At 36.9% G+C, this 144,179-nt stretch overlaps 5 protein-coding genes across 5 annotated transcripts; 2 read left to right on the plus strand and 3 right to left on the minus strand.

Moving 5' to 3' along the window:
- The first annotated feature begins 37,041 nt into the window (after window positions 1-37,041).
- LOC121425980 (E-selectin-like) lies at window positions 37,042-51,085 on the plus strand. The gene is made up of 7 exons (XM_041622109.1): window positions 37,042-37,070; window positions 37,850-37,974; window positions 44,845-45,030; window positions 45,687-45,872; window positions 49,523-49,774; window positions 50,382-50,567; window positions 50,889-51,085. The coding sequence occupies exons 1-7, from the start codon at window positions 37,042-37,044 to the stop codon at window positions 51,083-51,085; spliced, it is 1,161 nt and encodes a 386-aa protein (XP_041478043.1).
- On the plus strand, window positions 50,851-85,608 carry LOC121426883 (sushi, von Willebrand factor type A, EGF and pentraxin domain-containing protein 1-like). The gene is made up of 24 exons (XM_041623287.1): window positions 50,851-51,077; window positions 52,561-52,755; window positions 55,406-55,618; window positions 56,094-56,312; window positions 58,258-58,361; window positions 59,265-59,433; window positions 59,835-60,062; window positions 60,303-60,497; window positions 61,327-61,524; window positions 61,985-62,120; window positions 63,615-63,733; window positions 64,473-64,661; window positions 65,369-65,551; window positions 67,043-67,243; window positions 68,921-69,166; window positions 76,005-76,193; window positions 77,009-77,212; window positions 77,612-77,863; window positions 78,280-78,525; window positions 79,166-79,360; window positions 80,139-80,401; window positions 81,705-81,846; window positions 82,978-83,139; window positions 84,074-85,608. The coding sequence occupies exons 2-24, from the start codon at window positions 52,707-52,709 to the stop codon at window positions 84,244-84,246; spliced, it is 4,275 nt and encodes a 1,424-aa protein (XP_041479221.1). The 5' UTR covers window positions 50,851-51,077; window positions 52,561-52,706; the 3' UTR covers window positions 84,247-85,608.
- Window positions 85,609-88,626: 3,018 nt separating this feature from the next.
- LOC121425981 (formin-like protein 20) lies at window positions 88,627-93,776 on the minus strand. Its single transcript, XM_041622110.1, has 4 exons — window positions 93,761-93,776; window positions 90,675-91,385; window positions 89,556-89,668; window positions 88,627-88,638 (listed from the first exon to the last, which is right to left on the minus strand). Exons 1-4 carry the CDS (start codon window positions 93,774-93,776, stop codon window positions 88,627-88,629), a joined length of 852 nt encoding a protein of 283 aa, XP_041478044.1.
- Window positions 93,777-102,330: 8,554 nt separating this feature from the next.
- LOC121425865 (proline-rich protein 2-like) lies at window positions 102,331-106,543 on the minus strand. The gene is made up of 5 exons (XM_041621947.1): window positions 106,340-106,543; window positions 104,590-105,423; window positions 104,320-104,535; window positions 103,433-103,545; window positions 102,331-103,032 (listed from the first exon to the last, which is right to left on the minus strand). The coding sequence occupies exons 1-5, from the start codon at window positions 106,407-106,409 to the stop codon at window positions 103,021-103,023; spliced, it is 1,245 nt and encodes a 414-aa protein (XP_041477881.1). The 5' UTR covers window positions 106,410-106,543; the 3' UTR covers window positions 102,331-103,020.
- A 6,040-nt stretch (window positions 106,544-112,583) lies between these two features.
- LOC121425982 (urea transporter 2-like) lies at window positions 112,584-143,060 on the minus strand. The gene is made up of 5 exons (XM_041622111.1): window positions 142,843-143,060; window positions 120,807-120,993; window positions 119,151-119,298; window positions 114,527-114,661; window positions 112,584-113,892 (listed from the first exon to the last, which is right to left on the minus strand). The coding sequence occupies exons 1-5, from the start codon at window positions 143,058-143,060 to the stop codon at window positions 113,654-113,656; spliced, it is 927 nt and encodes a 308-aa protein (XP_041478045.1). The 3' UTR covers window positions 112,584-113,653.
- Window positions 143,061-144,179: the final 1,119 nt, after the last annotated feature.

The raw sequence follows: 144,179 nt of genomic DNA on the forward strand, positions 1-144,179 counted from the left end.
ATACCTATTATACAGATATTGCCTACATAGAGTTTGAATACAACATTTCCTCTCCCCGACGGAGTTATATTTTTCCCAAGGGAATATATTTTGCCCGAAGCGCGCAGCGCTGAGGAAAATATTATCCCGAGGGAAAAATACAGCTTCGGAGGGGAGTTGAAATGTTATTTATTAAAACGATAGACCAGGCAATATCCGTTATATTATATAGTATATCAGAAATTGCATTCATCATCTGGTTCAAGAGCGAAATTCTTGCTACAGTTTTTTTTTAAATGCATCAAGCGCGTTCTTCATGCAATCGACGCGTTAACACTAGCGCGTACATCAAATAAACTACCTTGTTGCGCAACTTGTATGCAGCGAGTGACGTCACCTTATAGTAGACCGGTCAAAACGATTTTTTATACTTTGGACGGTAAAATTTGTTAATGCTTGCTAATGCTTGGCATCCCAGCTAAAAGTTTTACAAAAATACCCAGGAATAGCGTATGGCCGGATGCCAAGCGCAATTTTGCGTGAAAGTGTCATTTTTAGCGTAAAATCTGAAAGACTGTCGAAAATCACGCATTTTGATATTTTGACGGATTATCATCATGTATTTGATAATCTTTGATATGAAACTATTTTTATTCAAAGTTTCAAATTATAAGTCTACTAAATATGAATTTCAAATTTGAATATTTCACACACACATATCGCACAGGGAAACATAAAACCGCGATTTCCTCGAAATAAAAGTTTGTGAAAACTATCAATAGTTTGAAGTTTTTTTACGCAACATAAATTTTTCGATTTAATGCGTTTATCCATCGAATGTATAGTAAATGTTCTAGTGCCACAAATATTAAAAGAATTTTCAAGTAAGATGGAAGATATCTCATTTTATGTTATCCGAAAGGAGACAATGTGCATTTTACCAGGTGCGCATTTTGAAAGAAAAATTGAAAATACCGTACATTATGTACATAATGACATGTATAAGTACATACCAAAGCGAGTTTTTATTTACATGTATAAGTCCATAATAAAGCGAGTTCTTAATTGGATAGCACAATTTGTCAATTCCTTGCATCCCAGCTAAAAGTCTTGCGGAAATACTGAGGAATAGCGTACGGCGGATGCCAAGTGCACTTTTGCGTGAAAGTATCATTTTTAGCGTAAAATCTGAAAGACTGTCGAAAATCACGCATTTCGATATTTTGACGGATTATCATCATATTTTTGATTATCTTTGATATGGAATTGTTTTTATTCAGAGTTTCAAATTATAAGTCTACTAAATATGCATTTCAAATTTGAATATTACACACACATATATGGCAATATGAAATATAAAATCGTGATTTACTCAAAATAAAGGTTTGTAAAAACTATTAATGGTATAATGTTTGTGTTCCGCATCTCAAATTCGTCAAGATTTAGTGCTAACTGAATAAATACTTAATAATTGTTGTCATGACACATATAGTGAAAACAAATATTGAAATAAGATGCAAGATATATATATATCATTTTATGTTATATATGCGAAATATAACAATGCACATTATTTTATCAGATGCACATTTCTGATAAAAATAAACAGCGCACAATATTACATCGATATTGCACATAGCTTATATCAGTGCGATACTCGTCATGATATTATATAGGATTATGTTTGCTTTTGTAGAGTTCGATCTTCTTGCTATTTCCGCGAATGAATTGGTGCTGAACTTAAATCTACCTGTGGCGATATTCAGAAATCGGTCTGATATTAATTTGCCGTTACCATGGTAGCATTAATTTTACAGGAATATCTATATCCAAAATCATAGAAAACATACATGTATGAATAAAGCGATTGAATTAGCATTTTTAAACCACTCTCAATCTACATTTTACTTCAGTTATTTGATTATCAAAGTATATTAAAAAAATGGCCGTTGCACGGCAGTACCTATTTTTTGTCTCGCCGGCATACTAGCAGAGCAGGACTAAAGGAGCCACTTCTCCGGTGGAGGTGACGGTGGTTTTGATATAACAGCGTCATATCAACCTTGAAATCTTAACCAAAGTTACATTTTTCAAAATGTCATTATAACTTTGAACAAATAGAAAAAAAATAATGACACTTTAATTTTAATGACACTTTAATATTCATGTATTACTGATCGTCTTGCACAAGTTTTAGATTACATGATTAAGGTCAAAAGTAATTTATAGTCACTGAACTTAGGCCATATGGGGATATTTTTTTAAATGTCATCATAACTTATCATTTTTATTGATCCAGTTAAAGATTACACTTGAACATAAGGGTATTAAAATATCATCGATTATTTTGCACAAATTTCAGTTCACATGATCAAGGTCATACGTTATTTAGGTTCGATGAGCTATGGATGGCGTTTCTGTCTCACCTGCAAAGCAGAGTGAGACTATAGGCGCCGCTTTTCCGACGGCGACGGCGGCGGCGGCATCAACATCAAATATTAACCTGAGATTAAGTTTTTGAAATAACATCATAACTTAGAAAGTATATAGACTTAGTTCATGAAACTTGTCCATAAAATTAATCAAGTATTACTAAACATCCTATTAGAGTTTCATGTCACATGACCAAGGTCAAAGGTCATTTAGGGTCAATGAACTTAGACCATGTTGGGGGAATCAACATCAAAATCTTAACCTGAGGTTAAGTTTTTGAAATGTTGTCATAACTTAGGCAATATATAAACCTAGGTCATTAAACTCAGACATAAGGTTGATCAAGTATCACCAAACATCCTGCATGAGTTTCACGTCACATGACCAAGGTCAAAGGTCATTTGGGGTCAATGAACTTTGGCCGATTTGGGGATATCTATTGAATTACAATCAAAACTTTAAAATTTTTTGGATCTGATTCATGGAACTTGGACATAATAGTAATCAAGTATCACTCAACATCCTGTGCAAGTTTCAGGTCACATGATCAAGGTCAAAGGTCATTTAGGGTCAATAAACTTTGGCCGAATTGGGGGTATTTGTTGAATTACCATCATAACTTTGAAAGTATGTTGGTCTAGTTCATAAAACTTGGACATAAGAGTAATCAAGTATCACTGAACATCCTGTGCACATTTTAGGTCACATGACCAAGGTCAAAGGTCAATGAACTTTGGCCATAATGGGGGTATCTGTTGAATTACCATCATAACTTTGCAAGTTTATTGATCTGACTTTTGAAACTTGGACGTAAGAGAAATCAAGTATCACTGAATATCCTGTGCAGGTTTCAGGTCACATGATCAAGGTCAAAGGTCATGTGAGGTCAATGAATTTTGGCAACATTGGGGGTATTTGTTGAATTACCATCCTATCTCTGTAAGTGTATTGGTCTAGTTCATAAAACGTGGAAATAAGAGTAACCAAGTATCACTGAACATCTTGTGCCAGTTATAGTAGTTTTCAAAGTCAGCACTGCTGCTATGTTGAATCGCGTGATGCAGGTGAGACGGCCAGAGGCATTCCACTTGTTTTGAATAATTATTAATTTAAGTTGTTTCCAATTTCCTGCTGTTATAATTATTATGTTAAAATATGAATAATAAATGTTATTTGGTCTTTTGCATTGCAAATTATAATTTTCATTCAATTCATTTTACTTCATCAAAGTTTTTGCATTTGCTATTATCACAGGTCCATGTTGTTATACATCGTAGTCTAAGACGGGGGCCGGACAGCCGACCCTGCAGCCCTTGACATACCAATGCCCTTTTGGGAAATGCAGTTGTACGACCATCTATATATTACAATATATGCGCTGGACGCTGGTCATTAGCCTTTAGATTTGTTTGTCATAATGGTCGTGCGATGGCATTTCCCAAAATGGCAATACACTGTGATGAAATGATTTTAAGAATTGAAATGTGAACTTTAAAGGACAAGTCCACCCCAACATAAAATTGATTTGATTGAAAAGAGAAAAAAATCCAATAAGCATTACACTGAAAATTTCATCAAAATCGGATGTAAAATGAGAAAGTTATGACATTTTAAAGTTTTGCTTAATTTCACAAAACAGATATATACACATCCTGGCTGGTAAGCAAATGAGGGGACTATGACGTCATCCACTCACTATTTTTTGTATTTTAATATATGAAATATGAATTATTCTAAGTTTCTCCTCATTGTCAAGTGATACAACGATTAATTCCTCCCTGAGCTTGTGGAATTAGCATTGTTTTATAATATATGGTTCAGTCAGGTTGGTCCTAATTGTCATATAGATAAGAAAAAATGAAATATTGTATAATTCAAACAATAAAAAAACAAAAGAAAAAATGAGTGATGGAAATCATCGACTGACTCACCTAGTTGTGCATATCACTGTTTTGTTAAAAATATAAGCAAAACTTTAAAATGTCGTAACTTTCTTATATTATACATCCGATTTTGATGAAATTTTCAGCACTATGCTAGTTTGATTTTTCTCTATTTATTCAAGTCAGCATTTTCCTGGGGTGGACTTGACCTTTAAGAAACTACTCTTTTGGTATTTCAAACATCATTCTCCATAGATGAAAACTCTTAGCTCATGCAAATTGTTATTGGCCGATCTATTTTACTGGTCTTATGAATTGTTCATTTAACTGATTAAAGAGACCTCAGTTGCATGAAATATGCCTTCTACATTCTAAAATTGGGGAAATGAGCTACGGACACTGACATAAGGCTTTTGATAGAGGATGCATGGAGGTGATGGGAGAAACTTGCCCCCCTCCCCCAAACAAAAAAAAATCAAGAAAAGGCATAAACAATTGAAGCAAAATAATCGAAAGCTTGTTGGGGAGGGGGTCATTTACTTATTCATTAATTTTTATCTGTTATTTATACATCAATATATATTTATTTATTCATTATTGCCTCAATTGAATGTAATCATTGTAATTTCAAACATTTTTTTTCTTAATAAACACAAATTCTTCCCTTGTTTAAAACGATTGGTCAGTCAGCTGCACTCACCAGCAGCGTAGCTAGGATTTTATCAACAGTACGGGGGCGGGGCTTAGTATTTTGCAGGGGGTACCAAAATAGATTCTCACAAGCACAATTAAGTATCTGACAAGTCCTATTTGAATAATGCGAGCATTTTTTTAACATGCCATGAAATTAATAGCTGAAAGTTAGAAAGTTACACAGTTCGTAAGTGTAATCATGGTAATCATGAACATGATTCACATTTAATTGTAATGTTATTTTTTTTTAATATTCTGACATTAAAACGGAGCATTTGATACATTAAAAAAAAAATGATCTATAGGGTATTGATGTAAGCGCGAAACGCAATCTGATATTTATATTCCAATTCTGGAACTGGACATTTTGATGAAGTTTTGAAATAAACAATATTATATATCTGTTTAAAAAGAATCCAGTACAAGCCGAGTCTTTTTTTTTTATTAGAAACGAAACATTCTAAGGCGCGATAGCTCAATCGGTAGTGAGGGGGTTTCGAATTCAAGTGGCCTGGGTTCGATTCCCACTTCGTGCGCTAGTGCCAAGTGAGGCATTTAAATGCCTTATACTAGTAATGGTAGTAAGGCATTTTAATCCTCATTATAGGTCCCTCGGAGAGTACCTTAAGCTATCGCTCCTCTAGTTGCTAGCTTAGAAGCATTCACGCTTTCTTAGCAAATGAGGTAAAATAAAAATCGTCAAATCATGAACAGTGATCAGTATTAAATTATAGCATTTGATGCGAGCGCGAAGCGTGAACTGAAAATTTCGAATTGAATGAATGATTTTGAACATGTTTTCAATGTGGAAAAAGATGAATATCTTACTAAACAAAACCGTTAGCGCAAAAGCGGGATACTTTCAGCTCCATGTAATCCTTTCGGACACTATACATGACCTTAGACAGCGGGGGAGGGAGGGGCAGAGGCAGTTGCGGCCAGAAATTTTGTAATTCGTTTTTAAGTACTTATTCATGTAATTATGTTTATAATTTACAGTATCTTCAATTTTACACTCAAAATTCCCCCCCCCCTCTCCCCGATAAATTTTGCATGTCCCGTTTCGGAAAATATCTCTTCCACCTTACTTAAAAATTATTTTAATATTTGTGACATTAGAAACGATCGATATTCAATAGATGAACCAATTTAAATCGAAGAATTTGAGTTGTAAAAAAAACTAAGAGCTATTGATAGTGTTCACAAACTTTTATTTCGAGTAAATCACGATTTTTTTGTGTCATATTGCCATATATGTGTGTGTAATATTCCAAAATGAAATCCATATTTAGTAGACTTATAATTTGATACTCTGAATAAAAACAATTCCATATCAAAGATAATCAAAAATATGATGATAATCCGTCAAAATATTAAAATGCATGATTTTCGACAGTCTTTCAGATTTCACGCCAAAAATTATACTTTCACGCAAAAGTGCACTTGGCATCCGCCCGTACGCTATTCCTCAGTATTTCCGCAAGACTTTTAGCTGGGATGCAAGGAATTGACAAATTGTGCTATCCAATTAAAAACTCGCTTTATTATGGACTTATACATGTAAATAAAAACGCGCTTTAGTATGTACTTATACATGTAATCATGTACATAATGTACGGTATTTTGAATTTTTCTTTCAAAATGCGCACCTGGTAAAATGCACATTGTCTCCTTTCGGATAACATAAAATGAGATATCTACCATCTTACTTGAAAATTCTTTTAATATTTGTGGCACTAGGACATTTACTATACATTCGATGGATAAACGCATTTAAATCGAAGAATTTATGTTGCGTAAAAAAAAAATCAAAATATTGATAGTTTTTACAAACTTTTATTTCGAGGAAATCGCGGTTTTATGTTTCCCTGTGCCATATGTGTGTGTGTAATATTCAAATTTGAAATGCATATTTAGTAGACTTATAATTTGAAATTCTGAATAAAAATAATTTTATATCAAGGAAAATCAAAAATATGATGATAATCCGTCAAAATATCAAAATGCGTGATTTTGGACAGTCTTTCAGATTTCACGCCAAAAATTATACTTTCACGCAAAAGTGCACTTGGCATCCGCCCGTACGCTATTCCTCAGTATTCCGCAAGACTTTTAGCTGGGATGCAAGGAATTGCCAAATTATGCTATCCAATTAAAAACTCGCTTTATTATGGACTTATACATGTAAATAAAAACGCGCTTTAGTATGTACTTATACATGTAATCATGTACATAATGTACGGTATTTTGAATTTTTCTTTCAAAATGCGCACCTGGTAAAATGCACATTGTCTCCTTTCGGATAGCATAAAATGAGATATCTACCATCCCACTTGAAAATTCTTTTAATATTTGTGACACAAGGACATTTACTATACATTCGATGGATAAACGCATTTAAATCGAAGAATTTATGTTGCGTAAAAAAAAATCAAAATATTGATAGTTTTAACAAACTTTTATTTCGAGGAAATCGCGGTTTTATGTTTCCCTGTGCCATATGCGTGTGTGTAATATTCAAATTTGAAATGCATATTTAGTAGACTTATAATTTGAAATTCTGAATAAAAATAATTTTATATCAAGGAAAATCAAAAATATGATGATAATCCGTCAAAATATCAAAATGCGTGATTTTGGACAGTCTTTCAGATTTTACGCTAAAAATGACGTTTTCACGCAAAATTGCGCTTGGCATCCGGCCGTACGCTATTTCGGGTATTTTTGCCAGACTATTAGCTTGGATGTCAAGCATTAACAAATTTTGCCGTCGAATCCTTATCTAGAGCAATTTTTGAGGTTTGGCCGGTCTACTATTAGTGGATATAACGCTGCAATCGAAAATACTACGCAGTACATGTATATTCCCTGAGGTGACGTCAAAGCCTAGAATATAACAAAGGCGATCCTCGCAGCTATGGTCACGTGATGGCATTTTGACCTATCACTGATTCGAATATACATAGCCTATGTAATATAATACTTTATTTGAGCCCCTCCCCCGCGCAAAAGAAAAACACTACTAACTTCCACAACCATGCAAGAGAGAGAGAGAGGGGGGGGGGGAGAAGTGTTTTTCATTTTCAAAAGTGATTATTTAATTCATTTATTTATTTATTTTTTTTGCTCACGACCTTCACTCTATCGTAAATGTTCGAAATGTTTGTCGGTATAGCCCTTGATTCTACAAACGTATATCGGTAATACCGACGTCAGCTACGACCATGAGTCTTGGAAGTGTTCAACACTCTGCATCAGTCACATTCTTTTTCGCCATACCCAGGGCCCAGGGGCAGTACAGCTCAGGCTTTCTTCAGTTGAAGGTAGGGTGGGAAATATTTTTATTCTCACTTTCTCCGATAGACCGTCAAAATCAATTTTTCTTCTTTTTGGGAGGCATTATTCGCGTTATTATTCATATATGTATTCATTTATATATTGGAGGGCTGGACCTAACTAAAGATGCAAGTTCTAAGTACAGTCTTATCTTACCTCATCTCATTAGGTCTAAATATATCACATGCGAGCTAAATTGATTGTATATTTGTATATACAACTGAGAATTGAATATTCCGGGCAGTTATTGTAATCATGAACAAGATGCGTATCTAACGAAATGATTCATGCGAGCGCGAAACACAGACTGAATTAATTTTTAATATACTCACAAAAGTATCCGTTTTGCAGTGACTCATGACTTTACATGTAATACATATCTCACCAATCAATAAAATGCGAGAGCGAGTTGTACATTTTCAATATCTCGGACTGAAAAATGTATATTTGAATCACATTTTTCAACCATAACTTGGATGGATATATAAGCATAACTTTATGATACGAGCGTGCAAGAAGCGCGAACTGAAATTCTAATTTTCCGCCAGAAACTCGGACATTCTAAGCACTTTTTCTGTCATGTACATGTACTGTGAGTATTTTTTGAGAACTGAACATGTTAACCACGTTTTGAAATCATAAGTAGGATGAGTATGTAATCAAACAATTAATGTGAGCGCGAAGCGCGAGCTTATTATTCTTTTAAAATATAGATCTAAAAACTGGACAGTTCAAGTCCGTTTTTTATTTAAAGAAGAAACGTGGTATTAGAGAGGTGATTTTCCCCCTAGATTTAGACCTTAAACAAGACATTAAAAGCAATGGAACCGTGAACAGAATGGCTATATGTATAACTCAACAATCGATTAGAGCGCGGAGCGCAAGCTGATATTTTTTCCGACATGAAAATTGGACTTTCTTACATGGTGTATCTAGCCGGGGCGGAAAGGGAAGCACGTGCCCCGGGTGCCACTTTCAGTGGTGCAAGAAAGGAAGAGGGATGCAAAGAAAGAAAAGGGAAACAAAAAATTAAGAGAAAAGGCCAAGGAATTAAGACGCTGAAAAAAAGAATACCGCTGACGGTGATTAATACCCCCGTTCTATGCACCATTAATGCACATTCCAACATAAAAAATTATCTTGCATGTCTTTACCAAGGGATGAATATTCGTGCAACTTTTGATTAGTGATATACTTATATTCTCAACATGAATTCCAACAAACACTCCTTATAAAAATACTTTTTCGAACGCAAAATGTCATAACTTTTCATCTATAGCTACGAGTTTGCATAATTTGTGATACCTTACTTTTCATTAATTCTTGGAAACAGATCGGAACAGAATGCTCAGTAGTGAGCATATTATTTAGTAACAAGCTATACTTACCTATACCTTCTCATCAAATTGCTATTCGTTACCCTGACTCGAATAACCACCGGTAAATAACTCCCCGAAAAAGGCTAACTGCAATCAGGTAGCCTGGAAACATAACAGACAGCCAGTACACCTTTTATACAATTCTAATTACTGAAAACTTGTTTGTAGCAATAACGCCCTCATCTGATGCTATTTCCTTGTTTTCTAAATGTTACATAACACTGCATCTATGAATCAGTAGATAACACATATTTGCCTGGCACACAAAGTGTTTAGAGAATATTTTTCCAAATTATCAACAAAAATACGTGAGAACGAAACAGGTATAAAGATTACACTAAACAGATGCAATTGTACCATATAATGTGTTTTGTGCATTGACATTCTACCCAGTACCAAGAGACCATGTCCTGCAGAATGTCGAGCAAGAGGATATATTTCTGTTTGTGGTAACTCCCGTAGGAACTCGGCAGGACAGCATTTTGCTGGTAAACGCCAAGCTGGTATATAACCAATTATCTATGAAACATTTTACGTCTAGTTTAATCAGTCATAGTGGCTGACGTTATACAGTGCGTATCAAAAAAAGTTTACACTTAGAAAAAATCCTGTAAAATTATATATTTGTAATATCCTGACGATTTTTCCGCATTTTAGCATTGGTACAGATCCATTTAAGCAAAGGACGATATAACTATCGAAAAATATTTCCACTTGAGTGAGCACCACTTACTTTTGAAAAGTTGGTAAAAAATGATTTGCACAGAACTTTGAAATAGTTATGCGAATAAAAGTAGACCTTAATCATGAAGAACACGTGGAAATTAGTTAGTAAAATTGATCTGAAGATATGTTTTACCTGTTTAAACTTGTTTCATTACCCAAACACTTCGAAGAGTGCATTGCGTCCCACCCCATTCCCCCACACACCGAGTCCATCGTGACGATATTTGCTTAAAAATGAGCTGTGATTTACATGAAATGGCTTAGGCTTGATTTTCATTTTGTTAATCATTGCCAAGCTTGGGAAAAGTGTGGAGAATCAAGTATTAAATGAAGAATTAAATGTAAACCAACTTTAAATGATAAAAACTTATTGAAAAATGCTGGAGATGTCTGGTACAAACTTTTGTTTAGATTCAGTTACATGTATGTCCCCAGATCCAGCTGGCACAAAAAGGGTAAAGGTTGTGCTTACTAAGTGTTGAAATTTCAAATTTGGGCGGCAAAATTGTTACAAAATGCTTGAATGTATCCGTTTTATGTCAATTGGCTAAAAGTGCTAGGGAAATTTATGAGAAATGCTTCGCAGGGTAAGTTTGATTTCGCCTTTCCCCTTGACACAACGTGAAAACAAGCATTTCTGCGCAAACAGATTTCTGCGAGCTTTACAAAAATGGACAGTGCTCACTCAAGTGTAACATTCTGTCAAAATTTTTACTTTCATTGGATAGATGAGACCCAAACCCATAATTATATGTGAAAAAATTACCCACATGTTGTATATTTGTTAATTCCCATGGCTTTTTCACAGTGTAAACCTTTTTTTGATACGCACTGTATAGACGACAGATATCACTCTTGGGCCTTTTTATCAAAGTTGAAACAATGGCAGAGTTGGGATTCGAACTCACAACCTTGCGATTATGAGTCCAATGCTCTAACTACTGGACCACACGACCAACTTTTAAGATATATATTAAAGATATAACGCTATAAAATAACAAAGTATTTTTGCCAGATGTATGGATTTATTTATGACACGTTAGTTGTTTTTGTTCACACTAAGTTTAAATAAGCTAAAACAGTTATTCATTGCGCATTCACATATTCCATATATTTATGCTAAACTTGACTCTCATTCGTCAACAACCACCGGTCTTTGAGCTAAGAGATGACAAATCCCACGAATTGGGTTAAATGAAATCATTTTTTATTCATAATAGCCATAGTAAATATATTATTACATACTGGTTAGTGTTTGCAAATGTATTTATGCAACTTAAAGGCAAGACAAAATAATATTGTGGGGGTAAATCGAGCATTGTTACTTATTTACCGGAAAAATTGTGCTGTGAAATTTTGTCTTTAAAGACGATCGCGTGAAATTATTTTGGTAAGAGTAATCGCAACACGTTATATATCATTGGAAAGGTTGCACTCTAAAGAGTTCAAATATGCACGTTATTTTCCTATAGGGTGTTAAATTTAAGGAAGTGTATTTTTTCAAAGTTTTCCACATATTTTGACCTTTAACCTTTTTTTGATATTACCCTTTGCCCCTTTTTTATTGCATTTTTTAATTTCTCAGACAATTTACTTTCAGAATATATATACATTTTTATGGGTATAGGATGTCAGATATAAGAAAAAATGCAATTGTATGAAGCAGTGCGATTCTGGAGGAAAATTTGAGTTGTAACGGAAATGGGCCCAACTCAAAACACATGGCCATATACACGGTGTTTCGAATAAAAAAAAGTAACCGAGGTTCATAGGTAAGCTATATCAAAAGCACATAATTCAGTCTTGTGATTTTTATTCTACATACTTGAATAACTTATCATTTTCAATTTGTAATATTCCTTGCGTCACAATTGTCACATGTCACATCGAAGGTGAAGGGTACAAAACACACCTTTTCCAAGTTGTGTAGTTTTAACGTCCATTCACGAAACATTGTTATAAGGTTTTAGTTCCATCAGATTGTTCTTTACATTTCTAGTGAAATGCAATCATCTCTAAACTTTTTGTGAGTGACTGGAATTTACGTAGTAACTGCCTAGCTTCAATCTCTGTTGAACACATCATCCATAACTACCTTTTACACCAACACCTTCAATGTTTTCACTGCTAGATTATAATTGGTTTACGGGGTTTCCCACCACCTTCATGAATTGAATATTAGAAAATATATATATATATATATATATATACGTATACATATATATTACACAAATATTGACTGAAGGGGTGTGTAATTCAAACATTTTTTGGACCGCCGGATTTATATTTTTGCGAGGGGTTATATTTTCCCGAAGCGCACAGCGCTGAGGGAAAATGTAAATCCTTTAGGTGGTCCAAAGCATGTTTATTTTACACACCCAATCCAGTCAATATCCGTTTAATATATTAGATAGCCTGGAATGATGGAGAATATTTATCTAGACTCTAATTTGTAAAGAAAATAACGTTAGACCTAGGCCTAGATTAAACTAGATCTAGATCTACATAAGCCTTAGAACCAACATTAAATATAGAATGTACTTACCAGATCCATTCCTTGCAAAAATTCCAATTCCAACAGAGATACAGCCAAAAGCAAAAATAAGGAAAACAGTCCTAGTGGTAGTCCAATTGTTCCAATTGTTCAACGTATACAACAAACAAGAACACAACATATTAACATAGGGTACGATGCAGTATTGTCTACTTGTTTATTATGTTTACAGTAAACTGATAGAAGTGGTACTGTACGACCCTTTTCTGGTCCACATACGATTTGTTTGATACAAAGTTCATTTGAGGCAAGGACTGTGAGTCCGGTCTAGGTCCAAGTCCAGGAAACATGCAGGGCTGACCAAGATCCATGTTGATTCTGACCCGTAACATCAGATGCCCAAAATTTGGGACGACATATAACAGGATTAGATGGCGGCCTGCTGATTGTACAAGGTTTTCCTGAGGCTGATCTCTCTGTTGTCGTACCTGGACTTGGTCCAGGACCCAATGTGGTCCTCTGTAGATCCTGAGGCTGAGCCATAACATCAGGTGCAGATTCTGGTGGTGGATGAGATGAACCAGGACTAGGTGGTGGCCTGCTGACTGTACATGGTGGTCCTAATCTTTCTTTTGCTGGATCAGATCCAGGACCAGGACCAAATCTAGCACCATTAGACCTTGTACTACTTGGACTAGAAAGCCCAACTTTCGACTGACATTTCTCTGACAAGCATAAGCTCATTTGTCGTTTTTGTCCTTCGTCAACTCGAGAGTAATGTTAAAGTCTGCTCTCACTTTTATGTCCTGAAACCGTCATGATATGACTGGCTTCAAATCCTTGCTCATCTAACGTAGTGATAGTTGTGGCTCTAATGCAATGGTTCGTGTAGGGCCTTGACGTGTTAGCTTCAATGCTAATCCTTTATATTGTTCCGTAATGCATTCTTACCAACAACCTGATGATCACACTATGGCACATTTTGTTTGTCTTGTTCTACTGCCCCTGGTCCTGGACCGCTTCCAAGTTTGACATTTTCTTGATTTTGGTCGTTGAAGGAGAATTTCCTAAACTGGAACGACACATGACGTCATGATCTTCAATCTATCATCAGTAATGAAGTAGCAGTTTCATCAAACATCAGCACTTCAGAGAAGGAGGCCATCAACGCCCTTCGCCACAAGGAGGATTTTGTCTTCAACTAGCCGATAAGGGAGGTGCTACCGTTCTATGGAAACGTGATTTATACGTCGAAGAAGGACTTAGGCAACTCAGCGACACTACTTTCTATGATGAGGTAGATCACGATCCTACAGATGACCATCAGCTAGATGTGAAGGAAACTGTTACATCTCTCATTGACAGCCAGAAGCTACCCAAGGAAGCCAAGCATCTCCTTCAGAGGAATCCCAAATCCGCCATTTTTATATGCTTCCTAAAATACATAAGGTGGGAAAATCCTGGGCGCCCGATTGTTTACACGATAAACTGTCCCACTGAGCTCATCGGTGAGTATTTGGATAGTATCTTCTCTCCTATTGTGAAGGGTCTTCCGACCTACTTAAGAGATTATCACACTCCCAGAGCATGGAGAGAAGTTTCTTTTCACTTTAGATGTCAAGTCTCTCTATACCATCATCCCCCGATCAGATGGCCTCAATGCTATTCGTTTCTTTCTACGGAGTCATCAATCAGCTAACAGACCTGACGAGGACACTATAGTGCGCTTGACTGACCTCGTTCTCACACGTTCATCATTCTCAATGGTAAATACTACAAAAAGAAGGACGTGAAGATGGGTACTAAGATGGGACCTTCTTATACTTGCCTGTTCATGGGATACATCGAAAGCAGGTTCTAGTCCAATTACGAAGGGCCCAAACCTCTGCTTCTACGAAGATATATTGATGATTATCTTGGAATCGCAGTGTCATCCAAGGATGAAGTTATGGAATTCATTGACAGACTTGGCAACATGCATCCTTCAGTTCAACTTACCAACGAAGTGTCAGACGCCAGTGTGGCTTTCTTGGACCTCAAAATCACAATCGAAGGTTCAGGTATCACCACGTAAGTGCATTACAAGCCTACTGATTCCCATGCTTACCTGAACTATGCATCTTCACATCTTCCTGCATGCAAGAATTCCATTCCCTTCTCTCAACTTTCTCACATCCGTCGTATTTGTTCAGAGGAAGATGACTACAACCAACGAGCAGATAAAATGCAACATTTCTTCAAGCAACGAGGATACCCGGATGAGATCCTGGCTAAGGCAGCTAAAAGGTTGAGACATCAACACGTGCGCATTTCCTTCGGCCCAAGCAGAAGCATGTTTCAGGAAGGATTCCGTTAGACGTCACCTACCATCCCACTAGTGACCGCCTTGCCAAGTCCGTGAGGGCTAACTTTCACATCTTAACCGAGCATCCTGCCACTACGGACATTTTCTCCGAACCCCCTCTGACTTCGTTCCGCAAGGACAAGAACCTACGGCAGCTCCTCGTCGAATCCGAGCTTATTCCGATCAACGCTACATGCGGTGTCGGAAGCAAACCATGTAGAAGACCTCGCTGCAACACGTGTGGGGGTCATTTCATCAGTGACAGAGATAACCAGATCAAAGGGTACCTGGCATATCCACGCCTCTTTTACATGTGTCACCAAGGATTGCATATATTGCATCTATTGCTCCAAGTGCAAGGATATCTACATCGGAGAAACGAAGGGGCTTGCTGACAGAGTGACGGAACATCGTCGCCCATCAGGATCAAGTCAGCAGGGTTGCTGGTAGCTCATCATTTCACCCAACCGGGCCATAACATCGGGTACTTCAAGGTGTGCGTTCTTCTGACTGGTTTTTGTTCAGATGGGACAAGGAAAGAGAAGGAGGAACGCCTCATCCACTCTCTTGGCTCTCTACAACCTGATGGAATGAATGTGTCTTTCCACTCCTTTCCTGTGATTTGATCTCTTGCCTCCCCCCTCTCTCTCTCTTGCTTTCTTTTCTTGTTTTATTCCATTCTTTCTGTTGTCCTTCCCTTTCTTTTTCTTTTTTGTTCTTTTTTCCCCTTTTTTGTCTATTGTTTTTCTTTTTTTCTTACTTCTGTCTCCCCAGCTGTCTTCTATTTCTGCCCTCTTCTCTCCATCTCTCTTTTTTTCTTCTAGTCGTTTTCCTTTTACCTTTTCTCTCTTCCTTTTGTCTCCCCGGCTTTTTCTTCTTCTTTTTCCCCTTCCCCTTTCTTTTTCCCGTTTTTTCTCTATTTTCTTTTGTGCTGTTGCGCTTCGCGTCTTACCTCTTAGCGCGTTGTTTTTTACGTTTTGCGTTTTGCGCACTGCGTTTCTTGGTGCTGTTGACTAATAAATTCATCATTCCTGATGAAGCCCTATGGGCGAAAATTTGATCAACTTTTCTATATACGGTTGTTTTATTCACCTTGTATGTTGTATATATATATATATATATATATATATATATATATATATATATATATATCCTTAGATGTGTAGATGCCGATGATTGTGGAAAGTGCTCAATGCTATATAAAGAAGATATATTCATACCTATTAAACGTCTGCTACCGGCGGTTTCACGCCCGGACTTGAGGCGATCTTCAGGCAGACTGACGTTATTGAATATTTGTGTGATGCGGCGGGTCAATTTGACGCCACAGTGGTTTCCGGTTTGGTCTCGCTCGGTGTCTGCAGTTTGAAATCAGTTCCGACCCTTTGTTTAGTGAGGTCACCTACGTACATAGGGCATCCAACCATCGACCCCCTATCATCAACCAAATACCTGTCTTCTAAAAAAAAAAATTCAAGAAAGCAGCGCCAGCATACGACGACGCCCTGAAAAGAAGCGGGTATGACAAGACCATCAAATACACCAGACCAGTAGAAGAAGGAAGAAAAAAGAAGAAACAGAAGTAGAAAAGTCACCTGGTTTAACCCACCTTACAATTCTGAAGTAAAAACCAACGTAGAAGGGAGATTCCTAAAGCTAATGATGAAGCACTTCCCCAAGGGACATAAATTGAATCAAATATTCAACAAGAACACAATAAAGGTTAGCTACAATTGTATGAAAAATATGGATACCATAATAAAAACCCACAACCAAAAAGTTGTCAAGCAATTAAACAAATGAGCGGAAAGTAAGCCAAAATGTAACTGTCGTAAAAAGAAAAAGAATGTCCATTACAAGGAAAGTGTATGCAGATTGCTCTGGTATACAAGGCGACGATCCGACATGGCAACGAAGAGAAACACTACTTCGGGCTTGCAGGGGGGACATTCAAAGATAAATACAGAAACCACTTCAAATCATTTAAAGGACAAGTCCACCCGAACAAAAAGTTGATTTGAATAAAAAAAGAGAAAAATCAAACAAGCATAACACTGAAAATATCATCAAAATCGGATGTAAAGTTTCGCTTAATTTCACAAAACAGTTATATGCACATCCTGGTCGGTATGCAAATGAGGAGACTGATGACGTCATCCACTCACTATTTCTTTTTATTTTATTATATGAAATTTGAAATATTCTAATCTCCACATTGTCAAGTGAAACAAACATTAATTCCTGGCTGAACATGTGGAATTAGGATTTTTTAATACTACATGGTTCAGTCAACTTGGTCCTTATTGTCAAGTTTGTAAAAAATGAAATTTTGTATAATTCAAGCAATAAAAAAACAAAAGAAATACATGTATGATGTAGTGAAAGATGGACATCATTGACTAACTCATTTGCGTGAGACTCAATTGTGCATATCACTGTTTTGTGAAAAATAAGCGAAACTCTAAAATGCCATAACTTTATTATTTTACATCCGATATTGATGAAATATTCAGCGTTATGCTAGTTTTTTTTTTTTTTTGCTGTTTATTCAAATCAACATTTTTCTGGGGTGGACTTGACCTTTAAGCATGAAAGATACCGGAACGAAACTCAACTCTGAAAATACATATGGGATCTGAAGGGGGAAGAAAACATCAAATCTACGCTAACTTGGGACATCGAAAAAAAGGTCAAACTTAAACCAAAGAAAAAGTGGCTTGTGCAATCTTGCCTGGAGGAAAAAGTGTCCATAATAACAAACAGAAACTTACTAAACAAAAGGTCGGAACTGATTTCAAAGTGCAGACACCAAACGAGACCAAACCGGTAACCACCGAAGCGTCAAATTGACCCGCCGCACCACACAAATAGTCAATAACGTCAGTCTCCCAGATGATCGCCTCAAGTCCCTGCGTGAAACCGCCGGTAGCAGACGTTTAATAGGTATATATATATATATATATATATATATATATATATATATATATATATATATATATATATATATATATACATATATATATATATCATGTTTGGTTTGATTTGATTTACTGATTCCCGCTTTACAATTGTACACTATATGATAAATATAACATACCAAGGTCAAAGACATAATATAATATATATACATGTATATAGCATAATCATAGATTTTAGAACATTATTCAATAAATTAAATTACCTCATATGACATATGTATCTAGAAGTCTAACGGTCTCAACGGAGGAGGGTCTTCAGGAAAAAAAGCACAAAGCTTATACAAAAGGCAAGCCCCTAACTTAGTTTTATTACAAAAATACCAAAAAGTCTGTCAAAATCCTGATTCGTACAAAATTATCTGTCCCCATTTACATTGTGAATATTATTGTAAAGGGAAATAGGGGGAATTTTTAATTTCACAATACAGCATTTATCACATGCACGACAAATTTGCTAGAAAACATGTTTCCATACAAAATTTACTCGTAGATTACAATTACATTCATTTTATGGTTCTTACTCTTGTGAAAATTAGTTTCTTCATTTGCATTGTACATAATACAGATAGGGCCTATGGCAGCCATTTTGAATGTCAAAATACAGCATTATATCCGAAATGGCAAAGTAAATGATATGTCTCACTAGAAATCATGTTCTCAGACATTGTTAACCCAATATTTCGGAACTATTGACATTTTTTAATGAAGCAAAGCCAAATGTAATAGTTATTTGCCCGCTTTTATATATTGCACACAATAGGATTCTATATGTATTTTAATAATCATGTTTTCAGATAATAGTGCTCATGTTTTAAAATAATTTTCCCCATTATATTCTATATAAACCCCTCAAAAAAAGTTATGCAACTCAGTTTTGGGGGATGTTATCTGTTTGGTTAATGAAGTATAAAAGATGAAACTGGTTTCATTGGAAAGCTGAATTATTCCTCTTTACAATGACATACCATTTGCTGTGATTATGTAATCATGGAATATGCAGTCACCATGAACATTGAGAAAAGTCAGAAGTGAAATGTTACAAAGTGCATTGATCATGTTGATTTCTAACTAGAGTCTCCATTTCTATAGAATTTCCACCATGCAGGCCGGCCGGTGACAGTGAATGCACTCGGTCCATCCTCGAAACAATTGGAAATTCGCTATTGGAAACGACGCATTTTGCAACATTTCATTTCTAACATTGCTGCGTATTATCATGTCTGTGTATTTCATGATAACACTAGCATTACAAATGACACATGATTGTAAAGAGGAATAATCATACTTTCCAATGGTACAACTTTTACATATGATGATGGCTCACTAAGAAATTTATTGGCACTCAAACTTGCAGTTTGAGTTGCAGAACTCAAACATGAGATGGCAACGAATTTTACAACATTTCATTTTTGACATTGCTGCATATTTATCATGTCTGTGTATTTCATGATAACACTAGCATTACAAATGACACATGATTGTAAAGAGGAATAATCATACTTTCCAATGGTACAACTTTTACATATGATGATGGCTCACTAAGAAATTTATCAGCACTCAAACTTGAGTTGCAGAACTTTTTTTGAGGGGTTTATATGGAGTATACAGGGACCTATGGCGGCCATTTTCGATATCAATAGATAAATATTTTTTTAAATATCGTTTTTTCCAGAGAGTATTTCACTCCTGCAACACAACTACATGCATTTTAGAATCAATGTGTGGGCAACTTTGTGATAATTTGCGGTAATTTGCATATTTTGGCGGCATATTGGATTTTGCCAATATGCAGAATATGCTAAAGTTTACATTAGGGGCATTATTCAGATTCGGAATCAGCACCCTCGAATTGATAAGAAACCATAAAAAACATTGTATATCAAAAAAAAAAATCGACCCCTTCTCTATGGGGCTTATCCTGGACTACCCTGAAGAAACCAAACCTTACAACAAGATGGGATCCGTGCATGTACATTCAAACCCAAAAACCTGGAAGAAAAAAAAAGTTTTGTTCCCTTCACCTCTGATGGACCATAACTGAGTGACCCGTGAAAATTGTGACATAATCAAGGTTTTCAAATTAAAGTTGATGAGTTACTAAATTATGTATTTCTGATAAGGCTGACTTTTGAACTTCGGTTACTTTTTTAGAAACACCCTGTATATATTTACACACACTCATATATATATATACATATATATTGTGACGGAACCGGATGATTGAGGGATGTCTTTTTGTGGTGCCCTGGACCTCCGTCTTGGTGATCGGGAACGGGAATGACGAGCCAAACTAACACGTTCTGACCGACGTGGTGAGCGAGAGTCAGAGCGACGTGGTGACCTCATAAGAGATCGACTCAGTCGCGGTTCCTTATCTTCCCGGTCTGGCGGCACAGGGTCTATTCGAACAAGACGGCATGTAGAATCTTCATTCAGTTCTATAGTATCCCTAAATTAGACCCCAAAGTAGCCAATCTGGAATAAAATTATTGGAAATGTTTTTTTTACTTATTTGAGTAGGTATGGGTGTCAACATTTACCCCAAAAAAGTTAGGATGAATACGGGTTGGGGAAAGTGTTTTTTTTCAAGGTCAAAGGTCAATGACCTTTTCATATATACTGTATAATGGTATCTCTGAGATGGAAAGGTGCAGGTTGGTGTAATGGTGTCAAAATGCACAAATTCTTACCAGAGTATCAAATAAAATTAAATTAAGTACCCAGAATGCACATTCACCGATATAATTTAAGGGCAAAGCCTTTCAAAGGTCAATGACCTTTTTTTACATTATACCATACTGCATTATGGTATATATCTGAGATGATAAGGTACAGGCTGGCGATCATGGTGTCAAAATGTACAGATTCTTACAAGAAGATAAAATAGAATGAATTCAAGTACTTAGAATTGACATTCACCAATGAAATTTAAGGTCAAAGGTCTTAAAAGGTCAATGACCTTTTTACATTATATTTACCATACTGTATAATGGTATCTATGAGATGAAAAGGCACAGGTTGGTGATCATGCTGTCAAAATGCACAGATTCTGACCAGAAGACCAAATGAAATAAAATTAAGTACCTAGAATGCACATTCACCCATAAAATTTAAGGCCAAAGGTCAATGACCTTTTATACATTATATACCACATTATATAATGGTATCTCTAAGATAAAACGGCGAAGGTTGGTGTTCTTGGTGTCAAAATACACAGATTCTTACAGGAAGATTAAATAAAATAAAATTAAGCATCAAGAATTTACATTCACCTTTAAAATTCAAGGACAAAGGTCAATGTCCTTTTTAACATAAGATAATGATAATGGTATCTCTGAGATAAAACATCACAGGTTCGTAATCTTGGTGCCAAAATGCAAAGATTTGTACCAGTAGATTAAACAACACCAAAATCAGTATATAGAATATTGTTTCACCCTTGAATTCCAAGTTCAGATGAAATATTATATATACATATATATATATATATATAACATACATACATATATTTGTGTGTGTGTATAATCTGTATGACATAAAAAATAACAAAACATTTATTTTGTGTTCATATTTGTGATAATGTAAATAAAGATGGCTAATTTGTAATGAAAACATGGAGGTTTCATAATTTCAGTCTGAAGTATAAGGTCATGGAGAATGTATTTAGGGGTCAGAGGTCAATGAACTCTTTCCAAAATATCAGTGAAAATTAAGTTTAAAAAAGGTGATAACCAAATAACACTTCTTCATATACTGCGATGCATTTCCAAAAGCAATGAAAAAAAATGAAATGGATTATACAATTTGATGCATCATAATATCTAAATCAAGGTTGTCGTGTCTGTTTTCTCTCCAGCGATAGTCCATTCATCTCATTAGCTTAATCTTCTGAAAATGTATAGGATAGGTCTAAATCTCATGTCACAGCTAGCATCATCTGAGAGCATTTCCAAACAGCAGAGGGATGACGATGAAGATGAGGAAGGCCACCATTAGAGCTGCAGTTTTTGTCATAATAAATGGCATGTATCTCAACTTTAACAAAGATGAATTCCCGTATTATTATTAATTACCTCCCATTGCGAGCTGCCAGAATCTCTTGAGATGCTAATGCTGCATGACAAAACTTCATACCTGCTCTCTAGCTGACGTAGGTCACCCATGATGCTATTTCTACTAGGTATCAGTTTGTACAAGGATCATGTATTTGGTCCAGAACAACTGATTGTTATCATGCATAGTAATGAAATTCAAAAGGAGATAATAGCTTACAAGTACACATCCATTGACCTAACAACACTCCTACAGCACCACTTCCAGTTCTTGAGGATCAAGCTCTGCAACATATCAGTAATAATATAGAAAGTTATCCCTTGACAGAACATAAGGCTTTCATTGAATGGGCCAGATCAAAGTCCTGAAAATGTCAGAAGGTTTCCAAGAGTTTGATTACTCTTTGCTGAAGTTGAGACACTTAACTGCATTTACTATGACAAAAGCTGTAGCTCTAATTTTTATTCTTCATCATTGTCCCTGGCTATATGAAAATGTTCTTGGATGATGTCTATCTTTTCCATTTACAGCTTAAGTTATAGTATATAGTATTGATTGAAGCATTTGAGGTTAGTAAAATATTGCTACAGAGAAATTAGTACCTTGATATAGATTTATAAAAATGCATATCTAAATGCTGCTACTTTAGACAACTTCACCATTTCAAATTATATCATACATGATTTTTTTTTACACTTTTGGCAATGCATTACTACAGTATATATTAAAGAGTGCTATTTGATTTAAATTTCACCTCGAACTTGTATTTTGACATCATCATTGGTCCAGGAATCAACTATTAAATTTCTGTTCATTTTCCACGCAGGTGAGTCTTTTTCCCATCGGAATCACTATATACGTACATGCCACAATCAAGTTATCGACCTATTTACTTAAATTTCCAGCCGTTTTTGACATAGTTCATTGACCTCTAACCCCTAAATATATTTTTCATGGCCATTATTTATCCTTATTTCAAAGTGAAATTATTAAACATCCAAGTTTTCATTACAAATAGCTATCTTTCTTTCTATTATTCACAAAAAAATGTGAATATAATGGATTAATTTCTTTTTTTGGGAATCATGAATGGATATATCAATATTTATTAACTTTTGACCTTTGACATTGGATATCAAAGGTGAAGGATAATTCTTTAATATTATTTTGTGCCTTTTTATCTTCTTGCAAAAATTGCTTTTTGACACCAAAATCACCAACATGCAGCGTTTTATCTCAGAGATACCATTATACGATATATATAACCTATGTAAAAAGGTCATTGACCTTTGACCTTGAACTTTATGGATTAATATGCACTCTGGGTACTTATTTTCATTTTATTTGATCTTCCTGTAAGAAACTCTGCATTTTGACACCAAGATCACCAACCTGCACCATTTCATCTCAGAGATACCATTATACCGTATATGGTATATAATGTAAAAAAGGTCATTGACCTTTGAAAGGTTTTGACCTTGAATTTCATTGGTGAATGAGCACTGAATGTACTTGATTTGATTTTATTTGATCTTCTTGTAAGAATCCGTGCATTTTGACACCAAGATCATCAACCTGCGCCTTTTCATCTCAGAGATACCATTATATCGTATATGGTATAATGTAAAAACGGTCAATGACCTTTGAAAGGCTTTGACCTTGAAAGTTTTCGTTTAATGTGCATTTTGGGTACTTAATTTAATTTTATTTGATATTGTGGTAAGAATTTGTGCATTTTGACACCATTATCACCAACCTGCGCCTTTCCATCTCAGAGATACCATTATACAGTATATATGAAAAGGTCATTGACCTTTGACCTTGAAAAAAGCACTTTCCCCAACCCGTATTCCGCCTAACTTTTTTCTGGTAAATGCTGATACCCATACCTACTCAAATCAGTCAAAAAACCATTTCCAATAATTTTATTCCAGATGGTTACTAATTGCGGGATACTACTAAAGCATCCCAATATTCCAGTAGACGTCTAGAAGCCATGGAACACGTGCATGCTTCATCTTGATTAGGCCTGTTGCCAAGTTTCTTGACCGTCTTCTGGCCAGTCAGCCATCCCCTGTGAGCTCCAATCAGTGATGGTTTCAACTAGATGTACCTGTTCCTGAATGTTGTCAATTCTAGGCAGCGGATAGGCATCTTTAATAGTCGCTGCATTGAGTTGACGGTAGTCAACACACAATCTTTGGCTGCCATCTTTCTTTTTGACCAGTACGATGTTGGATGCCAATGGGCCGGTCACTGGCTCAATCAGGCCTTGAGCTAGTAAATTCTTTACTTGCTCGTCTATTTCTTTCCTCTGCGTCGGGGGATGTCTCCTCTGGGTTTGAGTATCATTATCTATGCCATGTTGAACAAAACTGGTCTGTCCAAGATCCGAAGGTCCTGTAGAGAAAACATCTGCATTCTCAAACAGCAGTTCTTTTATCAAGTCATGGCATTGGGCTGGCACTTCTTCAGAACTGCGAACAAAGGGGTCCTTCAAATGTACTGGTATTTCTTAGTTGGTACTGGTCTCAGTTGGCTCGACAAGGTTGCACATTTCCATGCTCACTTCTTCCAGCCCTGACAATGAAGCAATGGCAGTGCCTGCCTTTATGATCCTTTGTTCCTTGGTTGGGTTGAAAACCCGAACAGGTAGTACATCTTCGTATGCCTTCACAACAGATCTGGCGACGATGAGTCCTTTCTGAATTAGTTATGTTGGATCTGCAGGTGGTTCTACTAATCCATCACCTAGTGACAGTTTTCTGCCTGTAACTCTACCTGCTAATATCATCTCGTGTCCTGGGGGAATTGAATAAGCTTCTCCCGCTACTATTCTCCTGCAGAATGATTCTCCGTTACTATCTAGGCATGGAATTATGCCATAGTTGGTCCTCAATTCCATCTTTTGGCAGTCTAATACAGCATCGATTTTGACTAGGAAATCTAGCCCTAGAATGCCCTCATTCTTTAGACTGGCCTCTGTAGCCATTGTAGTGACGACTATACCTCCAATCTGCACTTCCAGCATTGACTTTCCTCTGATCCTCAATTGTGATCCATCTGCTTGTAGTACAACACTTGTCACTGGTGGTAATTTTTGTCTTCTGATTTCCTCTATCTGGTCAAATACTCTCTCTCTCCAATGAGAGTGTTGGTAGCTCCAGTGTTGACCAGCAATTTTAATTCTTGTCCACTTACTTTGCCTTGAAGGTTAAGCTCTTTTCTCTTGGTATCTAGAGTCGTTCCGTCCGACTCTGGTCTTTTCCTCTTTTTCTTTTCCTTTTGTTCCTCTTTTGTCTTGTCCATCTAGAGTCGTACCGACGCTGATCTGTTCACTTGTATCTTGTTCTCTTGTTCCTATTTTGTCTTGTCCATCTAGAGTCGTTCCGACTCTGATTTGTTCCTCTTTCTCTTTTATTTCGCTCATTTCCCTTTCGGGTGCTTGAAAAGCTCATGCTCTTTCTTTTATTCTCTTTCGATATGGGCAGCTGTTCCTCCAATGCCCTCTTGTTTATCAATCTTTGATTTATTTGGTTCCTCTCTTTTTCCTTTTGGCTCTACGTCATCCGTTCTTGATTCCTGATTCTTGGTCCCGATTTTTTTTCCCTTTGTCCTGTTTCTTTCATCCAAGGCGTCTATGACAGCCTTTACTATCTTGTCGATATTTGGATTCCTTGGTTCATGTTCCCGCACTGCTGCAACTTCACACTCCTGCTCTTCCAGAGCTCGGCTGTACCTTGTTGTCCGCTTTACTTCATTTCTCTGACCCTCCATTCTCAGAAAGGCCTCTGTCTTTAAAGCAGCTTCCACAGCAACATCAAATGTGCGAGGTTGAGCACGGAACAATCCCTCTCTTATTTCTGGTGTTACTATGGCATCTAAAAAATGCCCTCGGGCAAGCCGATCTTGCCCCTTTTTGTCAAATTCGGGATATGCCAATCCACACAGCTCCCGTATTCTTTGTCCTAACTCCTAGAGACTTTCCTTTGGTTGGTGACGACGTTGCCTCAACTCCGCCAGGTATATCTCAGCTTTGCCTCCTAGGCCAAACCTGTTTCTGAGCCTGTATACCAACTCGTCGTATGTCAACACTACCCCCAGGTTGTTGGGTCAACAACTTCAAAGCAGGGCCCCTCAGGCTTGCAGCAAGAAACTGAACTGCTTCCCTTTTTGTCCATCCGTTTACTCCAGCACAGGCCTCAAAGTGATGCAAGTTATCTTCGACAGGTGTGCGTCCATCAAGTCTGTCCGGTACCAGATGTGGACGTCTGCCAATCATAGCATCAAAATTTGCCATCCCCGCATCCTGAATATGTGGGGAAAACTGTGGGGATGTAAATTGAACACCGGGTCTTGCAGTAGATGATCGTCTCACCTGCTCTCTTGGCGTTGAGCTGAATCCAGACTGCTGTGCCCCTTCCATATGTGAGTCATACCTTGGTCCTCTGTCCGCTTGTCCACTCACAGTTGGAATATCCTGTCCACTTGATTCTGCACCGGGTGCTTGTCTTATGAGCAATCTTAACTGCTCCATCATTTGGTCAATCTCTGTCATGCTCCTCTCCGAGTGCGCCATCATATCCCTTGGCGCCGGTCGATACTGCATATTTACTTGTTGTGCCATTGTCACTGGATCCCACTCCTGACACCACTTGTGACGGAATCGGCGGCGGAGAGGTTGGTTCGGTCCGCCGGCAGCTCGCTCTTGTCAGGATGCCTGCCGCCGGCGGGTGTTTCGCCACGTCGATTTCCAAACTTCTAGTCTTGGATCCGTTTGGCAAAGATATACTGCCGCAGTTGACACTTGCACAAGCCTTGTTCCTGCCAGTACCACCACCAGGCAACCTCCAGACGGCTACACTCTTTGTTGTCAGCTCCAACAGCTCACCCGACCATATGCATCTAGCTTGTGTAGTTAAGCTCTCTCGACCATATGCATCTGATTCCTGTAGTTAAGCTCTTATGACCATATGCATCTGATTCCTGTAGTTAAGCTCTCTCGACCATAGGTATGGGTTTCTCTGTAGTCAAGCTCCCACAACCATACACATGGACGCTGATAATTTCCTCCGTCGTCTGCTTCAGACCAGTTACCACGTCAGTTCAGTACAGCAACCACGTCTGCAGCTCCGTACTGCAACCACGTCTGATACCGTACTGCAACAACGTCTGTTCAGCACTGCAACCACGTCTGTTCAGTACCACGACCACGTCTGAGTCCGAACTGCAACCACTGACATCTGTTCAGCGCTGCAAACACGTCTGTTCAGTGCCACGACCACGTCTGAGTCCGTATTACAACCAGTGACATCCGTTCAGCACTGCAACCATGCACGTCTGATTCCGTACTGCAACCACGTCTGTTCAGTACCACAACCATGTCTGTTGCCGTACTGAAACCAGGGACATCTGTTCAGTACCGGAAACTACGTCTGGTTCTTTGACCATATGTATGGGTCCTTCTGCAGTCAGGCTCTCACGACCATACCCACTGGCTCTGCTCTACTTATAGTTTCCACCGTTGCCTGCTCCGGACCTCCGACCGTCTGCTTCCAGACCAATAACCATCCGCTTCAGACCAGCCCGTCTGCTCCAGACCAACCAGACTACCAAAAGAGCAAGCCCTGCAGTCTCTTGCTGACGTGCAAAAGAACCAACATACAAGAAAATCTAACCACAGTCGTCGCCTAGGACTAGAAATCCACCCTAGGTTTCCCCATGGAAAGACATGCGAACGAATCATTTCGATCGCATCCACCAACTTTATTAATTATATAGCAAATCCAAATCAATCTGCGTACTTTACATGCAATGCACCCGTATTTCAACAGATCATCGGCAAAGCCTCAAGATCTCACAAACTTAACGTACTTGTGCATTTACTATACATTTTCTGTTATAGTTAACCTCTGCTGCAATTTTAAGATCATCTATAACTTAGCTCTCCGAATCGGACTTTCATGAATGACATATTAAATTAAATCATTTATCTAGATCACGCTAGTGATAACCACAATAACCAGTTAAACATCTACAGGAAATTGTTATTCCACAAAAACGGTTCCAAACATGCATAACTTTCACGTTTTTCAATGTATCTACGTCGTTATTAGTGTAGAACATTCATGTAATATCGCCAGCTACGACAAAATCATTATAAATCAACCATAGATAATTTTCTACACACGAAATAAAACCCATTTCATCACAATATATATATATATAGTGTGTAAAGAAATGGATGAAGAGGACAATGGTTGGCGTAGCTTAAATCAATGTTCCCCAGAGCTATCTACCCTTTGGAAAAAATGTCTCTGCCGGGAATCGAACCCGGGCCCCCAACTTTGAACGCCGGTGCCTTAACCACTAGACCACAGAGACGGGTTAGTAGTTAGGGCGAGCCTGATCCAACTGACCGTCAGATAGACAGATTTTCGACACCATACCAATTATAATTTCTTTTGTCGGGTGAAGTTGGGTTTTGAACAATGACAAGTCGCCATGCCTCAGCTGGATCAAAGCTATTGCTTTGATACAAAGCTCCATTTCTTTACACAATATTTAAAATAAAAGAGTTGCCAAAGCTGTTGTACATGTATAGCTTCACAAAACACACACACACACACACACACACACACATATATATATATATATATATATGTATATATATATATATATATATATATATATGCTTTGGCAACTCTTGTATTAAAAAGTGTTGTGAAAGAAATTGATAAAGAGAATAATGATAGGCGTAGATTAAATTAAGGTGCCTGGAGCTATCTGCCCTTTGTGATGCCATAAATGTGCCTTTTCCGGGAACCGAACCCGGGCCCCCAGTTTTGAACGCCGGTGCTTTAACCATAAGATCATGGAGACGGGTGAGTGGCTAGGGCGTCCGCGATCCAATTGAACGTCAGAAAATAGATTTTCGACACCACAAATTAACTGCCTTTGTCGGATGGAGGTGAGTTTTAAACAATGACAAGCCGCCATAAGTACATTTGTGTGTGAGAAATAGTGTGTTTGGTGGGCGGGCGAGGGTGCTTGTGTGTTTGTGTTCCAAACCACAGTGATATTGTGTTTAACCGTGGTGAATTTCATTCAAAATGTGCACATACTTATGTATAATTCTGTTACTTAAGATGTACGAATAATCAAATAGGCAACCCTGTAAAGAAGACTGTAGATATTTTTTTTAATGTCATGTTGAATTTTCGTCAGTTCTAAAAATTGCAAACATTTTATAAGGGATTGAATAGAAACTATTATTATCATCATCATCATCATTATTATTATCATTATTGTCATAATTATTAATCCAGTCGAAACTAAATAAATATCCAACGGTTTCAAACTTCCAGATATTGTAGAAATGTCAGAGATGAACAGTAGTTTAAGAGGGAAATTGTAGGAAAAGGAAATGTTGGTGAAAAACTAAAATTGAATTATTCGTTTCAATTTCTTACCCTATGCTCTTTTCTTAGGTGTGTGTGTGTGTGTGCATGTGTGGTAAGAGAGAAAGAGCACGCGTGTGCACGGGGAAGGAGTGATCACACATATTGTTTAGTTAAAATTGAAGTATAGGTCAGGTCGTTGATACTATCCATCATTTTGAAATTAAAGACACAATATATATATTTTTTAATACCACGAATTCCTTAAGGCCTGGTCACACTGCCCGAGCGTTGTTGGAGCGGTGGGGAGACAGGGTCGAATTTCGCTCACAAAATTTGGGGAAAAATCGAAAACAAAACAAAAAACAATCGAAATCGCAAATGGTGAACGGTATCGTAGCGAGCTAGGGATATTTTTTTTCTCCGATCCACAAACGCTCCAACAACGCTCGGGTGGTGTGACCAGGCCTTTAGTTGAAATAGCTGATACATGTAGCTTTTGATCATTCTCTTTGAAACGAGTAAAGCGTTCGTTTTAATTTTTGATTTCATGCTTTTGCTCGTTTATAGAATCAGAAATGGTGAACCAAGGAAAGTGCACCAAACTACTCATTATATTAATCTTGCTAAAGACCTTGGTTCAAGAAAATGACGGTAAGTGTACTGTAATGACAAAGAGAAGTCTTGTTTTGGTCATATTTGTCAGCAATTGAATCGTATATTAATAGAATAAATCCATTTCCCATCATTAATCGAGCATGCAAACATCATAACCAGACAACGTAAGGTGGTGAACATACAACAAAAGAGGAAATGGGTTGCAACAAATGATATTTCTTTTATAACAGGCATTGTAATGTAATTTGTTATAGTTTGATATCAATATTTAACTACATTACACAAAATTACTGTTTTTATTATATTTATTCAACCACATGACATTCATTTATGAAATACCTCTCTTTCAATTCGAAAGCTTATCAACAATTGTAGACGATATGGGCTCAATTGTCCTTTTTTATTAACGAGGTAGACAACCTTATTCTCAATTGGAATATTTTTCGTAATCATGCAAATGCATATATTCTCCAATAAAGTAAAAAAAATCAAATTATTGCGTATTAAACAAATGAGTGAAACAGTGAACGAAATAAAGAAATCTGGAAGTAAGTAGCGAATGGAAAGCAACATGAAGGAAATAAAATAGAAAGACAGAAAGAGAGGACTGGCAATATCAGAAATATGAAGAAAGAAATGTACAAAGAAAAAAAGAATGATCAAAATCATAGAATCGTTGTTACAAGATGTTTACATTGTGTCACCGGAAAATGAAAAAGAGGATTATTGATAAACTAAATGTAATATGTGGAATAGAAATTCATTCATAAATACATGTAGGCATCGCCACAAGAAACCAAAAGTTTACAAATTATTATGAAGGATTATTCATACTCATATAGTATTTTTGTGAGAGATATTTCCATATTTAATATTAATAAGCCCAATGTAATATTTTGAAGTTTGAGACACCAATAAATAGCCTTATCTAGTTCAAGTTGTTTTCCTAGTTCACATTTTAAAGTTAGGTATAATAGTAATAATAATAATAGTATATACAGATAATTAATCACTTTGATTACGAATAAAGTTTGAATGGATCAGAGTCGATGCACAATATGTTATAAATAAACGATAAGTTTGTCACTATGCATGTGAGACTGTATATTATACAGTTTGAATTGCATGATTGTTTAATCAACATCTCAGTAGATTAAAATTATTGTATGGGCCAAAACATCTATATCTTGAGAAATAAGTTCATTACAGTTACTTACCTTTATAGGGATCAAGAGCACCAAACAGGTAAAGTTGGCTGGTCTTTTGCAATGAACAGATGGATATTCTCAACGGATTCGAACATCAATCCTTTAATATTGAAAAAAAAATGAATCTGGGACTAAAAACTAAAAACTACATTCGATTCGTCCCGGGATTTATTTTAAATCCCTGTAATCTAGAGTGTATTATCTTACCAGTAATAACAGTATTAAATAGTTGGAGGCTGAATCAATGTCTTATGTGTTCTAAGCTCGACGTTTCTCTTTCTGCCCTTTCATTAACAAAATAGCGTGGTGGTGGGGCAGTCGACGACGAAGGAGTACTCCTGCACCTACAGGTATGAACACTATTCACATGTACAACTCTAAAATATTTCAACCATGCATAGTATGTCAATGCAAATTTTCCTGTGTAATTTAAGCACATTATGATAATAACAACGTTTTTATTTACCCAGGGTAGCCACTTCAGTTAGGAAACTGCTCTACCAGCGGGCCCTGCATAACATAACGTGTTATTATTACCCTTCTCCAATCTCCAAACATTCATTTGTATTTGAACCGCTGACAACGCACTAAGGATAAAGTGAATCCCAGACATGGATGTCACGAAAGCAGCACCTATTGGGGTGCTATCATGCACCCAACATTAGAATATACCCTTTTCGTATCCTTTGCACGATTTTGCACAATGTTTATACTCCAAATGGTGCATATTTCCAAATTTAAATATTTGAAGGGTGCAGAAATATCTAAATGCACACGGGTGCAAACTTTAATCTTTCCTAAAAGGTAGAACTTGAGATCATTTAGTGTGCAGGAAAAACTACTAGTAATTAGTTAAAGATGAATTCCAGTTTTGGTAACGATCTCAAAATGACTTTTTACAGAATCTAATATAATGACCACCCAAGTGTCTGTTTGTATGAATAAAAAATATGTGCCAAACGATTCTGGGAGAAACTGTGGAATTGCTGAGAAATAAGTAAAATAAGCGCGGATTCGGTCACTTCCGTCGGGTCTTTATTCCAGCAATAATAATACACTGTCCCACGTGTGCCTATCTGTGTTGGTGATCTTCAGTGTGAACGTTTTTCAGCGTAGATTTCAAGATTTCACAAAGTTCAGTTTATGTAACTGTACCAGATCTTCATCCTCGATGATATACTGACAATTAAGCCTGGTTTTACAGACTTTCTCATGAAATCAGTGTTTACTGCAACTACTGGAATTTCTCTTTAAACCCCTAAAGTTACGAGAAAGCTAAAGATTACACCCAGGGCCATCCCCGGGGACATTTTTTTTTAATTATCAGATTATTAATTGAACCTGTATTTCTTAGTGCGCAGATTTGAGCGGGGTAGTAACATCAATTCTTTGATTAAAAAGTTTGTTGGACTGAAGTTGTTCGATATCCAATTTCCAAACAACCCCTTTTGAAAAGAAAATAATTATCACTGTTATTACAGACAACTGAACGTCTTCACATGACTACATTGAAAAGTGCGAGAGTACACAGAAGTTGTAAATTGGAAAAAAATCCATTTCAGAATATTCAGTATGAAATTGTCTACCCATCTCAATTAAAATGGTTTTATTGAAATAATGAAAGAATTGTATGCCCAATATGCGTGACAATATGGGTATTATGGTAGAATATACAGTGCGTATTGAGGTGTAAAACAAGTTTACACCTAAAATAATACAGTAAAAGGATATTTTTGTGATATCCTGATTTTTTTTCCACATTCAAACGTTAGTACAGATCTCTTTAAGCAAATGACGATATGACTGTCAAAAAATCTTTCCGCTTGAGTGAGGACCACTTAACTTTTGAATGAAAAGTTCGTCAAAAATGATTTGCGCAGACCTTGGATGAATAAATCTCGACGTTGATCATAAAGAACACATGGACTATAGCTAGGAAGATTGATTCGAATATGAATTTCTATCTTTTTGATTTTTTATCCTTGCCCAAAACACGTCATAGAGCGCCATTTTGCCATCCCTTCTTTCCCACACACCGATGCCATGGTGATGGTAATCTGCTTTACACGGAGCTGCAATACACTTTTTTTTTCAATACGCTTCATTTACCTATTTTTATCATTGTCAACCTTGGGAAAAGTGTTTAAAAACAATTATTGAATCAAAAATAAAATGTAAACCAACTTTAAATGAAAAAAAAATTGGTAAAAATGCTGGAGATGTCTGAAATAATTTTTTGTTTACATTCAGTTATGTCCTCAGATGCAGCTGGTAAAAATGGTAAAGGTTGTGCTTACCTAGGGCTAAAATGTAAAATTTTGGTAGCAAATTTGTTAGCGAATATTTAAATGCATCTGTTATTATTCCAATTGGCTAAAAATTTGAAAGAAATGAATGACAGATGAATCGCACTGTCAGTTTGTTTCCGCCCCCCCCCCCTCGACACAGCGTCAAAATGAGCATTTCTGCGAGCTTTACAAAAATGGAAAGTTGCTAACTCAAGTGTAGCATTCTGCCAGCTTTTTAATTCCATGTGAAGGATGAGACCCAAACCCGATAATATATGTGAGAAAAATATCCTTATGTTGTATATCTTTTTAGATTCCTAGGGCTTTTTCAAAGTGTAAACATTTTATTAAAACGCACTGCATAGCTTATTTGCATATGGATTGTATGTACATATGGTTTAATGTGCATTTCACAGTGGTAAAAGATGAGAAATGAAGTGGATAAGGTAAACTACTAGTATCTGAATTTAAAAAAAGAAAAAAAATATATACAGTGCGTCCCAGAAAAAACGAAACCGAGATTTAGCGATCATTTATCATTACTTAATCATAAATAAAATAGACAAATGACCTACCAATTTAAAGCTTAGAATCTGCTCTTTCATCTGATATTACTTAGATTATTTCTCATTCACGCATGAGTGAGCAAATGCAATTTGAAGAAAGGATATCAAAAACTCATTTGGCGGGGGGTATCTGGGTTTCAAAAAGAAAACCACATTTTTGAAAAGTTCAATATCTCCTCTTTAATTTAAAACCTAAATTACAGAAAATGGTCACGAAATAACAAAGTTCTGGTCATTTGAAATAAGGCTTGAATTTCAATAATTTCATAAAATGAAGAGGTTCTCCAGGATGGCTTTCAAACTCTCTCGACACTGTTTTGTTGACGATCAGCCATGCATTAAATCTTATGTTCACCATGCGAAAGCTTCTGTGGGAAACCGGTGAAAACACGTTTATCTCATTAAATTGTGGAAATAAAAGCCTTATTTCAAATGAACAGAACTTTTTTATTTCTTGACCATTTTTTATTTCTTGACCATTTTTTGTAATTTTGGTACAAAATTAAAGAGCAGATATTGAACTTTTCAGAAATGTGGTTTTCTTTCTGAAACCCAGATAACCCCCACCAAATGAGTTTTTGGTATCCTTTCTTGAAATTGTTTTTGCTCACTCATGCCTGAATAAGAAATAACCTAAGGAATATCAGATGAAAGAGGAGATTCTAAGCTTTAAATTGGTAGGCCATTTGTCTATTCTATTTATGATTAAGTTATGATAAATGATCGCTAAATCTCGGTTTCGTTTATTCTGGGACGCACTGTATGTTTCCTGAACAGATACAACGGACCCAACATTTACGTATTGCCCTGGGGATCTTGGAAACAAATACACAACTGGTACATCCCGCTCAGTAAGCTGGGGCACACCGACAGCTACAGATAACAGAGGATCTGTAACCGTCTCGTACGTATTAAAAAAAAACTTTCTCAAGAGGAAGGATTTGAATTGTATAGACCAGTTCGTAGTTACTTCATTGGCAATTTATGTCAAATGACCTTTCATTCCTTTCATTATGATAGATTTCAAAGCAACATATAATGTAAGCATACCTGACACAGCAAGGTGAAGAAATTGAAAAGACCAGTATCGGTCGCACAGAAACGCTGTTAGCGTAACATTTCACTAACACTGCGCTAACAAAGGGCCCTGTTACAACCAGTAATGTCGCCGCGATGGCTAATCTCAAAGAAATGCATTATTTACATCTGTGATCAACGCTTGACATAACAATCTGTGTACTGGTATCATTCAATAACAAATCAGCTACTAACATAACGGGAAGAATGACCGCTGCACAGAAAGCACTGTTAAAGCGCCGTTAGGCGCGAGTGTTGTTAGGGGATTTGAGTTAGGCAAAATCTATAATTTGTGCGTATTGATCTTGAGTTAACTTAAGATTTAGTTATGGTTATTTGCACATCCTAAAAGTTTAAATCTTGTCTACAAAAGGGTAAATGAATGTAATTTATTATCATATAGGCCTTCAAAAAAATCGTTATTATTACATTTTAAACTTAAATGACAGCAAGAAGTAAATATATAGCTAAATTAATTTAAAAAGTATCGAATAAGCTCTAAAAAGATCAAGAAAATTACCTTTCATGATATCACGATGGAGATTCTGTACCAAAAAATGCAATCCCACTTTTCACCAGTTTCTTTTCTTTGAAAATGATCTTCACAGACTTCAATCATCATGTTCATGATAGAGTATTTGCCAATGATGATTATCATGCGATAAACTTCATCAGCTAATGTTATTCTTTCCAATGTAGGGCCTGCTCTTAAAAATCTCTTCAAACATTTAAAAAATGATATATCTTGAAAAAAGAAAAATAAATGATGAAAAGAATCATATCTTTGCACTAATCAACATCCAACGCTAAGGGGTACTCCAGGCTGAAGAAAATAATAATAAAGTGAGACAAACAAAACACTGACAAATTGATAAAAATTGGAAATGAATACAAAAATTATGATATCTTAAAATTTTGCAGTAGGGCCTATTTCGGTAAAATTTATATTCATGTCTTCAGGATTATGCCATGAGGGTCTGTTGTATTATACAAAATTAGGTTTATTTGAATTTTGTCCACCCAGAATATTGCTTCAAAGATCATAATGTTGTTACTCGGGAGACATACAAACATTTGAGACAATTACGAGTTCATTTCAATAAAATCATTAAAAAGGGAAAGAGTTAAAAGGATATATCATCGTTTCATTAATTACATATTCATGGCCACATGCTGCTCAGTAATAATATTTGCAAAATACCGCGTTAATTTTTTAATATTAAAGAATTTTGTTATTTTTTATCAGATTTTGGTGACATTTTCAGCAATTTGCTCATCTTATTTTACTCCATTTATTTATATTTTGTTGTGTGGGCCCGGAATACCCCTTGAATTCGGTCGAGGTCTATCTAAAACTACTTGGTATAATAAAGGAGACAAGTTAAAAAAAGGGAGAAATTATTCACTAACATCATCACTATAATCACTAACAGTGCCCTTAGCACTGTTAGATTTCTATTATCTTTAGCGCCACTGTTATATTCTGCTGGACCTTTCAATGTTAGCTCATTAGGAATTCGGCTAAGCTTTATTCTGAGTTTATCGATACTGGTAGGCCTAATTTTAGTGCTCTGTTAGTGAAAACAATGCATCTAGCTGTGGTCGCCCGTGGAAGGTGTGACTGGCCCTACTGTTAGCGTTCTGTTACGCTAACAACGCTTCTGTGCGGTCGCCACAGGTGACTAGAATAGCATACCGGTGAACACTCTATCACTGTGAAGTTATTTGTTGCATTTTTACTTTGAATGCATTAGCATATTATAACAATATACGCGGCCGACTGTGAAATACTAGTGGACATTATTGTCATTTTAGTTGATCCGATGACAAACAAAATTCAGAAGAATATGAATAATCAAAACATAAAATTTGGTACTTGTCTCATTTAATTTTGAACTATACTATTTCACTTTGGTACCTATGACCTTCTTCTCATCATGCGCAGAATGGAACTACGAAATTGTTTATTACATGTACATACATGTCGCTGACTAATTCAACAGGGAATCAATTTATTATTCAAATCTCTGACCGAAGAAAAAAAGATGGGAAGAATTCTTCCCCTATTCCCGAGGATCTTGATGTAATCTTAAAGTATAAAATATTGACGTCAGAGAAAATATAAAATGAAGTATGAATAATAATAATTTGCACTGAGGTGTTCAAAATTTTTACATGAGCGGCTGATGAGCCTACCTGTCTGGAACTGAGCAAACTTTCAAGGCTAAGGTCATTAAAGAAGAGCTAAAAAATACAATTATTATGCAATCAGACTCGTGGCATCGACAATTTTTAAGTTCTACAAATCAAGGAATATAAAGTTCTAAGGAAAAACCCACTACCCGGCGTACTCGCCCTCTCATCAATCTCCCCATTTTGTTGTTCATATTACAGAATAATATCTGGCCAAAGCTCTGGGTCTACATTCTTTGTTTCCAGCAACCAATACACCATTCAGTACAGAGCAAGTGACAGTGCTGGAAATTCTGCTGATTGTTACATTTACTTCATGGTTATTGGTAAAACATTTTTTCTCTCTCTTCTAGTTCTTTGACAATTGCAACTTTATCCAGTTTTCTTTCGTAGGCACACCAACAAGTTGATATAAATAGAAAAAAATCAATCAAGCCAAATTGTTCTGGAAGAACGAAATCCTGCTGACCGTTTATTTAAGACTCCATATTTTTGGTTTGAGTGGTCAGTTGAAGAATAAATTTGATTGAGAAGATGTTGGATTCTTCAATACAGACAAGACGGGAACTAGACGTATGTTCAGTGGCGTACCATGGGTCACGGCATTGGGGGCACGAGCAAAAATTTTGAGTTACTTAGTGAGCTCAGTTGTCAGGTATACTCTTAGAGACATTTTAAGGACAGTCATTCTCAATTACTTTTTTGGAAGCGCCACATTTCTTGTTGAGAATCGGTAATGCTCCACTATCCATTACGCAATATCAGCGGAGGGGTTCCAGAGGCCCCTGATTCAATTCAATTCAATTCAATTATTTATTTTCCACTTTCAATTTCATATTTACAATTATAATTCAATTGACATAGTAACATATTACAATCACATTTGAAGTACATACAAAAAAATAAATTACATTCTAAAATTACAATAGACAATCATCAGATCGAGATATATAAATATTTGAAAGGGAGGGAGGGCCAACTAAAAAGCAGAGCTTGTAAAATGTAGGCCCCCTTATTGTTTTAATTACTTTTTTATAGCAACTGAATTGCCTTTTTTTGTAAAAAACGAAATAAAACAAACAAACAAAAAACGTAACAATATTTACATTATGGAATATATACATTATTATACAAATCATATGCATCATATTTTTAAAAAATATATATATGAATCATTCACAGTATATACAAATTATTAAAGGTTTTCCACTTAACACTGAAGGCCAAATTTGAAATTGATGAATTGAATATTTAGTAATAATTCAGGAGAAATAATTTAAGTCGTTTTTTGAACATTTGTATAGAATTGCATTGTTTTATATCAATTGTAAATGAATTCCATAGTTTAGGACCCATAAATATAAACGTTTTTTGAGCAAATGATGTCCTGTTCAATGGCAAATGAAAAGAGTTTGCTTGGCGAGTGAAGTGACTATGAATCGAACTATTTTTTAAAAACATATCAATTAGAGGCAAAGGTAGTTGTTTAGTATTGAGCTTGAACATAAACTGTCCAAGTTGAAAAGTGTACAATTCTTTAATTTTCAGAATTTTATTTTTTAAGAATAGATTATTTGTATGTGCCCGGAAATCTGCATTATTTATTACACGAATAGCTCTTTTTTGCAATATAAATATTCTATCGATCAGCCAATTTGTTGCATTACCCCAAGCGATAAGTCCATAATTTAAGTAAGGGAGGATTAATGTAGAATACAAGGATAGCATAATAGTGTGTGGTAAGAATTGTTTTAATTTACCAAGGATGCCAGTATTTCAAGCCATGATTTTGCAGACGTTATCAATGTGCGGTTTCCAAGAAAGCTTGTCATCTATGATTAGTCCAAGGAATCGAGTGGATCGGACCCTTTGGATGACAGTACCATCAAAAATTACATCACTTGGTAAAGCTTCAAATTTATTACTAAACAGCATATAACTAGTTTTATCAAGGTTTAGTGATAATTTGTTTGCTTTTATCCAATTTGCAACGTTTTTAAGTTCTTGATTTAACATTTGCGTCAATTGTTTTGGATCATGATGTGAGAAAAATATGTTTGAATCATCAGCAAAAAGAATGAATTGAAGTAGCCTAGACGACTTTTCAATGTCATTTATATAAATTATAAACAAAAGTGGACCAAGAATACTGCCCTGTGGAACTCCGCAAAGGACAGGCTTGTGTTCAGAGAAATTGTCATTAATTGAAACGAACTGGGAGCGCCCTTTAAGATAATTCCTAAACCATATCAATGGTTTTCCCCGAATGCCGTAATGTGATAGTTTGAAAAGAAGGATGTCGTGATCAACAGTATCAAATGCTTTAGAAAAATCTATGAACAAACCAACCGTACTAGAAGACTGGTCACTTTCTTTGGCAACCTTTTGAACTAAGGAAAGTATTGCATGAGTAGTGCTACTCTTTTCTCGGAAGCCATATTGAGTATTAGAAAGAATATTGTGCTTATGAAAGAAATTTATTGTACGAATGTGGACCAACTTCTCAAGGATTTTGGACAAAGTTGTTAGCAATGAAATGGGTCTATAATTATTTTTTAGCTCTCTATCACCCTTTTTGAAAACAGGAATTATTTTCGATATTTTCATTGATTCTGGAATATTTCCAGATGATAAAGACAGATTGAATATATGAACAAGAGGATGAACAATATAATTCATAGTTTTTTGCAGAAGGTTGTTATCGATTCCATCAAATCCTGCACTCTTATTCAATTTCAGCCCATATATTATTTTGATTATTTCTTGTGGGTAGGTAGGAGAGAAAAATAAAGAACTTTCGTTTCTATCAGTCAGATAGTTATGAAAAGAGTGATCTGTTGGTGGTATATGGCTAGCGAGGTTAAAACCTACATTGGAAAAATAATTGTTAAATATATTTGCCATTTGAACTGTATTCTCAATTATAGCATTATCATGCCTAAGCTTAGTAATCCTAGGATGCTTTGATCCATTGTGAAGGGTAGAATTAATTATCTTCCATGTTCGCCTTAGATCATTTTGACAGCGATTAAATTGGTCATGATAATATACCTTTTTTGCTGTGCGAATGACACTTGTAAGTACATTCTTATAACTTGTATATTGAATCCTTGTTTGATCAGTACATTTAGACATATGTTTATAGTACAACCTATTTTTTCGATTTATCGATCGCAGAATCGAATTCGTAATCCAAGGAAGTCTGATGGGGGTCGAGGGGGCAGAGCCCCCAGAAGTTTTGGAATATGAGGCCTTTTTAATTGCCCATGCAGAGGTGCTGCAATTAATATCAACAGAAAAAATACAAATGCCAACAAACTATACAATATTAATATTAAAAGAAAAATTACCAGTGACTTGTTCACTGATACCACTAGTTCAGACTGTTCTGCACCAGATCTATTGGCTGAAGCAAGTGGCGTAATGGGTAAAAAAATCAAGAGGGCTAGATATAGCAGCTGAAGTAAAAATATTGAACTTTTCAATACAAAAATATATATTTTGACATAATATTAAGATAATTCCACTCGTTCCCTTTCTTTCTCTTTCCCTTTCTCCTTTTTTTTTCTTGGCCGTGAAACACATTGGGGCCCCATCTGTACCCCAGTAGCTAAAATTACGTTCCCCGATTTTGCAAGGGCTGAAAATTAGGCGTTACACTGCCCTAGCGCCCCAAACTGCCCATCTTTCTCTACAACTCACGTATTATTCATTCAGTTCGTCTTTAGCAAGAGTGCATGCAGACAATCACGGCAAGCAATACATCTGAGCATACATATATTTCACTTTTACAACTTCGGATTTTAATCGGCTCCGGAAACAAGGTTTCTGCTTGTTATGTCCCAAATTCATAATCTATTATGATCAGGATGTTCTTTAAATATCACATTATTTGATGTTTAACTCTTAACCAAAACTTATACTCTGGAAATGCAAAATTATCGCCGTTGAAATAGAAATCCTACAAACGGGGTTTTCATATCACTTCTGTGGCACATTTGTAAGAATAAATAAAACTTTGTAAGAATAAATAAAAAGGAGAACACCATCGATCCTCCATAATAGGGGTTATCGAGTGCTAAATTGGACAAAATTTGAGGAAATCAATTAGCAATTAAGTGTCAAGTAAAGAGTTTTTGCTTTCTCTTTGTATTAAAATGATCACCAAATCCTTATTTCCAGGTTACTGTTAGATACATTTTTATTTCCCCAATTTTTCCTTATTTTTACTTTTTTTATACCAACTCCCAAGCGCCACTCCGCAAGGCTCGGTGCGCCACAAGTGGCGCGCGCGCCACCATTTGAGAATCCCTGTTTTAAGGACTGTGCCATTAAACGGATATGTATCTCACTGATCAAATAATACGAGCGCGAAGCGCGAGCTGAAAGTTTTTGATATTCATACCTAAAAAGCGACATCATAAGCATTTTTTTGTTACCATGTTAAGTACCTGTCTCGCTAACCAAACAATAAGAGCGCGAAGCGCAAGCTGAAATTTTTGTATATAATTGACTCCAACCAGGGATATTTTGAGAACTATTTTTAAAGGATCCATATCTCACCATAGTCATCTAATGCAAGTGCCAAATGGTGGCTGATTTTGTTAGAATTACATCTAAACACATGACGCACTTTTTGGCCATTGTAATCATGAATATCATACGCATCTCACTAATCAAATATTGCGAGCGCGAAGTGCTAGCTGAAAATTTAGGAAATTCAGATCTGAAGAGGGGCATTCTAAGGCTTGTCTGTAAGAATCCACTAAGACCATAAGTATTTCACTAACCAAATGGTACGAGCGCGAAGCGCGAGCTGAATATGTTGATATTCAGATCAGAAAAGGGACATTTTAAGGACTAATTTTAGGAATTCATGAAGAGCAGACATATCTCAACATTCCCTAATGCGAACGTACGGACGGACAGGAAATTTAATGTTATATTAAGACCTTAGAATGGGGCGATCACTTTCAGTAGTCATGAAAAAGAAGCATACGTCACTACATAGAACAATAATAACTCGAACTGCGAGGAAATATATTTGGTGTATATTGACTTGATGTGACAACGTCGCCTCTCTCAAATATACTTGAAAACTATAATATTCCAAAAAAATATTTGATCTATTATATCTAGTTAAACAGAAAATGCAAGCACCTGGAACAATGAAGACATAGGCCCTGAGGAAATCATGTTTCTTAAAATTATGAAAAGAAAATGTTTTTTATGTAATATACAGTAACATAACATTTGGGCAAGGTGCCCCCATGCCCTCCGTAGTTACGCCACTGCGTTTGTTAGTCATGTTATTAGAAGCATTAGTGTATCTATACGGGTTAAACTATGAAGTTACATTTCACCTACACTGCATGCAATTATATGTAATATCATAATTATATTTTAGGAAAATCGACGCAGCTAAAAAATATATATTCATGTCTAACCTTTACTTTGAGTTTAATAGCATGTGAATTCACATTGAAAGTATTTGTATTATTTAGGTAAATAACACCGAAGACAATGTTCTCTTTATCGTAAAAGCCAACTTTATCGACAAAATATCGTGTATCCTGCACAAATAAGATTGAAAGTTGTAGATTAAAACCAGCAATTATATCCCATCTTCGTATAACTTTAAAATAATTTTAACAGATGCAGCTTTTGTCTCGCCTGCATAGCAGAGCGAGACTACAGGCGCCGCTTTTCCAATAATAATAATAATAATAATATTCCGCATTTATATAGCGCTTAATACATCGGAACGACGTCTCTAAGCGCTTTACAGACATATTATTACCCCGGTCATCGGATCCTTGCATGCCCGCATACAATGTATGCACCTTCTCCACTCCCTGGGGAGCATTCCAACAAGAGTTCCAAGACTCAATTGCTAGGCATACTACATATAGCTTTCACATCCTACCGGGTACCCATTTAACACCTGGGTGGAGAGTGGCAAAGTGTGGATTAACGCCTTGTCAAAGGACGCTAGGCCATGGTGGGATTCGAACACACGACCCTCAGAACCGCTACACCACGACGCTTCCACGCTTCCAAGTGGGCCATAAGTGGGCGGCGGCGTCGTCAACATCATATGCTTACCGAAAGTTAAGTTTTTGAAATGTCATCGTAACTTAGAAAGTGTATGAGCCTAGTTCATAAAACTTAGATATAATGGCAATCAAATATTACTAAACATTCTGCCAGAGTTTGATGTCACATGATTTAAGTCAAAGGTCATTTACGGTCAATAAACTTAGACCATGCTCGGGGAGAAAGAACATCCAAATCTTAATCGAAGGTTAAGTTTTTGAAATGTAACCATAACTTAGAAAGTGTTAAGATCTAGTTCATGAAACTAAAGCATAACAAGTATCAAGTATAACTTAACAATCTGTCTGAGTTTCAGGTCATATTATCGAGGTCAAATGTCATAGGGTCAATAAACTTTGGCCATGTTTGGGGTATTTGTTGATTTCCATCATTTAATCTTTGAAAGTTTATTGATCTGGTTCATGAAACTTGGACATGAGAGTAATCAATTATCAATGAACATCCTTTGTTAGTTTAAGGTCACGTGGCAAAGGTCAAAGGTCATTTAGGGTCAATAAACCTAGATTATGTTGGGGAATTAGTTGAATTGCCATCATAACTTTGAGAGTTTATAGATATAGTTGATGAAACTTGGATATAAGAGCAATCAAGTATCAACAAATATCCTGTGCAAGTTTCAGGTCACATGACCAAGGTCAAAGTTCATTTAGTGTTAGCTAACTTTGGCCATGTTGGAGGTATTTGCTGAATTGCCATCATAACTTTGAAAGTAGAATATCTAGTTCATGAAACTTAGACATTAGAGTAATCAAGTATCATTGAATATCCTGCTTGAGATTGAGGTCACATGATCAAGGTCAAAGGTCATTTAGGGTCAATGAAAATAGTATTTTATCATAATATGAATTGTGGGCTTTTGTAAATAACTATTCAACAGTTGTTTTTCAAAGTCAGCACTGTTGCTTTATTGAATGGCGTAAATATTAAATTCATTGTCACGGGCAGCGGTTGCATGTTAAGATCTTTCCCATTTCGGTTGGCTTGCTCTCGTGGTCCTATACCAGCTGGCTGAGTATTAGCACCGCAATTGTTGCTTAGAGGGAAGATGATATTTCTGACACTGATGATTGTATTCAAAGGTATCCGTTGCAGTACTTTGTCAGCCCCTTCGCATGGTAGTGTGGGGTGCACCAACACCAACTTCATTTCATCTGTCTGCACCATCTCCTGTGACCTGGGCTATCATATTGTTGGCTCCAAGATTAGAACATGCACACAATCGGGGAACACTGGATACTGGGATGGCTCAACAACGACTTGTTCACGTAAGATTTTTTTTGTGTGTGTGTGTTTAAGTAGAATCATTGGTTTTAAAACCATGGTTTCTGTACATGTCATACTATAATAGGACCACTAATCAATCACGTTGCGCTAAATTGACAATTGTTATTACGGTCATGGCATTACCGAATCAATTAATTTAAATAAATGTTAATGGGTACACTTTTAATTTTGATCAATTTGATTTTATCAATGGACTCATTAATCCAGCCTTAGTGGCAAATTATTTAGGTCATGTCGCAAAGTACAAGCACTTTAATGGAAGCATTCTTATCAAACGTACCGAATCCCGATAAATAAATGATGAAATCTGCATAAGGCATAGTTTAAAACCATCGATTCAAAAGCACCTTTTTAAAACCGGGCATCAGTGTGTTTATAAGTGCTTAAGCAAGACATTTTGGTTTGGTAATGTAACCCGAATCATACCTGGTCTTTATATCATGATTAAGAAAATTGTTGTGATCAGGCCACCCGATCTCAGTAATTTTTAATGTAAGAATATAAGTAAAATATATCCTGTGAAACACACATTTTCATTCCCATTATCCAAATCACAACTGTTTCAAGGCCAACATAATCCATGTGATGTAGTAATGAATTAGAATGGCGATATACACATTTATAATTTTCTTTTAAGGAACCACGTGCAATACGTTAAGTGCCCCAGAGAATGGAGAATTGAGCTGCACGAATGGTTGGTATTTTGGTAGTTCATGCACGTTCTCTTGCAACTCTGGCTACTCCCTCAACACCTCGCAGCCGACATTGACCTGCTTGCAGAATGGCATGTGGTCTTCTTCAGGAGAAAACATGCAGTGTTTAGGTAAGGTATTAGATATATATATATAAATATACAGTGCGTCCCAAAAAAAACTATACACTTTTGAAATGGCTGCCAAATAAAAAATATAGCACTTTGGGGGGAAAGACTTGTAGATATGGAAAGCCAATAAAGTCAACTTTCAAATGACACCAAAAAGTTGGAAAATTATTCATGCTTGAGTGAGCACTACCCACTGAAACAAAGGGTATCAAAATTAGGGTGGGCTGGAATTAGCCTTCCAATTTCTTTCAGGTTTTTATGTTTGGTACTTGCAAAGTCGAGGGATATTTGGTGAATTAAAGATCAGATGTGATCAGTTTGTTGTTTGTGAAAATTTAATGCATTATTAAATTGAAATTTAATGCATGAGTGATCATGAATTGTAATTTTTAGTGCAGAATTTTGTCTTTATCATGTGGATTTCAACAATGTGTTCATGACACTCAGGAGAAGAGGGGGTAATATGACTTAGGTAGGTGAAGTACGTTGATGGGATAAAGGTCAACAGAACATTTAGTAACCCATCCCTCCATCTCTACCCCCTCCCCCACTTCTCTCCTCCTGAGAGACTAAGCTTGGCTGGGCTGGGCAGGATTTCCTTTGGAACTTACAAAGCTAATGCTATTTATGAGTGAGATAAGTTATGGTTTCTTAGGCAAATTTCAAAAGTTACTAATTTGAAATGTAATGCATGAGTGAACAGGAATTTTAATTTTAGTGTAGCATATTCATCTTGTGGACATCAGAAGTGTGTTCGTGAGAGTCAGAGTAATGTGATGGTAACCGTTACAAGCAAGAGGGCGAGATATGCTAAGACTTGGTTAAAACTGGGCATTCCTCTTCTTTTTGTCCTTTTACAAATTAAAAGTCATATGTACCTCCCCTCTCCACCTCCATTTCCCAGCCCCCCCCCCCCCCCTCTCTCTCTGTCTCACTTCCTGGATTGTAGCCTATTCAAAACTCAGTTTTTTTTTATTGAATGATTACCAACTGCCAAGTGACCGGTGGCTGATGGTCAGTTTGTTTATTGAATGATTACCAAGAAATTTTGTGATTATGATGATTAATGAAGTAATTTACTGAAAAAACTGAATGTTTGATTGATCACATTACACATTCAATGAGTTGATTTACTGATAAATTGTTGATTAAATGATTGATTGAGGAAAAAGTTGATGCACCAATACAGAATATTAATAATTAAATCAACATTCTGCTCTGGACTTCACGCGTACATGACAATAGCCATCAGTCTCTCAACAGGAGGGGAGGGCGGAAAGGGGGGGGGGGAGGGGGGCAGGGGCTGAATGTTCCGTTTACCCTTATTCCATCAATCTTCTTCTCCCACTGAAGTCCTATCTCACCCCCTATTCTCCCGACTCCCATGAACACATTGCTGAGATCCACATGATAAAGTTGAAATGATGCCCAAAAAGAGCTCCAAATGATAGAGTTGAAATGCTGCCCAAAAGTGTAATTTATGTTCACTCATGCATTAAATTCAATTTAATAATTTAAAAAATTCGCTTAAGCAACCAAATCTGGTCACGGTTGATCATTCATTTATCACAACGCCCTTAACTTTGCAAGTTCGAAAGGATTTACCTCTCAAAAACCGACATAAATTGGAAGGCTAATTCCAGCCCACCCTAATTTTCATACCCTTTGTTTCAGTGGGCAGTGCTCGCTCAAGCATGAATAGTTTTTCAACTTTTTGGTGTCTTTTGAAAGTTGACTTTATTGGCTTTCCATATATGTAAGTCTTTATCCCCAAAGTCCTACATTTTTTTATTTGGCAGCCATTTCAAAAGTGTATAGTTTTTTTTGGGACGCACTGTATATTAATGTACCTTGGAAGCTATGCTACCTTGGGTTTCAAGCTTTGATGCGGTCGTAAGAGGATCGGAAGTTCAAGTGACATTTTTCCCATGTGGCGTGCAATGGTCCAATCAAGGAGATACCACCTCTATCTCCTTGGCTGAAAGGTCTTGAGTGTCTGCATATTGAAATTAGCTCCGATTTTTTAGGGATTTACCGTGTGAGTAAAAAAAAATGACACCTCACAAATCCTAATCTTAAAGAAATATATGTCAAGAACATGAAATATTTATATATGGCCTGAAAGAGTATGTATTTATCTGTTGGATGATCGGGAGGTACTCTTTGCAGTATTGTTGATTTGCGCCAAAGTAAGGCATGACTGCAATGAATGAATTCAGATATCAATGATGTAGTCCTACAAGGGTTGCATTAAAATCAATTTTACACCTTTTTCAATGATTTACATTACAATTGTTTAATAAACACTTTTTAGTATCAATTATCAAGTATGTTTACTAACTCATGGAGGAATGACATAATTGCAGTCATGCCTCACTTTGGTGCAAATCAAAATTTACATCACTGCAAATAATACCTAATGATTATCCAAGCATGAAGACATACCGCATAAATATGGTATCAAATTATTTGGGAGAAAGTACTCTTCCCAGCCATATATAACGATCATGCATTCATGATATATTTCTTCCTTAAATTGGGGATTTTGTGAGGTGTCGATTTTTTGTTACTTACACGGTATATGTATGTATAAACAAACAAAAGAGTCAAGCAAGTTAACTTTAATAAATGACTTCACATGCCTTGGACAACCTACGACACATGCAGCTCCACTAGGACATCAGCTATCACCAAAGTTAAGTTGAAAACTGTGTGGCGGTTGCAAAGTTATTTGCCAGAAGGTTGTCTTGCAGGGGTCTTGCGGCGTTGTCTGCAAAGCCACAGTTACATGGGTGGACAACAACAAAACTGAATAGTGCAAGTGTGCATTGGTCACAGCGAAAGCACGTTGTAAAGAAGATATCAGTAACGGACTCAAACGTAGCGTCCACAACAAACAGTACAGGAACAGGAACTCCACCGCCTGAGGCCAATACGTGTTAAAAGACAGCAAGATACCTGTGGCAATATTCATCCTGTAAATTATCAAAGAAATGCAAAACTTATACTCAAGATGTAACCTCTGCATTACCGAGAAGTTACTCGTAATCCGTCACACGGATTTAGAAATGACTGTGACGACAGCAGCAGCTTCCCAACATGGGATCAAATATCTCCCGCCAAATAAATAGCGAAAATCAAATACGACCCAACAGATTACTTTAATCCCCGAACTGTCAATAATGGACCTTAAATCTCTAGCTGTAATCTATTATGTACTGTTCATGCTTTCTTAGTCACAGTCATTCATGATCTTTCTGTACTTCACTTTGTACCACATCGAAGAGAAGGAGCAGCTTTCTTGCATGCTGTTTCTATGAAACACATATGTAGTGCATGAGGTTATACTATTTATATTTTGTTTGTCTATTGCTCCTATGCATGTGTAGTCGAGCACTATTACCATGGTGCTTTGTACTAATCATACGTGAATAACTGGATATTATATATATATTTGCATCAGTTTCATTATTACTAATTCTCCAAACTTGTAATACGATCTGTCTAAAATAAATTTAGACATCGCCAAGCTCACCCACATATTTTTCATTCTGGAACAACGTCCTTCAGCCCATTACAACATGCCCTATATTTTATTATATTTCATCATTTAATTTCATCAACACATACGCGGTTTTCTTTTCATCCAGACGTGCAGGCGCCAACCTTTACAGGATGTCCTGTTTCACAGACGGTTACTGCCGCGCCTCTGGAAATATCTGCCGTTGTGACATGGAACACACCATCATCGTCGGACAACTCTGGAGAATCAATCCCTGTTATCCAAGAACAGGGTCCTCTATCTGGGAGTGCGCTTCAGGAAGGCGATCACATGGTTATGTTCACTGCAACGGACAGTTCAGGAAATAAAGCAACGTGTACATTTACTATTACTGTAAGAGGTAGGACTACATTACAAAGAAAGTAAGACGTTCTTATTGGTTTTCAAATGTGTTTGTATCCCATGAGCCTCGTGTATTGTAAACAAAACATAATTTTCCTTGATTTCAAAATAAAACAATCCATCAGTTTCATGACAAATTGATCGTTTTTTTATGTGCACATATATTTCAAGCTCGGAATGTTCTCGATTGAAGCACCAGCAGGTGCTACAATGTAGGTCGGTCGCAATCCCACCAAAGCTGTAAGATCTTTGTAAAAGAAAATGAACATTTCACGATGATGAACAATGACAAAGCGATGAACGACTGCATCAATCAATGTCCGCTGACAAAACACCAACCTGTTTCCGAATCGTTACTTGTGGTTAATTGGTCCTTAATTTCAGGATATTTAGATGAGAAAACTTAAGTTCTTTTACCATATCTTTCAAAAGACAACTTTTGGAAATTGCATGGCTTTACCTGACTTGTTTATTAAATAAATTACGCGTTTATTGCACCGTGATATCTAGAATGAATACACCATTGAAAAGCGTGTGAGGAGAGTATAACTGCCATGTAGAAATCACTCACTTTTATTAATGCATATTATCACTTCATTGTACAGTGGTGTATTGCCCTGAAATTTCTGTGGACCTTCCTCTTCAAGTAAATTGCTCAGATGGTTATGTTCGAGGTTCTGAGTGTACCTTTAGTTGCAGCACGGGGTACATTCTTGATGGGCAAGAGACGAGTCGGTGTTTACTGACTGGGTCAGATGGAGCGTGGGACACAGCGACGCCTACCTGTCAAAGTACGTGCTGATTCAATTTTAGGATTCGTTTTTAAATTCTGACCCTTTTAGCTTTATGTCTAAATCAAACAGCTTAAGTCTAAATCTAATATTCGGCAGGTTACTTTTCTCAGCTGAATTCAATTCATATGGAATCCTTGGAAGTTAGAGTGCAAGTACTGTATATTTGTAAGCGTAACTTTTAGTTGCATATTCCTACATGTATCTCAAGAAAAATCGAAGCCTATTCCAAATGTAGACAATGAACAAAATGTGCCTCTGTCATTTCTACTGTCGAGCTGTACTGTGATTGGTGATATTTCTCTCTTTAATCTGCACTAGTTACCCAGTGTGAAGAACCACCCTTGTTAGAAAATGGGGGATTGAAAGGGGAGTGTAGCAGAAATTTTGGATCGACCTGCTATTTTGAGTGCAATGTTGGATATGAGATCAACAATGATGTCCTTACTTGTCTCGCTCAACCCGATAGCTCAAACGTATCCTGGCATGGAGAAGTACCAGAGTGTTCACGTAAGTAGTGTTCATAGAGCGAGGGTAGCAGGACACGAGTGGCTTTCTAGCTAGAAAAATAGGCTTATTACTTTTCAGGTTCATGGATGAAAGGATACCTCATAGGATTATACGAATTGGTCGTCTTGTATGTTCTTTCTTGTTGGTTAAGGCAGGTGTAACTTCTAATATAAATTGATATAGATCAGCCAAAAAAGGTAACTGATAGAAGAGGAGATCATCTATAGTCTCGGGCACACGATAAAAGGGCAGGGTAAAATGATTTGAGCAGTGAATGTTATGGGTAATTTTAATGCTTTCTTCAGCTCTCGTAAGTGCGGAAACGGGACGCGTGGATGGATGGACGAACGCAACGAGGGATGATCCAGAATTCTGGTTTCTTCTGCACCTTTAGGCCTATACGATGGCCTGGGTCAAGTCTATCTCGAATTATGTAATGTTAATATCATAATATAATGATTTCATTCACAATCATGAACAAGGCATCTTTTCATATCAAAACAATAAATCATACCGAAGAAAAGAATTATGAAAGGACAAAAAATTTGAATTCAGTCATGTAGTGCAATGACAATTGAAAGCTCCAGGCAATTTTAAGGTCTTTCGACTCTGGATCGCATGTCTATGTCATGTCAGACGAAACAATTAAGAATGGTCTTTATGACTATGTACATAGTACAAACGTCATACAAGTGATGTATAATGAGAAAACCCGAATTTACCCTTCATTTCATCAGATTTTACAGAAAATAAAAGAATGAAATAACTTCAAACAGTTCACGTCGCACGTTAGGCTAACACCTTGTACATGTTGCAAGGCGTTCAGGTATTTAACATTAGTGGACCAATAATTTTCTATCTTTGGTCATTGCAAAAATTTACTTTCACTTGCAAATCAAGACTAAATCGTGACGGTAAAAAAATATAAGTTGAAATATTGAATATAACTAACTCCGCATCTGCATTTAATAAAACAGCATGCTTTGACTTAAACCGTTGGTTTGGAATCGAACGTAAGTTTTGCAACGTCCCATACTTGTACCAATGAATACTAAAAATGATATGGAGTATTGATTTTTTATCAACTTTTTTGTATAAACTTTATATCTAGGGATATTATTTTAACAATGAAATACAATTGGTACTTACGGATATCTGGGATATTGATTGAAATAAAAGGCATACCATCCTTTCCTACTCCTTCCTATCTATTCAACCTTAATTTGCCCTAATAAATCAAATGTTGGTGATGGCGATGTAACAGTTAATACTATTACTCTCAATAGGAATGCATTATTTTTTGTACAATTATTAATGGTCTTTATTATTAATGATTAACGTAACCAAAAATCACAGCTTCGACATTTACCTCCATTTCTGAAGGGGAATGCGCGATTTTAGGAACAAACGATGGTGTATAGAAATGAATTCGATAGTTTTTCTACCAGTTGCTACACATTATTCTGCATCATACTATCAACAGGAATTTACTGCACGAAGCCGCCATTTTCCATCGGTCTTCAGATCAACGTCTCTTCCGAATGTCCATCCGGAAGCCAAGTTCCATCAGGTAACCACTGTCATTTTTTTTGCACGGTGGGATACTACCTTCAAGGAAATGATGATTTGATGTGTCAAGAGGATCGAACTTGGAGCGGTACCTTCCCTACTTGTAGCTGTAAGTATATCGTTACATGTTGAAAGTACGAAGATCGAAAAAACGTTACTTTTGGTGAAATTTGCTCCAACGATGTAGTTTTCAGTATTTGTATTTTTCTCGACAAATGTCTATACAAACCTTATTTGCCCCCATGCGCAAAGAAAATCATTGGAATCCGTTTAAATTCACAATCAAATCACTGCACTCCTACTCATTACGACACCTTTGTAAAGCTGCTGAATATGGAAGCTTAAAAGTGCCACCGAGATGTTGAGATAATTATCTTGGGAAGTCGACATCTTAATAGCAAAAGATCAGATGACGAGATCCTCGATCTCATCATGTTGACATCTTGTAAAAGAGATGATGAGATGACAAGATACCGGATCTCATCATGTCAACATCTTTTAGAAGAGATGATGAGATGACAAGATCCCGGATCTCATCATGTCAACATCTTTTAGAAGAGATGACAAGATCCCGGATCTCATCATGTCAACAACTTTTAGAAGAGATGATGAGATGACGAGATCCCGGATCTCATCATGTCAACATCTTTTAGAAGAGATGATCAGATGACAAGATCCCGGATCTCATCATGTCAACATCTTTTAGAAGAGATGATGAGATGACAAGATCCCGGATCTCGTCATGCCGTCATCTTTTAGAAGAGATGATCAGATGACAAGATCCAGGATCTCATCATGTCAACATCTTTTAGAAGAGATGATCAGATGACAAGATCCCGGATCTCGTCATGTCGACATCTTTTAGAAGAAATGGTCAGATGACAAGATCTTCGATCCATGATCATGTCATCTAATCATCTCTTCTTAAAGATGTAGACATGACGAGTTACGAGATCATGACATCTGATCATCTCTTCCACTGGATGTAGACATGACGAGATCCAAGATCTTGTCATCTGATCATCTCTTCTACAAGATGTCAACATGATGAGATCCGGGATCTTGTCATCTCATCATCTCTTAACCAACATGTCAACATGATGAGATCCGGGATCTTGTCATCTCATCATCTCTTCTACAAGATGTCAACATGATGAGATCCGGGATCTTGTCATCTCATCATCTCTTCTACAAGATGTCAACACGATGAGATCCGGGATCTCGTCATCTCATCATCTCTTCTACAAGCTGTCAACATGATGAGATCCGGGATCTTGTCATCTCATCATCTCTTCTAAAAGATGTTGACATGATGAGATCCAGGATCTTGTCATCTCATCATCCTTCTAAAAGATGTTGACATCGATGAGATTCGGGATCTTGTCATCTCACCATCTCTTCTTAAGGATGTCGACATGATGAGATCCGGGATCTCGTCATCTTATCTTTTGCTATCAAGATGTTGACTTCCCAAGATAATTATCTCAACATCTCGGTGGCACTTTTAAGCTTCCATAGCTGAATAAATCATAAAAGAATAATAATTCACGGGGATGCCGTACAAGCGGGGGGAATGGACACTGCTGTACAATGAATTTGTCAAGTGCGTTGAGAATGATCTGGCGCCGATGCTCTTGAATGTGGGGAAAACTTGACTACTGCCATCATGTATAAAAGGAATTAAGATAAGCAAACGATGCACAAAGACTTGTCTAAGAACCTTTGAAATTCTGATTCAGGCGTGACCCAAGACTCAAATTGGTCGGGCCGGCACCCTCTTCTTGGTCAGAATGGTCCGAAATAGCAAGATGTGATATAATTTCGGGTGAATAAATTGTTTCAGGCAACCGAGGCATACGAATCAGTTTTACTCGGGATTTGTCAACATCATAACAAATATTGATGATTGTGCTTTTCTTATTCTGTAGTCTTACATGAAATTTAAATCAATTCAATGAATATTTTAATGTTCATATTATTCACACTTCAAATTGATTAAAAGTTTCAATTACTTTTTAATCAAATTTTGCTATTTTATGGTTGTGTATCCCTATCGAATCTCACATTCATTGTCAATATTTTGTTAGAAAAATGGATTTCCCTTCGGGAAATCATATTTACATATCTAAAGTAATACACAGATACCAGTAGACCAAACTGCCGGAATGTTTCAAAAAGATAGATCAAGTTCCATCAGCATAAGTCCCAGTAGAAATGTGGAGGGCCTTTAACCTAGTGATAATCATGTAAATCATAATGGTGATAGTAATCATTATGTAAATACTAATCATAAAAACACTATCGAAAATTATACTAAAAGAAAACAAATAATAAAAATCAATCGAATTCGAATAGCAATCAGCTATGATCATATTTACAGTAAGAACAAATAACTAAAATATCTAAATTGATAATGATTCAAACAATAGCAATATTATTATCAAATAATTATAATGATAATAGTAATAGCGGTAATCAAGCAGTAATGATATTAAAATTATTCAAAAAAGGGGGAATTTGTATTCTTCATAATACTTATTATTTAATCATGGGCCAAGTTAATTATTTGTTGCTTTAATGACGAATACACAGCACACTTGACAAGAAAATACATGCAAACAAAGCATGCAAACACGCTTTAATTACTTCTCTTCACCGGTCGTAACTTCCAAACTTCTTAAGATTTTTTGAATTGCTCTAAAAGTTTTGTCACGGGAATTTGATTAACTATTATTTCGATTTCTTTATTATATTGATAGTAATCACGTGTGCAGTCGCTGATGTCCCCGTTCCGATGAACGCTATTATACAAGAAGCCTGCAAAGTCGAACATGTAAATTACGGAACAGTTTGCACCATTTCTTGTCAAGAAGGTTATGAAGCTACAGGACCAAGTATGTCCACGGATATGACGTGCTCTGATGATGGGGATGACGTTGGATCTTGGTCTGGTGATTCTATTCAATGCAGTGGTAAAATTTTACATTTATAGTTAGGCATTTGGGAAGGTGTATGCAATTTATGGATAGTAGGCTACATACACTATGCAGGTATAAGATATTCCGAAGGCAAATGCAGGGACACACGTTAACATCCGGCGACATATTTTTGCAAAGTCAAAATTGTTTTTAATAAAATTAATTGAGAGCCCGAAGGGAGTAAAGCGTGAAAACGAAATTGTTAACCTACATATTTTTAATGAACTATTAATTCTGTAACACTTTTATGACGTGAATTCCAATTCAAATACCGCCACAATACCCTTCTTACTGTACTTTTCCCTTTCTCCTTTTTAAATTTTTTTTGTCATGGTCGTGTAAAGTTTTTGGCCAATGCCCCCTCCCCCCCAAAAAAGCCCCCTCTAATGTCTAAACGCCAGTGCCCACCGAAAAGCCATTCAACCAGAACAAAGGAATTCATCACCCGAATCCATTGTCTCTCGCTCAGAGGTAACCTGCCTGGCCCCAATTCCAGAGGAAAGTGGATTCACCCCGTTTACTGTAGAATGCTTCTACAATGATGAACAAACTACGATATCCGATAGGCAGAGAATTTCTACTTCATGCTCCTTCGAATGTGTAGATGGGTACTCATTAGTGGAAGGCTCTTCTGCAAGAATATGCTTGCCAACAGGAGAATGGAGTGGAAATGCGGTATCATGCAAAGGTAGGTTACCGAAAAAATCCAGATGCCGCTGGACGTTTTGAAGGAGAGCTAACCATGTAGAAAATAATCAGGTTGTAATAGTCCTGTTACAAAGTTATTGAAATAATGGGAGGCAATCCCCTCAGACCCACGTATTCACTTTGTATATACCGATGCATACCAGAAACTGTTGGGCGTACGTATAATCAAGGGACTTTAAAGAACCATTCAACACATTCCCTATAAACAGTTAAAGCAATTTCGATGCCGCAAGGATAAAACATTGTTTGACATGTTCTTCATTGATTTCATTCTTTTAGATTGTAGACATAAGATGCACACGTACGTATATTTATCTACAACTACACACAAGAAAATCTGCTGCTTTTACAATAATAAATACTTTCCGTTTCCTCTAGTCGGTTATTATGAGCAGACACATTGCTAACTTTCAAGGGGGAAGCAACAATAAATATTGTATATCTACTAATATTTGATTGCTACTGGCTGCATGTGGCCCCAACTGTGACACATAACATCGCAAATAGATATATTTCCTTAACTCCTATCATTTTTTGTAATGTTTAAATTGATTTGATAGTTAACAAATGCCAATGTTTTTTTTTTACATTTTGAAACTATTATCATACGATATTTTGCCCAATTTCAGGACATAAGTTGGGTTTGAGATACATTTCATCATGTCTTTAAAATCCGTACTCCCTCATTTCTAGAAATATAGGTGTTTTAAATAGATAACGTGAATTTCTCCCACAAAATATTCTCTTAATGATTTATAACACTTTAATTTTATCATATCTCAATTATGGAATTATTGTTTGGGGGTCTTCAAGTAAATATCTATTACAAAGAACATTAGTTTTACAAAAAAAAGAGTAATCAGAATGATATCTTATTCTGGTTTCAGAGCTCACACTGCTCCACTCTTTCTTAAGTTTAAAATTTTGCCTGTGTATGAATTACATAGTTACAATCTTGGTATCTTTATGTATTTATACTATAAAGAATTACTTAATAAATAAATTTTGATTCTTTATTTTGTAAAAATTCTGATATTCACAATAATGATACTAGAAGAAAATCTGATTACCGTGTATCATGTGGGAAATTATCCTTATCCCGAAAGTCGAAAATTCATAATGGTCCTATATTCTGGAACAGTCTCAATGAAAATGTCAAAAGTTCTCTATCCCTTAATGTATTTGAATATAAACTTAAAAATTTCTTCTACAAAAACTTTAATTTCCTAGACTAAGTTACCTCAATTCATTTTTTTTTTCTAGTCTTTCTCTGCAAAACTCAAACTTTTATCGACAAAATTGGGTTTATGTTATAAGCTTTTAACTTTTTAAATGATCCCCACATTTACATATACTGTTTCTCTTCTTGTCTGATTTAAGTATTGTTCAGATTTTGGTTTATTGTTTTGTGTAGTGTATGTTTTCTTTATGCATTGGAATATATTGTACTGTATTTTGTAATACCATCTTTACTATGTATTGTTCTTTTTATGAAGTGTGGAAATAAATGAATCAATCAATCAATCAATACATTTTGGGACATTCCCAGTTATCAATTTTCAACACATATCACTTTTCAGTTTTCCAATTTACTTGACGCCATTACAGGCCGCCATCAAAGACTACAAGTACACATTTTATGGCCCTTTGCTTTATTCGGTATCTATACTAATAATCATTTTCTTGCCGGGGATTTGTATTTATTGGTAATTATGCCAACAGTGCTTACCAAAAAAGAGTATCATTTTCAAAAGATCAAAAATTTTCCTTATAGGCCTGTGCCATGTATTGTCGCCTTATTGTTTTATCTCCTTTTCTGGGGGGGGGTCTAACGCGTCATTGCTCGTAACAATTCGGTTTACTATAACTATTGCCCCAACCATGAGTTTAAATGAAAAAAAAATCAATGACACATTCTGTTACAGATATAACACCACCTGAACTGACTTGCCCTGTTGATGCGGTATTGATAGCTGGCAAAGGGACGACTTCTGCTGACATACCATGGAGTCTATGGGAACCGATTCTGGTTTGTCGCTACATTCTAAGAACAAATTAGTCCATAATATTATGACTAGATTGATAAAAAACATGATTAAATAAAAACAAATTTGTATACATCTTACTATAAGATATATGAGATTGCGTTCTTGTAAAAAAACGAAAAATGACGTAAAAGTGGAAATATTATAGAAAAATGACAATTGCTACCAGGGTCACATCGGACCCATTAATAGTCAATTTAACTCATTTATTTTAGTTTGTATCATGATATACAAATGGGGAATTCGCCCTGAAATCAAATTTGCCAGACGTAAAAAGGGTTTTAGTTAGTTTGTAAAATGAGAAGGAATATATTTATTTTCAGAACCGTAGATGGTGAAGGATGTCCGTCTGATGGTCACCTGTAGGTTAGGTTAATAAATCAAGGATCCAATATATTTTGCTGTGCCGAGATTGTCAAGATAAATCAATATACCTCCAGTTCTCTATCATACGGAAATTTTTAAGACCCACCGAAACACTTTCATGTGTGAGCTAATAGGCATAAACCTCCGTTTACTCTGTAATTTTGCTCTGGTACGCTCATTCTTGTCATAGGCTATGTAAGTCATAATCACACGACGGGTAAAAAAAACAGACATAGGTCGTTGTCAGATATTTCTTTTTCTAATTTTCGATTATCACAAAATTGAATTAGCTCGACCTTAAACTTGAAGGTGCTTCTTACTTTTTTATGATTATCCGGTTACATTCTCATTTTTTTTCGTCGCACAACTTTTGGTTCATTTTGATGCGACGGATCACAGAAATTTGGGGTCATGAAAATTAAAAAAAAACATTCAAACTTTAGGTTCAATGGATATAAGGATAATACATAGAATATTGAGACAAAAAAGTGGAAAACTTCTTGTTTTAATATTTTCCACAGGCTATCGATCTCGGTACAACAATTGAAGCGACTCTTCTCAGTATTAACCACATTGATGTAGAGGAGAATCGCACATCATCGTTCTCAGAAGGTATCCATACACTCGTTTATCAGGCAAGAGACTCGTCTGAAAATGAGGCCGACTGCTCCTTTTCTGTCACAGTTACAGGTATGTACAATATGTTTAACATGTTTAGTTTCGAAGTTGTTTCTCATATCTGAGCAAATACTTAAATTCGTATTCTCTAGTGTTTTATTACCAGTGGCGTACAAAAAAGAAACCACGAACAAGAAAAGAGAAGAGGAAAGAAAAGGAAAGATGGAAGAGTGAAATATAATATCTTCTCAATTTTATGTCAAAAATATAGACAAATTGTCAAAATGTTTACTCGCTCGCTTCTTTCTCCCGCAACTTTTTCATAAAATTGTCCCGATGCCCCATGTCTGGCCCGCTCGATTTTTTTTGGCTCATAATGCCACTGCTTGGACTTTAATATAATCGTAATACTTACTTAAAGATAATTCGCATGTACTGACTAGAATGCTTAACATTTCGACATTTTCATGCAGTTTGCAGATGTGCACCACTGCAAATACCCGAAGACAGCATCGTGACGTTACAATCAGGAGTTGGATCTTGCAGTACCGGAGTTGTGTATGGATCCGTTTGTACCATCAGCTGCGAGATTGGCTACGAACTGTCAACAGGGGACGTCTCTTTGAGTAGAACTTGCGATATTACGGAGTCTGATCAGAGTTGTGATGCAACATGGAGTGGTGTTGATCCTGTCTGTGAAAGTAAGGTTCACCAAGTGATGTCGTAGGCCTCACAGAAAACTGATAAGTAGAATGAGATTCTTGGACAAGGGAGATGAATCAAATTGCTTGACGTCATATTCTATACAGTATCAGAATACGTTTTTAGATCATGTTTTATCATTCATTTTTTAAGTTGTAAGCATCAGTATCATGATAAAGCGGATCCATGAATATTTACTGGAAATTGCCATTAACGTTTTATTAAAATTCCATTTACAGTTGTAAGATGTAACACTCCTAGCATTACAAATGGCTTTTTGGATTGTTCGCCATCCACTCAACATAGTGTGGCCTACCTCACATCCTGCGAGTTCTCCTGCAATACTGGTTATAGAACACCAACCGGGGAAGAGAATCGTATGCGTACATGTCAGGCAAACACTACTTGGAGTGGGGAAGATTTCCAATGCACTGGTAACCACCACCCTGAATCTTCTTATTCTGCAATCCTATATTCAAAGTCGGGTTTTTTATGTACTTGTTTTCACGAGGTAACGTGGTTGCTTAATTATAGGGCGTTGGTCTCGTATCCCGGTGAGCCGGGTTCGAACCTGCTCGACGCGCCAGTTCAAGCAGTTCTCATTTGATGACGAAACTTGATTCGTCGAAATGGGTGAATCCACGGGACCGTCGACAAGCGGGCGCTCGATAACGGTATTCTCGTCACATGTATAGGTCAGAGTCAGCGCAACATGATCTCAATGAATATGCTAATTATCCTAATGGCTTTGTGCATTGCGTAATGTATTTCACGACTCCCAGTCTTTCCGCGTCAAAAGTAAAATGATGCTCCTTAAATGCACGGCGTGATACACTTTGCGTGTGGCGTACACCTGTAATCCAAGCTACGTGGATTACCTTACTTGACGTCAAAGGTAGGTCCCAGACGTAAATAATCATAATTATATGATAATACACGTCTAACAAAACTCAGTTACACACACAAATGTACAGAGTGCTGCATCGAAGACTACTTGATCGACGCGGCTTCCATAACTGAACACTAGCTTTTTGGATACACCTTTGATCCCGTAATAGCGATCTCGTGATATAACAAAATATTAAACTATCAAACATTTTATACACCTTGGCAACATCTTTATGATCTGTATGCTAATCTTTGCAAGATCCACTGGAAAAGTTCACTTTTTCTTGTCCATTTTCCATTTATTATTGGGCACGGTTCAGACTTCAGAGGTTTAATATTGAGTTCAAACCTCTACGTCTATCATTATACTTTCAGAAATCGTAACTTGTCCAGCTCGACTTGGCATTCCTTACGGCAGTGTGGCACCATCTCCTTGCGAGTCGTCCGACTCGGTTCCGTTTCATTCCACCTGTACCTTTACATGTGAAGCTGGTTTCCGTCTCGACGGTCCTATCAGTGTGGAGTGTAGTCCGAACGGACAGTGGGCACCAAGTGGAGATTCAGTCTGCGTTGGTATGTAAGGATTTTTGTTTCTTCAAGTTGTTTAGTAAAAAAAAAAATTATCTAGTAAAAATGGCTAACCCCCCCCCCTTCGCCTTATATTGATCGTATAAATATTGGTTCTGGTGTTCATTCCAGAGAAGACCTGGCACCCCAAAACCATCAAAGCCGCCAGGTAAAGGTTCTGTGTTGAAAGTCAAACAGGGTAACATGAACTCCCACTTTTTAACATGTTTAACGTCTTGTTTGGTCTGACACTCTACCAACTGAGCCAACACACCCGTTCATCAAAAAAAAAACCTTCATCCTGGTCTATAGCCTGAGTTATTGTTGACACACATTTAAAAAAATCTAAGCAATAGTACAGGATATGCAACAAAATAAACAAGACAGGGTGAAGTTTTATTGCAACGGTGTATCTTAAAATATATTATATGTCCTTTTCTTTGTTCTCCCTTTTCTCTTTGTTTAGATATACAGCCTCCCACATTCAATCTAGAATGCCCCCACAAAATTGAAGTTGATGCTCCACCTAACCAGGTCACCGCTGTTGTGCACTTCGAGGAACCCATTCCACAGGATAACTCTGGAATAGTTAATCTAACAAGGTAGTTCCATAATAGTTTATATCCTTTTACCGGTCACATCGAACCTCAAGCACATATATGCTTGATTAATTATTTATTTAATTAACATTATATGTATAGCCCTTATCACCAAACATGTCTCTAAGCGCTTAGAAAAAAAGAGAGAAGAATTTCAGGAAGAACTTAAAGGGGAAGTTTACCCTGACAAAAAGTTTATTGTGAAAATAGCAGAAAAAATAATAGTAAATATTGCCGAAGGTTTGAGAAAAATTCATCAAATAATTAAAAAGTTATTAGAATTTCAATTATTTGATTTGTGACGTCATATGCGAGCAGCATTCCTACATAGCGAATGGTAAAAAATCAATGAAATGTCATTTTCTCAGAAAATTGAAAATGGTTTTCACTGTACCTTTTGTATATCAATTGACAAATCACTTCACACCCGATCATGAATAGAAAACAAAATTAAGTCATCAGGAACCATACAAAATTTGAAAATCATGCATTTTATATTACATAACACATGGGGCAGCTGCTCGTTTATGACGTCACAAATCCATAACTTTGAACTCTAATAACTTACTCTCAAACGGATTTTCCTCAAACCTTCACCAATATTTTTTACTATTTTTTCTGCTATTTTTACAACAAAGTTTTCTTTAGGGTGAACTTCCTCTTTAAGTAGTTGTATAGTTCACAGTAGACTTCAGACACTTGAGGGGCTTCACATGCAAAGGGAAAGGCTATTTAATAAAAAAGGTAGGTTTATAACATGGATCTGAATTTCTCTGTTGAATCTGAATATATCTTGAACGTCTGATTTATCTATTATTTGCTAGAAAACTCAAGGGTTCTGAAAAAAAATTCAGTTTCCTATATTCCTCCCGAAAAATAAGATTTAATTTTGTTATAATTTTTGTATTTATGTAAATAAGAAATAATCGTGTTGTGCCATGAGTTTAGGCTTTCATTTTACGTTATTTGTAAAGAAAGAGAAATGATGAATTTTGAACCTGCTTCCAGGACATCACTTTACTTGAAAAAAAATCCGTCCATTTATCATCCTCCCCTAAAAATAAATTATAATAATAAAGAAATAAAAGGAAATTACGTAATGAAAGAGCTGATGATATACGGTCTTTAAGGATAGGAGTTTTAGATGACGCTGTGGTCGCGATCAAAGGTTTAATGGGCCAAGCACCTAAAACACTAAAAAGCTGTACCCTGATTGGTCGAACAGATCACACGACATCCCACAATCCAAAAGATTCAACCAGTTTAGCTCCACATTCTCCATGAAGTAGTCTTTTCAAATTATTCGACCTCTTCTGAGAACTCTGGATACCATGATATTCAGAGATTTAGGTAATCTTCTTCTCAAGTGAAAATGTGCGATTTTGACCCGATTAAAAAGTGTCAAAGTTTAGGAACGACATTGCAAGAAAGTAAGTTTTTTTTAGGCTTTGCGGTGATATAGAAATTAGAATGTATTTTTTCAACGATATACGACAGATTGGACCCTAGTCTTACTTCCGGGAGTACATTTCCAGAAGGCACAACTACAATACGATACGAAGCCACTGACGGGTTTGCACTCACCTCATTCTGTAGCATTATCATTGAAGTGACTGGTAAGGTTGTGCTTGCATTAGCATTTCATTGGTACCTTCGTTATATATGATTTTGTGTGTATCATCCGCATAAATGTATATCATTCTATTTACCGATTAGCTTGATTTTAGTAAGTCATTATTTTTGCTATTGACCAGCTTACAAAATAATACGACATATATCAAGCAATATGAACTATATCATCCCCCATGAATAGTACCATACGGTATTCGAAATTTTCTCTGTGTATAATATCTTGCATCTTGTTTTAATAAATGTTAGCTGAATTAATTTGAAAGTGATGAAAATGGAAAATTTAAAATAAAAAATCACCTGACCTAGAGATAAGCAAACCCATTTTGTCTCCGAGATATTCTTGACGGAGTAAATAATAAGTGGGGGGGGGGGGGTAAAAACACATAAACGTATGTAGTTTACTGTTAAAGAATCACGCAAAATTATTTATAGGCCGGTGAAGGTTAGGAAGTAAACTATTCTCAGATAGAGCCTCAGTTGGTTAAATGTGTTGAACAATATTGCCTTGTTTTATATATATATATATAAGATCTTATTAATGGGGCAAATACTTAGAAAAAACTTTGAATAGCGTATACGTGCATTCCTTCGGTGGATGATTTTGGTTAATTTCGGTTGCCTCTTGACGAAATCGAATACAGACATGCAACAGATGTCATGATCTAAAAATCCTTAAAATCTGATCGTATTGCTGTACTTTCGCTTCCCTGATAATGGTCCTAGTGCACCGTTGCTCCACCTTACACCCGACCCTTCACGGTTCCATGATTGGTTGCGATGATCCCTACATTGGCAGTGAATGTTCGTTTTCATGTGACGGGGGCTACGATCTGGAAGGAGCGTCATCATTACAGTGTGAGCTGTCATCAGATGGTATCCCTGCATGGAACAAAGACATGCCAACCTGCCAAAGTAAGTTACAAATAAGAATTGCGTGAATGTGATAAACACTTTTTTTAGTATTCGCCGATAACGAAATCAAACATGGCAGTATATGTATTTCCGACAGAAAGCGCAAATGGGAAAAACGCGTACACTGCCTATCGAGAAAACATGCGTTTGAACTCTGATAACTTCTTGAAATTTAATGAAAATAATATACCCCGAAATGCATCCTTGATCAAGTAAATCACAGTTCAACACTAAGAGACTTCGCAACAGCTACACAGACGCGTTTCGGAACGTAGGGAATATATTGTCAAATGCCCTTCATGAAAATTTAGTCATTGTCGGTGAATCTAAATAGAAGTTTCATTAGCATGATTAGTAAATCTGGACAAACAACATATTATTTGCAATTTTCTGTTTCTAGCTCTGAAACCGTACGTCGGACTAAACTGATGTTCGAATTTTTCGACCTTCGACAAAGATTTCATTGTGATTTCATTTGCTTTGTCAGTGCATTTGATTTGAGTTGTAGGATTTATTGTTCTGTTGGGAACAAAAACAAGTAAATGTTGCGGCGAGTTTTGAAATTTGGCTAGTTTTATACATATACAATCTTTAAAGCTAGGTAAAGTTTTTCGTCATCGTTCTGTGCGCGAGACATTGTGGACTCGAATGAAATAAAAGAAAGCAAAATGATGATTCTTACCTTTTCCCATGGTTCGTTATCACAGTACAGACTTGCCGTCCCCTTCAAGTCCCGGAGTTTGCTTCTGCGCCTGGCTGTGACGACTCATTTGTGACTTTTGGAACAACCTGCACATTCTCCTGTGAACCAGGGTACACTGGGAAAGGGGCCAGCACATTGACCTGTTTGGAAGGAGGAGTGTGGCCTAGTACAGACTTTGAATGTGAAAGTAAGTGAAATACTCCGAAATAGCAATTGATGAAATGATATATCATGATGGTACAACCATTTACAAACATGCCTAGAAAATGATATAGATGTTATTTCTGGAGTCCATTAAAGACTGAGCTCGCACAAAGCGACTCGCTAATTCGGCCTTATTTTTATTTCCTATTCTTTGGGACGGATTGCCTGTTGGATTACGTAATGACGTTATACTGGTAAGCTATGACAATTGGAAAAACAGTCTTAAATCTCACATCTCTTCTCATGCCCCTTTTAGTTAGTATTGCATGTAAATCTGATGAAGACATTTTTCAAATCAATAAATCCAATTCTATGTTTAGTTCAGTTATATTTTGCACTTACTAAGGAAGAGTCATGGTCATTACATTGTCACAGTATATTCATCCTTTAATTTTCAGTATTTTAGTGCCCTAATTATCAACTTTCAGTTCCAATATAAAGATGTTACAAATGTATATGCATTAATAATTACCTTCATTTTGGTTATTATGATATATTCCTAAATTTCAGTTACATTTATTTACCTATATACTGATTACCTTATTCTTGGACCCCTTTGAATATAACTTGAAATCGGATATCTACATTTAGTGCAATCATTTTCAATTTGATAATCCCTATTCATTTTTTGATTCGATTATTTTCATGCAAATTTTACCAGTATTTCCAGTGCATCGGTTGGTTGGGCGGAGGGACCATTAGGTCACAGTGATTAAGTTTGCTCTCCTCTTCCCTGGCCACCAACTGATGCACTGGACAAACTGCTATCAAATATTGCACGTACCTGTATAATTTTTATGTCATTTTATGTAACGTTTGATATTGCTTGTAAATCTTAAATATGTTTGAAGTGCCGAATAAATAATAAATAAATAAATAAACAGTAATCAAAATTCATACATTGTACATTCCTATTAGAATCTGTATTTGTTCAGGTACCGATGGATATAATTTTAATAGAAGAGTCATATATATCTTCGCTACCCCCTCTTCATGATGAACTAATGTTGGCCTCTCTTAGGAACTTTCATCCAATCATGCCACAGCTAGCAAGGCCCCCCCCAAAAAAAAAACCCACAATAATATGTAGAGATAGCTATGATGGTCGTCTCAGCAAGGGAAGGTACAAAATATTATTTACTCTTGATTTTTTTGTAAATCCATTGTTTTGTTTTTGTTTTTTTGCAATGAACAGAATATAATTTGTTGTAAGTGCTACAAGTTAATAAGAAACCGTATTAATCATAGCAGTTTGATATAATTCATCTTTATAGAATTTTGTTGACAGATTAGCGCTTAATGCAGAATGTAACATGCAAATGGCTACTGTGAATAATTGTATTTACCAGGAATGAATAATTTGTTGCAAGTGCTACAAGTTAACAAGAATTCACCTTTATATATTTCTTTAAACAAATTAGCAATTAATGAAAGTAATATGCAAATGGCTACTGTGAATAATTATATATACCAGGAATATCCTGTGAGGTGCTGTCGGAGCCCACTTCAATTTCCATTTCACCGGAGATATGTTTGTCTGATCCACGTTTTGGTGATATCTGTACCCTGGAATGTGAGCAGTCCGGATTCAAAATAACCCCTCCAAATTTGAAAGAACTTACTTGTAACGGTGATCAGACGTGGTCTGGAAACACGGAGGAGGCTCAGTGTGTGGGTAAGTGGCTCATGGAAAGTTCATATGGGCTTGTGTAGGGATATCAGTGTGTGTGCGTGTTTGAAATGTGCCGTGGTCAATTTGTCTAAAGGCGCCAAACTTTCGCATGAAAAGGCCGATATCCAATTCCCAGCACAGCAATTGCTCAATGAATATTTTGTTTGGTACTTTGTTTGTACTTATTTTTGAACCATACATCAACTTTATAGTGCGTCCCGGAAAAAAGGAATTGCGATGAAGTAATGAAACCCATCGATAATGATGAACATATATATATATATACAGTGCGTCCTACAAAAAACGAAACCGAGATATATCGATGATTTATCATAACTTAATCACAAATAAAATGGACAAATGACCTACCATTGTAAAGCTTAGATTTCTTCTTTCATCTGAAATTACTTAGATTATTTGTCATTTACGCATATATGAGTGAGCAAAAACAATTTGAAGAGGGGATACCAAAAATTCATTATGCGGGCTGTATCTCGGTTTCAAAAAGAAAACCACATATTTAAAAGGTTCAATATTTAATACCTCAATTACAGAAAATGGTCGAGAAATAACAAAGTTCTGGTTATTTTAAAAAAGGCTTGAATTTCAATAATTTCATAAAATAAAGAGGCAAGTCAAGCGTTTAAACTCACTCGACACTCCTTTTTGTTGACGATCAGCCATGCATTAAGTCTTTTGTTTACCATGCGATTGCTTCTGTGGGAAACCGGTGAAAGCATGTTTATTTAATGAAATTATGGAAATACAAGCATTGTTTTGAGGGAACATAACTTTTTTACTTCTTGACCATTTTTGTGATTAAGGTATCAAATAAAAGAGATATTAAACGTTTTAGACATGTCATTTTCTTTTTGAAATTCAGATACCCCCCCCCCCCCCCCCCCGCCAAATGAGTTTTTGGTATCATTTCTTCAAATTGTTTTGCTCACTCATGCGTGAATGGGGAATAATGTTACTAATAGTGAAAGAGGGGATTCTAAGCTTTACATTGGTAGATCATTTGTCTATTTTATTTGTGATTAAGTTATGATAAATCATCACTTAATCTCGGTTTCGTTTTTTGGGGACGCACTGTATATATATATATATATATATATATATATATATATATATATATATATATATATATATATATATATACACGTGTGTGTGTGTGTATGTGTGTGTGTGTGTGTGTGTGTATACATGTATATATATACACATATATTGGTGGAAGGCACTGTATATAGGCCTACATCAATGTGAAATGGGTGTGTGAGGGAGGGGGAGGTTAGGGATGGGGAGGTCGACTGAGAATGGATGTGTGTGTGTGTGGGTGCGTGCGCGTTTGAGGGTGCGTGTGTAGTGAGTGTGGTGGGTCTTGGTGAGTGTGGATTGTTGGGTTCGAAACGGATAGCTGTGTGGTATGTGTGCCCCGCTGTTGATCGTGCTTTTTCAGAAGTACCAGTCAAGTCAAGATACAAAGGCTAGGTGACAAAAAACAAAACGTATACCAAAAGCAGATGCCACTGTGAATAGCAATCTTAAAGTTATAAATTAAGAGGTTATTGTAAGATTTTTGATATGTTAAATTATATTATTAATTCAATCAAGATTACCTCAGATAATTTCATATGGATTCATCTGTGCTTATTTGGATGTTTCTCTTTTTATATTTAGATCTGCAGGCACCAGAATTCGAGGACTGTCCACAAGATATGGTAGTCTTTGTAAACAGAGGAGAAGACTCAGCTTATGTTGAATGGTCTGTACTTGTAAGAGACAATGACCCACAGTCACTAGAACTAGTAGGGATGTGTAACCAACAGCCTGGGATCATGACCATAGGAGAATATGTTATATCTTGCAGTGCTGTGGATGAAGCAGGCAACGAGGGTCTTTGTCAGTTTACTCTGGAAGTTAAAGGTACATTTTAGTTGATAATACACACTAAGAAATGGGAATTGAAATTTGAACCTTATAGGGTTGGTACTATAGCAGCGTACAGTATGATTATTTGTGCACCTTTAACATGTTTAAGGGTGCAGTGCAGTTAGCTATACATGTATTAAGCACCCTGTAGGGTGCAGATGTGAACCATGTATAAAGGTGCATATTGGCACCTCTTTTCAAAGTATTATGCACCTTAAGAGGTTTACATTTGTACCTTTAACGGTTGACTTCTTTGTGCAAATAATAGAAAGGATGCGTTTTACAACTTTTTTTTTCCTAGGGTGCAATATTGCACCCTAAATGGTCGGTAGAAGTGTTTCAATAGGGTACAAAAAATTGTAAAGTAGGTATATACAGCAAACGGGACAACGTGCGTTTGGGCTTACGGTTCAAATGGCATTGCCCCCTGTTACACCCACAAATGTAATAATCGCCCACAAATGTAATAACACTTTACCCACAAATGTAATAATTTCACCCACAAATGTAGTAATGCACTTTACCCACAAATGTAATAATTTTTGATCGCCCACAAATGTAATAATGACTTTACCCACAAATGTAATAAATTTGGAGGGATTTTTGGCGAATCCGTTCTAAACTAAAATCCTATAGTAATACGTCCATATAGCACAAAAGTGCAGTCTTTTTTCCAAACGCAGTTAATTTCCAAAATTATAATTTATAAATTATAATTCCAAAAGTCCAAAGTCTTTTTTCCAGACCCGGTTGTTTCAAATATTACAAAACAAGTCCAAAGTCTTTTTTCCAGACCCGGTAATTTCCAAAATTATAAGTCCAAACTAAGATACGATAATGATATTCCAGGGGAATAAAAATGAGAATCGAACTTAGTCTTTTCTCTAGACCGAGTTTATTAGAACTGGTGGAATAAATGTCTTTGTTGTTGTTTTAACTTATACAGCGTGTATTGTGAATATATGCGCTAAGAGTACATTGAGAATCAAGCATAGTCTTTTCTCCAGACCCGGTAAATAAAAACTAAAACCCTATTGTAATGCATTCATATAACACAAAAGTGCAAAGTCTTTTTTCCAGATCCGGTTGTTTCCAAAATTATAATATAAGTCCAAAGTCTCTTTTCCAGACCCGTTTGTTTCAAATATTACAATATAAGTCCAAAGTCTTTTTCCAAACCCGGTTATTTCCAAAATTATAATATAAGTCCAAACTCTTTTTTCCAGACCCGGTTGTTTCCAAAATTATAATATAAATCCAAAGTCTTTTTCCAGACCCATTTGTTTCCAAAATTATAATATAAGTCCAAACTAAGATACGATAATGATATTCCAGGGGAATAAAAATTAGAATCTAACATAGTCTTTTCTCCAGACCCAGTTAATTAAAACTGGTGGAATTAATGTCTTAGTTGTTGTTGTAACTTGTTATACGGCACGTATTGTGAATACATGCACCAAGAGTACCAAGAGTAATTAAGAGTAACATTGAGAATCAAGCATAGTCTTTTTCCAGACCCGGTAAGTAAAAATTAAAACCCTATAGCAATTCGTTCACATAGCACAAAAATGCAAAGCCTTTTTTTCCAGACCCGGTTGTTTCCAAAATTATAATATAAGTCCAAAGTCTTTTTTCCAGACCCGGTTGTTACTAATATTACAATATAAGTCCAAACTAAGATACGATAATGATATTCCAGTGGAATAAAAATATGAATCAAGCTTAGTCTTTTCTCCAGACCCAGTTAATTAAAACTTGTGGAATAAATGTCATTGTTGTTGTTTTAACTTATACGGCGGGTATTGTGAATATATGCACTAAGAGTAAATTGAGAAACAAGCGTAGTCTTTTCTACAGACCCGGTTACTTAAAACTAAAAACTAAAACCCTTTACCCACAAATGTAATAATTTCACCAACAATTGTAATAATGCACTTTACCCACAAATGTTATTATTTTTCATCGCCCACAAATGTAATAATGACTTTACCCACAAATGTTATAAATTTGAAGGGATTTTTGGCGAATCTGTTCTAAACTAGGACCCTACAGCAATGCGTTAATATAGTTCAAACTCACAGTCTTTTTTCTCCAGACCCGGTTATATAAAACATTTAAACAATCTTCCAAATAAAGATCCCAAATCAATTCTTCTTAATGTTGAATAATATAGAAGTTTCGCGTAGTCTTTCCCCCAGTCCCAAATATTTCAAATAGCAAATGAAAATAATAAATAACAATAAAAAAAGACCCCACGATCTTATTAATGTTATACAGAATGTAAATAAAGTCTTTCCTCCAAAGTTATAAAAAAACATTCAAAAACAAAACAACAGCAACAACCAAAAACAGACCCTGCAATTTTTTCAACATTGCATAGCAACTAAATATGGTGTAGCCTTTCTTCCAGCCCGGTTATTTCAAAATGGCAAATCATAAAGAACAATATTAACAAAGACCCCATAATTTTACTGATGTTGACCCACTTATTCAAAAATTACAAATCATTTTTTAAAGAGTCAAGAAGTAACAAAGACCCACTCTCTTATTAATGTGGAATAACATGGAAATATAGCGTAGTCTTTCATCCAGACCCGGATCTTTAACAAATGGTGAATAATAATAATATATTAATGATAATAAAAAAAAGACCCACGATCCTATGTAGGTTAAACAACATGGAAATATAGCGTAGCCTTTACTCCAGACCCAATTATTAGAATAATTATAAACACAACAGCAATAACAAAAAAGAACCTGCAGTCTTATCAGCATTGAATAACATGGAAATATGGTGTAGTCTTTGCTCCAGACCCAGTTATTTCAAAATAAGAAATTATAAGAACAATAAAAATAAACCAAAAATATTAAAAAAAAGGCCCAACATTATCATTGGTGTAGAATAACGTTGTTGTTATCATGGGTTTAAAGGCACGTATCATTCAGATATGGATATTTATGCCTATGATCAATTTGTGGTATGCATCACCACAGGATTTTTACAGTTTGGAAGATGCTGGGGTCTAAGTTTTAAGATTAATGTTTCGCTTAATTTGTATTTTTAAGAGAGATGGGTGTGGGGTAAAGATAACACTCTAAACCAAAGCATGTTAACTGGGTTTAATTTTGAAGATTGGTCTTAGCTTTGCTTTTTTTTCAATATTTGTTTATGATTTTGAATAACCGGGTCTAGAAGAAGGACTAAAAAACTCGTGTTATTTCACGGGAATAAGAATATGACAAAGTCTTATGTTTTTAAGATTGTTTAAATTATTTTTAAATGACTGGGTCTGGAATAAAGACAACACTCTAAACATGTACTTTTCTAAATGGTCTTAATTTGGAGGATTGTTGGTTCTTAGATTCGTTGTTCGGTGATTGGGTTTTATTTTTTTTTTCATTCTTAAAATAACTGTGTCTGGAGGAAAGTCTGAAATCGATCTTCATGTTATTCCACAGTAATTAGATTATTGGGTATTTGTTTAAGAATATTTGTAAAAAATCATTTTATTTTTTCAAATAATAACAAAGTCTGGAGAAAGGATGTTAGCTTTACCAATGCATTATTTCAATGTTCTTAGTATTATTAAAAAGAAAACTGGGTGTGGGGTAAGGACATATTTTTTACTGGGTGCAACTTTTGAAGATTGGTCTTAGATTTGAAGTTTTTAGAATTGATTTTTCAAATAACCGGGTCTGGAGGAACGAGTATGTTTTAAAACTCGTGTTATTTCACAAGAATAAGAATATGATGGAGTCTTACGTTATAAGATTTTTTTTGGAATTTGTTTATGATTAGGTCTCGAATAAAGACAACGCTCCAAACCTCTTTTTAAAGCAGGTTCGTAGGTTGAAGAATTGTTTGGTCTTAGATTTCGATTTTTTTATTACTATTTATTTCTATTCTGGAATATCATTATGGTTTGGACATATGTGATAAAATTTTAATTAATTGGGTCTGGAAAATAGACTTTGCATTTTTGTGCTATATGAACGCATTACTATAGGGTTTTATTTTTACTTTTGAATAATTATTACTAATAACCGGGTCTGGAAAAAAGACTAAACTCGATTCTCATTTTTATTCCACTGGAATATCATTATCGTATCTTAGTTTGGACTTATGTTATAATTTTTTTAATAACCGGGTCTGGAAAAAAGACTTTGGACTTGTTTTGTAATATTTGAAACAACCGGGTCTGGAAAAAAGGCTTTGCACTTTTCTGTTATATGAATGCATTACAATAGGGTTTTAGTTTTTTTACTGGGTCTGGAGAAAAGACTATGCTTGATTCTCAATGAACTCTTAGCGCATGTATTCACAATATGTGCTGTATAAGTTAAAACAACAACAATGACATTAATTCCACCAGTTTTAATTAAATGGGTCTGGAGAAAAGACGAAGCTCGATTCTCATTTTTATTCCCCTGGAATATCATTATCGTATTTTAGTTTGGACTTATGTTACAATTTTTTTTAATAACCGGGTCTGGAAAAAAGACTTTGGACTTATATTATAGTTTTGGAAACAAATGGGTCTGGAAAAAAGACTTTGGACTTATATTATAATTTTGGAATTAACCGGGCCTAAAAAATAGACTTTGGACTTATATTATAATTTCGGAAACAACCGGGTCTGGAAAAAAGACTTTGGACTTATATTATAATTTTGGAAACAACGGGGTCTGGAAAAAAGACCTTGGACTTATAATTTAGGAATTACCTGGGTCTGGAAAAAAGACTTTGGACTTATATTGTAATATTTGAAACAACCAGGTCTGGAAAAAAGACTTTGGACTTATATTATAATTTCGGAAACAACCGGGTCTGGAAAAAAAGACTTTGGACTTATATTATAATTTTGTATTTAACTGGGTCTGGAAAAAAGACTTTGCACGTTTGTGCTATATGAACGTATTAAAAAATAGGATTTCAGTTTAGAACGGATTCGCCAAAAATCCCTTCAAATTTATTACATTTGTGGGTGAAGTCATTATTACATTTGTGGGTGAAATTATTACATTTGTGGGTAAAGTGTTATTACATTTGTTGGCGTTATTACATTTGTGGGTAAAGTGTTGTTACATTTGTGGGTGCAACACCCCCCCCCACACACACACACACACACATCTCACCCTCCCAAGTAAAGAAGAAAAAGCAAACCGATTATCGTTTATGGTTTATTTTGTTCCGGTTTAACCTTATGGCTGTAATGAAAGGGTTACATGGCATGTAGAATCCTTGCCGCAGAACTAACACTTAGCGTAATGCCAATTCTTATCCTCACAATTTGCTGAATCGGAAACTATATTACATCTCTAACGATAACACTATTTTCTGAAATCCAATCTAACCTTCTCCATGGTCTAACTCTCTGTAAAAAATTATGGAAAGCTAACTACATGAGCGGTATGCATCTAAGTTTACTGGACTGTTTTTCATGTTTGAATGGTGTATACACAAAAATAGAGTATTACTTCCATACGCTTGTAAGAATCTGAGTGCCAAATTTGACTTTAAGATTAGTTATACAGTGCGTATCAAAAAAAAGTTTACACTTTGAAAAGATCCTGTAAAATGATACATTTGTAATATCCTGAAGATTGTTCCACATTTTAACATTGGTACAGGTCCATTAAAGCAAATGACGATATAACTGTCGAAAAATATTTCCGCTTGAGTGAGCACCACTTACTTTTGAAAAGTTAGTGAAAAATGATTTGCGCAGAAATTTGAAATAGTTATGCGAATAAAAGTAGACCTTAATCATGAAGAACACATGGAATTTAGCTAGTAAAAGTGATTTGAAGATATCTTCTACATTGTTTGACTTGTTTCCTTGCCCAAAACACTTTGAAGAGTGCATTTTGCCCCACCCCACTCCCCACTCACTGAGGCCATCGTGACGATATTTGCTTTACACTCAGTTGGGATTTACATAAAATGGCTTAAGCTTGATTTTTATTTTGTTAGTCATTGCTAAGCTTGGGAAAAGTGTGGAGAAACAAGTATTAAATGAAAAATAAAAAGTAAACCAACTTTCAATGATAAAAACTTAGTGAAAAAATGCTGGAGATGTCTGATACAAACTTTTGTTCAGATTCAGTTATGTCCTCAGATCCAGCTGGCACAAATAGGGTAAAGGTTGTGCTTATTGAGTGTTGAAATTTCAATTTGGGTGGCAAAATTGTTATAAAATGCTTGAATGTATCTGTTTTATTCCAATTGACTAAAAGTGCAAGGGAAATGTATGATAAATCTTTCGTAGTGTCAGTTTGATTTCGTCCTTTCGACTTGACACAGCATGAAAACAAGCATTTCTGCGCAAACAGATTTCTGCGAGCTTTACAGAAATGGACAGTGCTCACTCAAGTGTAACATTCTGACAAAACTTTTACTTTAATTGGATAGATGAGACCCAAACCCAAGATTATATGTGAAAAAATTACCCACGTGTTGTGTATTTTTTAATTCCCAGGACTTTTTCAAAGTGTAAACTTTTTTTTGATACGCACTGTATAGTATTAATATTTATGTCACCTTTGATAATTCATAGTTTAACATTTATAGTCTTCTTCTAGTCCTTCTTCTTTTCTTCTTCTTCTTTTCCTAATCCTCATTCTATTCCTCCTTCTATTGTCCTCCTGCTCGCTCTTCTTACTCCTTTTCATTCCTTTTTTTTCTTGATAATCTGCCTTATTTGCATCGCTCAAATAGATATTTTGATATTTTGTTTGCTATTGCCGTCTTTTGCTCGTAATTATTTTCTATGACTCGGTATGTAAATATAAAATTAAAGTATATCATGATAAAAATCTGCTTATCTTCCAGCGAGAGAGTGTGAAACCTTAAGCCCTCCTGAACACGGCTATCTACTAGATGAATGTAAAATGATCCATGGATGTGCATGTCATCTGGAATGCTCTGAAGGGTATATTTTGGAGGGGTCTTCTACTGCGACTTGTGAATTTGATGGATCTGATACCTACTGGCATTATGAAGATACACCAGTTTGCCGAAGTAAGACCGACATCATTGAATTATCACAACGATAAGACGATGTAAAGATAGGCCTACCCATTGCCCCACCTCCTTATATGAAAATTTCATCATGTCATATATTCGATTTATTGTTTTCAAACGTACTCACCGTGATACGTTTTAAATGGGTTTTTACATTCTAGAATTGGATATACGTCAGACATTCATTTAACATCATTGTACCCCCGATTTTCCAAGTATTCCCTAGCTTCATAGTTGGGGAGTTTATCAGACCAACAATGATAAATCAGACCCTATTCAAACAGTTTATGCTTCCTTGAAAAAAAAAACATTTTGCGGGTCTAGTTATCTTAATAAGCATTCCGATGAATTGAATTATGCAGATGCTCATGTATCGCACCGATAGGTTGGTGAAAATTATAGAAATATATTCCAATCTTTGTCAGTTTGTAGCTGATGTAATTCTCAAGTCCAACATACTTGGTATAAAATTTGGTTTGAAGATCGTCAGTCCCACATACTTATTATTATGTGGTTTGATTTGAAGATCTTCGATCAGTCCCACGTACTTAGTACATAGTTCTGTTTGAAGTTTATCAGTCCTTAATACTTGGTATAAAGTTGGATTTGAGGATCTTCAGTCCCATATTCTTGGTATAAAGTTGTTGTTTTTTAATTCAAGCACTCACTTAGGAATAGCTGGGACTGGGCCCATTTATAGTCTGACAGTCCAGGTCCGAATCCCGCACATTCGAGTCCGAGTCTAAGTCCTACAACACTGATAATTAATTCATTTTGTAAAGATAAAAATTCTTATTTAATTACTCTTGCAGCGACTAGTTGCACACCTCTTGTTGTTCCCGATGAAGTGATATTATCTCCGTCAACCTGTTCCGGGTCTGACATGGTACCTGATGGAACAGTGTGCACCATGAGCTGTGACTTCCTCCTTACATTGGATACAGATCTCCGGTCATTCACATGCCGAGAAGGAGAATGGGATCAAGAACTAGATATATCAGTAATACCGTGCAAAGGTAAAATCTTAAATACAACCTTTTCGGCCACCATTTAACCAGCTTATAAGTGAGGAATTCCGGTTCAAATGCTCGACAGAAAGGTACAAATTAAATGAGCAGTTATTTTTATATATCACGCATGATATTTTCACTGTAGGCCTCTTTTATTATATAAAACAGTGTAGTGTCAGTACTTTCGCTTTGTCAGTCGTATTCATCCCACCAGAAGTTACAAGGACTGCCGGATTGCTAAACTCATGTTAGGTCCAAAGAATTCTTGTAACAAACTCAATGAAGACCTATATTTTTATTTGGGGGTGAGAAATAAAACTCTTAAAGTGTCAAGAATGGTTATTTGCCCTCCCACCTCAATACGGTGATAGGTAAGTTGTAGAATATGTCTCTATTTCCCTACAGATGAAGTTCCACCTACTATAAGGGATTGTCCACAGTCTCCCCTTCGAGTTGATCGCATTAAGCTTTGGGGTGTAGAGGTTACATTCTTCAACCCAACAGCAATCGATAATTTTGACACAGAACTGCTGATAACTACCGACCCTCTCGATTTAAAGTCTCCTTACAACTTCACATCTGATACGAAGTGTACATATACATTCACCGATGAGGCAGGCAATAGTGTGTCTTGTGTATTCAAAGTCGACATAACGAGTAAGTGTTGTGGTTCTGCCGATATCAATCAAGTTCAAGATAAGTTTCCTAAGTAGTATTCGATGTTCTTAACTTTTATTATGGGCACATCTCTCACGCACGGGGGGGGGGGGGCATTGTCTGGTTATGAGGAAGAAGACAAGACCTACATGTAGATAAAAAAAAAACGTTGAAAATCAATCCTAGAACCAGTATCATAAATGTTCGTCCAATGTGTGACGTCACCTGTGAGCATTCAGTATGAATTATTATAAGCTCATTTTTCGTCAGTGAATTATGTCAGTAGATAAACATGATAAGGAAAAATGTTGATTACATTACCTCTTATCTAACAGGATTTCCACTATAGCTGAAATCTGTTGATCCAGCCATAACATGCTGTTATTTCCCTTCCCAATTTCTTTTTTTTTGTCTAGATAAGGTTCAACCAGTTATAACATCATGTCCACTTGGCGGTGAGGTAATTGCAACTGAGGGAACTGTAGAGGTTAAATATGAACACCCGTCCTACTCACCTATTCCGGGTATTGATCTTGTGGTGTCGTGTGATGTTCCAGATAGCCCGGTAACACTACCAGTGGGACACCATGAAATCACGTGTTATGTCTCCGATCCCGAAACTGCTCTACAGTCAGAGTGCAAAATGGATTTTGATGTCACGTGTAAGTCTTCCGCATCAAACTTCCAGTGGCATTGTGAGGCCCCGAAATAAAGCAAAAGACTTGAACCCTTTGAAATAAAAAAAATTGTTTTGTTACAGATTTTTGCATATTATGAAGAATATGAGACCACATGCAATCTTTGTATATTTTTTTCTGGGGAGGGGAGCGGGGGATATTTGAAAATTTGAGGTTGTCATGGCCTCCAACCCCCCCCCCAAAAAAAAAAACCCTATGTAAGTACAACTTGCGTCATGGTTAGATGACTTTTATCATTGCAAATAATAGAATGAAGCAAAATCAATTAAGCTAATTATTAAATGCAATTAATATAAATATTTCTCATCTACCATTAGTATGAGAGCTGCAGAATTTGGATTTGTTATGCTGTATTTCGGCTTGGAAAGTACTACAAATATCGAATACGATTCTTAACAGAGCGTCAAGTTGGATATTGTTAAACTTTGATTTCGTGGAACGTGGGGGATTGTGCTTTATTATAGTTGTTAAATTTCCCGTTCTGAAATGAATACAGACATGACAATTCTCTGATTCTCGACTATTAAATTCCAAAAAATTAAAATTGGGCATAATACATGTATTCTAAATTTTGTGTGAGAGGATTGTCATGATTATTTCACAGATGTAAGCAGGTGCCCACATTTATACCCTCCCGAGAACGGGGCACTGGCCTGTGACAGATTTGCCTATGGCCAGTTCTGTAGTATGCTCTGTGAGAAGGGCTACGATATTCCAAGAAAAGCTCCTCGGACTGAAATGTTCATATGCAGCACCTCTGGTGATTGGAGTCCTCGCAGCGATGTACCAGGTTGTTCAGGTAAATATTTGCGATTCGATAAGCATAGGAATTATTTGCTGCATGCACATTTCTTGGGGGAAATGTAATCAATGTTTTACTCTAACCTGAACAAATGACGAATCCTGTGAACTTTATGAATTACATCGATATAAAATATAAAGGGAAACAATACAAAAGTTACAAATGCATTAGCGACGAATTATCTAATGAATAAGTGAAAAAATACATGTCGCATATCACCAGTCTGCCCCCCCCCCCTGACGAGTCCCAACCCATGCAAGGGACGTATCCCCCCCCCCCTCCCTGACAAGCTTGAAGACCTCTTTTTTTTTCTTTTTAGTGCTTGTCAAATTTTTGAGCGGGCAAATTTGCCCCCCCCTTTGAAAAATTTTAAGTACACCACTGGAGGGGATATGTTGTTATTAACCCCCCCCCAAAAAAAATAAATAAATAAATAAATAAAAAATAAAAAAAATTACAATGATAATAATGATAAATAAATAAAATAAATGAATAATTGAAATAAATAATGATAATAATTGATAAGAACCAAATTCTTTTAAAGGAATAGTAATGATGTCAAAGCATAGGTTCCCTAATTTACATACCATCATTTTGTGCGTATGACCGCTGAATGAAACGAGGCAATTGTTGCAATGTCATACATTTCTGAGCTCACGTCCGATTTTTAGGGTTGTTGTTTGTTTAGGTGTCGTATTTATTTATCTGTTTATAGGAATGAACTTAATGTTGGGCGATATACATGTACTATACCCATAAATTTTACTTTCTCTAGAGCGAAAGCCAAGAAGCGTCTCGAGGAATGTTCTACCCGAGACTCTTTACTACCCCTCCCCGTGTTCCGAGAATGAGGACACCAGTGTAAACACGATAGCCCAAGGATTCCTTGACATTTTGAAAGCTAGTGAGTTCGGGTATATTTGTGAAGATAATGACCAGTGCTCGGTGGAGAATGTAAACGTTTCTTGCGGAATAAGGAGCGATCGCAGAAGGCGCCACATTTCAGACAACGGACCATTTGCACGTATTTCTCCGCTCGTAAGTATTGCTAAGATTCTCCCCCCCCCAAAAAAAAAAAATTATAAATAAATAAATAAATAAATAAATAAATAAATAAAAATAAAAATAATAATAATAAAAATGATAATAATAACAATGAATAAATAAAATTTAAAAAAAATCATCCCAGAGTAAAATAATCATCCTCAACTATTTTGGGAACTGTATAGTTTTACACCAATATTTTGATAAAATGTTCGTTATTCTTTTTAGATGAAAAAAAAACACCCACATATTATGGCACATTGCCAATTACCATAAGCACAGATGAAAAGAGCGTTAAGGTACCAAAGACTTTATGTATTTACGTCAGCTCCCCGCCATCTAAGAGATTAGTGCTATTATATTTTATTATATTATATTATATTGCGTGCGTTGTGGATAAGCAGCTGCTGGCGCATATCTGACAACTCCATTCCTTTTGGGAGAGCGCTTTGAGATCATTATACGTCATATGCATAAGGTCTAATGCGTTTGACTTGTCAAATATTACATAATTACCTTTGCTCCTGAACTCTCTCTCCCTCCCTCTCTTTCTCTCTCTCACATTTTCTTCCCTCTCTCTCCACCTCTCTGCCTCTCTCTCTTCCTCTCTGTTTACCTCTGCCCCCTTTCTCTCTCTTTCTATCTCTTTCTTCCAATCTTACCATGTCCTTTTACTTTCTCATTCCAAATCTCATTTTGATGTGTATATATGTTTTCTTTACTTATGTTTTCTTTATGTTATGAATTATATGTTGTTTGGTATTTATGCAGAGCCCTGTGGAAGACCAGCGATTTTTAAATGAATATTTTAATTGTATATATTGTGTAATTTTACATATTTGTTTGTATAGAGCTGAACAGGCTACTCTGGATAAGGATGTGAAATAAATAAATAAATAAATAAACTAACCGTCTGGCATGTGCTATTAAAATCAATTTAAGCATAGTAAATGGTGCGCATTACCTGACATTGCATTCGTAAATTTTAAACAACACTTTGCACTTGTCTTTATTAAACATAATTTGATTTGGTAGTGAAGTGAAGCTTATATTGAATTATTCAATCTGAATATCTTTTTTTGCGAAATATTTCAGTTTCTGTACTTTCCCCATTACCAAACTTGGGGAAGTGGTTTTTATTCCTTTCCAACAATATTCATTGTTTTTCATTAGTCTAATGATGGGAATACTCTTCCGGTTATAGTACGAAATAAAGAAGTGAAAAAATGACTAATTTTTACACATACAGCTAACATTAGACCTCTAACGATTAGTAGTGCTATTTCGATTGTTATAGGATAATATGATGGCCGAAAAGAAAGGGGGCGATACGCCTGTAGATACCATGCATAAGAAAGATAATCCAAAGACGACAATCCTCTCCTCAGACGCGGGATGCGACGAGGGACATTCCTTTGACAAGGTTGACCTCAAATGTGGTAAGAAGAATTTGAATCATTCAAATCAAAATAGTGACCTTGGATATTCATTCCCTAACCCAAGAATCCATATTTTGTGCAGCGATGTTGACAAGTAGGGAAACAAGATAATATTCAAAATTGCCCCCGACTGTTATTGGCCATTAAAAAGGTTTTGTTTGAAAGGAGAAATATATTTTAATCAGAATGATGAAAGTGAAAAAAATGGACAAGTAATAAGAAAGGTGAAGCTGCTTTAGAATTGAGATAACTAAGACTATGCAAATAATAAATTGCCAACTGGGTAAGTAAATTATGACAAGGGACAAGGAAAACTTTGCCCTAGGCCGAGTCATAATTTCAGGGATTTGTAGTTTCCTCCTAAGTACCCATTCCCCTGTGAAAGTAATCTAAATGTAATAGTAGTATACATTGTTTTTTGTCTTCATGAAAGAAAAGTATAATTTGAAAATAAAAGTTTTGGAAAAAATAACATTTTCGCCATTTTATGTCTTACATCGCTACGGCATCACATTTGCAGCCAATTTAAAGTCTGCATGGGTATAGTGATTAACAATATTTACAACTTTTAAAAAATTTACAGCTTTCTTATTGTTTGTCCGATATTGTTCAAACTTCTACCTGCCAACTTGTCTTATTGTTCTTTTTAATATATATATAAACAATTTTTTGTTTGGGTTGGATTCCCTTTTAGTAAAGACACATATTTATCTAGTACAGTGTGTTGTTTTGACTCTCAACTAATACTTGTGCCGAATTCAACTAACGCCCCTCCCGTGTTTCGAGATAATATGATAGGACGAAATTATATTTACAGATGTGTTAGCCATTTCTTGAAATATAGAACATTATTTCGTTTTCGGGATAGGCGACCATGTTAAGACTGAAAGAAGAAAAATCACTACTAATGATTATACTACGTTTCATTACGATCTCTGCGATTACCTTTTGAACATTAGAGTTTTTTTCTATTAGAGACTTATTTTTCCTTGGAATTACGTCTTTTGCAGTTGATGTACATTTCTTTGATGTTGATTTAAAATGGCATAGTTAAAATCCGGTATACATGTATATCATGCAGCTCGACTCTAGTAATCATATTATGTTTTCATGGGATTGAAATCTTCACAGTTCCTTGCCCTGCTGGGTATTATTTTGATAAGGCCACCAAGATCTGTAATCCCTGTGATCTAGGGTTCTACCAGGATAGGCAGGCTCAAAATGAATGCAAACTGTGCAGGGAAGATACATCAACTATCGAAAAGGGAGCTACGGATGCTAAGCAGTGCAAGGGTAAAACTATTCCTAGAGAATACACATGTTTTATGAACGCAGATTTTAATATGTTTATGCGATTCGATGTCGTCGGATCAACATTTCAATTTGTCAGAATTTTCGTCGTGCATTTTTGTAGTAATCTTTTATTTTCTTCTCTCATAAAACAAAATCAAACATAGTAAAATATAACATTTATGATCATAAATTCAAAAGCAATATCAAATCAAATTACCCATAATTACAAAGTTTAATTTGAACGTACAAATATTGTGATAAACGCATCCATATATTTGACAATTCTTAACAAAAATGAAGTAAAACAATGTGATAAATGAATTCTAAATCAATTCAATTTGTTCTCAAAATATCTGACATACATTATTTTCTCTTACATTTTATACATACCGTACATAATACTTATGTCTAAGATTTTTGTTTTCAATCAGTTATGGTGTACTCGATATCTAGAAATCAGTCATTTGAATTTACACACTTTGTCATGTCATCTATGGAGTCTGCTATTGACACATCGTGCAAAACTTTTTTAGGGTAACGTGTCATTGTGACGTCACTTATGCACCATTTGTAAAATAAAATGATAATTATGTATCGAAGAAAAATTTAAAAAAAATACATAGCAATCATATTCACATCAAGTCAATCCCATTGGTTGATGAGCTGATGAATTGATTGGTTGATCGATTAACTAATTGAGTGAGATATTAATTAATAAATAATTAATTTCATTCAATATTTTCGATATTGCAATTACAATGTAAGGCGAAACATAATAAAACCTGTCTTTAGAATGTTAACAATTTGAAATTTTAAAAGTAATGTTCATAATCATTGTTGTGAAAACTTAATTTTGAAGGATCATAAAGTTGGGGGATCCTCTCCTAGTAGATTGGAAAGCTTAAAAATAATTTCTGCAATATTTTTGTTGTAGAGTTTTGTCCAGCCGGGTATTTCTCCAAGAGTGGATTCTTTCCTTGCCGACGTTGCCCGCCAGGCTTCTACCAAAGACGCCCACAGAGCACATCATGCAGACGATGCCCAGTGAATACGACCACAACCATATCCGGAGCAACCTCTGTAAAAAGTTGTCATATCTTGAACTAGATATTTACACCATATAAATTGTTGCATGAGATGTTTCTCGACGTTAATGGGAGGCTCTTGTGTAATTTCGAAATTGCATACGAATGTGGTCTCAAAATTTGCTCGAGACATAAAAGTAAAAATGAAGTTAGCGAACGAAGCGGTTACAAAATTTCGCGCGGCGGAATTATCTCAAAAAATGTCGATGGGTGAGCAAACATGACCCCCCCCTCTCTCTCTCTGTTTAGGTAAGTCATGGTTAAACCTGTCTCAACTGACATATCCAATATACTTACAATACGCACAAAGTAATCGAAAATAAACAATTATTTTCTTTAGACCACGATGCTTCCACATAAACATGTCTGTAAATGGTTCATATTAATAAACGAAAATAGCCAAAGGCTATTATTATTCCTATGTTTTATTTCTTCACGAGAGTAAAATTGTATATATATTGATAATTATCAGCACAAAACTTATGTATCCAAGAAAATGAAAGTTTGCTGTAAAATGTTACTTGCAAAATGTTGATTCTGGGAAAGTACCTTTTGATTTTGTTCGTAAATTAGTAAAATATTCAGATGGTGGTTAACTATAATGTAGGCAGACCAGCAATGGTCTGTAAACTTTCCTAAATATTTAGTTTGGAACTTGAAATCAATTATACGAAATTATATCCGATTAGTCTTAATATAAAGATCGCTGTTTCAATGTTTTTATAGAATAGTGCAAAAGGCTTGGTGTCATTTTTGGCTATGTATACAGTTTTCTGCTCGATTTTATTTGTATTGATAAATAATATATGAACTTGATAGGGGAAGGTCGAAACAACATTCTGTTGGCAATAATAAATTGCGAAGTTGTTCACAATTGTAAACTTACAAATAAGAATATAGACTGAAATGTAACCAGCATAGGGATGATGGGAAATTGTATATGCGAGCAAAATATTTTCTTTTGTTTTTGTTTTTATACGAGCAGAATAATTGTTGCATATTGTAGCTTTTACGCTTGTAGCTTGGTTTTATACAAGACAACTGTTGCTGAGCCACGAGCGTCTTTGCACTATGGATGCGTTGTATAAATCTACACTGTTATTATTCAGATATGTGATGTTTGATTTTTGAAATAATTAGTTTAGTGCATTCTGTTCAAGAAAAAGTGACAACTGAGATTTAACACTGATTGCTTATATAGCTTAAGCATAAAAGCATAAGTAATACCCCCCCCCGACAAAAATCACCATTTCCGTTCCGACCATACCATGGGAGGACATGGAAAAGAAGGCATGCATTCCCCCATTTGAATCGTTGACGAAATATCAAATTATTATGATTACAGCGCTTCAGCAAAAACTGTGGTGTTAACCGGTGTACATAGAGGACCACACCAGTCGTTTTACACCGGTGTTAAATTGGTGGTGTTAGTTTTACACCAACAGGTGTAATTACAACACCTTTGGTTGTTACATGTACACTCTTTGGTGTTACATTCAATCTCTAGGGTGTAATTTTAACACCTCAGGGTGTGGTCCTCTATTAACACCAACTGGTGTCAGTTTTAACACCACAGTTTTTACAGTGAAGGATCAACATGTTTCGCAAGTATAGGCTTTTCTTTATTTGCCATTATTCTATGCATTTGTCATTCAAATACATGAAATATCAAATTATCTGTCCTTGTATCACAACCATATTCATCCATTGCATGGCTTGTGAGCTGTTATAATTTACCATTGTATCAATTCAAAGCAATAGTCTTTGTTTTACGTTAAGAATAAAACTTTTTTACGGTTTAAATCGCCTTCAAGGAATATATGTATTGAAGGTTCAATCATGTAGTTTAATCAAATGAAATATATTCGATCACAGAGAAAAATCACTAAAAACAATGTTTTCAAAGTATCCTGATCATATGTAGGGACTCGAGAGAAATATGGAATTTGAAGTTTTACACCGGTTGTATGCAAATTACGGAACCGACATTGTCACACATTCCCTTGTATCATTGGATGAAACATTTTTTATCTTTATGATTGCAAAGCAGGATTTTATTCCTTCGTAATTTTGTTACATTTATATTAATTGTTGTAATATGTTTTCATTCAACAATCGAAATTTTGACATGTTTTAAGGAAGTCAATATTGTATAGATTTTTTTGCATGATATAAAGGAAAATTGCGAACACTAAAATTCAACATTTTCAGTTTTTGCTGATCCATTTCAGACGTTGGACGTTGTGTGGAGGGGCCGTCTGTATAGAGGGGTGTGTGGGGACGTACAGGAAAGTGGGAGTTAAACTTCACTGGTGCGTATGTGTGAGTGTGTGTGCAAGAGAGGGGGATATGACGCCTGTGTGCTTTGACTCCTCGTAATGTCTTGTCAATTAAATTAACTAAATAAGGTATCATAACCAGCAAAATCACTTGCTATTGTCACGTTTATGGTATTAAGAAACGAAAGGACACTCTAAAATATGAAGTGCTAATTCAGCTCTTAAAGAGCGTGTATAGTGACTGCACTTCAGAGTGCTGATTTGTCTAGTTCAAATTTGAACGAGAAAAATCAGCACTCCGAAGTGCAGTCACTATACACGCTCTTTAAGAGCTGAATTAGCACTTCATTTTTTAGAGTGGACCACAAAGACGGAAAATGTCATGTCAGTAAAACAAAGACACGTAAAAGACTTTTTTGAAAGAAACATCGAATTCTTATGAAAAAAAATAGTTTTGACGAATTATGCAGTATTGCATTTGAAATAGAAGTAAAACAACAATAATAACATTTCATCCGTCCGCTATTTTATCATTCCACGCCTCTACGCTCTCGGGGAGAAGAGGGGTGGAAAGATAAAACAGAGGGTGGGTAAGAGAGGAACAAGGGAAGGATGAAAACTTTAAGAATGTAGGGAAGTAGAAAGAGTATTAACAATGGATGGATTATGGGACATAATTGATGAGGTGATTCTTTAGGTGAGAGAAAAAAGGAAATATCATTCTTAATATTTTCATTAGACCCATAGTAACCTATATTCTGTTCCCCCACCTCTCCCTCTTTTTCTCTTTCTCTGCACACACACATACAATTAATGACAGAATGAGAGGACATGATTTTCAGAGGTCAACTGCCGATTATATGAAAGTTTTACTTTACAACCGAGGACATTTTTACATTAAGGAAATATGTCCTTCACCATTTCTTGTTACAGTGCACCTTCCCTGCATATACAGTAGGCCTACGTATAATTTGGGAAGATTTGCAGAGATTAACGATCTGAGAGCGTCCTATTTTCGCTGTGTGTCCTCGTTTTAAATATGAAATTCAAATGAGAAATGCGTGTGTATAAAATAAGTCGTTATGTTGACTGTGCGGGTAATTGCAAAAACACACCTACACCATCGCACTCAATGCCACATTCCAACTTTATGCGTCTCTATATATCTCTCTCTGTAGTCATATTCAATTACACATCCCATCCCTTCGAAAACACCCCATCCTCATTACCGAAATGTAACTTGTTTCTCTACCATGCCACCGATACCCACACAAATTAATATTACTGTAAACCTCATGGATAAAGTCACAAACAGAAATCAAATTATGTAGAGCTTAAATGGATAACGTGACCCTCCAAATACCAAAGAAGAAAACGAGGCGCTTGAGTTTCTGATTTCTGCAAATGTTTATTATCGAAATCATACTACAAACCTGATGCCGATTGCAATTCAGGTTGATTGATTCCCGAAAGAGTAGGATACATAAACAGTCCTAAATAGCCAACGTTAGGAAGAAGTGTGCATGTTTCATTTAACGACACTTAAGACGACTGCTGGGACAGTAATCTATTTGGTACCTGTATAATAATGCTTCATTTTGGTGCTATAGCGGGAAAGAAAAAAAATCGATCGTTATTACTTATGCTGAGAAGGCTTACCTAGGCCAACCCATCAAGACTTTCCTCCATCAGAACTGTGCATTGATTTTTTTTTTAAACAAGGCGATTTAAGTGCGCTGATGAATCGCTACTTCTAAAAGCAAGGAATTCAAATTCGCAAAGTCGAGAAATGAACATACTAATATTTCAAAGATTATGATAAGAGGAAAATAGTTTTGACATAATTCTCTTTTTTTTTGGGGGGGGGGTATTATGCCTACAATAATTTTATCTACATCTACTTTGTATATCATGTTGTACAATAGCTACATAGGGAAAACGAAAGTTTAAAACTTAACAGATTGATTGATATCAAATTTCAATATCTAATTTGTATTTATCGTAAAAGGCATAGGCTTGTTAAAGGTCTTAGGGCTAAGTTATTTTTTTTGTTTACTGATCCGTATTCCCTGTCCAGTTCCTGGTCCGATTCCAACATCATATCAATGAGTCGGTGAATCCGCCTAGTTTCGGTTCTAAATAAGGACAAAAAAAATGCAAAAACTGAAAGATATAATTTTCATATGTTAAACTGTTAAAAGGTAAAATGAAGCATTTAAAGGTTGAGTCCACTAAATTGTGATAAAGATAGGAATAAGAATAATTTTGGAATAGTAGTGTAGACTATTGATTTGTCCAAATGCACAGTAATAACTTAGACCAAAAGCTTCGGTCTCTGTTGTGTTTGTTGTTCAGCTGAACTCCGTTGGCTTCACTCACCAAATACAGAGACCGAAGTTCTAGCGCGATCAGTACAGGGGACTCAGTGGCCATATGTTTTATATGTTTAATTTAAAAAATTAAAAAACAAGTTAAAAAATACTCCTCGAAACAGACGCCTACCAGCTGTATAAGTTATGCTGTACTATCGTTCTTTGAGATCCAATGAATTTAACATCTTAACTCCGATTTCAATTCTCTTTCATTTTTTATCTGATTATTTAACGATGATATTTACCATACAATTATGCAATCATACATTCAGGAACATCGAATTATGATTGGTAAAATCTGCCCAACAAATCTGTTCGTATGGTTTTGCATACATGTGTGCAAAACTTATTTGGGGTAAGATACAATGTATGTTTTCTATTTACGATTTATTTTGTTTTGTTTTATCACGTCATTTGACAGGTTACATAAGAATACGACATATGAAATCTAAAACACGAATAAGCACGTAATTGGCACACAAAAAAATAAAGGAGAGCCGGAGTTTCGAATAAACATCATGAATATCACACAGCGCCCTCGTTCAGAGATGCGCCAGCTGCAGCTAAACAACGCATGCATGACAATGACTTCAGCCTCTACATGGCCGCGTAATGTACTGCACGAGGTCTATATAGGCCGACACGTACATTTACAAAATCGCAAATATTATTCGTCTCACCTGGCACACAGACTCTAGATCACGGCAACAGTCTCTGTACATCCTGCATGCATCGTCGCATTGACAATTTCTAGAACCATTATAGTTACCACATCTTCCCCTGCACGATGGGCCTGTAATGTGAACAAATATGTGGAGAAGAGCACACGACATTACAAAGTGGAGAGGGGCCATTTCGTAAAGATGCTTAGAAACTAACCAATAAGTTTACGAACAAATGGATAGCCCTAATCAACAAGTAAAAGTGATAGCGCAAGTTAGATTATTTCACGTTAGCATAACCCTTCTTTTACAAGCTCTTAACGTCTGAATGATAATTTATTGAAATAAGAATAAAAAAAACACCGACTTGGTTTTTTTTCGTCCTTTTTTCCTTCTGTATTCTACTCCATACTTCATATACTAATAGGAACTTTAAATGATGATAGTGAAACACGAATGATTGCACGAGAGTTTGTCATCAAAGTCAAGATGAATCTTTGTTTACAAAATCATTCTTTTTTATGTTACTTAATGCTTTATCAGTCTTTATAACTTAGTGATAATGATAATGACATTGTAATTCATTGCATTTACAAAAAGAAAACAAATCATGAAATGCAATAGCGCATAGAATAAAGGGGGAAATGCGAAAACACAAATAAGTGGTCTCCTTTTTTTAATATAATATTACAAAATATTTCAAACAAATAATAATAAAACAATAATATTCCTGATGACGACCAGAACACGCTGGTCGAAACGTCGTTAATAGTTCTTTTCAGAGCTAACATACAATCAAGAAAGAATAACAAACAGTCCTTTTCAGGACTACATACATGGTGTTTACCGTAAACCTTCAATAAAACAATAATAGTTTTGAAGCCAAAACGAGTGATTCATTATGTAAAAAGGCTGTATTTTTCATAATTTTTCTGGGCCATTCAGATCCAGTGAATTCAGAAGCTCATAACAGTCGTCAAGGAAAATTTCGTAAAATGCGTCGATATTCATGACGACCCGTGTACTGCCTAAGCTACACTAATGCCCGACTTGCACTTTATTCTTGTCAAAAATTTAATAGAAGTGGTAAATTCCGTGATAAATAATGTATGAAATGAAATTATACAGTTCGCTCACCTGAAGGAGGGCTGCTGGGAGGTGGGGGATGCGATGGGCTGTTGGTAGGGGGAGGGGCAGAGCTATTGGACGGGGGTGGAGGAGCGAAAGAACTGTTGTTTGGTGGGGGTGGGGGAAGGCTCTTGTGCGAGGGCGGGGGAGCGAGAGAACTGTTGGTTGGTGGAGGGGGAGCAGTGCTGTTGTTTGGTGGTGGTGGTGGTGGTGGAGCAGAACTGTTGCTTGGTGGAGGGGGAGCTGTGCTGTTGTGTGGTGTTGGTGGTGGTGGTGGTGGAGCAGAACTGTTGCTTGGTGTTGGGGGAGGAGGAGGAGGGTTTGAGTGATTTCCAGATCCATTTCCTGATGGGGGTGGCGTGGTAGAGAAAAATATCTGGCGCTTTACGATATGACCGTCACTTGAATAGTTGCCAGTGCCGTTGCCCGGTCTGGTGCCGTTGATAGGTTGAGAGTGGTTTCCTCCGCCGTCACCCGGTCTCGGTCGTGGTCCAGGACTGGTGCCGTTTTCTGGTCTCGGTCGTGGTCCAGGACTGGTGCCGTTTTCTGGTCCCGGTCGTGGTCCAGGACTGGTGCCGTTTTCTGGTCCCGATCGTGGTCCAGGACTCGTGCCGTTTTCTGGTCTCGGTCTTGGTCCAGGCCTGGTGCCGTTTTCTGGTCTCGGCCTTGTGCCGTTTTCAGGTCTCGGCCTTGGTCCTGGTCTGGGCCGAAATCCATTTGCTGCACAAATGTAAAACCGAAAAGACGAGATTCATGGACAATGCCATTGTAAGTCAGAAAGGTTTTACAATAGTGAGTCTATTTCTTACGTTTATACTAGGAATTCAACTTTTCATTTAAAAACATTTAAAGGATACACACGAAGAAAATTCACGAAAGTGATGATTATAGACAAATTATATATGGATGGAAAGGTATTGTCTTTTTATACACAAATATATCACTAAAAAGTCTTATAGATGTCGTGGAAATGCAAGAAATGAAATTATTAGACACCCGGCCTTCTCAGCCCCCCAGACCGACAATCACGCAGCCGAAAACGGTCGAGAATAATGACGTCACACAATCGACGAGCTCATCAGCTCTCTGTGCATCATGCACTGAATCACCTTACTGACCTGTTCAATATCTTCCGAATTTACCGTTTTCTTCATGTTATGTGACATTCAATTTCTGTTTTTGACAACTTCAGACAAAACGTGAATCAGTTACTGTGTTCCTTTGCCCGTTTTTATTGAATTGTGGACTGTAAAGACCGATTTTGTCTACTACATTCGTCATTGTGTTGCTCCACTCCAGTCAGTGAGTGATCAGGGTACCGGTAGTCACTTAAGAACCAAGTTTGAAAGGATACTCGTAAAATTACGTCACTCTCGCTGATGAATATTCATTAGATCGTGGTCGTGCGTGTTCAATACACACTGAGTGCATGCATGCAGAGAGTTTGTATTGAACACGCACGACCACGATCTAATGAATATTCATCGGCGAGAGTGACGTAATTTTACGAGTGTCCTTTCAAACTTGGTTCTTAAGTGACTACCGTGAGGGAGTCGCTGCCCAAAGTAGGCCTAGAGAATCTAACTTGAAAATAAAAAGCAGCAATTAAGAAGTAAGATTTAATAAATACAGGACTGAACAGAATCTCACATGAAAATAAAAAGAGAAAAAAGAGCTGGTAGGAACGGGGAAGGAATATAATTGAAAAAAAAAATCCCGAACCAAAAAAAATCAAAGAGTTTCGAACCAGGATCCCCGCACTCACAAAAAAACTACGTGCGTACAAATTTGTCCACAGATAGGAACTTCATCGTTCTCGGGTTCATAATGATATATATACAAAGTGCGTTCGCTGCTGTTGCCTCGCAATGCTTCGGCAATCCAACTGCAATTCCAATCATTTCGCGATGGATATTGCCGTGTTTTTTTGTGGTTCCTGAACTTGCTACGTAATTAAATTTCATAATTTTTATTCAGTCGTGAAGACGAATGTCTATGTTTTATATTGATAATAATATCAATGTGGTGCAAGCATGATTTCTAAGTGAAAATATGCTTTGTTTATTCACGTACATTTCTTGAAAACAAATAATTTTTTCTAAGCTAAATATCGGTTACCAAAATATGTTAAATGTGCATTTCATTTTACTGTTCAGAAAATTCAAACTTTTATCTATGTAATAAGACCAATCTTGTGAGGAATAAACAATTTTAAGAGCAAAAAACGCTGATTGGAAAGATCGTCTTCAATGGGCTGCTGTCACCTCAGCTGCTCACTGCTCTTGGTGTGACGTCACTCAGCTGGAGCTCGCCAGAGGACGGACGAAGGCAGAAATATGCCATGAAAAAAAGTCATTTATGAGAGCTGATTTCTGCAAACTCTAATCGCTATTTTAAAAAGTGAAGTTATATATCTGATTAGTAATACTTCCCCTTCATAATGATGACCACAAAAAGACATTATAAAATACTTTTGATTCTTCGGTTGTCTACTTTAAGCTGCAGACAGCCACGAACTTCTAAAATTTATCCATTTAAAATTAAAATTCCTAAAAAAATCATTCTTTAGGGTTTAGATTCTTGAGAAACTTATATGTGCCGAACTGTGAGGTCATTAAGTATTATAAAACAAAAAACAATCAACTTATTTTCTGCAATTATTATGGCATTAAAATGGAAATCTCAAAGCAGCCATTGTAAACAACGAAGCATCTTTGACTATATATACAAACACGCCGGCAAGTCGCATAACGGTCTTCCGCATTTATTAATGATCTTCTCCGTCTTATTTTCGCACATTTTGTTTTGATTTGATGCAATATGATGACCTTCAGGCTATCCAAGAAAAAAATGCAGAAACAGTTGAATTTTGGTACCTGCAGGGGGGGCATGTTTGAGGAGATGACGCTGTTCATTTGTTGCTGTTCTTCATTTGAAATTCGGCGAGGGCACGGCCCCCTTGTACTCCCTTTTCCGAGATCGCCGGCCATGTCCGATATAATAACATGTAGGGTTTAGATTCTTCAGAAACTGTGCCGAACTGTGTACCACTATGTGCTAACAAAACGCTAGTCTACTGGAACATGCAATTTTACATTCGATGTGCGCCATGTATTGCGCTGACTGCAAGTCGCGAATAAAAGGTCTGTCATGTGACTTGTTTCGACCAATCGCGATGCTTGGATTATACCCTTATTTTACGATAATAAGTCATAATACTACAGGTGTCCCTGATATTCTCGTAAAAATGTTCTTTTGAAGCTTCTCAGTAACCCTCAAAACCCTTTTAAAAAATACCATAGGGCCTATACTTACGAGCCTGGGCGGCACGCGCGTTTCCGTTTTACACCCTGGCGAAGGCATTTTTCGGAAAAGTTGCCAAAAAGCGACTAGTGAAGAGTCTACGTCCACGTTTGTTTACATTATCAGCTGGGCGCGCGATCCAAAGTCCGCACCGAAGTTATCCGCAGTACATACCGTACTTGCAAATGCAGCTGAGCTTATACTTTCCAGGTTCAATACGAATGTTTGCCTTGATCATTTGCCTTGCCGATTTGCTGATGTCTGTCTTTCTCTCTATCTGTCTATATATCTATCTCTCAAATTCTATCTCTATCTATGTAACTGCAGTATCTATCTATCTAATAATCTTCTCTGTCTCTCTCATTCTTTATCTAACATCTATCTATCTCAAATTCTCTATCTCTATCTATCCATCCATCTGTCTGTCTTTCTCTATTTCTCTCTCTCTACCTACCTATGTAACTACATGTACAGTATCTATATGTTAATTTGCCGCTCTTCTTGATCTATCTGACATCTATCTATCTCTCAAATTCTCCAGCTCTCTCTCTCTCTCTCTCTATCAATCTGTATGTCTTTCTTCTATCTATTTATCTATCTATGAAAATACAGTATTGGTTAATTTGTCTATCTTCTCTGTTTCTCTCATTCTTTATCTATCTAACATCTATTTATCTCTCAAATTCTCATTCTCTATCTCTCTCCCTCCCTCTATCTATCCATCTGTCTGTCTTTTTCTCTATTTCTCTTTTTCCGTCCATATATCTATAACATATCTCCATCTCTCAAGTTCTCTCCCCCATCCATCTATCTATCTATCTTCTATCTATTTTTGTATACAGTATCTATCTATCTGTTAATTTGTTGATAATCTTCCCTGTCTCATTCTTATCTATTTAACATCTCTCAAATTCTCTCTATCTCTCCCTATCTATCTATCCATCTGTCTGTCTTTCTCTATTTCTCTCTATCTATTTATCTATCTATTTTTATAACTTCAGTATCTATCTGTTAATTTGTTAATAATCTTCTCTGTCTCTCTCATTCTTTATCTATTTAATATCTCTCTCTCTCTCTATCTATCTATCTATCCATCTGTCTGTCTTTCTCTCATTCTGTCTATCTATTTATCTATCTATTTTTTTAAACTAGAGTATCTATCTATCTGTTAATTTGTTAATATTCTTTGTCTCTCTCCCTCTTTATCTATCTAACATCTATCTATCTCTCATCTATCTATCTCTCAAATCCTCTATCTATCTATCTGTCTGTCTTTCTCTATTTCTCTCTATCTATCTATCTATGTATCTATCTATCTGTTAATTTGTCTATCTTCTCTGTCTCTCTCATTCTTTATCTTTCTATCTAACATCTATCTATCTGTCTCTCAAATTCTCTATCTCTCTCCTTCTCTAGCATCTGTCTGTCTTTTTTCTCTCTTTTTCTTTGTCCGTCCATATTTCTATCTATAACATCTCTCTCTCTCTCTCTCTCTCCCCTTCTCTCTATTTATCTATCTATCCATCCATCTCACCCTCTTTCTCTCTCTAACTCTATCTATCCACCCCTCTCTCTCTCTCTCTATTTCTATCTATCTATTTGTCTTTCTTGTCTCTATCTATTTATCAGTCTTCTATCATATCTTTCGGCAGCTTCTAAGTGTATCAATCCATCAAACTGCAATTTGTCTTTCCATTAATATAAGTATCTGTTTATTTTGATTTTGTCTGTCATTCTATTCATTTAGTTAATAATTTATTTTTAGAAAAAAAAACTATCATAAACAACGCGACTGCAAAAGCATGTTCGGATTTCACTCCTGACTGCCGCTCTCTCTGTACATGAAGTGCCGAGGAACTCTGTGCTCTGATCAGTAACTGTGCAAATTGCATGCGGTGGTGGACTCGCCTGTGTCGCACGCTGCATGCAACCAGCGACGTGTGTAGACTCTTCACTAGTCGCTTTTTGGCTACTTTTCCGGAAAATGCCTTCGCCAGGGTGTAAAACGGAAACGCGCCTGGGCGGCACAAACAGCAAGAACCGAGATGGCAACGAGCACGGCTAGAATTATTCTGCTTTCCATGATGACGATGATGATGCTATCAGCTCAGGAAGATTCCTTGCTGCTTGTTGTCAGTATACCAAACGATGCTGACTATGAATTTCCCAGCTCCACCAGCCCTCAATTTATACATTTTCTGGCCTCTCTGGCCTCTGAATTCTGCACGGTAGATTCGAAAAGTATACGACTGGGCGTGTACACAGTATTCATATCAAGGTGCGATGTTTGAGAAACCACAGGTGTTCTCGTCTGTTTCTACGAGTGCAGCACTGGCTATCCTCTTTTACTTTTACTTTGAATGCGAAGTTCAGGACCAGCAATCGCTCTTTTCGTAAGCTTGAAGCTGGATCTGATGTATTTACTTACGTTTGTCCAGGTGTGGAGTGTTGATACCGATAATGAGATATCTCGATGTTGCGATTATGATTGTTTAGTCCTACCTTGTATAATATGAAACGATTGATCTTCGATTGCGGGGGTGTTAATACTCGGGATGGGTTCCATTGGAGCGTTCTGGCCCAGTGGATTAGTCTCCGGACTTTGAAACAGAAGTGGGTTCGAATCCCAACCATGGCGTAATTTCCTTCAGCAAAAAATTGATCCACAATGTGCTGCACTCTACGCAGGTGAGATAAATGGGTACCTGGCAGGAATTTATTCCTTGAAAACGCAGCGCGCGTAGCAGCTGCACTGCTAAAGCCAGGGTATACTAATTATGCTGCATATACCGTAGAGAGCTTAGAGACGTACTTCTGACAAAGTAAGTATTAAGCGCTACATAAGCAAGTATAATGCAATTGTATGCTCATTGATATGATCGGAACACTAGTCTCACTATTGTTTTAGCATTTTTTTTATTTCGTTTATTTTTATTTTTTATTTTTGCAGTGGTTCCACCACACAGGGGGTGATACTTTGTAGGGGGAAACCGAAAAGGTTTTCATTGAACTTGAACAAACACTAAAGTTGAGAGGAAAAGAGAGTTGAGACGAAAGAGTTCACGATTTCTCCTTCACCCATACCCTTAAGGAATTAATAACGTCGTTAAAGAATAAACCTACAGGCCTACTCGTTATATTGTTGATGATGTTGCATGTCAAGTCCTTTGGAATAATCAAATATTTAAAAATAGAGATGATATGTTTCAAGTCTTGGTTCGCCAAGGGGTACGTTTTGATAATGATTTTTGGCAACAAATGGGGAAAATTGTCTCATATTTTGATTTTCAACGCAAATACAATGTACATGTATAAAAAGTAATTTTCTTCAATATCATGACCTGTTTAATGCTTCATGTGTTTTAAATAAATATGTCATACCAAAGGTCTTTGTATCTTCATGTTTTATTCTGAAGCATTGGATTTGATAATCAAATTTTTTTTTAATTGTGCTTTTTTTAAGTATAAGTTTAAGAATGAAAAAGTCTCACAAACTGGAAACAAATGTTTGACTTTGACAATACCATGTGGAGTTTCTACTTTTTATTCAATTGAAGATGTAAAGATGAAGTAGTTTCAGTTCAAAATAGTGAATATAACTATTTATACAAAAAATGACAGCTAACCTACGTACTTTTTGTAATGACAATAAAAAACTTCTCTGCATATCTTTTGTTCGTGCATCCACACAAATGAAATAATGTAAAAACTCGAACTTTCTTTTAATAATTTACACATCAAAATTTCCAACCAGCATTTTTGTACCACTTTTTTTCACTAGCATTTATGAAACATGACTGTGTTCATTCTTGCTACCTGGCTGAAGGTTAATGTCATCAACCTTTTTATTGATTGTAGCTCTTCGAATTCGAGATTAATTTGTAGAGAAAAAGGGGTGCAAGAAGAGGAGGGATGGGCTGCACTACCCCCTCCCGTCCAAAGTTCCGGGCGGGGATGCTGTTTACAATGAAACCAGCCAGGGTTTCATGGAAAAAATCAAACTAAAATGTGATTATTATGATATGAACTTATAGTTGTTATCATCCTCATGTATTTGCCGTTCTCATAATCCTCATGATAGTTCTGAATTATCAAGCATCGCTTTCTCTTAATACCCTTTACAGAAAATTGGGTATAGGGTGTTTGTACACATACTCACATAATATGTACATATTCATTCATACACACACACCCTCACACACTAGCTAACGTATAGAAAAAATGGGGAAATAATGATATCAATTTCCGATTATCATGTCAAAAGTAATCACAAGCTGAGACTTTTACTTTGAAAAGTAAAAAAATTAGTTCATTCTCATAAATGTTGACCAGACTTCCTTCAGTGCTTAGATTTATTCGTTTGTTATGTGATATTCAAAAGCAAACCGAACACACACTCGGAGACGCACAGTTAACCTCCACCTGACACATCCAAACTATGTACACCAGTCTCAGAAACACACACACTCGAAAACACAGGATATACACACACACATTCCTAACTGTTATTTGCACCCACAAACGACACACAGAACCAACAAACTCACACACCCCACATCCTCACCAGAATACATAAACTAACAATCACAAACATACGCACAAAATTATTCCTACTTCCACACGTACTAACTCATCTTTTTACACACAGCCACACCCTCCCACACATCCACTACCATGACGTCAGGCAGGGACGGTTCCAGGATTTTTCGAGGGGGGTGCACATTTTCCCGAGGAAAATTTTGACAAGCCAAAAAGTGGGGTTTTAATGAAAAAATCAAGGGTATTTTACAAAAAAACAATTCAATAGTGCCTCTCAAATGGGTGGGGGGGGGGGGGGTGGGCACGGGCCGGCTGTGTCCCCTGGATCTACCAGTTAGGGGGGCATTCCACCAAGAAATTACGAAAAATGATTATCAAGTTGTACAGTACTCTCGATATAGAACTTATTTGTTGTCACAAGCATCATATTTAAACTTAATCATATTTCACTCTAAGCTAAAAAGATTTTCTTCCTTTTCTTATCCAGGGCGCCCTTGCCCAAATACATGTTTTGTCTCACCCACCCCAACCCCCGCCTACTTTGAATTTGCTGATGGCGCAACTGGCCTTCATGTGATCAGTAGTCCGGACCTATTACCGCGCGAACGGACCTTTACGACGCATTTGATTTTGGGCCCGTCGTAAAAGACTGTCCTGCAATACAAGTTGTGTGACATAAGAATTTGTTTACCTATCGCATCCACAACGGATTCATTCAATCTGCGGCTCGTGTGTATAATTCTGGCTGCGACAGCGACAAATCCGAATTAGGACGAGTTTCCAGAGCCGCAAGTGACTCTTAGAGCTCGAGGTGCCCGGGGATCCAGTTCCATTGACGAGTGGATACCAGGCGCGACCACGCGTAATAAGGAATTTCATTTTAAAAAGTGGGCACGTTACACATGTAACGTAATAAGGGTGTCAAAAATGCCATATAAAACACTGAAAAAGGATTTATATTTTGTAAGGAAAGCTAAGTGTTTACGGTCAAATTTCAATTACTTGTGTAGGGTAGGTTTTCACACGCCAATGAATAAATTTTCATAATATGGAAAAGAATTGCCTAGGGTACTTTTGGAAACCCCATGGTCGCGCCTGGTATCCACTCGTCAATGGAAATAGTCCCCCGGGAATTTGAAATCTAATTCCCCTTTCGGAGGAAATAAAGTAAAACATGATGCCCACCATGCACACGCCGACACGGGGCATATGTCCTTCACATTTTGTGCAAGATGGCTTGCCCTTTGTGTAGGGGATCGAGCCAGCAGAAAAAAATCCGGATCGTTTTTAGACATATTTGCTGTGCTGATAACGCATGCGAAATGGTTTAGCTGGAGAGGTGAATACTGACCAATGGATTTAATTGCCAGCGATTCACCAATAATCCACGTTAGACATGTTAGATGCAATATCGATTCGATGGACTGTAATGATATATACTTAGCATTACATCAGTAAGGCTTACCTCTACTCGATATGTTTGGGGGGAAAAAACTTCCTTATCCATGTCATACCACACTATTTACGCCGAATGTTTCTCATATCTCCAACCCAGCGGCCGAAGTAAAGTCCCGTGATCAGGCGGGCATGCTGTGATGACCAGTAGTATGTACATGAAAGCACGGGATTTTCTCATCTCACAAGCGTGGTGTCACATGAAAGAACTTTGCACACAGATGTAGAACCCATAACACAAAGCTTAGCAAAGATTGTAGAACAGTTTTCTAAGATTGATTTCATTGACTATAATGTCCTGCAATCTAGTGTACGATTAATAACCTTTTTGTAACGTGACCCTATTATTACCGTTCCGAGGTTTACGGAAGGTTGTTACTATGAAGTAATAACGTATTCTCATGAAAATATGACATTTTCTCCTGCGCCATCGAATGATTTAAATCAAATTGATGGGCCTATATTTTGCCACACAAATACCATCAGTCATCATCATCATTAGCATCAAGGTTAGAAAGTAAATGGACAATGAATTGGCACTTTATGAAACGAAAAGTAAAAGATTTATTTTTTCAAAATCTTATTTTGAATCAATAAGAGGTTGATATCTTCGGAAGATAACCTCCTTTATTTGTGCGGATTATTCAGGTAGCATTGGGTAGTATTAACAGGTTGTCAGTAATTGATGACTACATTAAAAATCTTGATAGCTCCAATATAATGTGATGACATGAAGTATGCATGGGCTGATCCAGGATTTCGGACTGGGAAGGGTACCAAAATTGTTCCGATGTGGTTGGAGCGGATTTTCTTTTTTTTTCTACCGAAACACATGGAACAACCTCTGCCCCTTGAAAAACAATTACAGGCATTCCCTTTCTGGAATGAATATGTTATTGATCGGTTTATTATGCATTCTTTATAGAAAAAATGTGAAAACGGAAGAGAAGACAAGGGGAAAAAAGAAGATGATTACGAAGACAAAAAAAATAAACTAAAATAGGAAGGGAGTATGTGAAAGAGAAGGGTAAGAAAATGAATACGGGAAGGAAATCTGAAAATATTAAGAAAAAAATATACGATAAAAGAGATGAACAGAATAAAGATGAAGGTAATAAAAAATAATGACGGCTTTGGATATTTGTAAAAAAAAGATGTTTTTTCAACAATCTTTACTATCTGTAATCGTTAAAATGGATACCCGATTAATCTAAGTTGAACTGTTATTGTAAATTGATTGTGAACGGCCCTTAAAATTGAAACACTTTTAAAAATAAAAAAAAACATATTGTGAAAAATTATGTTATTGATGAATTCCACAGTATTGTTTTAGGCTTTACAATTCGACAAAAATAATAACTCAGTCCGTCGGCTATTTTATCATTCCACGCCTCTACCCTGTCAGGGATGGGGTGTGGCGGGATGAAACAAAGGACGAATAAGAGAGGGGACAGGGAGGAATAAAAGCTTTAAACATACAGAGAAGTAGGAAGAGTAATTATAAATTATAATGATGTGATTCTATAGGTGAGAGAGTAAAGCAAATATTCTATATAATTTCATTAGACCAATAATCACCTACACTGTAAAAATGAAGTGCTAATTTACCACTACAGTGCTTGTATAGTGACTGTACTACGAGTGCTGATTTTCTAATTCAAATTTAAACTAGAAAATAAGCACTTGTAGTGCAGCCACTATACAAGCACTGTAAGTGCTAAATTAGCACTTCATTTCTTACAGTGTATATACCACAACACCCTCCACCCATCCACCCTCCATTTCTATCTCTTTCTTCTCTGCACACAAACACACTCACAATTATTGACAGAAATTGAGGACATGATTTTCAGAAGTACTTAACAAAATAACCGTAGTCTTTCGAGCGTGTGGGAATCAGGTCATATGAGTATTGTTTGAAAGTTTCACCTTACAACTGAGGACATAAAGTAAAGATACTTTTACATTTCTTGTTAAATGACACCCTCCCTGCATAATAATATCCGTATGGTTAGGAAAAATTTGGCGAGATTAACAATCTGAGAGCGTCATATTTTCGCTGTGTGTCCTCGTTTATATATGAAATTTTGTTGGTGTCACACTCAAACTTTATGCGCGTCTTCTCCCCCCCCCCCCTATCTCTCTCTCCCTCTCTGTAATCAGATTCAATTACACATCATTGGCCATCGAAAACACTCACACCCTCCACACTTACACGTAATTGTTTTTTTTTCTATGATTGGACCCGTACGAATTAATGTTACTGTTTAACTTCATGGATAAAGTCACAAACAACAATCAAATTATGTAGAGCTTAAATGAATAACATGACCCTACAAAGAAGAAAACAAGGCGCTTGAGTTTCTGATTTCTGCAAAATAATTTTTATTATCGAAATCATACTATAAAGTTGATGCCGATTTCAATTCGTGTTGATTGATTCCCGAAAGAGTAGGATATATAAATAGTCCTAAGTGGCCAACGTTAGGAAGAGGTAGGCGTGTGGACACTAAAGACGACTGTTAGGGACGATAATCTATTTGGTACATGTATGCTTCACTTCGGTGCTATGGCGGGAGTGCAATAAGAATCGACCGTTATTACTCAGGCTGAGAAGGCTACCTAGGCCAACCCATCAAGACTTTCCTCCAGAAGAACTGTGCACTGATTTTTTTTAACAAGACGATTCAAGTGTGCTGATGAATCGCTGCTTCTGAAAGCAAGGAATTCAAATTCGCAATGTCGAGAAACGAACATAATAATATTTCAAAGATTATGATAAGAGGAAAATAGTTTTGACATAATTCTCTTTTTTTGGGGGGGTATCATGCCTACATTTTTTTTTATCTACATCTACTTTGTAAATCATGTTGTACAATACATAGGGAAAACGAAAGTTTAAAACTTGATCAAATTTCAATATCTAATTTGTATTCATAATATAAGACATAGGCTTGCTAAAGGCCTCAGAGCTAAGTTATATTTGTTTACTGATTCGTATCCCCTGTCCAATTCCTGGTCCGATTCAAACATCAAATCAATGAGTCTGTGAATCCGCCTAGTTCCGGTTCTGAAAAAGGACAGAAAATGAAAAAAAAATGCAAAAAGTGAAAGATAAGTTGTTTCTTATGTTAAAAGGTAAAAATGAGATTTTACATTTGCATTTAATGGTTGAGTCCACTAGATTGTGGTAAAGACAGGAATAAGAATAGTTTTGGGATAGTAGTGTAAACTGTTGATTTGGCACTAAAAAAATAGGAAAACCGGAATTTTTAAGAGACATTATGCATAACGTCATAATCTCATATCGCCCTCCTTCGGAGATACGCCAGCTGCAGATAAACATGATAAACAACGCATGCAAGGCAATGACTTCAGCCTCTAAAGATGGCGACGTGATGACGTCACTGCTCAAGGTCTATATAAGCCTACACATACGTTTACAAAATCGCAAATATTATTCGTCTCACCTGGCACACAGACTCTAGATCACGGCAACAGTCTCTGTACATCCTGCATGCATCGTCGCATTGACACCTTCTGGAATTATTATAGTTACCACATCTTCCTCTACACGATCGGCCTGTAATGTGAACAATATGTGGAGAAGAGCACACGACATGACACAGAGTGAAAGGTCTACATCTTACAAAGTGGAGAGGGGCCGTTTCGTAAAGATGCTTAGAAACTCATGATTAGGTTTACGAACAACTGAATAAGAAGTTATTGAAATAAGAATATTGAAAACAAAATCCGACTTATTATTTTTTTTATCATTTATACGATTACATTCACTTCTTAAATAGTAATTATGTATTCCAGCGTTGCAGATCCTATCATTATTCTTTCTAACCAAATCAACATATCTTCTTACTTTATTCTACTCCATAATTCATGTACTTAAGAACTTTAAATGATGAAAGTGAACACGACTGATTGCATGAGAATTTATCATACAAGTCAAGATGAATCTTCGTTTACAAAATCAGTCATTTTTATGTTACTTAATAATGCTTTATCATTCTTTATACATTGGTGATAATAATAATGACATGGTAATTCATTGCATTTACAAAAAGAAAAAAATTATGAAATGCAATGGTGCATAGAATGAAGGGTGAAATGCGAAAACACAAATAAGTGGTCTCCTTTTTTTAATATATTACTACATTCTATTACAAAATATTACAAACAAATAATAAAACAATAATATTTTTAAAGTCAAAACGAGTGACTCATTATGTGAAATGCTACACCAATGCCCGACTTGCACTTTAGTCTTGTCAAAAATTTAATAGAAGTGATAAATTCCGTGAGAAATAATGTTGTATGAAATGAAATTATACAGTTAACTCACCTGAAGGAGGGCTGCTGGGAGGTGGGGGAGGCGATGGGCTGTTGGTAGGGGGAGGGGCAGAGCTATTGGACGGGGGTGGAGGAGCGAAAGAACTGTTTAATGGTGGAGGAGGGGTGGTGCTGTTGAACGAGGGTGGAGGCGCAAAAGAGCTGTTGTTTGGTGGAGGTGGGGGAGCGAGAGAACTGTTGGTTGGTGGAGGGGGAGCAGTGCTGTTGTGTGGTGGTGGAGCAGAACTGTTGCTTGGTGGAGGGGGAGCTGTGCTGTTGTGTGGTGGTGGTGGTGGTGGTGGTGGAGCAGAACTGTTGCTTGGTGTTGGGGGAGGAGGAGGAGGGTGTGAGTGATTTCCAGATCCATTTCCTGATGGGGGTGGCGTGGTAGAGAAAAATATCTGGCGCTTTACGATATGACCGTCACTTGAATAGTTGCCAGTGTCGTTCCCCGGCCTGGTGCCGTTGATAGGTTGAGAGTGGTTTCCTCCGCCGTTCCCCGGTCTCGGTCGTGGTCCAGGACTGGTGCCGTTTTCTGGCCTCGGTCTTGGTCCAGGACTTGTGCCGTTTTCTGGCCTCGGTCTTGGTCCAGGACTTGTGCCATTTTCTGGTCCCGGTCGTGGTCCAGGACTGGTGCCGTTTTCTGGTCCTGGTCGTGGTCCAGGACTCGTGCCGTTTTCTGGTCTCGGTCTTGGTCCAGGCCTGGTGCCGTTTTCTGGTCTCGGCCTTGGTCCAGGACTTGTGCCGTTTTCTGGCCTCGGTCTTGGTCCAGGACTTGTGCCGTTTTCTGGCCTCGGTCTTGGTCCAGGACTTGTGCCATTTTCTGGTGCCGGTCGTGGTCCAGGCCTGGTGCCGTTTTCTGGTCTCGGCCTTGGTCCAGGACTGGTGCCGTTTTCTGGCCTCGGTCTTGGTCCAGGACTTGTGCCGTTTTCTGGCCTCGGTCTTGGTCCAGGACTTGTGCCATTTTCTGGTCCCGGTCGTGGTCCAGGACTGGTGCCGTTTTCTGGTCCCAGTCGTGGTCCAGGACTCGTGCCGTTTTCTGGTCTCGGTCTTGGTCCAGGCCTGGTGCCGTTTTCTGGTCTCGGCCTTGGTCCCGGTCTAGGCCGAAATCCATTTGCTGCACAAATGTAAAACCGAAAAGACGAGATTCATAGACAGTGCCACGATTAGTCACAAAGGTTTTACAATAGTGAGTCTCTTTCTTACGTTTATACTAGGAATTTAACTTCATTTTAAAGACATTTATCAGGGAAAGCTGCAGACTGCCAAGAAGGCACGAACTCCTAAAATATTGGCCATTACGTATAATAAAACCAAAAAAAAATAATTAACTGATTACTTTTCGATAGTTGTAAACCTTTTCACCTGCAATAATTATGGCATTAAAATGGAAATCTCAAAGCAGCCATTGTAAGCAACGAAGCATCATTTGACCATAGGCCTATATACAAACACGCCGGCAAGTCGCATTACGGTATGTCGCATTTATCAATGATCTTCTCTATCTTATTTTCGCATATTTTCTTTTGATTTAATGAAATATGATGACCTTCAGGTTATCCAAGAAAAATGCAGAAACAGTGGAATGTTGGTACCTGTAGGGGGACATGTTGGAGGAGATGACGCTATTTCATTTGTTGCTGTTCTTCATTTGAAATTCGGCGAGGGCACCCCCCTCGTACTCCCTTTTCCGAGATCGCCGGCCATGTCCGATATAATAATGTGTAGGGTTTAGATTCTTCAGAAACTTATATGTGCCGAATTGTGTACCACAATGTGCTAACAAAACGCTAGTCTACTGGAACATGCAATTTAACATTCGATGTGCGCCATGTTTTACGCTGACTTCAAGTGGCGAATAAAAGGTCTGTCATGTGACTTGTTTCGACCAATCGCGATGCTAGGAATTACACCATTATTTTACGATAAGTCATAATACTATGGGTGTCCCTGATATTCTCGTAAAATTTTCTTTAAAGCTTCTCAGTAAACCTCAAAACCCTTTTTAAAAACACCATAGAGCCTATACTTACGAGCCTGGGCGGCACAAACGGCAAGAACCGAGATGGCAACTAGCACAGCTAGAATTATTCTGCTTTCCATGATGGCGATGATGATGCTATCAGCTCAGAGCTTAGGAAGATGCCTTGTTGCTTGTTGTCAGTATCCAAACGATGCTGACTATGAATTTCCCAGCTCTACCAGCCCTCAATTTATACATTTTCTGGCCTCTGAATTCTGCAAGGTTAGGTTCGAAAAGTCTACGACTAGGCGTGTACACAGTATTCATTTCAAGGTGCGAAGTTTGAGAAACCACAGGTGTTTTTGTCTTTTTCTACGAGTGCAGCACTGGCTATCCTCTTTTACTTTTACTTTGAACGCGAAGTTCAGGACCAGCAATCGCTCTTTTCGTATTAAGCTTGTAGTTGTAAGATCAAACGCAACTCTAAACATCAAGCGCAACTTGATTTTCAACCAATCAACAGCGCGCATTTTGGACTTGCGATTGATTTTTTACTTGCGTTGAAACGCAAATCTTTCCGCAACGGACCCCTGACATACCTGATGTATTTAATTACATGTACGTTTGTCCTGGCGTGGAGTGTTGATACTGACAATGATATATCTCGAAGTATGTTACGATATGATTGTTTAGTCCTACCTTGTATAATATGAAATATTGATCTTCGATTGCGGGGGTGTTAATACTCTGATGGGTTCCATCGTATGCTCTAGCTAGGTTATGATCGGAACACTAGTCTTACTATTGTTTAAGCATTTTTTTTTTATTTCATTTTATTTTTTGCAGTGATGGCTCCACCACACAGGGGGTCATACTTTGTAAGGGGAAAAAGAAAAAGTTTTCATTGAACTTGAACAAACGCTGAAGTTTGGACGAAAACCGGAAATAGTTCACGATTTCTCAATCGCACACACCCTTAGGGAATTGATAACTTCGTGAAAGAATAAACCTATAGTCCTACTCTTATATATTGTTGATGATGGTGCATGTCAAGTCCTTTGGAAAAATCGAATACTTAAATAAGTGGTATGTTTCAAGCCTTGGTGCGCCAAGGGGTACGTTTTGATAATGATATTTGGCAACAGATGGAAAGATTTCTCTCATATTTTGATTTTCAACGCAAATACAATGTATATACAAGCAATTTTCTTCAATATCATGGCCTGTGCAATGCTTTATGTGTTTTAAATAAATATATATGTCATACCAAAGGTCTTGGTATCTTCATATTCTATTCTGACGCATTGGTTTTAATAATTAAAGTATTTTAACAAAAAATGTGCTCTTTTGAAATACAAGTTTAAGAATGTAAAAAGTCTCACAGACTGGAAACAAATGTTTGACTTTGACAATACGATATGAAGTTTTTACTGCAAAATACCTATCTGATCAATTGAAGATGTATACATGAGGTGGTTTCTGTTCAAAATACATGTAGGGAATAGAATCATTTATATGAAAAGTGACAGATAACTTATGTACTTTTTGAAATGACAATGAAAAAACTACTCTGCATATCTTTTGTTCGTGCATCCACATAAATGAAATATAGTGAAAACTCGAACTTTGGTTCTCTTTAAATAATTTACACATCAAAATTTCAAACCAGCATTTTTTGTACCATTTTTTTAATTCATTTATGAAACATGTGTTCCCTCTTGCTACCTGGCTGAAGGTTAATGTCATCAACCTTTTTAGTGATTGTAGCTCTTCGAATTCGAGATTAATTCGTAAAGAAAAATGGGTGCAGGAAGAGGTGGGATGGGGCTGCACTGCCCCCTCCCGTCCAAAGTTCCGGGCGGGGATGCTGTGTGCAATCAACCCAGCCAGGGTTTCATGGAAGAATCAAACTAAAATGTGATTATTATGACATGAACTTATAGTCGTTATCATTATCATCCTCATAATTTTAATAGTCGTTTTCATAATCCCCATGACAGTTCTAAATTATTCAGCATTGCCTTCTCTTAATACCCTTTATCGAAAATTGAGTAGAAGGGTGTTTGTGCACACACTCAAATAATATGTACATATTCATACACACACACACTCCCTAACGTATAAAAAAATGGGGAAATAATGGTATCAATTTCCGATTATCATGTCAAAAGTAATCACAAGCTGAGATTTTTCACTTTGAAAAGTACAAATTTTTAGTTATTCTCATAAACGTTGACCAGACTTCCTTCATTGTGCTTAGATTTATTCGTTTGTTATGTGATATTCAAAAGCAAACCAAACACGCCCTCGGAGACACACGGTTAACCTCCACCTGACACATCCACACGAGCTACACCAGTCCTAGATACACACACACTCGAAAACACACGATATGCATTCACACATTTCTAACCGTTAATTCCACCCACAAACGATACACAGAACCAACAAACTTACACACCCAACATCCTCACCAGAATACATAAACTAACAATCACTAACAGACGTAAAAGTCTTCCTACTTCCACATACTACCTCATCTTTTTACACACAACCACACCCTCATACACATCCACTACCATGACGTCTGGAAGGGGCGGATCCATGGCGCATTTTTCGAAAGGGGGCAAATTTTCCTGAAGAAAAATATAATAAGCCAAAAAAAAGTTCAAACCACATATTAAGGGTATACCGTCCACGAAAAAAGTTGACAAGCCAAAAGAAAAAAAAAATAATTAAAAAAATTATGGGTATTTTTTACATTACAAAATTTAATAGTGCCTCTCAATAGGGGGCACGGGCCTGCTGTGTCCTCCTGGATCCGCCAAGGACGTCAGGAGTGGCGGCACCGAGCGGGGGGGGGGCATTCCACCAAGATATTAGGAAAATGATTATCAAGTTGTACAGTAATCTCAATTTGGACATGGTAGAAATTATTTGCTGTCACAAGCATCATATTCAAACTTAATTCTATAAGAGAAAAACATATTTCACTCTTCAAAGTTAAAAAAAATATTCTTCTATTTCTTTTCTAGGTCGCCCTTCCCCCAATAATTTTCTGTTGTCCTTCACCCACCGCCCCCCACTTGAAAAAAATGGTGGCGCAACTGGCCGTCACATGATCATATTATGAAGTGAGGTATTCTAATGAAAAAATTATCTTTTCTCCAATCATTCCTGTGCCATCGAATGATTTAATCAAATTGATGTGCCTATTATAAAGCCATGCAAATACCATCAGTCATCATTAGCATCAAGGTCAAAAGAATGGACAAGGCAATCGACACAATATAAAACGCAAAGACAAAGTGTTATTGATCTTCATTTCAAAATTTTATTTAAAATTGATAAGAGGTTGATATCTTCCCAAGATAGCCTCCTTGATTTGTGAGGATTAATGTAGTATAAGGAAGTATATAGTTGGCACTGATCAACGACTATATATATTAAATCATGATAGCTTTAAATGTAGTTTGCAGGCACAGACACTTGGTTTTCGCAATATGCATAGTGCATAATGCAGTCTGAATTAGCGAGACTAAATTCACTAAATACTGTGGCTGGCTCTATTTGACACAGACAGAGTCTTTAGAGTCTAGTCTTCACTTTAGACATGTTATTCGTTGAAGTGTCAAATATGAGTCAGGGCCTGCAGACTAGTTTAAGAGAACATGATCCTATGACTTGCAGGGGCGGATCCAGGATTTCGGACTGGGGTGGGCGCCAAATTATTCTTGGGATGTAAAGAATTTTTTTACTACCAACACATATAAAACACTTTCCGCGCCTAGAAGGCAATTACATGCATCCGCGCCCTCATATTGATGTGTTTCAATCGGTGTTTTTGTTATTTCCTACAGAAAAAAACATGAACACGGAAAAGAAAAATAAGGATAAGAAAAAGATGACCATGAGGAGGAAAAAGAAACTAAAAACAAAATGATTATGATAGTGATAATGATAATAGTTATGATGATGATGACTGGATAGCTGACAATGTTGGTTGTTACCATGACAATGCTATTGGTAGCGGTGGTGTTTATCATGTTGAATATAATTATGACAATGCTGATAGGTCTATCGATTAAAAGGATAACGGTTCGGGCTGTTGTGAAAAAAGGGAAGATTCCCCGTAGTAACTGTACACTTTTGTAATCATGTAGGATGGATACTTTAACATTCAACGTCGAACAAAAAAATGTTTTTTTTAAGCAAACGTTAATATACACTCTTAAACAAAATCGACGCCTTTGCTTGAAGGGTTAATCACATGCAACAAACATTCGTTTGATTCTATTAAACTCCGGTCATAATTACATGTATGCCTCATTTCAATCTTGGCGCATTAAAATTTAGTATAAACGAGTGAGACGTTGCATTCGAAGCAAATCTTTGATTTAAACTTTGTCGAATGTCAACCTCGTTTTCTAGACATCAGGTGATTGAAGTAGTTGATCCACAGCTCATTATTTCAGTAAGAAATTGTTGCATAATAAACGACTAATATTGCAAATAAAGTATATATAAACTTTTGTTTCCCTTCTTTATCATTATAGACCAATTTCACAACGTGAGAGGGCAGCAGACTGGTCGCCATGCTGCGGTGGGCGAATCAACTTTTATAGTACACAAGTCAATAGGGTATTTGGTACATTCGTTCGATTTTTTTTTTTTTTTTGGACCAATTGAGCAGATTTCTTGTAAGATTCACAATGAGCATTAATCGGAGAAGTTCAGGTCGCAGCTGTGCTGTGTTCAATTGCCACAACAATTGGAGAAAGCTTCAGGATTGGAAGCAAAGTGAATGTGAAATTCACTCAAATTGGACTCATGAAGCCTGTTTGTGCGTGAAGCCGTACTCCCTGCATAGGTTTCCAGGTCGTGATGAAGGAATGCGTCCCCTTCCTTCTTTCTCCGTCCTCTCTGTTTTATTCTGTGGGGGGATGGAGGGGGGATTTATTTGATCATGCTTAGATGGAAATATCAGTCCCTCCCTCTCTCACACACTCTCTCGCTAGCCCCCCCCCCCCTCTCTCTCTCTCTCTCTCTCACTGCCCCCCCTTTCTCACTATTCCCCTCTCCCTCCCCACTATCCCCCTCCTCTTACACATACTCTCTCTCCCCTCTCTCTCTCACTCTTTGTCTCGTTCACTCTCCCGCTACTCTAACACAATTTACTAGCAACAAGAAGTGCATGAGCTCCCTGATGAAAACCAACAGCGATTCTTGGTCATCATAAACTCACTTTTACTGACAAAACTAAGGGGAAAAAGTAGCCAAAGTGCAAAAATTCATCATACCTTCATCGGTCAGATATAACCATTGTCTTACATCTTCTACCCAGGTGTCCATGCTTTATTTTATTGATTTATGATGAAGTTAATGACAAAATATCAGAGCTTGTCTGTAATCTTTCATTGAATTTGTACACAGAGCCAATCGCGGTCAGCGCACTTGCCCACCGCAGCAATGGCGTCGCCGATAGAGGGCCAAATACATAAACCGGCCGTGAAATTGGTCTATACGAGCTTCAATTTTTCCGCATACATTCGTAATTCCGAAGCTTCGTTATTCCGAAGGTTCGGATATTCCGAAGGTTCGTTATTCCGAAGGTTCGTATTTCCAAAGGTTCGTAATTCCGAAGGTTCGTTAATCCGAACACGAAGTGAGGTTCGTAATTCCGAAGGTTCGTTAATCCGAAAAAGAAATGAGGTTCGTAATTCCGAAGGTTCGTTAGTCCGAAAACTAAATGATTAACTAACCTTATTTCGTTTTCGGACTAACGAACCTTCGGAACAACGAACCTTATTTCGTTTTCGGATTAACCAACCTTCGGAACATCGAATCTTATTTCGTTTTCGGATTATCGAACCTTCGGAATAACACCACAAATGTTCGGATTAACGAACCCTTTTGCGTTTTCGGATTAACGAACTTCAATGTATATAGGCAATTTGCGTGTTTCTGAATTACGAAGTGTAACCAAATTTTCATGGACACCACTACACAATGAAAGCAGTTTAATTCGATTAAAATTACTAATGCGATGCACAGTCGGAGTCTTTCGTGTGACTAGGACATTACGACATACTTCTACCAACGAAACTGACTCCAAACTGACCGATACACAGCAAAAACTGTGGTGTTAACCGGTGTACATAGAGGACCACACCAGTTATTTTACACCGGTGTTCAATTGGTGTTGTTAGTTTTACACCTATAGGTGTTATTACAACACCTTTTGTTGTTACATTTACACTCTTTGGTGTTATGTTTAATCTCTAGGATGTGATTTTAACACCTCAGAGTGGGATCCTCTATTAACACCAATTGGTGTCAGTTTTAACACCGCAGTTTTTACAGTGTAATATTCAATTCAAAAGAACGTAATAACTTTTAGCGACCTGGAGTCCGTTTCGTTCGTGTGATTAAAGCCATCCTTATGTTACAGGAGCTTACTTTACCTCCATGGGACCGATCGGTAAACTCAAATAGACAATGATAGATGCAGGGGCCGTGGGACGGTTTTTAAAGTGGAGGCTGACCATCCAAAAATAATCACAATTAGATGGTCATTTTGTCTACGTATTTGAACACGATTTTGGAAAAAAAAGTGTGGGGGCTGAAGCCTCAAGTTCCTAACCACCCCTTCAGTTCCGCGGCCCCTGATAAATGTGTGTTTTAATTATGTATGAATGGAAAAGAGAAGCATTCCTGCCCGTAATTCCCCTACTAAAACCCTTCGAAACGGCTAACATGAACAAAATTAATACAAAAACAATGATTAACATGATTAACAAAACATGATAGTCGTGTGGGTCTTGTCCATCTAAGATTTGAGAAGCCTTCATTATACTTTTTCAGAAATAGTAGAAATGTAAATTAGTGATTGTTCGCAACAGCAATGATGCTGGTGAGGGCGAACCCATGATGAACGAAATCATAAAAAGTATAATAATACTAATAATGGTAATTGAAACAACAATGATGTAAATAATCCTGATCATCATCATAACAGATCCTACTCCTCCATCACTTGCTCCCATGATCGAAGTACAGGTTCAAGGATGTTGAGTCAATATTTCAGATTCGATGGTTAGAAGAGATAATAGGTCGAAATCAATGATTCAAGAAGACTTTAGTTTATATCTAGCGAATTCGATGTCTCAAACATCCATTACAAGCACATTCTAAGACGTCGTCTTGCTCATCTACAGAAAATTGGTATTCACAGATTTATTGTGAACCAAATTGGACATAATATGGCTCAAAAACATGCTTTCATAAGTCTTTATTTGTTCACGATACTCGCTGCTGCATACAAAACTTGTCATTCGAGGTAAATCGTATAGTGTTCCAGAAATATTCATATTTGCTTGTGAAGTTACGTCGGATCTTGGTCGGGTTGTACGTTTGTGACTCCAACCGTGGTCGACTTAAAAAGTTTACGATGTTCTTCCGGGTAGGTCATGCGGTCACCGGGCACGCGCAAAAGCTGTTTGCTGTTACTGTCCACCAATAGGAAGAGAGCAGCGACAATGCAGAATGGAAATGCTACCACGGGTACTTCGGCCGCGGCGAAAAATCGGGCCATCGCCCCTCTCAGCAACGCAGCGAAAATAGCTGTTTAAAAAAAAACAGAAAGAAGACTTATATTCACCAAAGGAAACACTAATAAATGTCGGATTCTAGCCTTAATGGTTTAAAAGTTAACATTGATTTTACGTAAAGTTGATCTTTTATATTTTTCTACAAAGGGGGGGGGGGCAATTTTTACAGGAAGAAAATGACAAGCAAAATAAAAAGGGATTTTCTCTCCAAAATCGAGGTCATTTTTTTCAAGGAAAAATATGACAACAAAACAAAGTCCTCACTTCCTCTAAAACTATGTATTTTGTGTCTCTCAAAAAAAGGGGGGCACTGACCGGATATGCCCCTACCTGGATCCGTCACTGATAGCACTATTTCATTAAATGTCCTAACCTTTTTTTTTCTTGTTCAGTTCATATGCAGTTTATCTTGTAAACATAAGCTTCGAAGACGGAATTCGTGAACACACGTAAACTACCCTACCTAATTATAACTTGCATATACAATATCTTATACGGAGTGAGTTGAAAAAAAAGACAAATACGAATCCCCGATTTAATTAGTTTTGAATGTATTTTGTTCGTCTATATCTCCTTCTAATTCTTCGATTTTTTTTCTTTGGTTGATTGGTAGTTTTCTATCAATAATATCACCCATTTTCACTTACCAGAAATTAGTGCCATTAAATGTGACGACCAATTCAATACATAGAAGACGCCCCCTACGGCACCACAAGTGAGAGCTGAATTGTATCCCCAGCTTCCGTTATAGACGTCTGCCGGAGTTGCTGCAAGAGCAAGACCTAGAAGTAAGTTTAAATGATAAAACAAATGAAATGTATTTCAAAATAAAAATGCAAATGATATCGGGTTGTGTTTTTCATGTTAGAAAAAAAAATTACCTTCGTGGTCTGTTTGTATTTTTTCTTGCTTTTCTGTTATCCGCCCCACATCTATCTCTCCCGCTCTCTCTCTCTCTCTCTTCCCCTTTCTATCTTCCTCTGTCGCTCTATGTCTCTCTTATAATTATGTACCCGGCCTTCTCTTCACACACCCACCAATCCAATTCATGTTCTCCCCCTTTTCTCTCTTTATCTCTCCCACACACAAACACAGATACTTGCCCATTCATTTTCCGCTTTCTTCTTCCACTTTCCACTTCTCTCCAGAGCACATCTTATACTTATTGGATTCTGAGTTGAATAAACAGTGCGCAAATACTCACACAGGAATGCCAATACCCATAGAGAAATACATGTACTGTATTTTTTGGAACTATAATCCCTCGGGTGGTCTCTATCCTATAACCCTCAAGAAAGCCGCCATTTTGTTGGGCGGATTCCATCCCGTAATTGGTGTTAATGTCGTCTCCGTTACTCTTCAAACAGCTCTCTAATCTTGTTTTCGGGTCGTCTTAAACCTTCAAGGCGGGCGCGTCAAAACCAATTTATCCCTTCTCGCCCTCTGACCAAATCGATTGTGATTCATTCAAAGATACCATACCTTTCGGTTTGACCTTGAAGGCGAAAGAAGGGTAAAATAAGAAAAATGAACTATGGATAATTTTTGTAATCTAATGAGGTTTCTACGGATCATCTTCCTTGCTTCTACTTAATCAAATTTTATTGTCGAAAGTGCAATAAGTGCAGGATTTGTCACTGAAGCAAGCTGATGCGATTTGCTTTCGTGAGGCTCTCACCATGTATTTTAATCCGTGGTTTATCAAATTGCTCCCAGCACGGCCATTTTGAATTCGTATGCAGGGTCTTATCAGTCCGTGGGGGGGGGGGAATAATATAGTGCCGGTGTGTAAGAGTTTTTGCTACCCTTTCCAATTCTTTAAAAAGGCAATCAGTTAAATACATATATGTCTCTATTTGCTTTACTGTACATATCAGCAGGTGTCAAACAGTAGGCTAACAATAGTTAATCGTTATCATTAACCTTTTGTGGTGGTCTACAACTGTGATAACTTTCGAATAGTATAGGTTGATTGGCGTATTCTAACGGCATGCTTTCAAACCCTGATTTCTGGCATTCCTAAAATAAATATATTTCGTATTAAAGTTCGTAGTACATTTTTTTTTCATGAAAAAAAATCAGACTCTCATTGTAATAAAAACAAGTGGAACGCCTCTGGCAGTCTCGCCTGCATCACGCGATTCAATATAGCAACAGTGCTGACTTGAAATTAGATATTGAATAATTATTCACAAAAGAAAACACTGATATGATAATAAAATGCTATGTCCATTGACCTAACATGACCCTTAACCACAAACATGTGACTTAAGACGTATGCAAAACATACTTCATAACCCTTATGTCTATGCTTCATGAACTACATGTGTAGATCCACAAACTTAAAGTCATGATGCAAATTCAACAAATACCCACAACACGGCCATAGTTCATTGACCCTAAATGACATTTGACCTTGGTCATATGCCTGAAACACACCTAAGATATTCAGGGATACATGGTTATTCTTATGTCAAAGTTTCATGTACTAGTTACATAAACTTTAAATGTTATGATGGCAATTTCACAAATACCCTCAACATTGTCAAAGTTCGTTGACCCTGAGTGACTTTTTAGCTTGATGAGGTGATGTGATCTGAATCTTAGGCAGGATCTACAGTGATACATTATTATCCTTATGTCTAAGTTTCATGAACTAGGTCCATATACTTTTTAAGTTATGACGACATTTCAAACGCATAACCATGTTAACCTATGTTAACCTTGGTCTAGATTTTTACATTGATTCCCCCAACGTTATCAAAGTTCATTGACCCTAAATGACATTTGACCTTAATTAATCATGTGACCTAAAAATCAGGCAGAATGTTTAGTATAACTTGACTATCCTTATGTGCAAGTTTCATAAACTAGATATATATACTTTTTAATTTAAGATGGCATTTCAAAAACTTAACCTTGGTTAAGATTTCAATGTTGACGACGCCGCCGCCGCCCCCCGCCGTCGAAAAAGCGTCTCGCTCTGCTATACAGGCGAGACAAAAAAAAATCATCTCTTTTATCAGACAGGAAACAAATTCTATCGACATTTTTTTATCTAATGTACAAGTATGATTAGTTTGTTTAATGGAGATTATTGTCGGGGATTTTCCCTGACAGGTTTCATAAGCTCATTGGAGATCCTTGCATCTGATTTGCTGAGGGCAATAAATCAGTGAAAATCACTGACAAATTTCTTTCAGTCACATGGACCTTTATGCCCAAACCAGAGGTACATACCAAAGCTGTTGAGACGTTTATTATGTCGATGACCCTACATCTCACATTTTTAAGCTCTGTGCATTTCCGTGAATCTCGCTTTACATGTAATCATTCACGGCCAATTACAACTCTTACATTAAACATGATTTTCGTTTTATCCTCCTCTTTATGCCCGCCTTCTGAAATAGCCTCTAAATAAACAGAAAGGCATGAAGGAATGGAATATTAAAACCTGGGCATGCATTCGAATTGGTATCTAAAGTGTGAAATTGGATTAGCTTGGACATGTATGGCACGTCACGAATACTTGATTGTAAAAAAATTGACGTGGGGGAATAAATCATTGGAAATTGGTTGGGAGAGCCTTTTCTCAATTTCTTCTATATACATGTTTGACTACATGTTGTTGCCATAGGTAACTTGTGTTTGAGTATGCAATCGAATCCTGTCATTTGGTATTCGACATTGGGAGGAAATGGGATTATACTCTGCTCATAATGAGTTCACATCATTATTATCGTTGGATAAGCTGGTATGTTGGGAAGACCTTAAGACTTTTTTAAGGGGACCAGGTTTAGTGAATTAAAAACCCTTTGACATAATTTGTATTTCAGTCGAGAAGTAGTCCAATTTGGTGAAATGTTAGCTTCACTTAAACTACTAGACAAAGTATCCCCTTTTTATAAGAACAGTAAAGGTTGCAAATAGCCAGTCAAAAACTTTGCAAAATTCCTTGCGACTGTATTTGCTTTTCACCCCCACCCCTCTCTCTCTCTCTCTCTCTCACACACACACACACTATCCCCTCTCCCTCACATTTTCTCTCTTAATCTCAATACTTATAAATCTCTGTACATTTGTTCAATCTATTTTTTCTTTTTTTCTCATCGATCTATCCGCATATTTATATACACGTATATTAATTTTATCTAGTACTTAATGGTTAATAATTTGAGAGATTATCATCGAGGAAATCCCAAAAGGCAGATACTCGACGAAACACTTTTGGTATGAGGAAATTCACGATGAATCTCAAGATGCACCACTTCATGTTAATCAGTAACATTGCGTTGATAAAGGGGACAGCAAACTATGCGCAAGTCACACCACCGAAACCTACTCTAGTCCGATCAAAGCTATTACGTTATTTCGAAAGGAAAATCATTGGTGGGTTTAGAGGCGGTTACATTGGTGTGGCGGTAGTGTTGACTGGTATCTCAGTGAAAAGTTGAGGGAATCAATTTGTCTTCTTCACTTCTATAACCTGTCAATTGAAGTAGACTTGTACTCATTGAATTGAACTCACTAAGTCTGCAAACACGAACATGTATTTATCAAAACGGTTTCTTACATCAGATGAAAAAATATATATATAGATATATATAAATATACATTTGAATAAAATATATATTTTAGCTCTACCAATTAGATTAATCTCTTTACGGTGTATATTTTATTAGATTATTGTTTATTTGTTGTTGTTGTTTTTTCTACCAACATGTGGAATGTCTCCCCCCCCCCCTCCCCCATCTCTTCATGCTCTTTGCCTCTCTCTATTAGACTGACATCTCACACTATTTTTTTTTCAAGTTGGATTTCTTATGCTACCATTTGTTTTCAAAATTTAAAATAATCATGGCGTAATATATAAATAAATATAATGATCGTTTACCAATGTGGTAATAAAGTTAAGGAAATGTATATATATATATAAGTCTGGCATTAGACATGTAAGATAATGGAACACTTTTGCCTTTTCTTGAGAATGCATTAAAAGCAAATTTGTAGTAATATACACTCGGGGCGACACCTGGAAAATTTTTATTGTGACGTCAAACTCTTTTTAATTGGGAGCTACACGGCCCAGGTATGTCCTATAAACACTTCTACTGTGTGTTTTTTTTTCAATTTCATTCCTCTTTTAAAACATATTTTCGTATTTTCTTTTGTTTTTGCACCACTTGACGATCAGATGGGGCAGCCCCCCCCCCCCCCGCGACCTTAACATTGTTCCCGCCCTAGAGTATAATATTTTTAAGGAATAGTTACCTGTCAGAGCTCCGAGCGTCGAACCTAATAGGCAATGGCTGAAAACGATAGGTGAGCAGATGAGCATACCAATACTCATTAAACAACCCGTAATGAGGCTGTCACTGCCGTAACATTGGGCTATACCTCGTGGAATGCTTGCTAGTACCTGTGCAAAGAAATGTGAAGAGATTGATAGGATAGATAGAGAGAGAGGAGGAGGGGAAAGGGGGAAGGGGCGAGAAAAGAACTAAATATGAAGGAGAAGGAGCAGAGAAGTGAAAGAGGAGAGGGAGAGAACAATATGGTATGGTAGTGGGGTAAAAGGAGAGAAGCACCAAAAATTGAAACCAGGTTTTATAACACGATAAATATGCTTGCATTCTAATGGAAAATTTGAAACAATATATTATGCCCAATGCATTTCACTAACCACCCCGCCCTTCCTCTTCCTACCTAAAAAAAGGCTATTACAGCTTGCTACAACAGACTAGATTAAAGATCGTGCTGATACAATACCGGTAACTGATTTCCCTCGGGTACGTTACTTAAAATAAGCAATTTTCATCGATAATTAAAACTGAAATCACAACTGGATAATCTTTCAGCAGAGGGAATTGCGCTATGATGTGAGCCTGATTTGTTTTGTGCGATCTATCCTAAAACCACCTTGCACAATTACTATCCCACATGCACGCACATCGTCAGACACACTACCTCATCGCCATCGCATCGTTATAGTATTTCAAAAGAAGAATAGAGTTTCATGCATTATTTGGTTTGTGCAATCCATCAAGAAACCAACCACGCACGCTAGCCATCATTTCCACACCAGTGGAACATCCCTCACACATACCCACACACACCCGTCATTATCAATAATCAATGTTACATGTAAATCACACCGTCATAATATTTCAATAAATGAATTGGGGTTTGAATGTATTATTTAGTTTATGCAATAAACCAAACACACTGCCAATCCATTACACAAATTTATTCCCCCTTCGTGCAATGCATTCCAAACCCACTGTTCAGACACCTCAAAAACTTTAACAACAAATAAAAGTGAAATAAAATCGGAAAAATCTTTGGTTCGTGCAATCCAACCAAAACCCACAGCTTACACTCGTTAATCACCATCTCACACATACGCATGAACATACTCACCCTCATACACACTTGTCAAAACCATGGGGAAATCACATCGGGAATTGTAGACAGTACAGGGATGGAGGCTTTAATATATGCTTTGGTGCTTGTACACAAGGCCTCCCAGAAACCCACTACGCACGATCATCAACCCACACACACGCACAAACGTACCCACACATACTCTCTCTCTCTTTCACACACACCCTCATACGCGTTTCATCAAAATGAAATCACAATTGGATCATCTTTGCTTCGCGCTAGCTACCAAAACACACACACACTATCTCTCATTCACACACACACACACTCCCTACCCTCACACACCGTAACACATTTTTTTACCTAACCACAGTAATCCACCTTTTCCTGTAAACCTACCCAAGCAAACTCAAACGTGCACACCTTCTTTAAATCCAATCACACACACACACATATTTCTGCTCCCACGAGCACTAAATTTAAATTATTTGTTTTCTTTCAAGTTCCCGTAGTGTTACTTCGAAGCCATAAACTTATACTAACCTGGAGCCAGTCCAGAGCTTCCTCTCCCCAAGGGATCGGGTTGGAATCCCCACCATGCTGGGGAAAATGGGGATTTTGAGGACCGGTGGCTGCTATGAAGGAGACAGCGACGACGTTGAATGCCAAGTTGAATGACGGGACACCCCAGTTAGAAAGTAAAACAGAGAGGGCGCTGTTCAGTATCGTACTGTAAATAGAGAAAACAAGAAGCCATGTTGTGGATATGGTAAGGGTAAATTTTATCAATAGTAAAAAAAAGTATGGAGCATGGAGCGACGATGAAGACTGTATATATACAGTGCGTCCCAGAAAAAACGAAACCGAGATTTAGCGATCATTTATCATTACTTAATCATAAATAAAATAGACAAATGACCTACCAATTTAAAGCTTAGAATCTCCTCTTTCATCTGATATTACTTAGGTTATTTCTCATTCACGCATGAGTGAGCAAATACAATTTGAAGAAAGGATATCAAAAACTCATTTGGCGGGGGGTATCTGGGTTTAAAAAAGAAAACCACATTTTTGAAAAGTTCAATATCTCCTCTTTAATTTGATACCTAAGTTACAGAAAATGGTCAAGAAATAACAAAGTTCTGGTCATTTGAAATAAGGCTTGAATTTCAATAATTTCATAATGAAGAGGTTCTCCAGGCTTGCTTTCAAACTCACTCAACACTCCGTTTTGTTGACGATCAGCCATGCATTAAATCTTATGTTCACCATGCGAAAGCTTCTGTGGGAAACCGGTGAAAACATGTTTATCTCATGAAATTATGGAAATGCAAGCCTTATTTCAAATGACCAGAACTTTTTTATTTCTTGACCATTTTATGTAATTGAGGTACCAAATTAAAGAGCAGATATTGAGCTTTTCAGGAATGTGGTTTTCTTTTTGAAACCCAGATACCCCTCGCCAAATGAGTTTTTGGTATCCTTTCTTCAAATTGTTTTTGCTCACTCATGCGTGAATAAGAAATAACCTAAGTAATATCAGATGAAAGAGGAGATTCTAAGCTTTAAATTGGTAGGTCATTTATCTATTCTATTTATGATTAAGTTATGATAAATTATCGCTAAATCTCGGTTTCGTTTATTCTGGGACGAATTGGCTATATATTATATTTTATCTTGGCTCCATCATATCCATGCTCCATGCTTTTTTATATATATCCTTTCGTCACATTGCCTTGTTAACTAGGATTTTCGGAGAAGACGCCGTATCGCATTAGATAGATCGCGTCAATTAAGAACGGAGATATTTATCAAAGGGAGATGACAGGAATTGAATTTATTGTCAAGATCTGATGGAAATGGAGAAGCAATATTGTGGGTCGGCTTTTGAAACCTTATTCTAGGATTTTCTCTAAATTGCAAGCACAATAAAAAGATGCCCACACAGGTGAAAAGCTTGGAGTGATATAAAAAATCAAGTCTTTTCATACCTTAGAGGACGAAGCTTCAGGTTCTGAAATAAAACAGATATATATCAAGGTTGTTTGTCAAACTGAATGAATGAAATGTTGTTTCCTTCAAATCTGACAGGTCAATATGAGGATGAGTTTAAAGCCCCCTTTTGTTTAACCCACTCGCGTTAAATCACCTGTATTGACTGTCAAAATCTTCCTGATTGTCAATATTCCATTTTATTACTACATTATGAAAACACCCACGTCCTAAATATTCTAGAGCTAAATGGTTTGGATGGTATGAAAAAACGTGTTTTATTATGTAGTTTACGATTTTCGAGGAACGTGTATTCTAATAAATATCTATCATGATTTTAATTATCTTTTCAAGAGTATGGGTTTTGCTATATACGTATTTTCAAACACATTTTATTTATATATTTTGAAATAAATCATTGAAACATTCAATGTTATTGGTGGTGAATGATTAGAAGAAATGATGAGTGTATTTTTGTCTTCTTATTTTTTTTTTTTTGGTTAAGTATAGCTTTCTGATATCAAATCTCTAAATTTTCAAAGTAGGTGTTTAAAGGTTCCCTTTAGGTTCCCTTTTTAAGGAAATTCAAAACAGCCACGAGAGAGTTAATTCTTTCGACTGATGTTCCAATTTAATTACATTTGAATCATGAATAAAACCCGGAATAGGAACATATGTAGAAAACAGGTTTCAAGTTACTACCACCTTCATCAATTATGATAATATGAAATCTCACAACCAGAAATAGAAGTTTAATTGAGTGGCTATATGAAAAGGAGTGGACTCTGAGTGATGCCTTTGGGCCTCGATGGAGTTTATTTTCTTTCCTTTCCTTCCAAGCATCCCTAATACATTACTTTGCCAATGGTGGGTGAAATGTAAATCCGGAAGAGACGTTCATGAAATGGAATGTGATGCGAATCTTAAAATGTATTTTCATTCAGGGAGAGCATGAGGTTATTCCATTAGATCGAGGGCAATACAATCTCTTTGCCAAAGAAATTCAGGTTAAATGCCGGGCTACACGGATAGGAGTGGGCGCGTCTTGGTCTAGTGGTTCCGACTCTCGCCTTTCAAACAGAGGGTCGTGGGTTCGAAAGCTAGCCATGGCGTGTTATCCTTCGGCAAGAAATTTATCCACACTGTTCTGCACTCGACCCAGGTGAGGCGAATGGGTACCCGATAGGATTGATTCCTAGAGACGCTTTGGCGCCAATATGGCGGCTCAACTAGGGCCTGGGTTATAATAAGACACCACGTGCAGTAACAGCACTATATAGATGGACATTATATTATCATTATTATTATTAGTAGTAGTAGTAGTAGTAGTAGTATTAGTAGTAGCAGTATTGTTATTACTTGTTATGGACTCAGTCACTCAATCACCATACTTCCACATCTCAAATTCTCGTTGTTGCAATGAAGAGACCTTATATAGAACAGGCGTATAATGAGATTCATGTTGCCTTCTTTAATCTCTTGTAGTTTCACTTTCAAGCACCATTCAACAACTGAGTTGATTAACCCTTCAGGTGTGGGATGAATCCCGTTGAAATTAATAAAGTTTTGGAGTCATAATAAGCAATCTGCTAACTGGACTTTCTTGGCAAAACTGCCGCTGTGGTACCAAAAAATGTGATCTCGGCAATTGCACAATTGTATGCTCGTAGTTTCTTTTACCAGTCGCCTAAAAACAAATATAACTGTGAAAGCTACGATAACGTTAAGTTTTACTTGAGTAGAGCGAAGCTTCTAAATATTTGCAATGATACGAATTTCGAGAGATTTCTTATTATTTTTTATGTGCCAAGATTTTAAAAAAAATATTAGCTAAACATATTATTCAAAGGATTAATTACATATATATTAAACAAGTAAATGCATGCTGCAATTTAACATATTCATTTAGCAAATTATTCCAAAAAAATATGTTGCCATGACATTCCGACCCCCCAAAAGCGACGGGACGTCAAAAAATAATGTTTCTCAATACAATACTTGTCCGTAAAGTTCAAAACGAAGTCTAACACAATCTCCTGATCGATTAAACAGTCTTTCAATGTTGTAATCTTCTATTTGAAATGTCCGTTGAAGATGATGAAAATGTCACCGCATAATACTGTTGTTGAAAATACAAAAGTGAGCGATTGTCCAGACCTTTATCGAAAACAAGATTTATAATCAGAAATGTTTGGAATGTCACTAGTTTTAGTCACCTAAATCATCTCGCTCTGACCTTTTCATTAGAGACACAAGTTTTGTCACCGGCTTTTTCGCGATTGTACGATCAGTGGACTTAACATCTACGATTCTTACGAGATCATCTTGCCCCGGATAGCATTTCACGACCTCTGCCATCTTCCACGATCCACGAGCCTTACTATCCCCAATGACGAGAACTATATCTCCTTCTTCAAGATTCTCTGTTGACCTTTGCCACTTGTTGCGTGGCGACAGTTTGTGAATGCAGTCCATCCATCTGCGCCAGAACCCATCCACCATCGTCTTGCATAGTTCGCGACGCTTCCGCAGGTCTCCCCTGTACTCCTCACAAGGGATGTCAGGGCAGCTCAGATCTCCCCGACCAATGAGGAAATGGTTAGGTGTTAGAGGTGGCTGATCAAGTGGTGACGCCGACATCGCAGTAAGTGGGCGACTATTGATAAGTCCCGAAATCTGGCAGAACACTGTCTCCCACTCAACGAAGGTTAGCTTATCAGCTTTCACAAGGTGCCTCATCGCTTTTTTCACCTCTTGCACCATGCGTTCAACGGCTCCCTGATGATGAGGTCCCCCTGGTGGTCCGAATTTCCATTCCACCTGGTAGCGCAGACCAAGCTTTCTGATTTGTTTCTTATCAAGCTTCAAGTTCAGCTCGTTGATTTTGTTGTCTGCTCCACGGAAGCAAGTTGCATTGTCACTGATCATTGTAGCTGGAGCCCCTCTAATGCTCACAAACCTTTCTAACGCCTGGAGAAATGACTGTGTAGAAAGGTCCTGCACCACAGTTAGGTGGACGGCCCTGGTGACTGCACAAGTAAACAGTGCACAGTACCCCTTCGTTGTGGTATTCCTGTTTAGTTTCACGTTGATTGGGCCCAGATAATCCACTAGTGTAGTTTTGAATGGCGGTGCACAAGGAGTTACTCGAAACGATGGCAAATCAGCCATTCTTTGTTGGACTGGTTTTCCCTTGTACCTCTTGCATGTCACACAGTTACGGACAACATGTCGTGCTAGAGATATGTCACCGATAATCCAGAACTTCTTACGGACTTCAGTAGCTGTTCTCAGGTAACCTCCATGGACGGCGTGTACGTGACTATCTCGCACAAGAAGGTAACTGATATGGCACTTCTTCGGGAGAAGGTATGGATGACGCAGGTCATACGACAACGGTGCTCTGTCCAAACGTCCACCAACACGATAGACACCGTCTTCATCAAGGAATGGGTCGAGTTTCAGAATGTTAGGGTCGTGAAAGTTGATATCTTTCTGAGCCTGACGAATCCAGTACCGCTCTGCTTCCCGTATGAATTTGTGAGATGGCCACTGTGCAATCTGGATCATGAGTTGCTTCAACCACTGGCTTTTTGGCAGTTCTCCCACAGACAATACTCTTGCGGTGACCATCTTGAGCTTTGTCCAGTTGGAGTACTTTGTAGCATCCAAGATTGGTTTCGTTTTGTCCTCCATCTTGACACCTAGTGCATATGTCTTCGCATTCCGTACATGGAACTTTTTCTTTTCTTTGTCTTTTGGATCTGTAGGGATATTCTCGGGTGTCTTTGGCCACATTGATGGAGAAAGTTTTAAGAACTCTGGACCATCTATAACTCGCTTCATCTCACTTGCAGTACCTCCTCTAGACACCAGGTCAATTGCATTCTGGGCAGATGGTACATAGGCGACATCAGAGATAGGATCAAATCTAGTGGTGATTTCGCCTACCCTGTAGGCGACATAGGCACGAAAGGATTTGGACTGACCCCTCAACCAGCTGATGGCAGTCATACTGTCAGTCCATATTTTCCAGTATGCTGTGTTGATACGGAGGGCATCTCTGATCGTGCACATCAGTCTCGACAGCAAAAGAATTGCTTGCAGCTCTTTCCTGGGCATGCTCGATTGCTTCAGCGGTGTAAGCCTTGCTCTCGCACACACAAAGGACAACTCTGCCCCTGTTCCTTCCAGATGGGACCACCTGAGCCGCACTCCCATGCCCATCGCGTCTTCAGATGCATCACTTAGTCCATGTAGTGACACCTCAGGCAAGGGTCTCGTTCCTTTAAACTCCTCTGGAATTAGGCATCTCGGTATCTCAACATCCACTACTTCCTCCAGGTCCTTGTTTATGGCATCCAGTGTTGCACAGAGTTCTTTTTGGGAGTCAATAGGCGTATCCCAATCCAAATTGAGTTGCCATAGTTTTTGCAGGAGGATCTTTGGTCTCACCAATATTCCAGACAAAACTCCGAAGACATCGTAGTATGATGCCGTCTGTTTCAGAATGCTGCGCTTCGTAGGTATACCCTTGATTGGTTTCACCTCTTTGACGCTCAGCGTGTCTTTCTCCAAATTCCATTTGGTCCCAAGCACTGTTGCAGACTTCATATCCTCGGTCTCATCACAAACCTCTCGTTTGTTTGACTGCCACTTACGTAGATTGAACTTTCCTTTCTCTAGGGTCTTTGTGAGCTTCGATTTGAGTTCAAGAGCTTGCTGCACATCAGAAACAGATTCGTTCAGATCGTCCATGTAGAACTGGTGGACAACTACATCTTTCAGTCCTTCATCTCTTGGAGCATGTTCCTCGACGACATGTCGCAGTGTGAGGATGGCAGCTGTTGGTGAGGGTTTGTCCCCAAAAGTCACAGTGCTGAGTTCGAAAGCCTGTAACGGGTGACTTGGGCTCTCTCTGAAGACGTAACGATGAAATCTGGCATCATCTGGTTTGATTTTGATGGCTTGGTACATCTTGCTTATATCAGCAATAACTCCAACCTCATTCTCTCTGAAGCGCAAGGCGACTTCAAACAGGTTTGAATTAACATTCTCTCCTTTCATCAAATAGTCATTTAGTGCATGACTTTGGAATCGTGACTTTCCATCATACACTACTCGCACAGGAGTGGTAGTTGAGTCCTTGGTGACTGCGAAATGTGGAAGAAACCACATTTTCTTTCCTGTAGCCCGGTCTTGTCTCATCTCTTCGTCTGTCACGTGTCTGGAAACGCCCCTCTTAACCTGATCTCTCATCTGCTTGCAATACACCTCCCATTCAGCAGGCCTGTCAGCAAACTGCTTCTCGAGGTGTTTTTGTCTTTTCACGGCATACTCATAATTGTCTGGTAAACTCTCAGGGGGTTTCTTCCATGGAAGTGCGATCTCATAGGAACCATTTGGGAGTTGAGACACACTTTGCTGCATGACCTCTGTGGCATTTCTGTCCAGAAGGTCTGTTGAACATTTACATCTTTTTGGTTCCAGACCCATAGTCTCTAACCCAATAAACTCTTCAATTGGACCGATGGCAGATACATTGAGGTAGTTGAGGAGTGGGGTAGTACCGCACGAACGTCCTCCTTGGATATACCATCCCAATGGACATCTGACTGCAACTGGATCATCACATCTCGGGCCCCTGATGAACTCTTCCCAGATCATGAGTTTCAGTCTCCGTGAGATGGTGTTTCCCCCAACTAGTGTTAATTCATGCTCTTGATATCTGTCATGTTCCGTCCTTGGGAAGATCCCTTCTCTAACAAGTGAAGCTTGGCTTCCACCATCAAGTAATATGCGTACCAATTGGCGAAGGTTCCCTATTCGAAGATAGCCCATAACTGTTGGGAGAATACCATGGAGTTCCTTTCCCGTTACGGTAGTTACAGATGCTGGACGAAATGACCTTGCATTGGCATTCATCTGGTCTGGTGGATGAACCCGGGGTGGATTCACCGAAGCAGTATTACTCCCATATACTACAGGACAAATGGCAGAGAAATGGGCATCACTGCCACACGTCTGGATAGTGCATGGTGAAGGAAACTGGCAGGACTTCAGATCGAAAGGAGGCTTCCCAGCTTGACAATTGTTATGACCACAACGATTACAAATGTTGTGTTTTTTCATAATGTCATATTTTTCCTGGAGGCTCAGATTCCTGAATTTCATACACGTTTTCAGAAAATGTGTATTTGAGTTTGTATGAAAAGCGCTCTTGGGTACCTTGGGGCCTTTCTGTTCTTTGAAACGATTCTGCTGTTTAGGTTGGTTCCAAGTTGCAGCGTTTGATGATTTGGTACTTTTATTCTGCATCGTCTCAGAAGAACTAAGTTTCTCCGGAAAGGGTGACTTGGCCTTCTCTTGTAGTAGAAGCTGACTATGTAGCCATTTAACCAGACCTCCAAGCGTGTCACTGTTGTGTTCATCTCTGACACTCTTGTAGTAGGCAATGCGATGTTCCTCAGGCATCTTTTGCTTGATTTGACTAAGCAAGATTTTACTATTCAGCTCTCCAGAAAGGCCAATTGTTTCTGCTTGCATTTCAAACACCTGCAATGTCTGGACAAATACAGTCATGGCGCTCAGACTAACTTTACCTTTGGTTTGATAAGGCTTCAAGTTCTCCAATTCCTGAAGCAGATTGTCCACAACTCTATCCTGGTCGCCGTACTTCTCATCTAGAACTTGCCAGGCTCTCTGTACGTTGATGCAACCCTTTATCATGTTGCGCTCACGTGCATTGATCATGGATTGAGTAAGCTGGTAAAAACACTCTATTTCTGTTAGATCTGTGGCACAATGTTTGAACAAAGTACAGAAACGTTGATACTCTTTAATGTCCCCATTAAATGTAGGAAATTTCATCTTTTGCATTTTTGGAGTACCAGCTGACAGACCAGATGTTGGACTAGGAGAAACCGAATTGGTCGTTGCTGCTGGGTTGGTAGGTTGGGATGTAGGAATAGATGTAGCTTCCACTGCTGGTGGCGATGCACCTTGTGTGACAGATGAAGGCGTGGGTGTTGGCTGCGTTTCAGACTTGAGAGTAATTGGCTCACTTTGGTTCAGAGACCCGATGAACTTCCGTGCATGAACGATGGTCTCCACAAACCTCTGTTCACACTCTCCCATCCATTCTTCTTCTTCTTCGTATATTGCTTCATCTGTTATGTTCTCTACCAACTTGGTGTGTTTACATTCCACTTCTTTGAACTGTTCCCCTGCTTTGGCTATGTATTCTTTTATGGTTTCAGCGTCATTTGCAGGGTCTACTAGCAACCTCTCAATGGAGTTTAAGGTGCGAGTTAAAGCTCCTTTAGTATTCCGTCTCAATAACTTCAGTTGGCTTATGTCGGCCATGGTAGATTCAGGAAACTTCCAAGTCCTTATGCTGACTAAATCTAGTGTAAGATGGAGGTAGGTTGCTCTCAGAGTCCAATTCAACTCAGTTGTTGAAGATTGTTATGGACTCAGTCACTCAATCACCATACTTCCACATCTCAAATTCTCGTTGTTGCAATGAAGAGACCTTATATAGAACAGGCGTATAATGAGATTCATGTTGCCTTCTTTAATCTCTTGTAGTTTCACTTTCAAGCACCATTCAACAACTGAGTTGATTAACCCTTCAGGTGTGGGATGAATCCCGTTGAAATTAATAAAGTTTTGGAGTCATAATAAGCAATCTGCTAACTGGACTTTCTTGGCAAAACTGCCGCTGTGGTACCAAAAAATGTGATCTCGGCAATTGCACAATTGTATGCTCGTAGTTTCTTTTACCAGTCGCCTAAAAACAAATATAACTGTGAAAGCTACGATAACGTTAAGTTTTACTTGAGTAGAGCGAAGCTTCTAAATATTTGCAATGATACAAATTTCGAGAGATTTCTTATTATTTTTTATGTGCCAAGATTTTAGAAAATATTAGCTAAACATATTATTCAAAGGATTAATTACATATATATTAAACAAGTAAATGCATGCTGCAATTTAACATATTCATTTAGCAAATTATTCCAAAAAAATATGTTGCCATGACATTACTATTATTATCATCATTGCTTTAATGCTCTTTTTTCTCATTTCTTCGTTGTGCTCTTTTTTAATCAATCATTCTTTTTATTAAGTTTTGAAATATCTGGTGACGCGCTTGTCCTCATCCGTACGAAAAAATAATACTATTCTGTTCATTGTCAATATTTTTTCATCTATCTTGAATAAATAATTACGGAGGTCGGCGAGCATTCAACGGACATGATGGAGAGGCCTTGACAGAGAGATGTTTTATCCAATAGAGTCTGGTTTATCCGATAACTACCATTGTAGCACTCAGAACCTGGTCTTATTCAATCGAAATCAAGGGAGATTGTCTGATCTGACATGTCAAGTGAAAAATATTGGTGAAAGATATCATCCACAATTTGTGCAAACAAAAATTATGACGAAATTATGAAATTATTTAATACGACATATCGAGGCGATTTTTTTCACATAAATCATAATGCTTAATAGATATTGTCATTTGTGTTTTGGGGGCACGGCACCTATTTTTTTTCAATTTTGAGCTCTCTGTCCCAAATGCCTTTTTTGTGAAATCATGTGACTGCTGAGTCACGTAATTACGTTCTCGATATTTTTCCTCACGTTTTTTTTCAGCTATTCACTCTAAAAGTGCCCGTCTTCTGGCACAAAGTGCATGTAACTTGATTAGTGATCTGATAAACAAATCTGATCATATGAAGGTATTCATATGCACGACTGTATAACTAGACGGAGAGGGACGTTGCACTTATCGCTTTTCTCATCTAAAATTTCATCCGTTTTATTCAACGTCTAAAATGTAAACAACTAAATATACATTATATTCTCCCAGTATAGAACGACCTTTTCCAATAGAGCTTAAAGGGGCTTTTGATCTTTTTCTTCGATGCCTCCATCAATTCCAGGTTTAGCTGAAGATGGTGATCGAACATATATAATTAGTTTAAGATATATATATATATATATATATATATTATTCATTTTTCATTAATTCTCACATAGTCAATACGTCGACGAGGGGTGTGAAATTATGAAATTTTAAGTGGACCCTAATACCCTTTCCCTTTAACCAAACATCAAAAAATTAGTGCCCGGTTATCACCTCAAAAAAACCTTAACCATCAATCTCCGACAGACTCCTAGATAATAGCAATACAAAATGTAAAACAAATCGATTCCGCAATAGCCGCATAACATATTTTGTACAACTCCTGAATAAAGACATGCCCAGTCAATAAAGCAATTACTCCTAAGGAAGCCATACCATATTTGCAATATTATTCTTCTTAATCGATGAGGGAAGGAACACTTTTTTTAATATCCATATATTTTTAATGACCTTTTACAACTTGCTTATTTGCTTTTGTTCTTGTTTTACCAAATCCTCATTATCTTATGTATTTCTATTTTCATTGCAAAAGTAGTGGTTCATGTTTTTTATAAACCTTGAATTGAATTTACGGCATAATCTCCCCCCCCCCCTTTTAAAATAAAATTCCATTGCGCCCCGGGTTCCCACAGCTAGAGTTTACGCTTAATTCACCATGTCAAGGAATGAAGCTATTGAGCTCTATTTCTCGAGGGCTAGCAAGAGAATGCATTAAGATGTTCATCAGTGCTTTTCCAAAGAAGATTGTTCGCAACTATTGATCAACTCTAATGCCCTTCTTTGCCAGCTATGTGTACGCTCTAGCATTGACAATAATAACAAAAAAATATTATTAAGCAAAATATCGGATAAGTCTGTTGACACCAGTCGCTCATTACGATTGAATCCTTTGCTGTGCTTTGTCAGGTCTATCGAACAAATATAGAAGACGGGAGGTGACGACCATTTTCTTCTCAGGTCAAAGACTTCTTTTCTATAAATCGTTGAGAGGGTTGCTGTGAAAGGTTTAATAGATACTTTTTAACTATGAATTATGAATTTCCGTTTTCTAACACGTTTATTTCAGAAGCTGGTTTAATAAACTTTTTGACAGTCGTAAACACGGATTTTCACGTCGCATAGATAATACGCTGGCTTAAGAGATGCGTTTAAAAGTCGTTCCGTTAAAACTTAAGTCAGAAGATTTCGATTAAACACAACGATGACCTTAATCAGGCATAGATACCACATGCCTCTTCTAGTTTGGATATGTAGAATTATTACATGGTTTTCCTTTTATTCCTAGGTCAAACTCACTGATCTACGATCTGTGGTAGGTGGTCTTTCAAAGAGGGAAACGCTGCAATTGATCACCGCTCCCCCTGAATAATCAAGCTCTAAGTTAGCGTTTCTTTCTGTGATGCTTGCCGAATGAATTTAATTATCAGTGCAGGGGCATGAATCTGAAGTCTTTTAATCTCTCTCTCTCTCTTATTTACTCTTTCTATTTTTTATATACATTTTAAGTGGTTTTATTCTCTAGTTGTTATGTTTTTGTACTTGCTCTATTAGTCTAAGATATATTTCAGAATATATTCAATCGAAGGCTGCACTCTTTTTTAGCAGCCTCCTCCATTCCCAACATATCTGTATTAAGGTCTTGATCATATACTGTACATAGAAATATATTTTTCATTGCTTATTATATTAAGATGTACGAAACCAAATATGATATTGTAATCGTTGGAAATTGAAATAAAAGAAATTAATGAAATGGAACGAAATTTGATTAGAGGAACCCATAGTCATTCATGCGTAATATTTGAAAATGGTGAGCCTGTGCTATGAAACCATTAAGGAAAGTGTATTATGCGCCTAATTGAAGTGGATGGCATGTCATATAGGCCTATAAGGAAAATAATGTCACAATCACACCCTCCAAAGTGACAACATAACTACCGATTATATGATATTGAAAATTATCTTTGATCAATTTTAGTCGGCATATTCATCCCGACACACTATAAAACAAAGTGCCATGAAACAATCATAATTAGTTCTCCTATTCCCCTTTTTCTATGTTGTATGATTAGAACTATCAAGATACTAAATTTTATGCCTAATGATCCACTTTCCTATAAATAACCTGCAAAACGTATTTTGCCAGAAAGGGGCAAGGCCTATTTAGCCATGCGCCTTCATGTACATAATCATGATGTGAAATTTGTTGATGATTGAGAGTACAATGTTCGTGTCAATCACAGTATATCCCACAGGGTTCGTGTAAAATACTCCCAATGGAAGGATAATGGAGCATTATGCCAATGATAGCATTCTAAAATGATGTCCGCAAGGCACCACTGAAACTTTGAAAGTGAGTGGGTGAAATTAAGCGTCGCTTGAGGGAATGTGTGGTTTCTTCGTCACAGTCGATGGAAATATCAGAGCATTTTCCCTTAATATCTTGTTATATTTCCCGGATTTCCTTTCTGTGTATGATAGTATGGCCAGTTATGTTTCATGTTATACCCCCCTCTCTCCCTCTCTTTCTCTCTCCCTCCCCTATCTATCTTCTTCCCCACTTTCTCTCTCTTCTCCTCTCCTTCCTCTTCCCTCCCTCTCTCTCCTTCCTCTCCTCTGTTAGTTTGTTTCTTCCCCTCCATCCCTCCCGGTCATTCTCTCCTTTTCTCCCTTCCATTAATATAAGCAATATAATCAATGAAGTTTTGCACATGGGTTAATAGTAATATCCATGACTTAATAGGCATAAATGATCTTACACACTACTAAATTTTCTGCACGGAATCGACCCTGACCTGGTTTTCTAATCCTAAAACCTTAGCGATAGATGTATCTGTATCTATAAGATACATCCTGTGGAGTATTATGAACTCCATTTAGGCAGGGGCGAAGCCTGACGCCAGGGTCCCTGGGAACGATTTATTAGCAGGGGTGCCGGTTAACTTTGACTAGCAAAAACAAAAATGGAGCGGGGTCAGCTGTAAAAATTAAGATGATTTTGTTCAGGGAAAATTTTGACAATGGGTGACGCCTTCTCCCCCATGATTTCCAAGCAGTGAAAAGAAGATGAGAATAGGGAGATAGGGGAAGAAAAATGTAACAAAAGATGACTGCATTGGTCGTATAACTCAACAATGCCTTATAATGCCGTTGATAAAAAAAAGTGCGACGTCATCTTCCGGTCGTTTTGCTTTGCACTACTCTGCCTATTTACGCTGTTGCATATCGTTGTATCAGTTTCAGCAGTAGCCATGGTACTAGCAGCTAAATTATTGTTTTCGATATATTGACATTCTTTTTCAATTTATATAGAATATAGAATCATCTTCTGCCAATTAAAAACAAATAATCTTTCCTAGTCGACACACCAATATCCTTCAAGAAAATATAAACACAATGACCCCCACCCTACAAATAAATGCACATACATCTAATCATCTATTATTCCTGTCAATCTATTCCGAAAAACCCTCACAATTGTAATGATCGGACTATTCAGACAACACATCTATATCTATTTTCTAAATCTATTTCCTGCATGAATGAGTCTCTACGGCATTGTTGGCTTGGTAGAAAATGAGCGTCCTTCAGAAATTGATTAGAATCATTATTCTCGATCTTCAACCTTGTTGGAAACGTCAATTATTAATTTGTCAATATTTTGCTCCGAAATATTTTTTGTTGCTGTTTTTCTTTTCCTCTGATATAGATATTCTCATGCTGAAAGTAAATGCAAGAAAAGGAGTTTATCAAATGGATGTATTTTATTTCACCAAAGAATAGTGAGGCGTGCTAGCAACCAGTGGCGTACCGTGGGGAACGGCATTGGGGGAGCACCAGCAAAAAAAAAAGTCACTAAATGAGCCGCTCAGTTGCCAGGTATACCTAATAGACACATTTTAAGGGCAGTGCCATATATTAAACAGATATGTATCTCACCGATCAAATAATGCGAGCGCGAAGCGCGAGCTTAAATTTTTTTATTTTCAGAGCTAAAAAGGGGCATTATAATCAAGTTTTTGTAATCATGATACGCACTTGTCTCGCTAAATAATGCGAGCGCGAAGCGCGAGCTGAAATTTTTGTTTATATTGACCCCAAACAGGGAGATTTTAAGGACTATATTTAAGGAATCCATTACATATGTCACCACAGAAATCTAATGCGAGTGCTAAGCGTTTGCTGATTTTCTTAGAATTACACGAAGCACATCATGATTATTAACATACGCATCTCAATAGTCAAATATTGCGAGCGCGAAGCTCGAGCTGAAAATTTAGGAAATTCATACCTCAAAGGAAGACATTTTAAGGAATGATTCTAGGAATTCATGGAGAGCAGACATATCTCACCAATCCACTAATGCAAACATAAGCACGGACAAGAAATGTTTTATATTAAGACCTAAAATATGACAAACACTTTAAGTAGTCATGAAAAGAAGCATACTATTGTCCATAAAACAATAATAACTCCAAGTGCGAGGAAGTATATTGAAAACGGGAGGTTTGAGTACAACAGGATTATATATCTCGTTAAAGTTTAACAGACAATGCGAGCACCAGGAACAATGAAGACATAGGCCCTAATCAAATTATGTTTAATAAAGTTGTGAAAAAATGTATCAGATGTAATATAACATGATTATGATGTAATATAACATCATAATGAACTATAATTTCTTCTTTCCCATTACGTTTCTCTTTCCTCTCTCCCTCTTTTTCTCCTTTTCTCCGTTTTTTTTTGTCAGCCGATTGGGGGGTACGTGCCCCCCCCCCCGTAGTTACGCCACTGCGTGCAGCTTTGCAACACCAAAGGTTAAGACAGACAGAGACATTATGAGAGAGAGGCAGAGAGAATGTGCCATTGACGGTTGAGTAACCTGCCCGGATACTTAGTGTTCAGTTGAGTGGTAGCTGTATTGTGTGTAATGCTTCATGCATAACAATGTAAAGAAAGTGGTATGACATTAAGGTATTAACAATTGTTAAAGAACCTTGGCATTTTGTACCTCTTTTTGTATAAGCCTATGCGTGTACCGTAGTTGCTGAACGAGGGTGACGGTGGTAAAAGAGACACACCCTATATGAACTTGTCTAGGCGTACTGCAGATAAGCCGCTCAAGCCATGTAATTGCTGGTTGTCTGAATATATACATGTAGGGAACATAAAGACGCCACCTTTCTTTGAAAATTCTTGGTTTCGGTGAGTGATGATTGTGATATTGTAAATATTGCTATGACATATGGTAGCAATAACGTGATGTACATGTATACATTAGTAGAAGCATAGCTGTGTAATATAAAATCTCAGTAAAAGAAACGATGAGATCAATTACAATTATATCCAACCAAGGAGACTTTGTAAAGACAATTGTTTTTGGTTGCCTTTGCTGTTAAAAAATAATGACTTGCCATGTATTTATACATACAAGTATATATATATATATATATATATATATATATATATATATATATATATATATATATATATATATATATATATATATTTGTGTCTTAGTTTATTTTCTACTCTTCCAAGAGCTTAGGATTTGGAAGCACCTTCGTGTTATCATCTTCAATGGTATTTTCATAGCAATGATCATCGAACTTCGCATTGATCCAAAGTTTAATCCGCCATTCATCTACAGTAGATGTGAAGTAATTATCCTTCTAAAAATAGTTTTGATGAGACTATGACACGGATCCTAATCACATGATTGGTTGAAATCTTGCACGTGATCAATTATTCATTTCATCTCACACTAAAACTGGCGAAATTGTACTAATCACTAGTTCTATTAGCCGGTCATGGTTATGATAATAGGAAGGTTTATCAACTAATATAATGATTCACATCACTATCCTATAAAGATATAATAAACACAAGTGTGCATTATAATATTTTTCCCGACCTCGTTACCTTGGAAACGGCCCACATAAAGTGTTCCAAATGGTCGTCGCATATGTAATGCTTAAGAATACCATAACGTTGTCAGTAGATTTATGAGAATTTTTTTTTTGGGGGGGGGGTACTTTATCTACAGTCCAATCAATTATCACTTAACATGTGTGATACGACACAATAATCTTGTGAAATTATCTTAATATCTTGGTAAAATAATCCGAAGGAATCGACATACTGGTTACTGTTGCTCAGATTATTCTATTAATGCGTTAACTTTTTATATTTTTTACTGATTTTAATAGACAGGAAGGAATCCAAAATTGGGAAGTACCATTTTGAAGTACATAGCAAACATTCATCACGTTTACTTTCTTTACTTTTTTTACTTTGTTCATTTCCACAGCATGCATATTCGATTTCCTTGTATGCATTTTACTTAAGAGTCAAAGGAAACTTATCAGTAGAGGTGATGAAAAACATGCACATGAAAAACCACCCAATCGAACTAAAAGGATGGTGTTTATAAGGTACACATAATCACATTATTCATAATACTACGGACATCGAATGCTCGACCACAATTCGAGCGCTTTTGGAGATGCATGACATGAAAAAGGTTTCAAACGTAACATGCAATCATTACTGAGCTATTTTATTGGTCATATAAGCATAAATGAAATATATATATATATATGTATATATGAGTGTGTGTGTGTCTGAGGTGAGGGTATGTGTGTGTGTGCCTGATGTCTGAAAGTAGCAGCTATATTTTTAAAATTCATATTCTATTTCGGATGACCCTGTTTAAAAATGAAAATCCTATTTGCTCAGTTTCTATACGTTCTTTATCTGATTTATGAAAAGGGATGACCTCTAATTACATTCAATCTTTTTTACATTTTCTTTTCATCGTGTCTAAAGCATGTAACTCACTCAGCCGAATAAAAGTTGATCAATGGCCTAGAAAAATCATGGATGAAAGAAAGTGCGTCATTATCATAATAATAATTTTTATTATTATCATTATCCGTTTTGTCATTATCGACGTCGTTGTCATCATCATCAGCCTTGTTATTCGCTGAATACATGACAAAGAGGTAAAAGTAACAATGGGCTTTAAAATGATATATTAAAGGGCACTCCTCTAAATCTACTGAATATTGCATGGCCGAAGTGGGAGTCAGAGGAGTCATTCATCTTGTACATGAAGCATCTTATGAGGTAGAAATGCTTTCTCAGCCAATCGGATGCAAGGATTTAAGTAGTTTGTAACATTTGTTATTGAAACAATGTGATAAATCACTTCATGAAGCAGTCTGGTTGAGATTTAAAAAAATGCACATTTATCACTGCTGTTCATCGCAACATATGGTGCAGTTCCCATCAATATCGCTCTCGTTCGAAGATAAAATAGAAAAAGAAAAAAGAATGACATAAATTCAGGTAATGCGCAAACAAAAAGCTAAAATACACAAAATGGGCCAGGACACTTTAAGTTTGCGATTATATAAAACTCAATTTACTATTTCAATATTTCATTTGAGCTATTCAGAGAAGGATAAAGCAATAAATTTTGCGGAAAATGTTAATATGTTTCCTTCATAGAGGCGGGGGTGTTTAGATATCATTGTTTTCTATGAGCTTGTTCAGAAGCAATACATATAGTTTTATATCAATCTTGATTTACGAATCATCTTTATTTTATATTTTTATTTTATTTGCAACAAATATAAGAAGCGAGGCAATTTCGATATCATTCAATTGTTCTGCTGTCAGGATTTCCATTAGCCTTTTCAAATGAGAAAGATGCATATATTTTTAAATTACTCGTGATTTATAAACATTTCTATATTAAATTTGTATTAAATTTTAATATAAACATATTTATACAAGCCTTGTATTGCCCTCTAAGCAAGAGGAATGTTTATAACATCTTCATCGGTTTGAATTTCGATCATCCCTATTCGCCTCACCATATATCAAAACCACAAGAGATTGACAGTAATCATAACATTCAATATAAATTGTGATATAATTACGTCGAAACACGTCGCTTGTCCGAGTTTAATGTCAGAAGATCCTTTCAATAACCACTCAAAATGCGACAGTCAATTAATCTTAGGTAATATGCTTGCTTCTGTTGCCATGGTTTTGGGACAGCTTTTTAACATAGATTCTTTATCTCATTTCTTTTCTTTCTTTCTTTTTGCGCCAAAACAACAAACTAAATATCTGCATGTATTTTAATTTTATGTTATCGTCAGAATTGGTTGGTTGTGTATTTTGAAGAAGGTCATTGGAAAAAAAATGCAGATCTTTCCAAAATTTCGAATATTCAAAGAGCAAAGGAGTTATTTCTGCTAGTTCTACTTTTATATATTCACGATAAATTATTCATTTGAGAACATGGAAAATTAATTCATTTGTCACTAAATTTGCGTTAAAAAATTGAGGTCTACTACCAAAATCATGATAGGAAGTTTGGGGATACATCTAGAAAAAATAGGATGAACATCAGCTGGATTTGTGGGGGGGGGGTACTTTCAATATGAAAATTATTATATTCGCTTCTATTTCATTTTACTGTATAAATTATACCACATTGGAATTTCATCATACCATGTACTATCAAGCTGTTTATGATATTAGCTATTCTTAAATCGTAATTTACGATCAGTGTCCTTTGCATGAAAGTTATCATTATGGTAACTTTGCCATCAAATGGTATTTTGCATGTAATCCTTGATTTTGATTGGCTGTTGAGCGGCGTTACCATGGTAGTTACCATTGGATGGCAAACTTACCATAATAGTAACTTTCATGCAACTGGATCCAGGCATTATAATGCAGATTGCTGATCACGTGATAAAAATGGTCTGGTGTATCATTTAAAAGCTTCGTCTCTATTTCGATTTTTTGTAAAACAGACCTTTGTAAATAGAATTGGAAGTCAATGAATGGAGCAAAATATGAAAATCGGGTAATTCTTAGTTCCGATACAGCCTATTCTATTCCCTATTCTCTTTTATGTGTATTCTGTGGAGTGTCTAATTTATTCCAATCATAATGGTAATTTTATCATTAGTATTACCGGGATCCATATCATCTTTATCTCAGAAAAGCTTTATCATATCTGACTATTTCCATCTCACTTTTCTCACATAATTTCTCTCCTGCTCGCTCTTTCTGTCTCTCCCCTTCTGTTCTCTCTCTCTCTTTATATCGCTTTTGTAGCCATGTTTGATGTCTTTCACACATACGCACAAACCCCTTGGCTCATGAACACATATTCTCTTTACTGCGTGTAATGGTTGGCAAGAGTGTGTGGGCGTTAGGGTGTCCGTGTGTGTGGATGGGTGTGAGTGTTATTTTTTAGGGTGAGCGTTTCTGTGTGTCTGTGAAATAAGGGTAAATTTTTCGTGTTTCGAATTTCGGATTCACGTTTGGGTTTCCTAATAATTCAAGTTAGACAGTATCGCCTCCCCACCCCCTACTTCTCCCACCCTTCCCCCCCCCCACCTCTCTCCCTCTCTTTCTATTCATTTCTCTCTCTCCATCTATCTTATCAAGTCTTATTTCCGCTCCGATTTATTCCTGTTTATCATCCTGGCTCGTCTACTTTTATTTGCAGTTCTACCGTTCATGTTAAGGAGATTGGCTTTATTGTATCAGGCTTGTTTACCCCCAGGCAACATCCCGAGACACACATACACGTCAATTATATCGAGAGAATAAAAACAAATTAAGAATGAATTACTGTTCATCAATCTACTCTGAGCGCGGAAGATGTCGTTTTCACGCACTGACTCTGCACCTGCTATTAACGCGGTGAATAAACACATCAAACCATGTGTCTAGTTTTAAAGCTGAATAAATCTACATTTTCTCTTCAAATTCAGTATTAGGTCAGCTCTCTAGCTTCTATATGGGTCAACCAAAATAAGCATGATTGTAAGAATTTCTGCCATTTAATTTTTTGTTAAAATAACTGAATAGAGCAATATACATGTAACACGATACCACATCGTGGTGTAAGATTCAGAGGCATTCTTTTTGTCGCGTACTTAATTTTTTTCATTCGCATTTGTGTATTTGCATTATTTGCATTTTGGGGCACATTTTTTCTTCTTTTTTCACAAATGGTAGGCTAATCGCAATTGGCTCTTTGATTTTTAAACAAGTCCATTTCGTAAAGTTCAACCTTTTAAGATGTTTCATCAGTGTTTCAGGGTTGTTAGTTTGATTGATTTGATTTATTTATTTCTACATTCCGATAACAAATGTATATACAAGTGTTATCATTTTTTCTCAGCATAACAATAAAATAAGCACATAATGGATAACATATGAATACATACATTCTAATATTCTAACTGAAATTCATACTTAATACATTTCTTTCTTTTTTTTAATTACGGAAACACATGGCAGATATAATAATACATTCTTAAGCTTAGAGCATGAAATTGATGGAGGCCTCGATCGAAAGAAAAGGGGGAAGAAAACCAGACAAACAGTGCAATAGAAGTTCCCATACGATTATGATTGATTATGTTTTATGATTTTGTATGTACTACTTTTTAAGCAACTTCATGCAATGTAAACGTGGAGCTAGGTAATTTTTCAGTCCCCTTTACAAGACCTTTGAAATTGCCCCCCAAAAATGCATATGGTATACATAATACATTATTAAAAAACAGAAGATTTTACAGATGAAAAATAAAAGAGCAGATTTTACAGAAAGAAATAACACAATCATTCTGTAAATTGTTATAGCACGAAAGATTTTCTACAATTTTTCTACAACTTCAAAGAACAGGTCTGTTTTAAAACAGGGGGAAGCTACATACACCAAATACAACTTTACACAAATGCATGTAAGATTACACAGGGCAGTAAGATTACAGCTGTTCTCGATACTGCTGCAGGATTTTTAGGTTTTTTTAAAAACAAACATTTTCTAACAGTGTAACTCCTACAGGAATGGGAAAAGAGGGAGAGATGTCCTCAAACTATCCATAACCTTTGTAATAAATTTTTAATCAACCAATCTTTTTCATGAATCTTATTTTTTCGTTCATGGGCAAAAAGTAATCAAATATTGCCATTACCATGTAACTGAAGTTCATGATTCTGCATAATCATACGAAGTAAACCTGAAATCAAGTTTCATAGTTACATACAATGATAAATTTTAAAAACAGATCTGCCATCGCAAGAGGTTAAACGTAAACGCTCGAGATTGCACTAGTTTGTTTTTTATTCAAATCAAGATCGACTGTAGTGTTTAAGGGCCAATCAAATTCTGGATTTAATTTGAATATTAAAGTTTTATTCTTAATTTTTTTATTTTGGTTGATATATATTGTATGATTCCAGATTAAATCAAGAATTCCATTGTTCCTTTAGGATTTATTTCAAATCCATGCATTTTAGGTTCCAGAGATCGACTGAAATGTCAATCTTAACCATAAGTCCTTCAATATTGTAACTATATTAGGCACATTGGTGGATCCGGTGGGGCAGCCGGCCCGTGCGCCTCACCCCTTCAGAAGCAAATTAGAGTATGTAATGTAAAAATGCCGTTAGTACAGAAGTGTGCCCCCCCCCCACACACACACACTTTTTTTTTGGCTTGTCAAATGTTTCCTCGGAAAAATGTGCACCCCCCCCCTTTCTTTGGAAAAACATGGATCCGCCCCTGATTAGTCGTAAATATTCAGGAAACTCGAAGATTGTGCTTACCTAAACATACCACAGATGATCACGGGGAAAACAAGGTACCCATACCAATCCCCCGCAGCGGAGCTTGATGCCAACACATATCCGACTAAGAGACCGTTAAACGAGAACGCTCCGTTGTCCAAGCCATCGCGATCTAGGTGCAGGACTAGACCCGTAGTCTGGGCTGACAACATGGCCAAGAGTCCGCAGATAGTCCGCCAGGGACTCTGCACAAACATTCCGACCAGGATCAGGAGTCCGCTGAACGGGTTGTTCACGAAAAGGGTTGTCCTAAGGCTCTGATGCAAGCTATCGGGAACCGGACAGGTATCGGTTTGTCATAGGCCCAGTCACTGAGGGGCTTCACATTTCCGGTACAGAAGGAGAGGTAGTATGCAAGACCTGTTTGAGCTGGCGGTAAGTTGTTGAGTCCACCACCTTCAGCCGCTGCTTGACCGTTGTCCTCTCCCTGAGCTGGCGGCGTGGTCGCGTCTCCGTTTGGCATGTCCACTTCATGGTCGCCATGGCCATCCATGTTGCATTTACATAGAAAAGACTATAAAACGTATCCTGTTATCCTCGCATGCTTCTCTGCAGCCTTGTTGTGGACTAAAATATGCAACTGATTCTTGCCACTATCTGGGTACTATGTCCAGAGCCAGATTGGTTCAATATTCTTGCTTACCCGCGTGAAACTCAGCGTGTGCTTTGTAAACAGACCTCAACATGCTACCCTAAGTAAATCAAACATTCGCGAATTCGTCGCTTTCTCGTCCTTCTTCGCTACCCCGAAACCCGACACACACCTGTAGGCTTACACACAACCATCGTGACCGCGGAATGCACACACGATTTTGGCGCCCGTTTCACATCGTCTGCACTCATCTACGTGAGATGTGGAAATGGTGATACCCAAAAGTCCGTGTTCTCCAATTTCTCCTCTCTGCGTTAGCATCTACTCTGTTTTGCGTCACGAGGCAGCATCGTCGAAAAAGAATAAAGTAACCCCTTCGATCCTTATCACATCCTACATGACTTAGTTAAGGCATGGGACGATTAATATATGAGGTAGTTCCACGTACTGGCATTGACAAATCATTTCAGATGCCCCTTCATGCATTGTGGTCATTTTTTCGCCCCTCTCTGCTCTCTCTCTCTCTCTCTCTCGTTCTTAATTTTATCCGGCTCCCCCTCTACCTCTACTCCTTTCTTCCTTATTATGCATGTTTCTTTGTATCTCCTTTTCTTCAGCTATGTCATCACTCCTCCCTTTCTTTCTTACCATTTCTATTATTCACATTCAGTTCCAGTGGCACTTGGTTTAGCATTTGATGATGCAAATCAATAAATGCAGCAAC

The sequence above is a fragment of the Lytechinus variegatus genome, chromosome 13, assembly GCF_018143015.1.
Source record: "Lytechinus variegatus isolate NC3 chromosome 13, Lvar_3.0, whole genome shotgun sequence".
NCBI lineage: Eukaryota > Metazoa > Echinodermata > Echinoidea > Temnopleuroida > Toxopneustidae > Lytechinus > Lytechinus variegatus.

Coding starts and splice junctions, on each gene's coding strand:
- LOC121425980 (XM_041622109.1), top strand. CDS start 37,042: ATGCATCTAGCTGTGGTCGCCCGTGGAAG. Junction 45,031..45,686: donor CTCAACAACGACTTGTTCAC/GTAAGATTTTTT, acceptor TTTTCTTTTAAG/GAACCACGTGCAATACGTTA. Junction 50,568..50,888: donor AGCGACGCCTACCTGTCAAA/GTACGTGCTGAT, acceptor AATCTGCACTAG/TTACCCAGTGTGAAGAACCA.
- LOC121426883 (XM_041623287.1), top strand. CDS start 52,707: ATGTGTCAAGAGGATCGAACTTGGAGCGGTACCTTCCCTACTTGTAGC. Junction 59,434..59,834: donor CTTTTCTGTCACAGTTACAG/GTATGTACAATA, acceptor ATTTTCATGCAG/TTTGCAGATGTGCACCACTG. Junction 77,213..77,611: donor ATCAGTAATACCGTGCAAAG/GTAAAATCTTAA, acceptor ATTTCCCTACAG/ATGAAGTTCCACCTACTATA.
- LOC121425981 (XM_041622110.1), bottom strand. Junction 89,669..90,674: donor TCCCAGCAGCCCTCCTTCAG/GTGAGCGAACTG, acceptor TTCACATTACAG/GCCCATCGTGCAGGGGAAGA.
- LOC121425865 (XM_041621947.1), bottom strand. CDS start 106,409: ATGGAAAGCAGAATAATTCTAGCTGTGCTAGTTGCCATCTCGGTTCTT. Junction 104,536..104,589: donor ACCACCACCACCACCACCAC/CACACAACAGCA, acceptor CTCCACCACCAC/ACAACAGCACTGCTCCCCCT. Junction 103,546..104,319: donor TCCCAGCAGCCCTCCTTCAG/GTGAGTTAACTG, acceptor TTCACATTACAG/GCCGATCGTGTAGAGGAAGA.
- LOC121425982 (XM_041622111.1), bottom strand. CDS start 143,060: ATGTTTGTGCAGAGTCCCTGGCGGACTATCTGCGGACTCTTGGCCATG. Junction 120,994..142,842: donor ATCATCTGTGGTATGTTTAG/GTAAGCACAATC, acceptor CTCTATTTACAG/TACGATACTGAACAGCGCCC. Junction 113,893..114,526: donor TTTAATGGCACTAATTTCTG/GTAAGTGAAAAT, acceptor TTTTTTAAACAG/CTATTTTCGCTGCGTTGCTG.